At 43.8% G+C, this 141,884-nt stretch overlaps 3 protein-coding genes across 6 annotated transcripts; 2 read left to right on the forward strand and 1 right to left on the reverse strand.

The window, feature by feature from the left end:
- The first annotated feature begins 4,768 nt into the window (after positions 1-4,768).
- Positions 4,769-29,486, forward strand: PKIG (cAMP-dependent protein kinase inhibitor gamma). 4 transcript variants are annotated; one of them, XM_079980103.1, is made up of 5 exons: positions 4,769-5,081; positions 9,906-9,976; positions 18,978-19,157; positions 28,008-28,186; positions 28,519-29,486. In XM_079980103.1, exons 3-5 carry the CDS (start codon positions 19,018-19,020, stop codon positions 28,596-28,598), a joined length of 399 nt encoding a protein of 132 aa, XP_079836229.1. In that variant the 5' UTR covers positions 4,769-5,081; positions 9,906-9,976; positions 18,978-19,017; the 3' UTR covers positions 28,599-29,486. The 4 variants fall into 4 exon arrangements, with proteins under 4 accessions (XP_079836229.1, XP_079836228.1, XP_079836230.1 ...); XM_079980102.1 differs by lacking the exons at positions 4,769-5,081; positions 9,906-9,976 and adding an exon at positions 18,163-18,200; XM_079980104.1 differs by lacking the exons at positions 4,769-5,081; positions 9,906-9,976 and adding an exon at positions 18,330-18,444.
- Positions 29,487-33,956: 4,470 nt separating this feature from the next.
- Positions 33,957-73,899, reverse strand: ADA (adenosine deaminase). Its single transcript, XM_079979792.1, has 11 exons — positions 72,931-73,899; positions 63,013-63,074; positions 61,578-61,700; positions 59,374-59,517; positions 56,949-57,064; positions 44,540-44,664; positions 43,114-43,185; positions 41,707-41,808; positions 41,411-41,478; positions 39,976-40,105; positions 33,957-37,465 (listed from the first exon to the last, which is right to left on the reverse strand). The coding sequence occupies exons 1-11, from the start codon at positions 72,964-72,966 to the stop codon at positions 37,361-37,363; spliced, it is 1,083 nt and encodes a 360-aa protein (XP_079835918.1). The 5' UTR covers positions 72,967-73,899; the 3' UTR covers positions 33,957-37,360.
- Positions 73,900-117,173: 43,274 nt separating this feature from the next.
- On the forward strand, positions 117,174-141,651 carry CCN5 (cellular communication network factor 5). Its single transcript, XM_079979970.1, has 5 exons — positions 117,174-117,303; positions 131,486-131,702; positions 134,642-134,893; positions 137,485-137,687; positions 141,268-141,651. The coding sequence occupies exons 1-5, from the start codon at positions 117,256-117,258 to the stop codon at positions 141,289-141,291; spliced, it is 744 nt and encodes a 247-aa protein (XP_079836096.1). The 5' UTR covers positions 117,174-117,255; the 3' UTR covers positions 141,292-141,651.
- The last annotated feature ends 233 nt before the right edge of the window (positions 141,652-141,884 follow it).

Here is a 141,884-nt window from a genome sequence, read left to right on the forward strand (position 1 = left end):
CTGCCAGAAGAAGACAGATCTGTGACACTCCAGTTGGTGACAGGAGGTTTTGGAGGAAGGGCGACAGGGGACGTCAGAGCAGTGATGTAGAATGGAGCATTGCACTTTTAATGAGTTCATATTTACTAATACAGTGGTACCTTGGGTTACATACGTTTCAGGTTACATGCGCTTCAGGTTACAGACTCCGCTAACCCAGAAATAGTACCTCAGGTTAAGAACTTTGCTTCAGGATGAGAACAGAAATCGTGCAGTGGCAGCATGACAGCAGCAGGAGGCCCCTTTAGCTAAAGTGGTGCTTCAGGTTAAGAACAGTTTCAGGTTAAGAATGGAACTCCGGAACGAATTAAGTATGTAACCAGAGGTACCACTGTATTTATCTCCGTCAAAATAAATATCCCTATAGTAACCCATAAACAGCGCCCCCTGAATCAATTTATCATGGTCAACTATGACTCCCCAGGGACGCGGGTGGTGCTGTGGGTTAAAACACAGAGCCTAGGCCTTGCCGATCAGAAGGTCAGCGGTTTGAATCCCCACGACGGGGTGAGCTCCCGTTGCTTGGTCCCTGCTCCTGCCAACCTAGCAGTTTGAAAGCACGTCCAAGTACAAGTAGATAAATAGGTACCGCTCCGGCGGGAAGGTAAATGGCATTTCCATGTGCTGCTCTGGTTCGCCAGAAGCAGCTTAGTTATGCTGTACGCCGGCTCCCTCGGCCAATAAAGCAAGATGAGCGCTGCAACCCCAGAGTCGGTTACGCTTGGACCTATTGGTCAGGGGTCCCCTTTAGCTTTATGACTCCCCAGGTGAAAAAGTCACTAAAAGGGCAGAATGGGAGCAGGGTGGGGGCAGAAGGGGGTGTTTGCATAATTTTTCAGTGAGTTTCAATTATATGTGATTTCACCAAAGTGCGCGGTGCTTTGGAACATAATCCCCATGTTAACGGTTTCCTGTATTTATAAATAAATACACCTATTACCAAATTACCAAATGCAATAGCTTCCTGTTCCCTCATTCCAAAGGAAATGGATTTCAATTAAGCACTGCTCACCACTCAGGGAATTAGGATGTGTGTAACAATATAATAATGTAACTGTTATGTACTGAAGTTCTCACCCTGGGCCAGCAGGGGGATACTGTAGATAGTTATGCAAATGAAGGATCGAAAAGTGACATTCAGTGATTGGATAGTTTTGTATGCAAATGAAGGATCGAAAAGTGATGTTCAGTGATTGGATAGTTTTAGAAAGTTGCTACAGTAACTGTTGTACTGGAGCTCTATATAAGCAGGCTGACTGAGCCCCTCAGCTTAGTTCTGTTCTGGCATCTGAATAAAGAAGAGCTGTTTGAAGAATTGCTGTGTCGTCTGATAGGTTTGCCCACAACTTAACAGTAACGATCTTCACAGAACAGCTCCGCAAAGCAGCCAGTATTACTATCATCCCCCACAGCTGAGATACAGTGGTACCTCAGGTTACATACGCTTCAGGTTACAGACTCCACTAACCTAGAATTAGTACCTCGAGTTAAGAACTTTGCAGGATCAGAACAGAAATCATGCAGTGGTGGCACAGCGGCAGCAGGAAGCCCCATTAGCTAAAGTGGTGCTTCAGGTTAAGAACAGTGTCAGGTTAAGTACGGACCTCCGGAATGAATTAAGTACTTAACCCGAGGTACCACTGTAATAGATAACCTACCTCAAGCCACCTATTGCTCAGGGGAAAGTTTAAACAGCAACCGCCCAGCTCACATTGAGTTGAGCTGGCATCTGTTTCGGGAGACAATGCAGAAGCGCACCTTTCGGGGGTGAAACCGTTGGAGAGTTACAGCACCTGCTGTGGCTGTAGAGACCAATAAGGGAGAGACATGTTTTGTTGCAGCTGGGGCAGATGAAAGCGTCTGGTTTTGCCGATACAGGTGCATCATGGCCTTTCTTCTCTCTGCACTCCTCCCAATGGTCATTTTGTTATGTACTGAAGTTCTCACCCTGGGCCTGCAGCGGGATACTGTAGATAGTTCTCACTCAGGTCCACATATGCAAATAAGGAATTGAAAATGATGTTCAGTGATTGGATAGTTACAGAAAGTCGTTACTGTTGCCTTGTAGTTGAGCTCTATATAATCAGGTTGGCTGAACCCTTCAGCTCAGTTCTGTTCTGGCCTGTGAATAAACAAGAGCTGTTTGAAGAATCACTGTGTCGTGTGATATGTTCACCCACAACTTAACACATTTCTTCTCTGGTCACCTCTGTGGATGCATGACCTGACAGTCTGTTGCCAGGCACCGCAGTCGTCTGCAAGGGATTCCCAAACGGCACGGTTGATGTTGCCAGCCGACATCTTTGTAACGCATAATCACTACAATATACCAGCTAACTCCACAAAAGCTGAGAGCAATTAAGTGTAAAAGGATATCTCACTACCTTTGGATCCTAGCTGTGTATGAAGCCAATTATACAGTTGGAGTGCAGCCAGCACTTAACACAGCCTCTTTGCTAGGCTTGGAAAGCAATCCAGGGTTTAGTTTCCATTTCATGACAGGTTTCAAGCAGCCACTTCTCTGGAAAAGCAGCCACTTCTCCGGAAAGAAAAGCAGATGACTCTGGAGAGCAGGGAGCTTTCTGTCTATGGGGCAATAGGCTAGTCTGAGAACTAGGGATGTACAAATCAGACCATTTCAGTTTCTCATTTTAATATTCAGTTCAGTTCATCACCTTTCTGCATCAGTCTGCATTTTTGTAAAATATTGCATTGAAAAAGTCCTCGCAAAAATGGATAATTACCTCCCCTAATATGTACACTTTTTGCAAGATATTTTCCCTAACGTGCATGATATTTTTATGCTTTTTCAATGCATAGTAAAGGTAAAGGTACCCCTGCCCGTACGGGCCAGTCTTGCCAGACTCTGGGGTTGTGCGCCCATCTCACTCAAGAGGCCAGGGGCCAGCGCTGTCCGGAGACACTTCCGGGTCACGTGGCCAGCGTGACATCGCTGCTCTGGCGAGCCAGAGCCGCACACGGAAACGCCGTTTACCTTCCCGCTGGTAAGCGGTCCCTATTTATCTACTTGCACCCGGAGGTGCTTTCGAACTGCTAGGTTGGCAGGCGCTGGGACCGAGCAGCGGGAGCGCACCCCGCCGCAGGGATTCGAACCGCCGACCTTTCGATCGGCAAGTCCTAGGCGCTGAGGCTTTAACCCACAGCGCCACCTGCTTCCCCCTAAAATAGGCATTCTTGCACACCTGTTTTGCTTGGAGAATAGCACTGCAATATTCGGAGAAGTGAAAATTTTGAAGGAGGGCTGTGCTTCAGTTCACATATTGTTTCAGGAAGTGTAAATTAGGCAGATACTGGACAGAATTTCCACTAAATCAGGTGACATCAGATGTCATCAGGTGACATCACCACATTTGCTGCATTGATTTTTTTAAAAAAATATTTTTGAGTTGCAAATTTAACAAAGGAACAGATGGGAGGAAATAATAACAAAAAAGGAAATGATGTGAATAATATTAATACATTGGTACCTCAGGTTAAGCACTTAATTCGTTCTGGAGGTCGGTTCTTAACCTGAAACTGTTCTTAACCTGAAGCACCACTTTAGCTAATGGGGACTCCTGCTGCCGCCGCGCCGCCGGAACACCATTTCTGTTCTCATCCTGAAGCAAAGTTCTTAACCCGAGGTACTGTTTCTGGGTTAGCGGAGTCTGTAACCTGAAGCATATGTAACCTGAGGTACCTCTGTAGTAAAAAAAACAAAAACGAAAACACCCACCATCAGTTCACACTATGGATACAGTAACCGTCAGTACATGCATCTTCAAGTAAACAAATAAGTTAATGTAAGCTCTCCAGATGTCCAATCAGGTATTTGCATGAAATTGATGTTTATATGAAGTATGTTCAAATATAGCCAAGGCACTGAGGCCCTCAGACCATTGCATGGTGCGTATTTATCCTTCAAAGTACAGTGGTACCTCAGGTTAAGTACTTAATTCGTTCCAGAGGTCCGTACTTAACCTGAAACTGTTCTTAACCTGAAGCACCACTTTAGCTAATGGGGCCTCCTGCTGCTGCCGTGCCGCTGGAGCACAATTTCTGTTCTCATCCTGAAGCAAAGTTCTTTACCTGAAGGATTATTTCTGGGTTAGCGGAGTCTGTAACCTGAAGCATATGTAACCTGAAGCATATGTAACCCGAGGTACCACTGTATAAATGAGTTGAAGGGTCTTAATGTAAAATGGGTAGGTAATAGTGGAACTGGGACCCCATTTCCCATTGCTAGGACTCTGAGCAATTACTTAATTGGCAAATTACAGATACCGGTAGGTAGCCGTGTTGGTCTGCCATAGTCAAAACAAAATAAAAAAATTCCTTCCAGTAGCACCTTAAAGACCAACTAAGTTAGTTACCTATCTGAAGAAGTGTGCATGCACACGAAAGCTCATACCAAGAACTAACTTAGTTGGTCTTTAAGGTGCTACTGGAAGGAATTTTTTTATTTTGTTTTAATTGGCAAATGTTTGAGATGCATTCCACCCACAATATGCCTTGATTTCGTCCATAGCTTCCTTGAGAATAAACATTTGCCTACACCTAAACAACAGCCAGTGGGTGTATTAAAGTAGGAAGCCTCTTTTGACAAACAGAAAACAGAAGGAAGTATGTTTCAGCCCACAGCTGCTGGGAGATGAGGTTACAATGCGAAGTTGAACAAAAGCAAAGGAAACAGATCCCCTCCTGTGTGCAGGGAGATGGGAGCCAAGCAAGTAGCTGCTTGGTTGACATCACGGAGGCTGAGCATTGGATTACAACAAACAGGGACTTACTTGGCAAGGGAAGGGAGTGAGGAAACGCCTCCTGAGCCCTAGAAGTGCGACTGCATTTAGCAGCTATTAACGCAAGGAAACTGGAAGTCTGAAACTGTGACTAAGCTGTCTGCTCTGGCCCTTTGACATTCCCAGCACACTCATGCTTGGGCGAATGTGTGGGTGACCGAGCCGCACTTGAGCCTTGAGTTTTAACAGTTGGGGTTCCTAACTCGCCACACTGAGAGCTGTTGGAGCTTGGAGCCATCTTCTGTAAGTATAACTTCGCATTCTGAACAATGGTAGGCAGCAGCCGCGTTGAAACCGTCGCTTTTATTCCACAAAATGTACGGTGTTATATAGTGAAGGATTAAGTTGAGTGGTTGGCTCGTGTCCTCCCTAGAACACATTTGTTTAAAAGATCTTTTCTTCCACATGAACTTTTCGGTGTGTGGCAGAACTGTGTTCACCATGAAATGTATAACAGCTGTGGGGGGAAAGCAATGTTCTAGTGATTTATCAAAGATTAAATGAAGGGAGCAACAGTGAAATGAAGGGTGAGAAATATTTTGCAGTCGAGGGAAAATAAAGCGAAGTTTTTACAAAACTGAAATTCAACTATTATTAAAATTACTAGTTTCATGCATGCATTGTATTTGTGTGTGCGCGCATGAGTTTTTTTGACTCTGGAAATAATTGTATTTTACATGGTACAGAATGACCATCATATTCTGCCAATGAAGGAGTTGGACAATGAGGAATTTTTCAATTTTATGGTTAAGAATATTGTCAAGCTCCTTCACCTGTTGTGAATGTTAACAACTGTCACCACCAGTTAACAAGTGATTGAGAAGAGAAAGAACATTGTGATGTTCACAGTGGATTGGAGGCAAAAAGTTGGGCCTAAAAGGCAGGAATGGTTGGTGTGGAGGTCCAAACTGAAAAACTCAATTCATCCTGGTAGCTAGCAAGCTAGCAAAGATGAATTATATATCATAATTTATTATTTATAGCATTCAATTCCTGCCCCTTTGCCAAAAAGACTCTCAGAGTAGTAGCTTACAAAAGTCCGTACTGAGGCAGTCCCTGCCTTCAAAGTTCACAATGTAAAAAGACATGGCACGTAAGGAAATAGGAATGGGAGGGAGGAGGAAAAAGCAAGCTCAAGCATTAATTCAACAAGTTACAGGTCTTATAAGTTCTTATATACAGTTCTTATGTATGAATATAAATTGCTGCTTACTTAGATATTTGTTTTGTCAAGCCCAGTAGTGGCTGACTTGCAGTAGCTCTCCAAAATATTGAACTTGGAACCCTCCTCATACAGACCACCAGATCATGGCCTCAGTCACTGAAACAGGCTCTTCGCTACAGAGATCTGTTGGCTGTGCGAATTAGACCCAGGTCTGACCAGTCCAGTGTTTCACCTATTTGAGTCTCTTCAACAGTTTTATCTCTTCTTTATATCCATCTTAATGTCTGTAGGAAAAAGTAATGGGTTCTTTGGCCTTGAAGTTTAGGCCGCCTCAATAATCCCTGTGATTAGAAAAGCACCTTAGTACCCTTTATACTGGGGGATGTAGGTGGCGCTGTGGGTTAAACCACAGAGCCTAGGACTTGCTGATCAGAAGGTCGGCAGTTCGAATCCCCGCGACGGGGTGAGCTCCCGTTGCTCAGTCCCTGCTCCTGCCAACCTAGCAGTTCAAAAGCACGAAGTGCAAGTAGATAAACAGGTACCGCTCCGGTGGGAAGGTAAACGGCATTTCCGTGCACTGCTCTGGTTCGCCAGAAGCAGCTTAGTCATACTGGCCACATGACCTGGAAGCTGTACGCCGGCTCACTAGGCCAATAAAGCGAGATGAGCGTCGCACCCCCAGAGTTGGCCACGACTGGACCTAATGGTGAGAGGTCCCTTTACCTTTACCCTTTATGCTAGATCCCTGTTGATGGTATTGCAAACACATGACAGTCAAAAAGTAAAGGTAGCCTTGTTGGCCTATGAGAAAAACTCCAAAACCCACATTGGGCCAACCAGAATGTCACAAAATAGTGTGCAAGCTCGAGTTCTCCAGTACTCTTAAATCAGGCTCAAAATTCTCAAAATGTCTACCCTCGGGACCAACTCATGAGGGCTGAGATTTACTGTGTTGGACTGGGATTTGGGAGACCAGGGTTTGAATCCCCACTTGTCCATGGAGCTACCCACACGACACATACTGGATGACTTCAATCTTGGGTGCGAATTTTCATAAAGAAGTCTATTGGCTGCTGCTACTGGTTAACGGAAGGTTGGAATAAACTTCACCATGAAACCCAGTGTTAGAGTAGGGGCTAACCCACGCTTCTCTTTGCCCCATGATATTTTCTATTTGTCCCATGGTTTCCAGCAGTGCCGGATTTACGTATAAGCTAAACAAGCTATGTCTTAGGGCCCTACTCTCTTGGGGCCCCCCCCCAAAAAAAATAAAGAAAAAAACAACCTAGATGTACATTTCCAAAATATAAGACAAAAAACAAATAAAATAAAACCTACATACAGCAGCAGTGTTTTGTGTTGTGTAGGCTCCTATGATGCAAGCAATGGGTCCTGCCTGCTAGCCTGCTCCCTAAAATATCACTGGTTTGCTCATTTCTATATACAGGGGTGCCTACATGGACTGGTTGCATGGCAACATGTGCAAATGGCTTTAGAATCCTATTAGGCCCCAAATTACCATATAGCATATATTCAACACAAAAAACAAAGGACAGCTGGACATATAAAGGGACCCATTACCTTCAGTAGTTTAGGGCCTCCTCAAACCTAAATCCGGCCCTGGTTTCCAGGCATGGGTCTGAAAGGTTTTTATTTTGTCCTGCCTTTTCCCTGGGGGATCCCACTATTTACTGCTGAATCAATCTGCAGAAAACCCAATTGATGTTTGTTCCTATTCAGTAGTAAACAGTGGGGTTTCCCGGGCAAATGGTGGGACCTCTAGGACCCCGTGCCCAGAGATCATGTGACGGACAGAAATAGGGAGGAGCTCTAGAAGTGGGGAGATCTAGATTCAAATATCCACTCAGCCTTGGAGCTCACAAGATAATTTTGGGCCAGTCTCCATTTTTCAGCCTAACCCGCCTCACGGGGCTGTTGTGACGATAGGAGGAGAATGATATATGCCACCTTGAGCTGGAGGCCAGGTGGGATATAAATATATAAAATCAATCAATATTCTTTCATGAGCCTCTGAAGGATTTTTATACTCTCTTTAGGAATACCCAAACTTATATTGCTTCTGTCCCACTTTTTTTTTTTACAAAGTAATAATAATAAAAAAATAAGAATAAAAATGTGCACTCCACCCCCCGAGACCATTCCATTGTAACTATCCAACCTCCCAAAATTTCAACACCTCTTGCGATGGTTTGATCCCTTTCTGTTTTAACAGTACAAATTCTACAGACACCTTCCATATCTCCTCCCACTTTTAACTGTTGCGGTTTCCCTCAAAGAATGCTGGGAATTGTAGTTCCATGAAGCACCTGAGGATTCTTTGTTAGAGCTCCCAATTCCCCATCGTAGGACTGCAGTTTCCAGTGCTTTCCTAGGGAATATGCCTGGCTATTAAAGTATGTGGTATAGCTATACCTTTTCTCTGAAGCATCAGGTATTGATGCCCACTAGAGAAATAGCAAAACAGATTAATGACCTGGCCTGCACCTCCTCCAGTGTTTATTCCGCGAAACAAGAGATGCCCTGATGACCTTCAGATCTTGCCATCACCATGACTTATATCTTTAAAGGATTTCCTCTTTGGAACAAAAACTAGTCTACGTAGCATTTGTTGGACAGCTGTACTTCTGCAGCATCTATACTGAGGTCATTTGTTCCATCGTAGAAATTCAGATAACAACAGTTACATCCTCCATCTATACCTATGGAACTGGCACTGTTTTGTAACCAGATATAGTTGTACTTCTGATACCTGCTGACCTAAAACCAGTTTGTCCTTTTTAGGACAGCTTTGTTAGATTTTGAAATGTGAAGGATTATATCCAGCTTTTTAGTACCTACATCATTTGCTTTCTTTTGATTCCGGAGATCAAACTTTGATTAAGAACAAAACAAAGTGGCGATGATCACATCCTTGCTCTGGAAGGCAGGCCAGCTCATGTTTTCTTGTTGGTGACGTTTTTCAGCTCGGAAGACTGCACTACACTAGTACTTGTCAGAAACCAAAGAAAATATATTGACTGAACATTGGGAACAAGCAGCTGAAAACAAGGAAACCCAGAGAAGTTTTAAAGTGCTGAATACAAGCCAAAATCGTTAAAACCGTGGAGGGGGCGGGGATTTTTCTATGAACTTCACTGTGTTGATTTTCAGCTAACTTACCAAAGACATTTCCGGATCTCGGTCCATCTGCTAGGGAAATTCCAGAATGAAAACTCAGCTGGATACAGGCTTATTTGCATACTTCGCAAGGAACCCAGGGGGCAATAAAATAAAATGAATCAGTGAATATATAGCCCATTTTTTCCAAGCCAGAATTAAAAATAAGGAGAAGACATTAGTGGGAAAGTTTTCCTACACAATCTTGCCACATGATTAGATAAACAGAATCTCTACATTACAGACTTACATGATACAGTATAACCGCGATTCTTTGGAATTGGAAGATGGGTACATATTGTCATGAGTGTTCTCAGTATCTCACCAAAATATTATTCCTGGGATTTCTTAGGGGATGCTAAGATGATATAAAATCAGTATAACTTTCTAAAGCAGATATGGCCCTAGTAGCAGCAATTGCACAGTATCTTATCCACCCTGACCCAGCAAGAATGCTAAAATATCCTAACCAGAGCAGATTTTAGGAAGCGGAAGCGGGAGGAGAGGAAGGGGAGATTCTGTTGTGCAGATGGAAGTCAACTTATGCAGTGCTGGATACAACCACGATGTATCTTTTAAATTTTCCATTTCCCTTCCAGTTCCCCTTCAAGTCTTCCCTTCCCTTCACACTTGTGGTCACAGAGTCCTCAGAAGGGTCCAGAATAAGTGTTTGCTAATGATTAAGGACCACATTCATCCTCCTTTCCTTTCTACTTCCTCTCCAGAACTACTTGGTGCCTTCTGGTGCATGGAGCGAGATGTCTATCCTCAGCAGAAGGAAAATGAATTAAGTAAGGTATGTTCCCAACACACACACACGCACACACACACGAGTTGGTGGTGTTATAAACAAAATCTGCCCTTTTCCCCTTATGGGGTATCCAAGAGCCGGCATAGAGTCCTTACGTGGGTTCCCTTTTGGTAGGAGAAAATAACAGAGGCCAACCAGAGAATATTGAGAAGCAAAGCAGCTAGTAAGCCTGATCTTTATTGATCTGTTGCAACAGGGTGCTCCCCTCACATGCAGAAAAGGCGGAGGATCCAGAACGAAGGTTTGCCTGCCCTTATATAGATATTTTAAATTCCTTTCCCTGGAGCTCAAGACCATCCCTCCATACATCATACATACATCACAGAAAAGGTGGTCTACAACAGAAATTTGAATGTTGTTGTTTTTCCTGTCTGTCAGGTTATCCAATAATGCCTTATCTGATTGCCTTTCCTGGTAGTCTGCCCATTCGTTTGAAATGGTGAATACTTAATTCCTGTAACAAAGAAGGTTTTTTTCACCTCCTTCCTCCTTGCAGAGAAACATTTGGTCAGCTTGGGAGTCAAAATGGTTTCAGGACTGTCTTCCTGTGCTGATCTATGTACGTGCTTGGTTGGTACATTTATGAACATTTATTATATATATAAGACCTTAAATGTTATTATTACAGTGGCTGTATGCGTGTGCAAGCGCTGCACTATTGCAGATATTCATATTTGGCAGTTTGAAGCAACTGGATGCATAAAAACTGACTCCTTTTTGGAAATGAAACACTGTCAAGGCCCATAAGAACTGTCCTTAAAACAAAACGAAAGCATCATATGATGGTGGCCTCATAGCAAGCTAGCTAACAAACAAGTAAGGGGAGCTCAGCCAGCCAGTCCACCAGCCCTTGCTATTGCAAATAGACAAACAAGTGGGAGGCCAGGCGGGCCAGCAGGCAGCCAGGTGTTGTGTTGGCCTTACTTGTGCTTGCTGTGTGACAGCCAGACATAACAGCTGTTGAGCATTTTTTTTGTGCAAAAACAGAAAAAATATGAAGCCCGGACACTGTTTCCGGCCAGCCAAATCCCTTTGGCCATTCTCCGTTGGGTCACAAAGGCTGGGGGCATCCTCTGTGCCCCAGAGAGGGGGCAGTGTGGGGAGAGGCACCCCTCTTTAGGGCAGGGGAGCAGCTCAGAGATCAGGGGCAACGACAGCTGCTGCCTGGCGGACTCCCAAGGAGAGGGGAGAGGAGACTGAGGGCACACTTCACAAGGGAAGGTGTTCGAAAAAGGGTGAGAGGCTGCCAGCTCTGCGGGCAAGGGGTGACGTAACTGGGCTCCTGAGCCCCACAGGGGTGCCGCAGAAAGAATGTAGCTGGTCAAGGGAGCCGAGGACTCAAAAAGGTTGAAAACCTCTGGTTTAAGGACTCCACTTGGTGTTAAGTTGGTTTGAGAAACTGCATTGAACAGTACAGTGGTTACAGACGCTTCAGACTCTGCTGACCCAGAAATAGTACCTCTGGTTAAGAACTTTGCTTCAGGATGAGAACAGAAATTGCGCAGTGGTGGCACGGCGGCGGCAGCAGGAGGCCCCATTAACTAAAGTAGTGCTTCAGGTTAAGAACAGTTTCAGGTTAAGAACAGACCTCCAGAATGAATTAAGTTCTTAACCTGAGGTACCACTGTAGTATTTTGTGGGTTAAACCACAGAGCCTAGGACTTGCCGATCAGAAGGTCAGCGATTCGAATCCTCGTGACAGGGTGAGCTCCCGTTGCTCAGTCCCTGCTCCTGCCAACCTAGCAGTTTGAAAGCACGTCAAAGTGCAAGTAAATAAATAGGTACCCCTCCAGCGGGAAGGTAAACGGTGTTTCCGTGCGCTGCTCTGGTTTGCCAGAAGTGGCCAATAAAGCGAGATGAGCGCTGCAACCCCAGAGTCGGCCATGACTGGACCTAATGGTCAGGGGTCCCTTTACCTTTTTACAAGAGACATATGCATTTTGGATAACGTCGTGCGAACATGGGAGTAAAAACCCAGCACTAGCGATGTGGTGAGTGCTACAAAGCATGCATATCTTATTCGTTCTATATGCTGCATCGGACAGTTCTTGCCAAGTCAAATCATCTGTCCCACTCATTTGCAGCACTGCACTAGGACTGAAGCAAGGGATCTAAATATAGTCCTGAATTCTCTGCCTAATGAATAGTCCACTGTGTGTAGTACGGCAAGAGTGCTGGAATTTACCCTAACCCATCCTTGCTTTGTTGAGGCACACTACAGTCTTTTTTGGACATGCAGTATTTACTGTACATCCCTGAGAAAATCAGGAATTTTCCAGTGCCTTCAAAGGAGCTCAGACAAAATGAAAGCATTGTTTTATAACAAAAAACCAAGAAGATGGAGGAAGACAAACAACAGCATCTTGGGAGAGGAGAATGCTCCCTGCTGCAATTTAGCAAACTTCATTCCATAGCGACACCCTCTTGGGTCCTACTTTATTTCTGTTTACTGAGAGCTGCAGAGAGAACAAAGTTTTCTGCTTTCTACAGATGATTCAGATTTCTTTTGTGGGGGAAAACCAGAAGCTTTTCTTCTAGGAATAATTGGTGGAGAGGTATCTACCAAAGAGGGGGGGAAAGTTTATGTATGCTACCACAGCTGCTTGAATGATTTATGCCCAAAGATGGAAGCAAGAAACAGTTCTGACAAAGGAAGATTGGCAATTAATGGAAGAATAAGAAATCAAGAGGAGAGACTTTTAAAAATAGAATGGAGGAAATTGATTGACTATTTGAAGACACATTGGAAACAAATTAAAAGCATTAGCGGGACTGATAAAAACATGTGCAGTAAGAGACAATTCAGGGGAACATAAAGGGAAAATTATAAATATATTTGAATTGGATATACAGTAAAAAAAAGATATGAAATAAATATCCACAGAAGGGAGGGGAGGGAAGTTGAGCGGGAAGGTAAATTAGATTTGTAAAGATTTTGTTTTTCTTGTTAAAATATTTATAAAAGCTGATTTTTTTAAAAAAAATATTTCCCTACCAATGGTTTAAAATTCATCTCCTACGCAAAATAAATGTGCTGTTGGAAAGTTGCAAATTCTGCAGAATTCAAGAAGATCACACAGGGGAAAGGAGGCTATCCCAAGCTTCTCCACAATCCCTAGAATATTTATAAACTTTAAAAAGTTTCCTTTTGAAGAAAACCGAATAAGGCTACAAACCAACAGCAACACAAGAATATTCATGTGGAATTAATATTTAAAAAATATTTTTAATTTTTTTAAAATTAAAAAGATGGCCGGGCTGCCTGATGCATTATGTGGAAGGGGCAACGCTGATGACTCGGCCAGCATTCAATTCTCCAGGATGCTTGTCCACCTTTGGTCCCCACCTTCCACTAGGGTCTCATCTAAAGCTCCTAGAAGCTGTCAGCATGCAACAGCAGCCACACCCTGGGTCAACTGGCTGGCTAAACCAGCTGAGGATAGCTAATAGATCTCAAACCCTTGGTGATTTAGGGATTTCCCCTGCAACGGATTGAGTGGACAAGACCAATAGTGGGTCCAATGGTCAAAAAGGAAGTTTCTGCATGTGCATGTACTGTAGGAGGAAGTGAGAGGTAGCCCATCTAGGAGAAGGAAAACTCTGATCCTCAACCTCCGTGACCATGCGGGATATCTTTGGGAGAAGAAAAGGCTAAGGAGTAACACCTAGATGGATTTGGAGTGGAGTCCCTAGGATAGTTGGATGGTGCCTTGGGCATCTCCTTCCAGCAACTCCTGAAGCCAAGCTGTTGCCAGGCATATTGCTCTGTTGTGGGTGAACATATCAGACGACACAGTGATTCTTCAAACAGCTCTTGTTTATTCATAGGCCAGAACAGAACTGAACTGAAGGGTTCAGCCAGCCTGCTTATATAGAGCTCCACTACAATGCAACTTTAACAAATTTCTGTAGCTATCCAATCACTGAATGTCACTTTCAATCCCTTATTTGCATATGTGGACCTGAGTGAAAACTATCTACAGTATCCCCCTGCTGGCCCAGGGTGAGAACTTCAGTATATAACACTCTGCTTTCCTTTGGACCACATCACTGAGAGTGAGCTCCCTACACATTGCCCAGGCTTGCGCCCTGGGGAGGTCGCTTGGGTGCTGCTAACATTGTGGTTTGACTTCACCCCTGGAGACGCACTCCATTGTCTCTCGAGACAGATGGATGCCAACGGGAACAAGGGATATGAATGTATTAGCATATTAAGGTTAAACTCACCCATAATTTGTACTGCATTTATCAGATTGTAGTGACTGAAACTTTATTTTTCCTACCCCGCTGTAATAAAATGCCCCTTTTGACAATTTCTCTGCTTGTGGATATGAATTTTTTGGGCTGAAGCACATTTTCAGGACCGCACACATTTTGACTCACGTGAAAAGATTCATCTCTCTCATGTTCACATTTTTGGGTTCATGTGCGAATTGTGCTTATTATGCATTTTCCTAGAGACACATTTAACGCTGATAACTTGTTGGTATTTACCTGCGCAAGCCAAGTTGCAAAGCCAGGTCCGTACTGCAGGGCGCACATTTGATGCCTGCATTCACCTTCCGTGTCAGAGCTCTGCCCATATTTGTAATATGCGGATAATGATAATATGGGGATAATGCTGGTTGATGTGAAAAGCACAGGCTGCAGGCTGCACCACGAGAGGGAGGGGAAATATGTGTCATTTCTCCTGTGGTCCTTACTACCGCCACCCAGTGGATATCTTTAGCTCCTGCCGGACTAATTTCTTTCCTAGGTCAACCAGCTCTCTAAACTGGATAGTATGGTAAGGCAATTAGGGGCCTAATTGTTCCTTTTTGGGGGTGGGGGAGAGACACTATTCGTAGTACTGCATGCTTCCAATATGTTCAACACCACCACTCCCAAAAAATATCTGCAAACAAACCAAATTTAGCTTTTACTAAAGGTTTCTATAAGGCAACAGGGTTCTATAAGGTGAAGTTGTTAGTAAAATAAAAATAAAAATGAACATTTAACCACTAGAACAAATGCAAACTACACAGGGAAACGCATCCTGATACCCAGTTGAGACTAAGTGTTAAAGCAACTCCCAGGCTTTTCAGTGTTAACTTTGATCCTGGAAAATCTGCTGCAGTCCTCTGGCTTTTTCCTTCTGGTTTCTGTACTTTTTTCTTCAATAGCACTCTAACAAGACAATCTAACGATGTCTACTCAGCTGCAAGTCCTATTGAATTCAATGGGGCTTCCTCACAGGTAAACAGAGCTAGCTCTCTTCTTTGTCCGTTCTACTTATATACCTCGTTTCCAGCGCTTGCCAAACCTGTCAGCTAATCAGAAGCGCAGTTTTATTTGCATTTATCGTCCTCATAATTTATTTGGTTTCTTCCCACTGCCCCAGTCCCCTTTAAGGCTTTAGGTTTCCTTTTCCCCTTTAGTGCCAAACATCTCTGCTGAACCTTTGCCCCTTCTGATCGAAGCAACTCGAAAAACATAAACCAACCGTTTTTATGATAAAGAACAGAATATAAAATGGTGAAACAATCCTCTTGTAGTGCATTTGAAGTGCTTTCGGCATCTTGAAAGCACTATATAAAAGTTAATATTTAACCTCATAGCATAGCATCAGTTCATTCTCTAATCAGTTTATGCATCAGGTCCATATATGTGAAAGTGTCTATTCCACCTCTCTGTTCATAGAGTCCAATATAGAGTCGACGGCGAAACAAGGCTTAGACTCTGTGAAAGGATTCTGTGGAACCGCAACAACCTTTTGTGTGGATTGTTGGACTCTATGAACAGAGAGGTGGAATAGACACTTTCACATATATGGACCTTATGCAGAAACTGATTAGAGAATGAACTGATCCACTGGGTCTTCTACTTTTTTCATTGAACTTTATGAGCTTCTTCTGTTGAAATCTACAATTCAATACAATACAATGAATAGTATACATTATTTTTTTCAAACATACAGCCAGTTACGTCTTGTGTGGTTATTGGGTATGCAAGGCTTTGGCAAAGGCGGACCTCACCTTCCTATTCTGCCTCAGGTGGTGAAAAAGGATGGGCTGCCCCTAATCCCCACTAACAATGAGTAGCCCATGGGTGCCGAGGTAGGCAGAAGGTAGTTCCAGAGCGATCTACCAGTAGATCTCGGAATGATTTGCAGTACTGGGTTTTTGTGTGGCAGGGCTGAGAGTTCAGTTTTGGAACTGTATGCAAATTCCTGGGCTGAGCATGTGCTCAGAGGCTAGTTTGTGCTTGTCTCAAGTTGGCAGATCTTGGGTTCTAGTAAAAAACCCAACACACACACACACACACACGCACACGCACACACACGATCCCTCCCAATTCTGAGGTCTGCCTGCCTCTGGCATACGATATAAAGCATTCAGTCTATATGCGCCATAAGCTTAGTCATATTATTCAATAGATCATGTTAACGTGAATAATATTCATCGGTTTGCATTACAGATATTCAGGTACTTACATATATGTAAACCAGGTGCTACCCACTTGATTGACATGCAGTAATTCCTTCCATACCTGGATAATCATCTACTAATAAAATCTCCAGGGAACACGATAACCATATAGCTTTAATTGCTATTGCTAGTGAAATGTTAACAGGAAAATTTGTAGTGATTCTACTTGAAATTTGGTATCTTGGGGAAAGGCCCACAACCCTAATATTTCCCCCTCTCTTTCGAATAATACTGTCACAGTAGCCACAGTGAAAAAGCCCAGAGGTCTTCTTGATATCCAATACTTGCATCAAATAAGATCTTAGAAGTAAATAATCTGTACACTTTAAATCATTCAAGAGCTCCAGGGGAAAGTTTGAACGCTGGCTGGAAAGGGCAGGAGGGCAGCTATTTTTAAATGCTGTTCGCAACTTTTCAAATGGTTGTGCAAATTTATAAACTAACTGTATCTTCACCGGAGATTCAGTATGCCTGTGACTCTTGAGGGCAGTTCACAAACGTTTGTTGTTTCACCTGAAAAAGCTGAGATAAGGATATAATATAGGCACAGTCAAATCATGAATGGATTACACAGTTCATATATTTTGTAGACCCACTTGAGAGGGTTTTAGCCTGAAAGGCAGCCTAAAAAATACAACAACAACAATAAATATTTAAAAAATCTGGATGCCGCCTGTCCCATTTTTTCTGGGCATCTTGTGAAGTGAACAGCATCTATTGGAAATCCACATCCCAAAAAAACCTAGGCATGGAAAAATTTAAATAAATGGCCTCCCCAGGCCACTCAAGGCCAAATTGGGCATTACATGCAGATAAGTAGTATACTTCATCAGTTCAGCATCCCCCCCCCTTTTTACTATTGTATTTTGCATATCTCTTTTCTCCCCCCCTTTTTTCTTTTTCTATTTTTTTACAAAGTAATAATCACAAATAAATAAGAATAAAAATGTGCACCCCACCCCCAGGACCATTCCATTGTTAACTATCCAACCTCCCAAAATTTCAACACCTCTTGCAATGGTTTGGCCCCTTTCCGTTTTAACAGTACAAATTCTGCAAACACTGTCCATATCGCCTCGAAATTATTTCTCCTCTGTATTCCCTGTCTTACCTTAATGGCACATGTTAATTTATCATTAATAGCTATATCCCACACCTCTTTACACCCTTCTTCCATTTTACATTCTGCTTGCCCCTTGCAATTCCTAGCTACCATCATTCGTGCAGCTGTCAATAAATCTGTGAGCAAGTCCTTCACAGCCTGCAAACCCTCCACAACTTCAGCATCCTTTTAAAACCCGAAAAGTCAGGTAGGACTGGAGATATTGGAAGAGAAGGGGGCGCTTAAGCCTTTCTCTTGTGAGCCTTCCAACCCTTCAATGCTTTAAACCAGTGGCTCCCAATTGGTGGTCACCCACCAACGGGGTCTGTGGCAGATACCCATCAACTGTCTGGGACATCTCATTTTGGGGGGCTGTGCTCTCACACAGGTCACATGACTCGTGCGGGAGGGAGTGTGGGCTGGAAGATGTGCATCCCGGTTTTGTGCCAGGGGCGTGTTGGAGGGTATGGTGGGACCATTCACAAGACTACCAGAGGGATAACATTTTCAAAAGCAGAGGGTCCATGGCTTGGCTTTTGAAAAACAAGGGGTACGCAGTATTTAGCTAATTGGGAACCACTGCTTTAAATGGTTGGTGTGCACGCAGGCCGGTCCACATGTGCCTCCCTTGGGGAAACAGGTAAAAAAAAGAGAGAGTTGAAAAGAACTTTTAATAGCTTGTACTACCACAGCCCTTCTCTTGCTTCGGGGGTGTGGCAATATAATCCCATTCTTCTCACTCCATCCCGCCATGTCCTCTGCTCTGACAAGGCTGAGTGGGGCGAAGGATTCCATTCAGAACTTGCAGGGCGGAAAGAATTGCACATGTCTGTTTCACAGTTGAGGCTGTTGGATCTTTAACTGCCAGGTCATTTAAAAAGCGGGTATGTGGCAGGAGTAATGGGGGAAGGAAGTTGCTGGAATTAGATAACGGGTGAGGGGTACGCATGGAAACAAAGGGGAGCAGCTTCACACATTCATTCCCCATTAGGCCAGTTATAGGCCGAGTTTAAAGCCTAGTTTAAGCTGCCACCCTTCTCTGGAACTAAAAATGGCCACTGGCAAATGGCTGTTGTGGCACAAGATGTAGGGCCTCTGGCTCACATCCACTGAGCCAGTCAGAACCTGAAGTGAAGGGAGAAAGCAAGCAAGGAGTAGATAGTACAGGTGGTCGGAGTCAGTGAGGAGCTGAAGAGAGCAGGAGCGCTTATCAAGAAAACAGAAGTTCCCTAAGGATATCTCCATACACTCCAGTTGCCCCTATCAACGGGATTTCAGTGGGCATAAACACACTGGGCTGGGCTAGATAGGAGCTCCTGATTCTAAAAAGGAGAATAGGTGGTTAGGCTGAATTACAGGGTTGCTGCAAACCTACTGTTACGTTGTTAATGCTTTTCCCAATTCCCCTTCGCTGCAGTAAGTCCAGGACTGCTGAGCCTGCCAGTTTAACATTTGGAATGGCCGAGAAAAAAAAGGTAACCTTACTCAAACAATGCCAGAAATGCCTCATCGACATGAATGGAGACATGTTAGATGCACAGGGTATATGTCTTCACTGCAAAGCTGAGGAGCAGCAAAAGAATCAGAAAGGCAAGAGGTAAGGCAGGGTAGAACAGCAAGGTTTGCGTTAATTTACGGAACTCACCAACTAGATGGCTTTTTTAAAAAAGTAATTAGGCACACCATTGGAGAATGGATCTATCAATAGCTATTAGCTGTGTTAACTAGAGGGACACAGGTGGCGCTTTGGGTTAAACCACAGAGCCTAGGACTTGCTGATCAGAAGGTTGGCGGTTCGAATCCCCGCGACGGGGGTGAGCTCCGTTGTTCGGTCCCTGCTCCTGCCAACCTAGCAGTTCGAAAGCATATCAAAGTGCAAGTAGATAAATAGGCACCGCTCCAGCGGGAAGGTAAACGGCGTTTCCATTTGCTGCTCCGGTTCGGCCACATGACCCGGAAGCTGTACACCGGCTCCCTCGGCCAATAAAGTGAGACGAGCGCCGCAACCCCAGAGTCGGCCTTTACCTTTACCTTTACCCCATTAAAATGAAATGGATTTAATGTTTTGACATCGCATCGTTGGTGTCTGTTTATAATGGAACGTAACTTGGGTGTATTGGAGTCGCAGAAGCGGCTTAGTCATGCTGGCCACATGACCCGGAAGCTGTCTGCGGACAAACGCCAGCTCCCTCGGCCTATAGAGCGAGATGAGCGTGCAACCCCAGAGTCGGGCATGACTGGACCTAATGGTCAGGGGTCCCTTTACCTTTACCTTATGTTAACTAGACAGAGCTTCCTTGCTCAGGGCCATAGGGTGGGGAAAATGGGGCAGGAAAAAGCAGGCTCTGCTTATATATTTACTGTAACAATTTGGTTGGCCAAAATGGGGAAGAGAATGCTGGAATGGATGGATCTTTGGTCTGATTTGGTTCTTGTTAAGTCTGGCTGGGGACGCAGGTGGCGCTGTGGGTTAAAGCCTCAGCGCCTAGGACTTGCCGATTGAAAGGTCGGCGGTTCGAATCCCTGCGGCGGGGTGCGCTCCCGCTGCTCGGTCCCAGCGCCTGCCAACCTAGCAGTTCGAAAGCACCTCCGGGTGCAAGTAGATAAATAGGGACCGCTTACCAGCGGGAAGGTAAACGGCGTTTCCGTGTGCGGCTCTGGCTCGCCAGAGCAGCGATGTCACGCTGGCCACGTGACCCGGAAGTGTCTCCGGACAGCGCTGGCCCCTGGCCTCTTAAGTGAGATGGGCGCACAACCCCAGAGTCTGTCAAGACTGGCCCGTACGGGCAGGGGTACCTTTACCTTTAAGTCTGGCTGGGGTTCGGGTTAAGAGAGAAAAGAGGAAGCTAGAGCATTCATTCAAAGACCCTGTGACTTAGCTGGCTAGCAAGAGCATCAGAAGAGCACTTCTGCATCAGAGCAAAGGCCCATTTCATCTAGCTCCCTCTTCTCCCAATGGCCAGCCAGATGTCGATGGGAAGCCCACAAGCAGGGCATGAGCACAACAGCCCTCTCCCCACTTGTGCTTCACAGCAACTGGAGTATTACTCAACTCCTGAGAGTAATACTCAGCCATCATGGCTTGTATTCATCAATACCCTCAACTCCCAAGGCGTTCTTAAAGCCATCCAAGTTGGTTTGCTACATCTTGTGGTTACGAATTCCATACTTTGTGTGCTATGTGAGGAAGTACTTCATTCTGTCTGTCCAGAATCTTTGAATATTCAGATTCACTGGATGACTTTGGGTATTATGGGAGAAGGAGAAAAACTCCCATCTAACTCCATACCACACAGAATTCTACACACCTCTATCATGGCCTCCCTTAATTGTCTTTTGTCTGAACTAGCAAACTTGCAAATGCTTCCCTTTCCTGAACCCTTTCCAGCTCTGCAGTATCCTTTTTGAGGTGTGGCAACCTATTCCAAACGATCCCGAACACGGAATTTTCCTTCTTCACAGCTGCCATATACTAGGCCACATTACCACCAAGCTATCTACTATTATTCCAAGGTAGTCTTACTCATCATTGCCACTTCAAACCTCACTAGCACACCTACGAAGTTTCGGGATGCACATCACTTTTTACCTGGCTTATCTCTTTGCACATTGAATCACAATTGCCATTTTAATGATCATTCAGCCCAACTGAATGAGAAACTGAAACCGACATATATGCTCACTCTTCCTTCTGAAGCTGTGATCCTTCATATTCTAAGCTGTAGTCTCTTAGCTTCTTTACCTAAATCCCAAGATTCTGCTGGCAAAATTCTGCTGGCAAAATCCACTTTTAAACAGAAAAATCAAGCTTGGTTGGAATTTTATTTCTTACTTTCATTTTAAAAAATGCAGCAGTAGCATTGTTTTACATCATTTTCTATTTATAATATACATCACATCTCTATATAAGGTAAAAGGCAAAGGACCCCTGGGCGGTTAAGTCCAGTCAAAGGCGACTATGGTGTGCAGCGCTCATCTCGCTTTTCAGGCTGTTTCAGGAGCTGGCGTTTGTCCGCAGACAGCTTTCCGGGTCATGTGGCTAGCATGACTAAACCACTTCTGGTGCAACGGGACACTGTGATGAGTGCCAGAGCGCATGGAAACGCTGTTTACCTTCCCGCCGCAGCGGTACCTATTTATCTACTTGCACTGGTGTGCTTTCAAACTACTAGGTTGGCAGAAGCTAGGATAGAGCAACAAGAGCTCACTCCATCGCACGGATTCAAACTTCAGACCTTTCTATCAGCAAGCCCAAGAGGCTCAGTGGTTTAGACTACAGTGCCACACGTTTCCCTACATCTCTAGATACAGATACCAACACCAGCCCTCAAAATTTAAATACTCAGTGCCACCTCAGTTTCAAATGACCGGGGCTGTGACTTTGCACTCAGTGAAATATGCATGCAGGAACTGATCACACCTTTATATCCTGCAGATAAAGTTCTGGGCTTGTGTTACCAAGATAGTGCCAAGTAGGTGAAATGAGATTGCAAAACTGATCAGATCAGATCTAGTACACCTCTGTGGCCAATCTTCTTCTTATATGCACCTGCTTCTATTGACAAATTTTGAAATTTCAGAAGTGAAGCCAATGAAAGAACTCCTTGTGCTTGCTTCACACCTCTTATTCTCTAGGACCAACTTAGCATTATGGGTGCTTCCAGATGACCTGTTTATTGTGCATTGATCCTGATTTGCTCACAGGGAGGCTAGACGAAGTTGCATCAAAGTAAGTGATATCCTGCCCTTTCCATTGCATTTGCCCCTAACTTTCCATATCACAAAAAGTTAGATCTCTTGAGGAAGTAGGTTTGTTGCCCAAGAGCTCCAAATCAGTTTAATTTGCCAGCATGTGAATCCTCCCTGAAAAAAACCCTCACACCTTGATCTCCATTCTATCACCACCTCTGGCCTCAGGGAAAAACAAAGCAAAACTCAGTTATAGCTATCGCTCCAGAGCTTTTGGAGATCATCAACTGAAACATCAGATGAATTAGAGTGGGATACATTGCCACTTTCCCTCCTCACATTACAAAAAATAACTTTTCTTTCTAGTTGGTGTCCTACATTTCTTCCATCAGATTCTGATGGCCTCACTCTCAGGCTTAGCTACAGCAAGATGAATGCATCATGTATCTCTGGACCATGCCTTTGGACTTCAGTCTTGCTGCTTGAAAACAAAAACAAATAAGCACCATTTCATGTGAGAACCTGCTTGATTAATGCCGCTTCCCATACAGCTTAGCCAATTACCATGCTGCTTATTGAGAGCATCCACAACCTGCTGCAGAACATGTGAACCTTGTCAAGATCCCATGTTTTACTGTAATGGGAGTTAAACATAACCCAAAGACTCCATCTGCTGGCCATACAATGTACTCAGTCCAGCACACCAGACTTGTCTCTTCTCTGTCTTAACAGGAGCCCCAGTATTTCCTAACTAGAACTCTAATATTTCAACCCCAAAGATATTCCATGAGCAATGAGTCCTGTCAAAATCTATCTAGCAAAATAGGATGCAGCCCACAAAAGTGTATCTTACAAGAAATTTATCATTCTATAAGGTGCTATTGGACTCTGTTCCTCTGGAACTACTTAAATAGCACTGGTCAACAACAAATTTGTTGTCTGCGTTTTTTCAGTTCATTTAGGACGAATCTGATGCGCTGAATCCAAAAATCACATTGGTTTTGCTCAATCAGGTCAAGTTTTTGAGCTATGGCCACATGTCTTTTTTCACATTTTTGTTCACATGTACGCTTGTGTGGAGCATTTTAGAAGAAGTTGGTGGGGGTAAAATGCCATGTTGAATAATTGTTTTGATTGGAAATGATTATTTTAATGACAAGAAGTATTCAGGTTCGATAGTTCTGGGTGATTATGTCGAAAAGGGATCAGTTTGAAGTCATAAAACCTCGAAATCTTCCATAAATTGGTGCGCCTGGGATCAACAGAAAGAACCGGAGCAGCCTCAAGTATCCTGATCTTCAATCAGCACGTCGTCCTGTAGCTCATTGTGATGAAATTCTAGTGCCTATCTTCGGAGAACTTCCTGACATTAGTGACGAAGATGCCTCCCGTGTTGAAGGACATGAAGAAGAAGTGGTTCTTGAAGATGATGCTCCACATCCATTTTCCCAAAAGGAGTTGAATGATCTAGTTCGCGACCTCAGCTTGTCAAAGCACTCTGCCGAACTGTTGGCATCCAGATTGAAGGAAAGAAACCTTCTCTCTGACAGTGCTTGCATCAGCTTCTTCCACAACAGGCATCAAGAGTACTTCCGTTTTTTCTCGGAAGAGAAGGACTTGGTGTACTGTGCAGATATTGCGCAGCTTCTGCTCAAGCTTGGAGTGCCACAGTACGAACCCAAAGATTGGAGACTGTTCATTGACAGCAGCAAGCGATCACTGAAATGTGTTCTGCTACACAACGGCAACCAGTTTGCTTCTATACCCCTGGCTCACTCGAGTACACTGAAGGAGAACTATGAAGCGGTGAAGTATGTGCTGGAGAAAATTGGTTATGATCAGCATAAGTGGTTTATTTGTGTTGACCTGAAGATGGTGAACTTTTTGTTGGGACAACAGTCTGGCTTCACCAAGTACCCATGTTTTCTGTGCATGTGGGATAGTAGGGACCGTGCTCAGCATTACACGAAGAAGGACTGGCCTGTGCGGGAGGAATTGGTGCCTTGCAAAGAAAGGAACGTCATCAACGGCCCTCTGGTGGACAGAGACAGAATACTCTTCCCACCGCTGCACATCAAGCTCAGCTTAATCAAGCAGTTCACCAAGGCTCTGGACAAGGATGGTGACTGCTTCACTTACTTGTGCCAGGTTTTTCCAGGATTGACCATGGAGAAGTTGAAAGCTGGCATCTTTGACGGTCCTCAGATCCATCAGCTCATCAGAGATCCAGAGTTCGGAAACTCAATGAACGAAGTGGAACTGGAAGCGTGGAAGGCATTTGTTCTGGTAGTGAAGAACTTTCTTGGTAACAATAAGGCCAGAAACTACACAGAACTTGTCAACAACATGCTGACTGCTTTCAGAAACCTGGGCTGCAACATGAGCGTCAATATGCACTACCTATTTTCACCTATGGACCGGTTTCCTGAGAACCTGGGTTCAATGAGTGACGAGCAGGGGGAGAGAGTCCATCAGGACATGAAAGAGATGGAGATCAGGGTTGCTGGGATGCAGTCATGATGGCTGACTACTGTTGGACTCTGAAGAGAGACCTCCCTGCTGCTGAGCATTCCAGGAATTCCAAGAAATGGAAGTTCAAGCCCTGAAGTTTGAAAAATGGTGAAGCAACATGCAATTTACGTGTACTTACCTTTATCAATGCCCACCATTCAGTTTACAGTAAACCTGACGTGATGGAGAGAAAAGGATGCCATTTCCTGATTCAGCAGTGCAAAAATACCCTAAATCAGTTGTAGAAATCTAGACAACATTCAAAAGTAAAAAATTGTTGCCCAGTGTAGTAATCTCCTGAGAGGACTTTTACATTTTCCAGCAAATATATTTATAAGTTATTTACCATGCCTTTTTTCTTATTAAAATCAAGGTTATTTAACACGTATCAAATGCTAAACAAAAACCAATGATAGGAAATGGTGCATGAATTCTGGGAGGGGGACTAGCTTCATTAGCTACTTCTTTGCAAAAGCCACAGTGGGTAGAGGACAATCTAGTTAAAAATGGAAGGAGTCAGAGAAGCTTATCACACTTTATTGTGGACCCAGTGCTGCAAGTCTTTCACACTGTACACACAATGTTGTCCTCATCAAAATGCCACACACACCCATACCCCCCGCAACCCAGACTTACCACTTCCACATGTATTTTCCATGGATATGATGAATCCAGATTCAACAGGAAAATAATACGGGGCATGACTTTGATGAGGACATTGCCATGTGGAAAACACGGTGCAAAACATGCTTGCATGAGCATGACCACAATGAGCTGCTGTGTATGGAGGCACCCAGAGTGTCATATGAAGAGTGTGTGTGGTTGGTGTGCAAAACAAAAAAGTTTAGTACCGTATTTTCTGCCCTATAGGACGTACTTTTCCCCCTCCAAAAATGAAGGGGAAATGTGTGTGCGTCCTATGGGGCGAATGCAGGCTTTCGCTGAAGCCTGGAGAGCGAGAGGGGTTGGTGCGCACCGACCCCTCTTGCTCTCCAGGCTTCAGGAAGCTCTGCGCAACCCTTGGGAGACCGGCACGACTGCGGCTGCGCAGAGCTGCCTGCAGTCCCAGGCTTTTTTTCTTTATCCCCCCCCCAAAAAAACTAGGTGCGTCCTATGGGGCGGTGCATCCTATGGGGCGAAAAATACGGTAAGTGGTTTGTTGAGACCTCCAGCATTTTTCAAGTGCTCTGATAAAAGAAGAGTTTTAGAACTGAGGCAATAGGGTGTCTAGATGCAAAGAAAGGACATCTTTAAATGTCCTTTAAATGTCTATAAGAAGAGAAAAAGTGCAGCTTGTCATATAGGGATGGGGGAAAGCTGCTTCATGGTGCATTTCTAAGTTATTGGCACCAACCCGACATTCTCAATATATGTTGCCAGAAATACGACCAGCAAATGACTAGTATCTATAGTAGCTGCTGTGAAAGCTTGCAATAAGAGAAACCACATGCTGTCTTTAGTCCTCTCCTCAGAACTTCCCTCATTTTTGCAATTCATTGTAGGCTTTATGGTGGGATTGTTGCAGCTTTGACAGTTATTTGTTTTTAATTTGGGTCCTGAGGGTGTCTTTTAATGCTAGGAACATGTGCCCGGGGCCTTTTCTGAAAGCTCCCATCTCACTGGTCCCTGATTGCTATTCTTGAATACAGCTGTTAGGTCAACTCTGTGTCACCTTCTCATACCAATGTAGCAACCTGATCAGTTGGTTTGCCACAATTTATAGCATGCTTGTTCCAGGAAATAGCTCCAAAAGGACAACACCACAACTCAGAATGTAGGCGTGTATTCTCAGATCCTGAAAAAAGAAATCCAGATCTGGACAAGAGGAAAGACAGTGTTAATTCTATAGACTTCAGGAGTTCAGTTCAGGTCTTTCCATTTTGGACTTCAGACAGATAATATTTCTTGAGGTGGCAGAATGCCCCGGTTGGAGAAAGGGCATCTTTGTAATGCTGAAGGTGAATACATTTCTCAAGGGTAATCAGTTTTTAGCTCTGTGTTCTTTTAGCTCCTCATCAATCATGGACTTTACAGCTGAGCTTGGGGGGAAGGAGGGCAGGGGAGAAAGAATGTTATGCCTGGCAGTATTTTTGTACCAAACCTGCTAAGCTTAGTAGGGTGGTGGGGCCCCTCCTGATAACCTGTGTATTGAACAGTCATCCCAATGGTGGCCAGCTTTTTTAGTTTCTGTGTTGCATGTTCTCATAGGTGTGAGGTACGATGCTGATGCTACCGTGCCAGCCCAGCCCTGTGCCCTAATCTTTGGGGCTGCTGGAAGCAGGGCACCAAAGAACATTGAAAGAGCCAGGCACTTTCACGATTCTCCCTCTCTCTGCTTTTAAAAATTCAGCCAGGGGAGACTGAAATCAGGAGTGGCAGCCCGGCTGGAGTGCAGAGACGGGCTGTTTAAATTGTTACCTTCCTTTCCCAAAAGCAGGTGATGCGCAGGACTAGGAGAGAAATTTGGTTCAGTTCACCTTTAAAGGTGAATCTCCCTAATTTATGCCTTCTGAAACAATACATGAAGCAAAGCATTGCTATCTTTTGAAAGCTGCACTTCTCTGAATTTTGCAGTACAGTTCTCCAGCCAAGAATATGCACGTGTTGGTGAAAACAGTATACAAAAATGCACTGTATTAGCGAACATTGCTTTGCAAATGTGTGTATATTAGGCAAAGTTGCATATTTCTTAAGAAATGTGCATATTAGGAGAGATTTGTACTAAATTGAAAAAGTTTCATGAGGACTTTTAAAAATTGCCACCTGTTGTGGATACGTGGAGAATTCAGCTTAAGAACAGAAAAATGAGAAACCAACATTGAGAGAGTCACCCGTTCCTGCTTCCCATTTTTGTGAAAATGGAAGTGAAAGTAACCTCTTCCCCTGCCAGCCCTCCACCCCTGCTTTTAGCCTTCTGTGGGTACTTTTCATACCAAATATATATATACAGGCCTGGGTTTACTCTACTGGCATCCTAAGAGGCTTTCTGTTTTCCAAATTGTATCTGGCACTTCCTACCGAGCTAGATGGACACGTGGTCTGCCAATAGGAATTTCCTCTTGAGGCAGTGGGTCTGGCTTGCAACTCCTGAGCTATATGGAGAAAGTGAAAAGGCGTAATTTCAAAATGGCTCCTTGATTACATTGGCTAGTGACAGTGGTTTCATATGATGCTTATGAATTGTTCAGTGAAAATGGACCTCGTGCCCCTTGACGTTTTCTCAGCCGTACACATCTCCGTTACACAGGGATCCTGCCTCATACAATGTGAATGAGACGATGGAGACCGAGCCTGCCTATTCTGACTTCATCAGCTGTGACCGGAGCGGCCGGAGAAACGCAATACCCGACCTTCAAGGAGATGCAGCTGCTCTTAAACTGGAGAAACTGGCAAGCACCATGGAGGATATCGCTATTGCAGGGGATGGTGAGTCCCTCTTTGCCCAAGTCCAACCCGAGCCGCTTTTCAGGCAGCTGATCTAATCAGGAAGCTCAGATGAACATGTTCTCTGCAAAACACACAGGGCTTATCTAAATCACTGCACAATGTATACTAGCTACATCATGTAATGCAGATGGGACATAGGTATATGTTACTAACATCCAACTTCTCACACTTCTTAACACGTTGCTGAAGAGCTAGTATTCTGCTGGTACCACTGAACCATTGGCAATAGCCACACCAGCTTTGTTTGCTTAATAAATCAATTTCATCGGATCCAATTCACACAACTCTGTTTGATCATTTATTTTTTACAGAAAACCAAGATTCGGCCGATGCTACCGAGAAGGAATCTGGACTGACTCCTAAGAGCGAAGACAGCAGCCCGACCTTGTGAGAGCTCTGATTTAGGCTGCGGAAGGGTGGACGACAACAACTACGGCTCTTCCATCTGTTAAGAAACCAAATTGCAATAAGGAGTCCCCACTTAAAGGTTTCTGCCATGGCCATCTGGCTCTTACAGTCACTTTCTGTGGCAGCTGGTACCTTCAGAGAACTGTCTCTCACTCTGCAACACTACACACCAAGAGATGTTTAGTGACTTGAGCCACTCAGAGAGCCTTTTGACAATTATTTTCCTGTATAGGAAAACACAATTTCAGTAATAATATATAGACCTCAGATTTTATCGTACAAGGTACATTTTGCTCACACGATAAACTATTATTTATTCCTATCTCTCTGTAGATTGTTAGGAGACTTGTGGTATATATCTCACTTGTGCACATGCTGCATCTCAGAAGTGCTGATATTTCTTGGGCTGTGAACATTGGTGAAGAGAAGTATGGGACATAATCCGCCAGCCACTTCTCCAACATGAACACCATTGAAACCAGTGAAGTTTGGTTCTTTTGTGGCATAAGGGCAGGTGCAGCCTTGCACAACACTAATTCAGTTCAGTGGCAATTCCACAGGAAGTGTTCTCCATGAAAGAGGCACCAGTGACATACAACTTCTGCTTATGTCGCTGCTTCTTTCTGGTATGCAGAAAAAGGATTTCAGAGGCACAAACCAGTGGATTGAAAAATTGGTTTAATTGTGCGTGCTAAAAAGTCAAGGCAGCACTACTTCAAGCTAACTCATTAGCAAGTTCTAGAGTTCCAATGCCTCTGGTAAATTGTTGCAGCCTCTGTTAAGAGTTGTATCTTGTGGTGAAACTTGTATGCAGATCCATAAACCTCTTGTCCCCCCACCCCAGCAATTAAAACTAAATGAGTTCTTCGTTCATGTGTTTTGCTCTTTTCTAGCACTTTATGCCCCAGACTTGCAGGGTTTTCATTTGGTCTTATAACCAGTGCTTTTAAATAAATAAATAAAAATGTTTAGGGGTACTCTCATTTTCCTACTCATATTGAAATACTGCCCCTCAGTGAGGCCAAACTTAGAATCCCAAAATGTTTAGGGGTATGCGTACCCCCAGGAAAAAGCACTGCTTATAACCCAATCTTAACTATGAGTGTGCCAAAAAACGTTTGCATTAATTGGAGCACCCCAATTCCTGTGCCAATGTAAGTTACTGCTGCAGTGCTGCAGGGACAGATATTTATGATCGGAGTTGTTGTTGTTTAGTCGTGTCCGACTCTTTGTGACCCCATGGACCAGAGCATGCCAGGCACTCCTGTCTTCCACTGCCTCCTGCAGTTTGGTCAAACTCATGCTGGTAGCTTTGAGAACACTATTCAGCCATCTAGTCCTCTGTCGTCCCCTTCTCCTTGTGCTTAGGGATTTTTTCAAAAAAATGTTGTTCCGCAAGTGTGATCTTTCCCAACATCAGGGTCTTTTCCAGGGAGTCTTCTCTTCTCATGAGATGGCCAAAGTACTGGAGCCTCAGCTTCAGGATCTGTCCTTCCAGTGAGCACTCAGGGCTGATTTCCTTCAGAATGGAGAGGTTTGATCTTCTTGCAGTCCATGGGACTCTCAAGAGTCTCCTCCAGCACCATAATTCAAAAGCATCAATTCTTCGGATCGGAGTACAGACAGCCATGTCTATCCATGGAATATGGCAGGATTCTCAAAATGGCCTCTGGGGGGCATTAAAGCACTGGTCTATGTGTGCACACCTCAAGCAAGGTGGGGTGGAAATGGCAGCTGGCTGCCCGCTCACAGCAACATGATTTTAGCTGTGTGAGTGTGGCAATCTAAGAACAAAAGAACTTTGTTGGATCAAACCCAAGGCTATAGCCCAGCATTGTTTTGCCCAGCAGACAACGAGCATGACATGATAGCCATAGCCCTCTCCTGCTGCTAGTATTCAGAGACATACTGCCTTGGTTATATACTAGTACTAGCCATTGAATATCTTGTTCTCCATCAAGATATCTTGTTCTCCATCAATTTGTCTAATCTCATTTTAAAGCCATCTTAAATTGTTGGCCATCTCCACCACTGTCTGTAGAAGTGAATACCACAGATTAACTGTGAGCTGTAGGAATTTCTTCCTTTTGTGTGTCCTAAATCTATCCCCATTCAGCTTCACTGGATAATCCTGGATTCTGGTTATTATCAGGGAGAGCACAAAAATTATTTCTATATTTTCTCTGTACCATGCATTAATTTTATACAACTGTCTGTCATGTCTGCCCATACACTTCTAAACTAAGCAGTTCTGGACGTTGTAATATTTCCTCATAAGAGAGTTGCTGATCATTTTGGCTGCTCTGTTCCAGTTCTACATTCTTTTTTTCTAAAAATATACATTAAGTTTTCAAATTTACAGTTCTCAAAGAAAACACCATTGCCAAATGTAACACAGGAACAGGGTTGGGGTGGAGATAAAAGGAGGAAAGGGAGCAGAAGGGAAAAAAATGGAAAAGGGGGGGGGTCAACAGGACAACATTCATTCAAACAAAAAAGAAAACACAGAAAATCTGACAAATATGGCTGTTGTTAAGGGATGGGATGGGATAAAACGAGATGTTTACAATTATGAATTTAAGAAATTATTTCTACATTATTTTGAGATAAGACCCAAACTGTACAGTGTCAAATACACACAGTCTACTGCCTCACTCCTATCCATATGAACTCACTCAAAATAATTCTAAAGGTTTACTGAGACTGGCTGGACTTACCATTGCGGAAGCCTTGCTGATTCTTCTTCAGCAAGGCACGTTCTCCTAAATGCTTGATAATTTTTGTCTTTCATATCTTCCAGTAATTTAGACATTAGGCTACCGGGTATGTAATGTTTTACAAACACACACACACACACACACACACACCCCCCACCACCCTCCAGATCCACTGTAAAATTAGTGTTACATTGGCAGCTGTCCAGTCCTCTAGTACATTAGGCCAAATGACACATTTCTGTTAGAAGATTAGCAATCCAACACACATGGGTGGATACCAGCGATGTGTTAATTTTTAATTGACCAGTAATTCATTTAACTTCATCTATTGCCAACACTATTTGTGTCAGCTCTTCAGACCTACTTCCTGAAGAAGTCAGATCAGGCTGTCTATCTCAGGCATAGGCAAACTCGGCCCTCCAGATGTTTTTTTGGGACTACAATTCCCATCATCCCTGACCACTGGTCCTGTTAGCTAGGGATCATGGGAGTTGTAGTCCCAAAACACCTGGAGGGCCGAGTTTGCTTATGCCTGATCTACCTCAATTCTTCCATGGTTAAACCAGACTCAAGGGTTGGAGTGGGACTATTAGATCATCTAACACAACTGCCTACTCAATCCAATCTCTCTCAGTAACATGCCAGTCACTCCTTCCCCTTCCAGAAAGCCAAGAGGCTTTGCGTTACCTCTTTCAATAAGAAACCAGTCTCTGCCCTTTCTCCTTGCCTTTTAATTGGGGTGACGAGTTAGAGGGTAGTGTCAATAAGAAAGAGCTTTCTGGGACAGCGCTGGCCCCCGGCCTCTTAAGTGAGATGGGCGCACAACCCTAGAGTTGGACACGACTGGCCCTGATGGGCAGGGGTACCTTTACCTTTTACCTTTTAGGTTATTCACTAGTAACTGTGATATCACAGGAGACATGCTAAACATAGTGCTTCTAGCCTGTTAAGTATGCCTGGGTTAAGTATTATATTTAGCCAAATCCCCTGTGAGCTGGTTCCAAGCTACTTCAGCATGAAGTTTCAGTGGGGAGTTAACATATGAAGAGCATTTGCCAATGGTACTGAAATATCATGCTCTTTTAAATCATGTAACATCCTGTTTTCCAAAGGCATTTCCCACTGAATGACATGCAGCCATTTATTATATCCGGGTTATATAGTACGGTATTTCCTAGTTCCTTACTATATAAGTTGGCAACCAAAAGTTGATGGATCTTGCATATGTAGCTGTATAGAAAGATGCGAATATTCAGTTTCAGACTTCATAGAATCATAGAACTGTAGAGCGGGAAGGGACCTCGAGGGTTATCTAGTCCAATTCCCTGCAATGCAGGAATTTCAACTATAGAATACATGAAGGATGACCATCCAACCTTTCCTTAAAAGCCTCCAATGGAGAATCCACCACATTCCAAGGCAGTCTGTTGTCAGTAACTTGTCTGTAGGCCTGAATTACATTGGCCTTCCAAAGTACTGTGTTACCTGCTGGAATATTTGGTGATGCAGTGACCATTCAAACTCTTATAAGTTTTATCTGCTCTATCTAATGGCAACCACTTAGTCCCCCTTGTAAGATGTTTCCCTTTGACTGATGTCCTTTTTGGACAAAAGGTTCAAAGCAAATTCCAAAAGTGATTGAATTATTTCAGGCCAATCTAGAGAGGAACAAAGGAAGCTGCCTTATACGAAGGCTGGACCAAATATCCCACTCATCTTTCATAGGACCCTTCGTTTCCAGGTGAAAGTTAGATGGTATCAGTGATTGGGGAGTGGGGCAGGCAAAAAACTAAACAAAACTTAAGGCAGGACTGAGCTTACCTTAAAGATGAGGTGGCCCATTTATTTATTTTTAAGAAACAAAAAGCAAAGCTTCACCTTTGCTTCAAGCAGTGGCTTAGCAGCCTGGCATTTCTGTTGGGAGTTTATGCCCCAGGGAAATGATACCACATCATGATATAGCATCTTCCCAGGATCATTCTTTTGGGGTATGGGGAGAGAAATGGCGGCTCTCATTAGGACCTCAGGCAATGAAGGATCTTCCTCATTACCCCCTTTTTCACTGGAAATGCCAGGGCTATCCACCTATGGCTTCTTTCTAAGTAAAAAGAATCCCCAAGAGCCTGTAGTTGTGGAAGAATGACATGAAAACAGTGTGTGCAGCACTGTTTAACCCTTTCCTTTCTTCCCTCCCCCAGTTGCTTTCCTAAACTCAAACTCAAAGCTTTTAATTTCTATTTTTTAAAACGTAGCAGCTGCAACAGCTGCTGGGGAAGAGGCATGCAATTGGGTGTCACATCTAATTTGGCCTTGAGATGCATGAAGAACAGTAGCACAAGTTCTTGTTTCTTCTGTGTTATGTAGCCACACATTGGCACTCTTAAGCGGATGTCTAGCCCACAGTTCCTTCATTACCGTTAATTTTGCCCATCCAGCTGCCATAACAGGTTCCATATCTACTGCAGTCCAGGTGGAATCCAACTGGACATCCCTCCATCCCCTTGTTCCACCAAGTGACAGTACCTGCCTCTGAGATAAAATCACAACATTTCTAGTTTTGTTTTTTAATTGAATCACATCTTGCAGACTTGGGCTTGAAATCAGCAACAACAATGACATATGCATATAGTTAAAATGGAATTTATTTCATTAAACCAAAATAAAAATTCTCCTTTGTTCTTCAGGATGTGAACAACATAAGAAAAATTTATAAGGATAACTTTTCATTGGCATTATAAAAATAACAAAATAATTCCTATATATATATTCCTGGTTATACATAAGACATTATAGTTTACATTCAGAACTTATTTTTGGAGACAAGTGCTATGCAAGGCTCAGTCTCTTTTTCACATGCGACCCAGTGATGTCAAAGCCATTCATCAGAGGCATATTTTTGGTGTCTGAAGCTTTGTAATACCAGCCTATATAACCACCGAAATATGGCATTGTATGATTTCCTCAGCTGTGTTTATTAACTTTTAAAAACATTGTAAACCTAAGCCTATATCACTATTATATAGAAGAATTAGTAGTACAGCATCAGAAATACAGTGATAGACAGGCTCTGGGTCATGCAGACTCAGGTTCGCCTGTACCACTTGTTATCTCTAGTGCTAGATACACCTGATAGGAATAAGCCCTGCTTGCACTGTGATGAAAGCAAAGGTGTGTCATTCCTATGTCCTACAAAACTAACACTTCATGGCCACACTTACGACAAAAAAGGACCACTAGTCCCAGCAATGTCAAGAGCTACTTGGTGATAAGCTCGAACAGACAAAGGGCTCTGTGAAGAGCTTTCCTTTCACAAAGAAACAGTGTTTAAAGCAAGTCCAGCTCCTTGATATAGATTCTTTTCATTTTTTAAAAAAGCATAAAGATATGTTCGTTTTATAAAGGGCCTCAGTCTCATTTTCAGTTCAGGGTAGAAGTCTACAATAAGCTTCCATTTGTTGTGAACAGTTTAATACACATTCAGATTGTGCACCAGCCATATTCACAAGTACGTCAGTTCAGAAATGTTAAACTAAGATAAGAAATCCTGCTCTGTCTATAGAAAAAACACGATTGTGTGAATTCACTTTTGTGTGGCTGAAGACATGTGTCTATGGACCAAGCCAGATTTATATTAAGTGCACAGCTGTTACTGAAAATGGTAACTGAGGTTTTAGGCACCACCCTCCTGTCCATGACATCTAGAAGAACTCATCTGCATTCTGATGTCACAACGCCACTTCATGTTGTTGGCTGCCACTTGGAAGGAGGCAGAAACACGGTGTGTCGTGATGTAATCAGTAAGTTCTATTAAACATTATGGAAGGGGAGCTAAACATGTGGTTGCAGCAGATGCACTTTTGCTAAAGTATCTGTTTGTGCCCTCAACAACTATTCCTTATGAATGAAGCACAAAGGTAAAATAAATAAAACCTGGGTATTTTAACATATGCTGAGCCACTGCACAAACTAATCATGCTCTACTACTGAAAGCACCTTGAGGCATCTTTAGAGGTTCACAAATGCTGTTCACTTTTCTAGAAATCTGATAAAATTGCATAATTTAAAAGATCTACTTTAAATGCTGCTCTGTTCGTGTAAGAGGGGAGCAAATCTTGCCAACTCCTTCCTCCATCTGTAGCCCCACAACGTATCTCACAACACATCCAAGGCTCCCCAGTCCCTAGGAGCAGATATGCAAAGGGAAGGGAGAATCAGGAAATCCCTGTTCTGTGAACTCTGTTCTATTCATGGAAAGATTAGAAGTTCAAATCAAAGCACATGTATTTGGGAGTTTCAAGTTCCAGAGTGGAAGATTTCTGTGAGTCTAGGAGACAAATTCTGTAGTACATCAGTCTTATCCTTGCAAGTACAAGACTTCCAGGTTCCTTATAATGAAATATAAGGACAAAAGGATCTGCTCAGATACATGGAGACTTTGTGGTTATTTTTAAAAGATTCTCCAACAAATGAGTATTTCTAAAAGATGCAAAATAGAATATTATAATCACTAGAAGAAATCCCACAAATGAATGCGAGATGAGGCCTCCTGGCATGGTGCTGATGCAGTATTACTATATTTTCTATTTCTGCAAAAGACCATTGACATGAGGTTTTTAAGGTATTTACTTACCGACTGACCATAACTTGGTTAAACCAAAGTATTTGCATAAGTCAAATCAGTCCCATGGATGGGGGGGGGGCATGCATCAAAAGACCATGAAGTTCAATTCCAGAAATTCAGCCTAACTGGTTTGTGTACCAGGCAGTTGAAAACCTACCAGATAATTTAGCACCATTAGCTAAATTTACCATACTGTTGGTAACAGACAAGAAAAAACAAACATTATGCTATATAAACATTATGCTTAATCAAAAATGCTAGTTAAAAGGGGCAGCAGTTCCAATAGTGCAGGCAGCAGACAAAGCAAGTGTACTGGAATAAAGGAGTTTGCTTCTTTTGCAAATCAATCATTTTTAAAGTGCTGTGTTGTTCTTTGAACATACACAGCTTAAGACATATTGGACAAGTTTGATTTGGGGAAAGGCAAGATGCTGAATCTGGACTATAGTAATTTGCCCCAATTCGGCAGCGATCCCTTGCTATATTGGGATCTATATGTACAGATCAGATGCATGTGACTCAGAAGAGTCATTCAAGGTGATCACCATTGACACTGTCTTCTGGATAGTGATGCATGCTCCTAGCATTCTTGAAATATAGGTAGGAACTGTTATCTTCCAGGTGCACTCAACAATCCTTGGATCAGAACCACTATTCTTTAAGTATTAGCTCCAAAGAATTTGATGACATTTAAATAAGTATTAAGTTGGTATTAAGGCCAAGCAGAATCAAGAAAGGAATAAACCCAGCCTATGACTGTGTCAAACAATCAGACAACCAGGGATAAAGTGAAATACTCATTTCTATCAGATTCCCCACTACAAGATGTTAAACATCTGAAAAAACTCAGTTGTGATTCTCTCTGTTTCAAGTGTATGGGCATACAGAAGACAAATTACAGAGAAATCTCAGTAAGGCCAGAGATACGTTATAGCTTTCAAGAGAGAGAGGGAAATGGTTTGAGAGATGCTTTGCTTCCCCATTGTATATACACATTATTTTGTCTCTCTGTCGCTTCTGGTCAACTAGGTTCTTGAAATAATCCAGTCTCTAAAACCTGCTTCTACTTTGGTAAACAGAGGTAAATTCAGCCATTACAAGAAGCAACCCCTCCTCCAAACTTTCCAGTCTCTGAAAAGATTATTTTTAGCCTAAAAAAACAAAGATGTAAACTCATAGCACCCATCTTATTTATGGGATCTGGGTGCTCTAGGCAAATATAACACAAACATTGTAGGAATACTGTTCTTTATATATACTGTATGCCCCCACTGTGGATGATAATAGTAAACAAGATAGTAACACAGTACTAAGTTTGTGCGTTGTCTTCAAAGAAACAAAATGGAGGTCTCTGACTACCATGAAGTTGTCAGGAAAAGAGGTCACGAGTAGACGGCATCATATGGATCAGAACTCTGTGCTTTGTACCATCCCATAGGCTTCATACAGCTTGTAGAGAAGCTCCTTTTTTTCTTTCTCTGGCAAGAAGCTAGACTTGGCAGCATTTATGTTCTGCAAAAATTGGAACAAACACAGAAGTGAAGCTCAGCAAGAATAATATTCTGCTAGTGTTTTAGTATGCATTACTAGCCAAGTCTAAGTGAAAGTAACGGATGCAGTTTCCAACCCTACATTTTCAGCTTCTCGTTAAGTGGGAAAATGGCAGCCTTTTAAAAACAGTCTTTAGGCTTTGATCACTTAGCTGGGATTAAGTCCTGCTACTCCTGATTAGACATGCAAAGGGGAGCACTTTAAGAACACACAGTCATATTCCAGAGATCTGGTAATCAGTTGATGCAACACTGTGTTATGCCAAGTGAGAGCAATGATCCATCTATCTATCAGGACTAGTGAGGGCTCTATGGAATCAAAGGTAGCATTTCCCCAGTGCTGCTCCTACCAAAGAACTTTTAAGTAGAGATTCCAGGGATTAAAGCTGGAACCTCCAACATGCAAATTATTATTACCAGATTTTTCTACCGCTACTACAAAGCTTCCATAATCATGATCACATTCAAGGCATGGAGTATTAGAAATCAGAAAGGTTCCTGGTGGGAAAATCAAAGTTTCAATCACTTGGCCCACTTCTCATCCAGCGGCCTACCATCACTGCCACCAAAAGAGGGCTCCAGCTCCAAGGGAAACCTAAGTGTGCAGAAATTCCCATGGTTCTCTTCTTTCAGCTGTCCATGCCTAATATACGGATGTCAGGGCTGCGGCAGGGGAAAGCTGTGCGACAAAGCAGTACAGCCCTGCTCCCTGATGGGATGGGGAAAATGCATTGGCTCATAAATTAAGGATCCATTAAAAATCAAAGAAATGTTTTCCTTGCCTGACCAATTTTATGCCTTTGCTGGTCATTCCTATGCTATGGGACATGTCTCAGTTGTCAGTGTTAAGGTTCAGAGTTTTTAATACCTTCCTCATTACAGCTACAAAGGTTTATACTTCTCTTTTGTTCTCATATTACTGTCTGTGTCAAAACGACTTCTGGTCTGGGGCATTATGCAGGGATCCCAGACAGGAACAAGTCGACTCCCAACCTGTCCTCATGGGGGTATCCTTAGCAGTAAGGGCTCATGTTTCAACCTCTTTAAAGGGCTGGGTGGTACCTGCCACATCTCCTGGTTAGTCTTTGTAGGTGAGAGAAGCAGACTACACTATGAGGTGCCCTATGTTAGTGGCCTTCTTCCCCCAAAACTCCTTACCTGTCAGGCTGGTGTGAACCACTGGCAGCAAACCATGGTGATGCACAAAAGTTGGAGCCTTGTGGGCTTATTGTTCAAAACTAAAATACTGCTCTGAGAGCGCAGCAATGCAAGCAATAGATGGTTCTGTGTTTTGACTTCCAGAAGCAGTTTAACTGCTGATCTCTGGAAGCAAGAAACTATCACCTCATTTTTTGTAAAGTGCCATATATGTTGGTAGTGCTGCTACATAAATAACATGTCATATGCTGGCTTGTTGGCTAAACGATGTGGTGACTCAGCACTCTCTTTCCTCCTGACATGTAATGTGTCTGCCAAGATGAGTCAACATTTCTCCAGAGAGATTGTAAACGGAGATTGTTTTTCCTGGCTTGTAGTGAAACTGAGCACTTGTCTCCATTTGTATGCCTTGTGTCTTTGTTTTCATAAGTCAAATCCTAATATATTTTCTGCATATCCACATGCTTTCTTCCTACATGGTTCTTCCTTTTTATGGGCACAGTGTTTAAAATAAACAATTATATCCATGCTCCCACATACCAAGTCAACAAGGCTCTTGGGGTGAATGGGCAGATATGTGCCCATTTTTAAAAAAATGACTAAGCAAAGAACTGACAGTTCTGGAGAAGAAGGAAGGGCTGAATGGGTGGGCAAGTAGAAATTCAGCTAAAAATGGTTTCAAGAATGGGTGAGGAAACACTCCAGCTATGAAGTGGGGAGGAGGACAATGGCCGCAATAAAGGACACTGTGTCCTGTAATAAGCACTTGAATGAGTTTATATATAATTACTCTTCTCAACAACTCCTTAATGAGTTAAGAAGCACTCCACTTCCTGGTTATTTTTTTATCTGAAGTAAGGAGCTAAATCTATCAATCAGAGCATGGGTTGAAGAGCATCAGTGCCTTACACAATGACAAAGTTTATGAACATATGCAGATACAGATTGTGAATTAAGATGTCCATTTACAAAGCAGTAACCTTTCTGCATTGGTCTTATAATTATGTGGGGAGCTGACTATCTACTGCGCCTGTCTATATGGCAGTTAAGAATCTCACCATACCTCTACAATCTAGAGTTGTGATTTGGTGCAGGTGTGGGGTACAATTCACGGAAATGGACAGGCTGCAGATGTGGTTCTATGCCCACTATGGTGAGCTCCTATAAGGCCATTTCTGTTTTGGAGAAGTAACTTTGAGAAGATTTACTTTGGCTGCAGATCGAAGCACAGCTTACTTGGAAGTAAGCTATTTTTTCAAAGCAAAGATGTTTAGGATCAAGCACAACCAATGCAAAAAACCAAAACCAATTTACCAGCCTCTTGAATTCTTCCTCAGTGAAGCCCATGCAATCACGAGCTATTTTGTAATCCGTGTTAACTGTGGAGTTGAAAATGAGTGGATCATCCGTGTTCAAGGAATAATTTGCTTCATCTTTCATAAACCTGAAAAAAGCAGAATTGAAAGAACATCAGGTTTTTTTTAAGAGTATAATTTGCATTTTCCTCATGGGGAAAAATATAGTGAAGCCTGTTTTCTATCCCACTTGTATTGAACCTCCTAGACAATTTCCATTAAACTACAGTCCTAACACCAAATATACTTTTTATTTATTTTTCACTGTACAGTCATACCTTGGGTTACAGACACATTGGGTCGCGCGATTTCAGGTTGCGCATCGCACCGAACCCAGAAGTACCGGAACGGGTTACTTCTGGGTTTCGGCGCTTGCGCAGAAGTGCTAAATCGCGACCTGCGCATGCACAGATGCGGTGCTGCGGGTTGTGAACGTGCTTCCCGCACAGATCACATTCGCAACCCGAGCGTCCACTGTACAATAATGTGACATGATACAACACATTTCAAGTAATCCGCAGAAAATATCACAGGGGGAGAAATCACTAAAAAATGTTTTATCATACATCAAATCATATTAAGTTTTCTCAGATCTTAAGAATAATATAAGATCCAATGTATATTGTTGAATATTTTCTTGTCATACTGTGTTACTTTTCTTTGTTATAGAAAAGACAAATTAGATAAAGTGCTATGTAAGAATGGATTGATATTAGATGAAAGCTCGAAGTTAATGAATTTGCTGAACCAATTTTTAAGTAGAATACAAAAAAGGGAGGCGTGAGGAAGTCAGGAAAATAAGTTAACTAAAGAGGAGAAGATAAAAAAGAGGAATTTCTGTTTTTCTGTTTTTTTTCTTTTTTTATGTAAATTGTCTGTATTTTTTGTATTTTTGTGTTTTTGTATTCTTTTTTGTGTTTTTTCTATTGATTGTCTTATAACTTTTTTATTTTTAAAATTTAATAAAATATCATTAAAAAAAGAAGAAGATAAAGTGCTAACTGAATGCTCTAGAAGGCAGACGGCTTTCTCAGAAGTGGCATCCTCCCTGTGGAACAGCCTTCCTTCAGATGCCAAGGAGATAAGAACTACACAACTTTTAGAAGACTTCTGAAAGTAGCCCTGTATCAGGAAGTTTTAAATGCTTGATGTTTTATTATGTTGCTATATATGCTATAAGCCACCCAGAGCAGCTGGGAAAACCCAGCCAGATGGGCAGTGTATAAATAATAACATTATTATTATTATTAGATGGCAAACTGGGAGGCTTAAACCTCATGGCTCGCCTCAGTATTAGGATTTGAGCTGATAACTGGGTAGTGATTTTGATCCAATAAGTGAGAAGTAATGTCAGAATAATTAAATAAATAAATAATCCCAACCCAAATCCTTACCTTACTAATGGATGCTTACTGAAGCTGGTTTGGCATGCACTAGTGAGGTGACTAGACCAAGGGCAGATCTGTATATTTATATAAAAAACAAAACAGAATCAGTACACATCCCCTTTAAAATACCTATGTTCATAACTCAGAAATGCTGGGCAGTGGCTGTCAGTGAAGGGAGAATATACTGAGCTCGATGGACTAATGGTCTGCCTTGATACAAGGCAGCTTCCTCTGTTAATATCAACTGCAGCTATTATCTGGTTGACGTAACAGAGTTGGAGACTTGAAATACATTCCATTACCTCGAAATGCATATTTTCTTTCAACAGCCATTTATATAGACTTTCATCTTCCAAGACATGGTAGCCATGGCCAATTCGCTCTGCCTTTAGGATGTTGACTGCCTATAATGAAAGACAGGGGGTGGTGGGAATGTAGAATCAACTTTTTGCTAATTAGGTTACTCTCGATTGCACAGTTCACGATAACTACAGCCCACAGCATTAAAGTGAGAGCAGCTCTATAAATTGTTTTGAGCTATTACTCCTATTATATAAGGTATACTTATCACCATCTGCTAAAAGCTTATTTAGAAACACAGCCATACTATGTATGGCACAGGCCTTCTGGAGACCCCCCAAAACCCTTGGATTGTAATATTTAAAAAAGTGGGAGAGTATGGTTTAGTTTGTCATTACATGAACAAGCATTGGGCTCACACATTCCTTCCTCTCTTTATGATCTCCAATGCACTGTCTTTTGCAAATAGCAATAGTTTTCTTACCTGAAAGATTAAGCTATGTAGCTTGCACTCAAATCACAATCAAATTCGAGAGATGGGTGGAAGACAGAAATTAAACACCTGGTATAACTTTTTTTGTCTTTTTACAGAAGTGGGTGCAGCTCTGTTTGCCTCTCCTGAGTGGATTACTCCTGTGAAATTACACCACACAATGGTGGCTTTTTTTTTTTTTAAAAAAAAGGAACAGTTTATAACTGTTTTGATTTTTTGTAAGAATTAGATGAAACATACATGCATGTTTGCCCCTTGTGAGGAGACCAATCCCACCAAATCTCAGAAGGGTAGCTGCAGAAGTCTTCTTGCAAGGGCAGCTCTTACAGTTTGGGGTGTGTGTAACAAAAAAAAAGAGGAATCATTTAGTCTCCCTTAGCATCCTGTGGTCTGAAAATTGCAGATATGAGAGGTGGCTCTAGGTAAAAGTATCAAAATTGCACACAAATCGGTCTAGCAATTTTTGAACTAGGCACCTTTAAAGTTGAATGGAAGGGAGAAAGACTAAATAGGATTCACTTTCCACCCTCAAGACACTGGAAATGGAGTCTAGGTAAAATTGTTCCCTCTGATTACAAACTTGACCTATCAGTCACAACAGAGCTCTCCTTTCTCCCTCTCCCCAGTGGCGTAGCGTGGGTTGTCAGCACCCGGGGCAAGGCAAGTAATTTGCGCCCCCTAACCCGTGGATTTGCGCCCCCTAACCTGTGGATTTGTGCCCCCTAACCCTAACCCCCAGATGTTGCGCCCGGTGCGGCCGGCCCCCCCTGCACCCCCCACGTTACGCCACTGCCTCTCCCCCATTGTTCAGATTGTACATTCTACAGTTTGCTGTATATTCAGTGTCAATTGTCAGCTTTTCCAATGACACAACACCCCCCCCCCTTTTTTTTTGTTCTGCAGTACAACTTCTTACCTCCTTGACAACCTTGGGTGGCCCAACCTCACCAGCATGAACAGTTCGATGAATGCCATATCTTTCAGCTTCCTGAATAAAAGGAAAAACAAGGAAGAGAATAAAAACTGACTGGCAAATGCTAGAGATCCATAGAATTTCTCAAGGTAGCATTTGCTACCTTATCTTTCTTTGGCTGTAGTCTAAGCAGAGCTGCTAAAAACTGGAATATGTACAATAGAAAAATCAGCTTAAAATTGGTATTTCTCCCGAAGAAGAAAATTTGTTATTTTATTAAAATACATGTAAAACTAAAGATTGTCACTTTTTGCTTCACAACAATCATGATAAAACTTGTAGCAAAATACCACTTAATGCCAAAATAGGCTTCAAAGTGGTTTACAAAATATGAAAAACACAATAAAAAACACAATTACAGCATTGTTAAAATACACAATAAAACCATTCCATTAAAACATAAACATGTGGAATTAAACTATGCAAAAAAGCTCCTTGGAGATTAAAACAGGAGACTGCTTGAAAGTTCTTGGGCATGTCTTCAAATGCTGGTGGAATAACTTTATTGTAACCAAAGGTAACAATGATACCAAGATTTTTCAACAAGCCTAGCAGCAGTACATTTCCTTCCCTATCTCCTCCCCACTTTTACATGTTATGGTACCATTCCTCCACTCTTTCCAGGCATGGTCTGTGCTTTAAATCTTCGTGTCTGAGCACAAGCACACGCACACCCTCCGAGTTTCCCCTGCAGAAACCCACTCTTTAAATCTTAATGGGAGGAAACGGCACAACATGGAAAACAGAGGAAGCTGTGCAGGTTGCAGGGCAGTGGGAAATGCTCAGACAAAGAGGTTTTAAGCGTGGATCTGTGCCTAGAAAGACTAGGGCAAAAGGTAAGCGTGGACAAGCTTTTAGTCGGGAGGAAAATGTATTTCTCGCACCCCCAAGAGTCTTAAGTCTTTCACAGAAGAGCCTAGCATCAGTCGGTGGCACCCAAGAGTCCTTGGCTAAAACAGGTGGAGCACCTGTATACCCTCTAATCCTATGTATAACTGTTCACATGGTTGATAAAAAAAAATCCAGCAAAAGCATATTAATTTATACCTGAGTGAATTTACAGAGAGGAGTAACTACACCAATCTTCTATTTGGAAAGCTTTAGCCAGACATTTCTTATCTCTAGTCTCAGTCTGTCACTGAAGGTTTGCTAGCAGTTGGGATTAGGTTCTCGTACCTGTAGACCAGTCCCGTTTTAATAAAAAGATGTAGCAAGTTTTACATGAGTGCATGATAATAAAACCCTGGAATGGGTGTCTTATATGTTGTTCTTCTCAGATTGCATGTAAGGCAGGCACTGAGGGTTTTGAACTACCCAGCTCCCCCCAATCCTGTTCTTTTGGCTCCTCACTCATATCATCTGAACAAACCTCATAAGCCTTCCGATGATCTGGGTAGGTCTCAGCATTTATCAACTCATCGCCAGCTAAGTCTATAGCAACCACTGTATCATTCTTATACTTCTTACAGAGTTCCACCACTTCCAGTGACCAGCCTGGAAAGAAAAGCACAACAATCTTGTAAGGATGAAGCTGAGTTTCTGCAGCTGCCAATGACATATATATATATACACACACACACACACCCCATGTATAGGAAAATATTTGTCATACAAAAACATCACTTTGTTTTCTAGAGTTTCCCTCCTTTGACAAGGCCTTCTGAGAAGATCAGGCAATTGTTGGTAAGGTAAAAAGGTAAAGAACCCCTGGACGGTTAAGTCCAGTCAAAGGTGACTATGGGGTTGCAGCACTCATCTTGCTTTCAGGCCAAGGGAGCCGGCATTTGTCCACAGACAGCTTTCCAGGTCATGTGACCAGCATGACTAAACCGCTTTTGGCACAATGGAACACCGTGATGGAAGCCAGAGCGCATGGAAATGCCCACTTTGCTTTGATAGAGAACAATTTAAAAAAACACACACCATGGTTCTATAGAAAGCACATTATGCAGGCCACTAAGCTATCCAGAATCAGAGAAAAATACAAATCCTAAAATGGCCTCCTGTATAGGAGTAGCTCTATACAGAGAAGCTCTATACAGTCAGCAAAAACAAGACCTGGAGCTGACTGTGGCTCAGATCATCAGCTTCTTATAGCAAAATTCAAGCTTAAACTGAAGAAAGTAGGAAAAACCACTGGGCCGGTAAGATACAATCTAAGTCAAATCCCTTATGAATACACAGTGGAAGTGAGGAACAGGTTTAAGGATTTAGATTTGGTGGACAGAGTGCCTGAAGAACTATGGATGGAGGCTCGTAACATTATACAGGAGGCAGCAACGAAAACCATCCCAATGAAAAGGAAATGCAAGAAAGCAAAGTGGCTGTCCAATGAGGCCTTACAAATAGCGGGGGAGAGAAGGCAAGCAAAATGCAAGGGAGATCGTGAAACATACAGGAAATTGAATGCAGATTTCCAAAGAATAGCAAGGAGAGACAAGAAGACCTTCTTAAACAAGCAATGCAAAGAAATAGAGGAAAGCAATAGAATGGGAAGAACCAGAGATCTGTTCAAGAAAATTGGAGATATGAAAGGAACATTTCGTACAAAGATTTCCATAATAAAGGACAAAAGTGGAAAGGACCTAACAGAAGCAGAAGACATCAAGAAGAGGTGGCAAGAATACACAGAGGAATTATACCAGAAAGAAATGGATGTCTCATATACCCCAGGTAGTGTGGTTGCTGACCTTGAGCCAGACATCCTGGAGAGTGAAGTCAAATGGGCCTTAGAAAGCACTGCAAATAACAAGGCCAGTGGAAGTGATGGTATTCCAGCTGAACTATTTAAAATTTTAAAAGATGATGCTGTTAAGGTGCTACACTCAATATGCCAGCAAGTTTGGAAAACTCAGCAGTGGCCAGAAGATTGGAGAAGATCAGTCTACATCCCAATCCCAAAGAAGGGCAGTGCCAAAGAATGCTCCAACTATCGCACAACTGCACTAATTTCTCACGCTAGCAAGATTATGCTTAAAATTCTACAAGGAAGGTTCAAGCAGTATGTGGACCGAGAACTCCCAGAAGTGCAAGCTGGATTTAGAAGAGGCAGAGGAACCAGAGACCAAATTGCAAACATGCGCTGGATTATGGAGAAAGCTAGAGAGTTCCAGAAAGACATCTACTTCTGCTTCATTGACTATGCAAAAGCCTTTGACTGTGTCGACCATGGCAAACTATGGCAAGTTCTTAAAGAAATGGGAGTGCCTGATCACCTCATCTGTCTCCTGAGAAATCTCTATGTGGGACAAGAAGCTACAGTTAGAACTGGATATGGAATAACTGACTGGTTCAAAATTGGGAAAGGAGTACGACAAGGCTGCATTTTGTCTCCCTGCTTATTTAACTTATATGCAGAATTCATCATGGAAAGGCTGGGCTGGATGAATCCCTAGCCGGAATTAAGATTGCCGGAAGAAATATCAACAACCTCAGATATGCAGATGACACAACCTTGATGGCAGAAAGTGAGGAGGAATTAAAGAACCTTTTATTGAGGGTGAAAGAGGAGAGTGCAAAATATGGTCTGAAGCTCAACATCAAAAAAACGAAGATCATGGCTACTGGTCCCATCACCTCCTGGCAAATAGAAGGGGAAGAAATGGAGGCAGTGAGAGATTTTACTTTCTTGGGCTCCATGATCACTGCAGATGGTGACAGCAGCCACGAAATTAAAAGACGCCTGCTTCTTGGGAGAAGGGCAATGACAGGCCTAGACAGCATCTTGAGAAGTAGAGACATCACCTTGCCAACAAAGGTCCGTATAGTTAAAGCTATGGTTTTCCCAGTAGTGATGTATGGAAGTGAGAGCTGGACCATAAAGAAGGCTGATCGCCGAAGAATTGATGCTTTTGAATTATGGTGCTGGAGGAGACTCTTGAGAGTCCCATGGACTGCAAGAAGATCAAACCTCTCCATTCTGAAGGAAATAAGCCCTGAGTGCTCACTGGAAGGACAGATTGTGAAGCTGAGGCTCCAGTACTTTGGCCACCTCATGAGAAGAGAAGACTCCCTGGAGAAGACCCTGATGTTGGGAAAGATGGAGGGCACAAGGAGAAGGGGGCGACAGAGGACGAGATGGTTGGATAGTGTTTTCGAGGTTACCAGCATGAGTCTGACCAAGCTGCGGGGGGCAGTGGAAGACAGGAGTGCCTGGCGTTCTCTGGTCCATGGGGTCACGAAGAGTCGGACACGACTAAACGACTAAACAACAACAACAAAATGGCCTCCTGTGAAAAAAGTAAACTTGCAACAATAGCTATTTTTACAAAAGCTGTGAAGTCCAGAGGTCAGGAGTTCAGAGAATGCCAAGCATCTTGTTAAGTGTGATTTAATTGGGTCAGCTGCCAGACAAAATAGAAAGCAGATGGGAAGATAAATATAAGCCTCTTCTAAAATACTGAGGACATCTTAATAGTGTGTGTATGAGAGGATGGGGAGGAAGATTTGCGGTATAATTGCAAACATTGCTGGAAAGCAGTTTCTGCAAGAACCCTTTCCATTTCTTGGTTTTCAGCAACTCTAGTTATCATTTCATAGAAAACTGTAAGTTTGGCATGCAACCAAACTCAGCAAACACTCTGCATGCACCATGATTTTTTAAAAAATCTAGAATCCCATCAATTATTGCATTACTCTACTCACTCCTTCGTGCATGGACCACTATAATTTATGCATGATTACAAGTCGGAGAAAAATGACACACTGTATTTCATTGATCCAAGCCAAGGGTTCCCAAACTGTGGTCTGTGGACCACCAGTAGTCCAAACTTCATTCAGACAGTCCATGACATGTCTGGATTTGTGGTTGAAGACAGCTGAAGATGGGAGATGGCACACCCATCACATTAAAATTTCACACTGATTTTTAACTCTATATTTATGGTGTCTTATATTTCTTATATATTGTATTTTCTTGTATTATTCTATGGAATTCAAACTGAAATACAATAAACAGGGTGCACCCAGGGTGTTAGCTGAGTTTGTTTGAATGCAACGCAGACAATTTTTAAGAAATAAAAATATAACTGGTTTCCCTAAAAGCCAATTAATGGGAAGTGTTCTGACAGAAGCTGTTTTCAAGCACTGTTTACAGGCATACAGTACTGCATTCTCTCTCTCATGCACACACCCAACTTCAAAAAGCAACACCAACTTAGATTTAATAGACATTTGGAGACACAAACATGCAATAGAGAAGCAATTCACCTTCTTCTCAGAACCGCATAAGAGTTGGAGTAGAATTGATTAAATCTGGGTCTCTAGAGAGCTTGCATTAAGAACTACAAATTGCGAAATTCAACCGAGAACTCTCTCGGACCATAACTCGGTTATATTGGAAATAAAAGGTAAATCACAGGGCGGTTTCAGATGGAGAATAAATGAATACCTATTAGAAAACGAGGTTGTGGAAAAAGCCAAAACCACCTTAAAAGAATACTTTACCCTGAATCTTAATACTGGGACAAGTCTGGACATAGTCTGGGACGCTAGTAAAGCGGTTTTAAGAGGGTTTTTTATACAGCAAAACAGCTACAGGAGGAAAGTAAGAGAACAAAAGAAGGAGGAAATTCTCAATCAGATAAGAGAGTGTGAGAAAAAATTAATAACAAACTCCAACGATGATCAAAACAGGCAAACAACAAAAATGTTACAATCTCAATATTCAATGTTAACAAGTCAAGAAATAGAATGGAAAATCAAAGTAATGAAACAAAAATATTTCGAATCAGCAAACAAAACGGGCAAATTATTAGCATGGCAATTGAGAAGAAGGCAAGAACAAAGTGTAATAAATAAGATAAAAGTAGAAGAGCACTTGATTGAAGATCCAAAAGAAATAAAAGAGAATTTCCTCAAATTCTATGAGAAGCTGTATAAAAAAGAGGAGAAAGGAATAGCCCAAATAGAAAAATATTTAGAAGACTATAGTGGGAAGACCATAACAGATGAAGAAAGATACCAATTAAATAATCCCATAAAAATAGAAGAGATCCAGGAGGCAATAAAGAAGATGAAACCAGGAAAAGCCCCAGGACCGGACGGATTATCAGCCAAATACTATAAAGTATTAGAACACCAATTAACACCAGTGCTATGTGACACCATGAATAAGATATTGAAAGGAGGAAAGATTCCAGAGTCCTGGAAAGAGGCTTATATAACGATGATCCCTAAACCAGATATGGACAAACTGAATATTAAGAACTATAGACCGATATCACTATTAAATAATGATTATAAAATCTTCGCAGAGGTGTTGGCAAGCAGACTTAAGAAATGTCTAGTAAATTTAATACATAAAGATCAGGCAGGATTTCTTCCAAATAGGCAACTTAGAGATAACGTAAGGCACGCTATAAACATTATTGAGTACTTGGAATGTAAGAATGAGATACCCGCGGCGCTGATTTTTATCGATGCTGAAAAGGCATTTGATAACGTCTCTTGGCAGTTCCTATTGAAGAGCATGGAAAAAGCGGGGCTAGAGGGCGAGTTCATGAACGGAATAAAAGCAATATACTCGAAACAATCTGCAAAACTGATTATAAATAATAACTTAACAAACTCATTTAAAATTGAAAAAGGAACAAGACAGGGTTGCCCTCTATCCCCGCTTCTATTTATTATGGCACTAGAGGTAATCACAAATAAAATAAGAGTAACATCAGAGATCTGTGGGATCAAAATAGGAACAAAGGAGTATAAGTTAAAAGTGTATGCCGACGACTTGATGCTATCCCTGGAAAACCCACAAGAAAGTGTTGGTAAGGCCTTGGAGATGTTAGAAGAATTTGGTAAGGTATCTGGTTTCAAATTGAATAAATTAAAGACCAAAATTTTAACGAAGAATTTGCAAAAGGATGAAAATGAAAAGCTAGAATTACAGTATGGAATTAAAGTGGCAAAAAAAATAAAGTATCTGGGAATTTGGTTAACTACTAAAAATATAAACTTGATTCAAGACAACTACCTTACGACATGGAAGCAGATTAAGAAAGACCTGGACACCTGGAGCAGAGTGAAACTCTCGTGGATGGGAAGGATGGCGGCAACAAAAATGAACTTACTTCCAAGAATGCTGTTTTTGTTTCAAAACATCCCCGTGATCAGAGGCTCTAAAATGTTTACAGATTGGCAAAAAACTCTTTCGAAATTCATATGGCAAGGAAAAAGGCCAAGAATTAGATTCAAACTTCTTACAGACCGGAAAGAAAGAGGGGGATTCTCGGTACCCAACCTAAAATTATATTTTGAGGCAGCCTGCCTTTGCTGGATCAAAGATTGGATCAATTTGGAAAATACTGACTTATTAGACCTCGAGGGGTTCGACAATAGGTTCGGCTGGCATGCCTACCTATGGCAAAACAAAGAAAAAGTACATAAAGGGTTTTCTAGTCATATTATTAGGGGGCCTCTATATGAAGTGTGGGAGAAGAATAAAAAACTCCTTGAATGGAAAACACCCTGGTGGCTATCACCAATCGATATTTCAGTGATCAAAAAAACCAGTATGGAAGGAAAAAGGTTTACTTATGAGGACCTACTAATAAGATCAGAAAGTGGATGGAGGATGAGAACATATGAGGAGCTGAAAGAGAAATTAACAAGCTGGTTACAATTCCACCAAATAAACGCAATATGGACGGAACATAAAAAAGTAGGGATGAATGAGAAGAAATCCAAATTTCAGATAGAAATAATAGAGGGTAAATCCAAATTATTATCTAAAATGTATGATATACTATTAGAATGGGACACCAAAGATGAGGAAATAAAGGAGGTCATGACAAGATGGGCAATGGATCTGGGATATAATATAGAGTATGATAAGTGGCTGAATTTATGGACTAGCGGAATGAAATTCACGGCATGTGTAACACTGAGGGAAAATTTAGAAAAGATGATGTACAGGTGGTACATTACCCCAGCAAAGCTAGGGAAAATGTACAAGACAGGGAATAAGTTTTGCTGGAAGTGTAAAACTAAAGAAGGTAATTTTTTCCACATGTGGTGGACATGCGATGAAATGAAGAAATACTGGGAATATATTTACAATGAGTTAAAAAAAATATTTAAATATACATTTCCCAAAAGACCAGAGGCTTTTCTTCTGGGAATAATTGGGGACGAAATTAAAAAAGAAGATAAGACATTATTCCAGTATGCTACAGCTGCCGCTAGATTATTAATTGCCCAAAATTGGAAAAGCCAAAGTATCCCACCAATTAGTGATTGGCAAACAAAGTTATTCGAATTTGTAGAACTTGCAAAAATGACACAAAAAATTAGAAACCAAAAGAATACAAAGTTTATTAATGACTGGAATAAATTTATGATTTATATTGAAGGGAATTACAAGAACCTAAAAACTATAGCAGGACTGATATAGATCTTACGATGTGCAAATCATTATAACTATCAACTGCAGGAGAAACAAACTATTCATACTAAGAAGCCTGAAACCGGGAGGGATGGAAGTCAATAGATGTGTAGAAGAATGATTAAAATACTTAAAGATATAAAGATATAAATGAGAAGACAAAGAAGCGTAATGGAAATCAACATTGTTTATACGTTATGTATTGATATTTATTTAGTTTTCTTTTTTGTGTGTGTTGGGGTTTTTTACAACTGTTGTAACCGTTGATTTGTTTTTCTTTTTGGTGATCTAATGTGAAAATTAATAAAAAGAATTTAAAAAAACAAAAACAAAAAGCAACACCAACAAACTTTCTTTCTTTCTTTTTTACAACTGAAGACGTCCAAGTAATTGCTATATTAGTGAATCAAATGTAGTTTTGTTTAAATATTTTGCTTTTTATTGTACCACTTCCTAAGTGCTCTGGGTAGGCAACTGTTCAAGGAAAGCAAACCATCAAAACTAATCAGCTAATTAAAAAACAGTCTACAGTCACTCTAGATCTTTTCCGCCTTTATTATTTGGTTATTGAATACCAGCTGAAACAGGTAGGTATTGCATCGTTCACGCTTAGACAGACTTTAAGGCAATGGGAGGTTTACAGCCTTTTAACCCAACAAGAACAACAAGGCATAGAGGACAGTTGGTCTTCTATCTTAAACATCAACTTCAAAGGTCCATATAGCGAAATATGTCTGCTGTTGTCTAATCTAAACAGCTTCCATGCTTTCTTACGCTGAAGCGCTATCCCTGCATTAAGGTCATGTATATCAGAGTGTTTGAAAGAACAAGGGGAAGGATATCTCATTATCTAATCTGTAATTGCAAAGGTTCTTTTCATTATTGCCCTGGGCCAACCGCAAGGAAAATAAAGGAGCAGTGAGTTCAAATATTTTCTTCAGGCAATAGTTAACTTATAATTGAGACTTGACTATTTAGGTTAGACTTTATTGTAGAAGACCTCCTCAAGAAGATATTTTCAGGAGATACTCACAACTGCTTCCTATTATTTATTTATTTTACATTTGTTAGTCAATTTCCTCTAGACATGCTTGTTACTACATAATTCCATAGCTGGTTTGAAAGCTGTATTATTGCTCATTGCTCAACTACAGCTCTGAGTAAACACAGGGTTAGCACAGAAGTCACAATGGAGTTACTTATGCAAGTGACTATATCTGTACTGCAGATTATCTTGGCCCTGAACTTGAGTCATTCCAACCACAATGCCAATCATAATATCAGAGCTGTCAGATTTCCACACACTAACAGGAAAGTGTGACCCTTTCCTTATAAAGCAGTGGATTAACTCTGTCCTGACAAGTCTCAGTATAAATGCCAATACATTTTCAGAAGCTTAATATGGAAATCACTTAAACAATAACCATAGCAGTCAATTCTGTGACTTCCAGCTGTGAGCTAAGAGGAAGGCACGTTTGGCAAATCCTCACTGTGATCAACTCCCACCTGGAAACCTATGTCCTGACTATGGAAGGATGTGCGGATCCAGAATTGGCCTCAACAGTCACTTATGGACACACTGTTAAGACCATATTCATGGAAGACAATCCTACTCGGCTGCAAGTGATCACCAAAGAAGAAGCAGCATCTGGTGAAGCAGCCAAAGCATTTCAGGGTTCAATCCTGCCCATACCTGAGGTTCAGATGTGGAAGAGCAGAGGGATGATCACCCTCCAGCAGATCCAGCCCTGCCAGTGATCCTGAGAAGGTTGCCTGGGTTTCTGGCTGGCTCTGCCATGTAAAACAATCCTGCTATCAGGAACAGTCAATTCCACAAATATCTCCACGGAACCTTCCATCATCATATTTGCCTTGTCTAAACTGAGCTTCAAATTTATTCATCCACAGCCATCCATCACCCATTACAGAGGTTGCACCTGGTTCAAATGAAAGGGAGAAATAGGGCAGCCCTACCCATTCTTGTGCCCTCCTGATGTTGTTAGACTACAACTCCCATCAGCCCCAGCCAACAAGGCCACTGTTTCAAGGATAATGGGAGCTGCAATGTAACAACATTAGGAGGGGACCAGGTTGTGGAAAACTGAAACAGAGTGGGTCCTATGGTACATTCCACTTACTGTATTTTTCTGTGTATAAGACTATATTTCCCCCCAATTTTTTAAAGTTTAAAATTGGGGTTCGTCTTATACACGGAATGTTGCAACTAAATATATAAATAAATTTATTTCTTAATTTTGGGCTCAAAAAATAGGTGTTGTCTTATACATGGGGGCACCTTATAACGAAAAAATACATTTTTTATTAATTTATTAAAGTTGCAGTCACTTTATCTTGCCCTAAGCAACTTACAACCAAACAGACAATAACTCCATATAGATACACTGAAACCAAGAGGAAAGAGAAAGACATTAAAAACATCCCACTCACTTCTAAAAAGCCACAGGTAGTTAAAGCCCAAAGGCTTGGTTACAGAGGAACGTTTTTGCCTGGTACCTAAATAGATATAATGATGGCTCTTTATTAAGAACAGCTGTTTGTACTGCACATAGCAAAGCACCTGTTTTTAGGTGTTCCAATTACAATATTATTTTAAAAAACAGATGTTTGCTAAAGATGATAGTACAGACAACAGCAGCTTAAACCAAGAGGCTTGACTGATCTGAACTTCTGCCTGTTGCAGCTTCCTTTCAACTTGCAGTCTAATTCTATGCAAAGTTAGGTATGCCATAGTCCACTCAAATGAATGGACTTAGGTGCACCTAAATATATAGGCTGTAAAGAGGCTGTTCTAAGTTCCAGGCAATATTTTGAAATCAGCTCAGCAAGATCTTTAATACCTGCCAAAGTTTCAAGGCATAGGCAAAGCTTCACTGACACCAACTTTAATTGACTGCTGCTTTCACAAAACTCAAGACAGAAAATTCTCGTTAGCTCAGCAATCTGTGATTAAGATGGTATGCGGACTCTTAATTTATTACATAACCATACTTCAGCAAAGAGCAGAGATGAGTTAGCATGTTGTTAACAATTAACTACCTTCTGTGTAGTGCTCCAACACATTAAGGCAATTTGTTTCATCATTTAATAAAGATCAAACCTCACTGTAATCATTTCAGACACTTCAGCTACATTCAGCAGACATTAATATCCAACCTGCCATTTTCTCCAAAAATTCTGGCAACAAACATCTTCTAAGATCAAAATATTTTTAGTCCAGAAAGCAGAACATGAGCCCAGTCCACCCAGGGACAGTTGTGGGCAAGATTCCTGCATTGCAGGTGGTTGGACCAGATGACACTGAGGTCTCTTCCAACTCTACAACTCTATGATCCAGCACTGCCTCACCTGGCCCTTCCTGGTGAACACAGCTCTGCCATCACTGGGAGGGCACAGTTGCCACTCTACATGCCACATGTTCCACTGCTGCTAGCTTGTGAACTATAAACTCTATTTGAAATTAACGCGGGTGGTGCTGTGGGTTAAACCACAGAGCCTAGGACTTGCCGATCAGAAGGTCGGTGGTTCGAATCCCCGCGATGGGGTGAGCTCCCATTGCTCAGTCCTGCTCCTGCCAAGCTAGCAGTTCGAAAGCATATCAAAGTGCAAGTAGATAAATAGGTACTGCTCTGGCGGGAAGGTAAACGGTGTTTCCGTGCACTGCTCTGGTTCGCCAGAAGCGGCTTAGTCATGCTGGCCACATGACCCGGAAGCTGTACGCCGGCTCCCTCTGCCAATAAAGTGAGATGAGTGCCACAACCCCAGAGTCGTTCACCACTGGACCTAATGGTCAGGGGTCCCTTTACCTTTACAGTGGTGCCTCGCAAGACGAAAATAATCCGTTCCGCGAGTCTCTTCGTCTAGCAGTTTTTTCGTCTTGCAAAGCATCCCTATTAGCGGCTTAGCGGCTATTAGCGGCTTAGCGGCTTAGAAAAAGGGGGGAAAGGGAAAAAACTCGCAAGACTCGCAAGACGTTTTCGTCTTGCAAAGCAAGCCCATAGGGAAATTCGTCTTGCGAAGCGCCTCGAAAAACGGAAAACCCTTTCGTCTAGCGGGTTTTTCGTCTTGCAAGGCATTCGTCTTGCGGGGCACCACTGTATTACGAACTCGAAGAACCATATCTGCCTAAAATAGCGCAGAAGCATTTCTGTATTATACGTCCATATGCCCACAATTTAATAGCCCCAGGAGATGAAGTTCTAGATGTTTATTCAGAAAATTTATTTATTTACAGACTGCACTTACATAAATACATAAAAGTATTTACATTCTGTTTTGCAAAACATCAGGGTGGTGACAACTTTTAAAACCAATACAAAGCAATCATTAAAATGACTGTCTACTCAAATGAACACACAAGCATTAAAGTATGACTGAGACTTCTTGCATGGATAAAATAAATATTAAAAAGGGGGGGGGGCTTGCATCTTATTTGCCTTAAGGATATTGTTAAGAATTAGATCAGCATATTGTTCTCAGTGGCTGAGAAGATGCCAGCAGGCAGGACCTGAGGGCAATAGCACTCTCCCTTCCTACTGTTCCAGGCAACTAGTATTCAGAAACAGACTGCTTCTGACCATGGAGGCAGAGCATAGCCATTGTGGCTAGTAGCCACTGATAGCCTTACCCTTCATGAATTCTTTTTAAAGCCATCTAAGTTGGAGGTCATTACTGCTTCCCATGGGAGTGCCTTCCATAGCTGAATTATGCATACATTTGTATCTTTCTTTTCTACCCAGGAACTCAAGATTGTGTAGGTTTTCCTCCCCCTCCCCTTTTATTTTTGCAACAGCGCTGTGAGGTAGGCTAGGTTAAGTTAACATACGTTCATAAGCAGTAGGTCTGAGTCAATAGATTGCAGAGAGGTAGCTGTATAAACGGCATATATGTGAAATTAATATCTGAGAAAAAAATAGAATGCCAACGTAGAAAATACTAGAATGTAATAATTTGTTAATTGTGTCATTAGAACCATGCGTAGAAAGTGAATGAATGATGGCAAATAGAGAGAAAAGAACAACTGTGGAAGAAGTCTAAGATTACCAATACCAACCACAACAATTGCACTGTTAATTCATACTTGTCAAAAGTTCCCAACTAATTACTACAAAATTAGCCCACTCTCTATTGTTATATGACGTTATCTTCCTTCTGTCTCTATTTGTTCCTCGGTTTCTATCCCTGAACCTACACTTAAGTGAGAATAGTTAACGAGGTTATGTTGTGATTGAGCATCTAAACATAATGAATTACTTACTGATATATTGCAAAAGGATTTGACCTCAGTATGTGGGGAAAGGGTGGGGAAGCAGAGAGGTGAGCAAGACAGATTTGATAAAGTAAGAATCAGAGCCACAGATGACCTGTAATACATTACTTGGCATGTGGCGCATGCAGCATAGAATAGACCTGGCTTTGATGTTAAAAGCCTTCTCTCCAGCTTTTAACCCCCGATTAACAAGGCTAACCACTTCATCTGGAGTTAGGTCTCCCCTGTACAAAGAAAAATACAAAGAGATCAGTTAGGCATCGTTGTTTCCTATTATCAGTGCTCAAGGAAGTGCTCATAATCCTATCACTGAGCTGCCTGCATCTCAGGCTGAATTATAAAGGACTCAGTACAACCAACATCTGGGTACAAATAGCAAACAAGTCTGCCAGATAAAACCTAGTTCAGTGGTAGAACAGATGACAGGAATGCAGAAGATCCAGGTTCAGTCCCCAGCATCTCCATTTGAAAGGATCTCAGGGCTCATCCACACTTGCAAAGTACGAGAAGTTTTCTGTTTGGGTCTGAGCAGTTTTCCATTTGCCCTGCCACTTTCTCCGAGAAAACCCGCTCTTTAGCGCTGAACTGGAACAAACATCAATTCACAGAAAACCTGACTGATGTCAGCTCCAATTCAGTGGTAAAGAATGGGTTTTCCCAGGGAGAAAGTGACAGGGCAAGCGGAAGTGTGGATGAGCCCTCAGATAGCAGAGTTGGCAACAGCAGACAATATTGGTCCTCAAGGGATCAGTGGTCCAAATCAGGCTAAGGATGTCTCCTCTGTTCAGATTCAGCAGTTCCCAAAACATTTTCTAAGCACTATAAACATACCAGAAAATGTCTAGGTGCTATTCTTGGTATTAAGTCAAACAAATTTTACATCTATATTGGTAATGTCCATGGTAGATTATTGAGTATTTCTATAAGGAAATGGGTTTTTCCAGCTGGAATAGCATCCTCCCTGCTATCTATTAACATGCACAGCTTCAGTCTTCCCTGGCAGGAATTGCAGGCAATAGCAGCAAACTTTCCTCCCTTCTCTATTCTCACTCCTGAAACTCCCTTATACAAATTAGCAATGTATTGTCAAACAAAGCTCTGGTTTCTTCTAAACAAATTAAGAACTAGAAAGATCACCTGCAGGGTTTCAAACCAGTAGCTGTAACAGTCAAAACTGCAAGGATTTTTTTATTTTTAAATAAGAGCTGGGGAAGAAAAATGCTTGTGTTTGAGCTCTGGTTCTTTTCTTCAGCTAAGAGTAACTTCTGCCAAGAACTCTTACAGCTGCTTCACACAGGCAAGATGGATGAAGTACTCAGGGCAGGAGGTCTCACTAACTGTGGCAGCATTCTCAGAGAAAAGGAGGGATGGAGGGAAAAATACGACAGGCTTGATAAATCACCAGCTCTGCTTTCTAAAATGGAAAGCTAAAGGCAGATGGACTTCGTGTGCTCTGTAAATACAAAAGCTGTGGATTCCATATTCTAAAACTAAGGTTATTTTCTTGTCAAAAAAGTAGAAACACAAAGCAAGCCTCAACAATTCTGTTAATTGTGGGCACATCACAAATACTTATTTTATTTATCCTACACATGTGGTGCCTTTTATTTGCAACCTGTTGTAACATAGTCCTATTGTAACCTATTTTAAATTTGGGTGTGTGGGGGCACGCAAGTCGTGGCAACTACATAAGGGTGGCTAGAGATCTTTGTCTCCTGACTAATTACAGTAACCTAATATTCAACTCTGTTATGTCATATTTGAGGTGCAGGATTTTATTATCTGTTCACTGTCTACCTCAAGCAACGGCTAATTTTCTAAATATCCCTTTTCTGTTTTATAGTTGAAAGTTTAGTTATTTTTCTATTGTGCACAGTAAAGAGTTTTATGTGATCTGAAGAATCTAAATATGCTGCTCCATTAAGAGAGTGAGTGCTTGTGTGGATGATCCAAAAACATGGAAGTATTTTAACTAGGGAATGAAATTTCGGAGTATGACTGATTTCTAAGGGAAAGTTAAACAGTTCCTAGTCCCTGTCTATGACACCAATTGGACTTTAATGCTGCAAGCTTATGCATGCTTACGTGGAACTAATCCACACTGAGTTCAACAGGTTTTACTCCCAGGAAAGTGAACATAGCCTAAAATATTAACTTTAGAAACAGTGCACTTTCATACTTTTCTCTCATTCTCTGGGGAAAATATAACAATATTATATGCAAAGAAAGTCAATTAGATATCCATTGTTGAACCATATGTATCAGAAATGCATGGGAAGCATCCTTTAAACAAAGAGACCGGTACGTTTTATTATTTAGACTCTAGAATACTGGTTGGGCATACTGCACTGATCCCTGGTGCAGGGTGGAGTACAATGAGGCATGTGAAGGAATTTCACATTGTCCTTGAAGATGTACTTATTTTCAACATATTTTCTTTAACTGAATGCTGCCAGTTAGTAGTATGCCACCATCCACTCTTAGGAAGGTTACTTTATATTGTGTTATCTTACACCTTTAAGAAGGTACTCACTCTTCTTGGTTCCAGGGGATAGGATGCACTTTGCAGTTGGCTAGGAGGTGAGGGCTGTACCGGGCTTCAACATAGATTACACCTTCCTTTGCTTTCATTTCTACAAATTCATAAGCAATTCTTTCCACAGCCTCACGGTCCCCCCTGTGGATGTAGAAAATGTTGATTTCTATAATTGCTGTAGTCAATTAACAATCTAAACTCTACAAAACATGGATATGTGGTGCTGTGGGAGTTAATGCTTCTCAGCAGACCAAAATTCTACACTTCAGCAGCACACTGTTCAAACCCTTGTGAATTTGCAAGCCTGATCTGACCACAGATTAATAAAAATTTATTTGGTACATTTATATGCTGTTTCCCCAAACGAATTTAAAATGGCTCACGATAATCAAAATCATATAAAAGGAGCCAATATGGTCTCATCCAATTCTAAAACCCAAAATATTATGAAGCAGCTAAGCTATGTTTGTCACATTAATGCAGGAAAAACATTTTTCCTATTTCAGCATGAGCTACATAGGCTAATGGGACAATTCAGGATACTTAAGTAGCCAATTAGCCTCAGAAAAGAATCTTTTCGATCCTTTTTGCATTCCAAGTGGTAAGGCACTCAGTTTAACTCTCACACAGAGTTGCAGATAAGGAGCTGAAGAAAGTGGTTGTAGTTCTAAGTGTGCAAGACAGATAAAAAGCAAAGTGTACTTTGGATTCACTGGATAAGGGCTGTGTACTTATTCTGTTTTGGAACCAGCAATTTCTCTACTTGCCAATGTCCTCCTACCAGTCATCAAAATGTGACATTTCTGTTATTCATGAGTGCCTAAATTTTAAGGTAGTGTCCATAAGTTATGAGTCAGTTCTAACTCACGATCTGAAAAAACAACAATATGAGCCAACACTGTCATTTCCTAAGCAGCCAAATTTCAAGGGTGCCAAAGAAGCCTGTAGGTTCCAAAAGAAACAACCCAGTTCTTTCCAGTTTTTAGACACTGTGGCTTCCCTAGTCAGTTACTAGCATTCACACACCATGCTAGTTCAGATGTAATACAAACTACTGTTTGAGGTTGCATGAGATTCAAACTTACACACTACCTCTCTGTCTCCTCTTGATTTCTTAATTGCCATTATTGGCAAACCACAGTTTGCCTTTTCATCCAAAATGTGTATCTTATGGCACATATCAGTGGCAAACTGTGCAACACCAAAATTCAGCGCCTTCCCATTTCTGGCCTTACACTGTTTGTCATTGCTCAGCACTCAGTGTGGGCAAATGGGTTGCGCTTCTCTAAATCTGCCAATGCCATACTAATCAATGATTATTTAAGGATTTAAGAGTGTTGCTACTTTCACAACTGAATGGATGTTAATTTGGATTTCAGGAAGTAGTACGCTCTCTATTTTGAATCATCCCTAAGTGACCCACTAAAAGTTTAAAGGGTTCAAGGAAAAGGAATGTCATGTTTGTTGTCACCTGTGACCTTGGTCCTGTATTTCCCTCTCCCCGACCCTGCAAATTAGGATCCTAGTTGGAAGAGAAGTAAAAGCTCCCCCTTTTGCTATTAGAGTACAGAGCAAATCAAAATCCCCCAAAAGCCATATTTCTCAAGTTAGGAGTAGTTGTGCTTTTCCTAAATATGGCCTGTCAGCAATACAATTAAGCCTGTGTTTGGTTAAGATCTAGATGGTCAATGTGGACCAGAATTTATTCCAAGAATCAGAATGCAAAAAATCTATGTACTGGAAGAGATCTCTCCAATGTGTCATAATCAGTAAGCTCTGCAACCAGTTCAGGAGTCTGGTGATCATTTTGCTATGCTGAAAGCATATTGTGCTGGTCCCAATGAATCCAATCCTGCTGGCAGCAGTTCTAGAACTGCCCACACAGGGCTTCAAGGACGAAGATAGATTATGAACCTGTTCTACTCATTAACTACTGATAGGGTACAGGGTCACCATGCACCAGCAAGTCACATACACCAGGCTGTTTCTTTCTCAGTGGGAATAACGGCACTGATCTCTAAGCAATCTCACAAATTAAAGGTTTATACTATTTTGGTCTAATGCTTTAATGGCAAGAAAACATAATCAGGGCAAAACCAAAGCTTGGTGGTCATATACTATGCAACACGCATCAACAGCGACTCAAAGGGATAGAAGAGAGGTTTGACAACAGTAAAGATGGAGCAAGTTACTTTACTCACGCAATTGCTGGCATGTAGACAGAAAATTTTTCTAGGAACTCTGTGAGACTGATAGGTTCGCTGTAGCTAACATATTGCAGAAGGCCTTCTACTGTATCTGCAGGAAGCTGTTTTCCCCTTTTCCTAGATGTTAAACAAAATACATGTATCAACTGCGGTAGGCTTACTTGGGCAAGTTCTGAACTAAATTCTTTTAGTAAGTCAGTGAAGAAAACTGATGGTCAGAAAGCCCTAGATATTTTTCATGTAGTCACTGATTAATCTGATGGCACTTTCTGTGTCTATAACTCCTCTCTTATGCTCTGGAAGACTACAAAAATATACATTGTAACATATGTAACAACATACAAAGTGACTCTATGTGATTAATGGAATTATGTCTTTATTTTTAGATTATAAAATTTCTTGTTCTTATGTTGAAGGAGGCAAAGTTGACAGCCTGAGGACAATTCTCTTAAACCAATCGAACAAAGAATGTACATGAAGCACACATTTGTAGAATCTTGCCTTTCTGGTTAAATAAATGTTTGTGTAGAATCTCCATCCTCAGCTAAAAGCCAAACTAAACTGAGTGCTGGCTAATGAAATAGCAAATTCCCCTTTTAGAGTACAATTGCTGGTAAGATATTCTTGTACTCCAGATGTTTCATGGCCCTTACTTCTGGTTCTTCTGTCAAATTTCCTTTTTTCATAGAAACTGGTATCTCTGTAAACAAAAGCATCTGACTTGGGCCTTAAGCAGTCCCCTTTGCAAATCTGAATTCCTAACTCAGTAACCTTATATGACCTTCCCATTTTGCTGTAATAGTTAGGTCTGAAGTATATTTATAATAGGTTATTATTTACAAAAATCTTTGAACTTTTAAAAAGATTTTCACATCTGGAAAAAGCTTTAAAACAACAATACCAATCAGTGATAGTCTTGATTCTGAATAGACTCTTTTAGTTCTTTGCACAGAATCAGGCTCTTTCATAATTCTTAGCTTGCTTGATTCTTTTCTGTCTCTGACTCCCAGATTCTCCCACCTTCCTGACTGGGGATGGATTTCGAAATATTTGCAGAGGGATAGTTGATGAGAAACATGCCACTACTGCAGCTTGCAAACTTTGAAGGGGAAATCCTATGCACCCTTACCTGGGGATAAGCTCTATTGAACACAGTGGGACATACACATGCACAAAACTGTGCTTTTGATGTATTTCCCTTACCAAAGCACACTAGTTGTTCTATAACAATTAGGTGGAATCTTACTCTCTAAAATTGCATTAAACTAACAAAATGCAAGTAATGAAGCCTGATCAAAGGTTTTGATGTTTCATTTGCTTTTATCCTGGAGACATTAATGACCAAGGAACATTTTGCAAACAATTCAGACTAAGCATGAGCTTCTGAAAAAATAAAAAGGAAAAACACCACCCAAAACCACTCACTCACTTGCCAAAGTATAAAATGGTTTCTGGTTTAATGGCTCCATCTAGGTGGACATGAAGTTCTACCTGCAAAACAGTTGAAAGAATGTGAATAGTAATATACATTAAAGCCCTTGTGACCTAAGAGTGGAAAATGACATTTCTGACAGATATATGCATGCAGTCGTAGTTTTTAGTTTAGCACAGCAGCTCTCTCTCCCCATCCTCCAAAATGTAAGCAACTTGAAAGTTGGTAGCATTTAAAACCAGCATAGGGAAATGATAAGCTTTCGTAAAAGAAACTTACTAGCCAAAGCATCTGGTTTATTTTGCAATTACAACAACTTCTCAGTGTCAAAATTTCAGATGTAAAAAGAGAACCAAATATTCTTACTCTCTGATCTCTGCATAATGCCTGCTTACATAACACAATCTAAACAAATAAAATGAGGATAGTAATTTGGCTGATGGTTGCGTAGCAGCTTCTTATGAAGGAAGAAGCCACAAACATATCAGATTCCAAGATTTGCTTCATTTGCCTGCTCCCAATGAAAACGCCTATTATGGACGCTCTTTTGAACCTGTTTGTTAAAAGCAGCATAGCTCATCATGAGTGCACTAGTAATTTCCTTTTGTGGTAAAGAGATGTCTGTGAGTTTTGGGTTTTGCAAGCTAACAGCATTTTGGAGTGCTGGCATTCTCCCTCTGGAGATCTGATGTGAGAGCAGTTGATCTTGGAATGTTTAAGCCCTGCCTTCCCCTACACCCAACCTACATATTTGTAAATACATTCAAAATATTACAGAACACCATACACTTCCAGTGACCCCTTTCCAAAGAAAACTAAACCTAGTATATGCTGAACTTCTCACCACTCAGAGAAGTGGAGAGAACAGAACACTATTCACTCTAATATGCCCAATCCAGGCAGCTCAGGGTTGTGAGTTGAAAATAGAATGTATTCAGCTAGTTTAAGAATAGTGGTACACTTCAGCAACAAGTAGCAGACTTTGTTTCCAACGTATTATTTCTGAAATTTCTATCCCACCCTTCCTCCCAAAAGAACCCAGAGTGGCTCCTTATGTACATGACAATAACCCTGTCTGTTAAGTCAGTGAGTCTGCAGAAGGCTCATATTAAGATATACTGTATTCAAAATTCCAGTGCCTTCCTCTGACATAGCAAAAGCTGCTGGAGATGGAAGGTATAATCTATCAGACTGCCTGATCTGGTCTAGATCTGATAAGTCCACAATGCAATGCTTCAACTGCTGTACACGAAAAAGAAAACTGCTCAAACCTCATACAAACCAAGCTGCACATTGTGAGAGTTCTGACAAATCATTAGGATTGCGCAGTACATAAGATTTCTATGTTACATTAAGAATTTATTTTCTTATAGTTCCTTGTAAAAATTTGTACAAATTTTAGATGCGTTTTAATTTCATGTTATTAAATTGTTTTATTACTAGTAACTTTATTACTAAAACCTAATTATATAAAGCAGGTTAAACCAATTCTTGATATGTTTCTGCCCAATGGGGGACTACTCTGATTCCCTGACATCTATTGTACTGAATTGCCCCTCACTAATAAGCCTCTAATTTATGATACGTAAACATAGTCATTACTCTCATTTCCCTTCCTAACAAAAGAAACTGGTACAAGCTGAGGTATGGTATTTATAGGGCATAGATAAAATTGTACTACACTCTCTGGGAAAGTATCAAAGTGATCTCAAGACACTCATGCAACCAAGTGAAATCATAGCAATGCTAGTGTTGAACAAGCTGTTGCAACGCCTCAAGGGTTTTAGTAGATGAATAAGTTCACAGCAAGTCCACAACACTATCATTACTCTAGAATACTTCTTCCCACTCAACCAGTTTCATTAATTACAGCTTGACAAATACATACAGACTTCTTTTCAAACCTTTTTATACTGGGAAGAGCAGTGCATTGTAAATGACCTGGTAGAATCTTAAAATTGTAGAGTTGGAAGGGATCCTGAGGGTCATCTATTCCAACACCCTGCGATGCAGGAATCCTGCTCACAGCTGTCCCTGTGCGGGCTCAAACCAACTATCTTCTGGTTAACAGCCAGGCTCACTGACTCATTGTACCACATACTTTGTTGTTGTTTAGTCGTTTAGTCGTGTCCGACTCTTCGTGACCCCATGGACCAGAGAACGCCAGGCACTCCTGTCCTCCACTGCCCCCCGCAGCTTGGTCAGACTCATGCTGGTAACCTCAAAAACACTATCCAACCATCTCGTCCTCTGTCGCCCCCTTCTCCTTGTGCCCTCCATCTTTCCCAACATCAGGGTCTTCTCCAGGGAGTCTTCTCTTCTCATGAGGTGGCCAAAGTACTGGAGCCTCAGCTTCACAATCTGTCCTTCCAGTGAGCACTCAGGGCTGATTTCCTTCAGAATGGAGAGGTTTGATCTTCTTGCAGTCCATGGGACTCTCAAGAGTCTCCTCCAGCACCATAATTCAAAAGCATCAATTCTTCGGCGATCAGCCTTCTTTATGGTCCAGCTCTCACTTCCATACATCACTACTGGGAAAACCATAGCTTTAACTATACGGACCTTTGTTGGCAAGGTGATGTCTCTACTTCTCAAGATGCTGTCTAGGCCTGTCATTGCCCTTCTCCCAAGAAGCAGGCGTCTTCTAATTTCGTGGCTGCTGTCACCATCTGCAGTGATCATGGAGCCCAAGAAAGTAAAATCTCTCACTGCCTCCATTTCTTCCCCTTCTATTTGCCAGGAGGTGATGGGACCAGTAGCCATGATCTTCGTTTTTTTGATGTTGAGCTTCAGACCATATTTTGCACTCTCCTCTTTCACCCTCAATAAAAGGTTCTTTAATTCCTCCTCACTTTCTGCCATCAAGGTTGTGTCATCTGCATATCTAAGGTTGTTGATATTTCTTCCGGCAATCTTAATTCCGGCTAGGGATTCATCCAGCCCAGCCTTTCGCATGATGAATTCTGCATATAAGTTAAATAAGCAGGGAGACAAAATGCAGCCTTGTCGTACTCCTTTCCCAATTTTGAACCAGTCAGTTGTTCCATATCCAGTTCTAACTGTAGCTTCTTGTCCCACATAGAGATTTCTCAGGAGACAGATGAGGTGATCAGGCACTCCCATTTCTTTAAGAACTTGCCATAGTTTGCCATGGTCGACACAGTCAAAGGCTTTTGCATAGTCAATGAAGCAGAAGTAAATGTCTTTCTGGAACTCTCTAGCTTTCTCCATAATCCAGCGCATGTTTGCAATTTGGTCTCTGGTTCCTCTGCCTCTTCTAAATCCAGCTTGCACTTCTGGGAGTTCTCGGTCCACATACTGCTTGAGCCTTCCTTGTAGAATTTTAAGCATAACCTTGCTAGCGTGAGAAATTAGTGCAATTGTGCGATAGTTGGAGCATTCTTTGGCACTGCCCTTCTTTGGGATTGGGATGTAGACTGATCTTCTCCAATCTTCTGGCCACTGCTGAGTTTTCCAAACTTGCTGGCATATTGAGTGTAGCACCTTAACAGCATCATCTTTTAAAATTTTAAATAGTTCAGCTGGAATACCATCACTTCCACTGGCCTTGTTATTTGCAGTGCTTTCTAAGGCCCATTTGACTTCACTCTCCAGGATGTCTGGCTCAAGGTCAGCAACCACACTACCTGGGGTATATGAGACATCCATTTCTTTCTGGTATAATTCCTCTGTGTATTCTTGCCACCTCTTCTTGATGTCTTCTGCTTCTGTTAGGTCCTTTCCACTTTTGTCCTTTATTATGGAAATCTTTGTACGAAATGTTCCTTTCATATCTCCAATTTTCTTGAACAGATCTCTGGTTCTTCCCATTCTATTGCTTTCCTCTATTTCTTTGCATTGCTTGTTTAAGAAGGTCTTCTTGTCTCTCCTTGCTATTCTTTGGAAATCTGCATTCAATTTCCTGTATGTTTCACGATCTCCCTTGCATTTTGCTTGCCTTCTCTCCCCCGCTATTTGTAAGGCCTCATTGGACAGCCACTTTGCTTTCTTGCATTTCCTTTTCATTGGGATGGTTTTCGTTGCTGCCTCCTGTATAATGTTACGAGCCTCCATCCATAGTTCTTCAGGCACTCTGTCCACCAAATCTAAATCCTTAAACCTGTTCCTCACTTCCACTGTGTATTCATAAGGGATTTGACTTAGATTGTATCTTACCGGCCCAGTGGTTTTTCCTACTTTCTTCAGTTTAAGCTTGAATTTTGCTATAAGAAGCTGATGATCTGAGCCACAGTCAGCTCCAGGTCTTGTTTTTGCTGACTGTATAGAGCTTCTCCATCTTTGGCTGCAGAGAATATAATCAATCTGATTTCGATGCTGCCCATCTGGTGATGTCCATGTGTAGAGTCGTCTCTTGTGTTGTTGGAAAAGCGTGTTTGTGATGACCAGCTTGTTCTCTTGACAGAACTCAATTAGCCTTTGCCCTGCTTCGTTTTGATCTCCAAGGCCAAACTTGCCAGTTGTTCCTTTTATCTCTTGACTCCCTACTTTAGCATTCCAATCCCCTATAATGAGAAGAACATCCTTCTTTGGTGTCACTTCTATAAGGTGTTGTAAGTCTTCATAGAATTGGTCAATTTCAGTTTCTTCAGCACCAGTAGTTGGTGCATAAACTTGGATTACTGTGATGTTAAAAGGTCTGCCTTGGATTCGTATCGAGATCATTCTATCATTTTTGAGATTGCATCCCAGTACAGCTTTTGCCACTCTTTTGTTGACTATGAGGCCACTCCATTTCTTTTACGGGTTTCTTGCCCACAGTAGTAGATATGATGGTCATCCGAACTGAATTCACCCATTCCCGTCCATTTTAGTTCACTGATGCCCAGGATGTCAATATTTATTCTTGCCATCTCATTTTTGACCACCTCCAACTTACCCATGTTCATGGTTCTTACATTCCAGGTTCCTATGCAATATTTTTCTTTACAGCATTGGACTTTCCTTTCGCTTCCAGGCATATCCGCAACTGAGCGTCCTTTCGGCTTTGGCCCAGCCGCTTCATCAGCTCTGGATCTACTTGTACTTGCCCTCCGCTCTTCCCCAGTAGCATGTTGGACGCCTTCCGACCTGAGGGGCTCATCTTCCAGCGTCATAACTTTTATATGCCTGTTGTCTTTGTCCATACTTACATTGATACAATGACTGGGTGTCTCAATGGTATAAAGGAGCACCACAAAGCTTGAAAAAAATGCCCTCCACCCAATGAAATGAAGCCTGTTCAGACATTACTTTCTGGAACCACTATCAACACATCTCAGCAGGGAGAAAATGGCAAATGAACTGCCCTGTCCCAGCTACCACATATCTCTCTGGAATAAATGGATGGTTCAAAATTGGGAGAGAAATGCGTTACAGCTCAGTTTATTATTTTATCTAATTTATTAATTACATGTTTATTATTTACAATCTAATTTGCTACATTGAATTTTAATAAATTATTCTTATCAGATACTTGGAAACATGCATATGATTTTAGGTTTGATCCCAAAATGTTGTTTCATAACTTTTTCAGACTAAACATATTTAGTGGAATTATTCTAATTACATTGCTTTGCTTTTAAAATTATTTCATTAATAAAATTTGGCTCATTGCACTGCAAATCTATGACACGCTGTATTTTCTAACAATAAAAATGTAAGCATGATAGATGGCGGTCATCCAATTAAAGAAATCTTGCAGTGTAATCCTAACCATGGCAACTCAGAATAAGTCATACAGAATTCCGCTGGTCTTAGGTAAAAAGGTAAAGGGACCCCTGACCATTAGGTCCAATCGTGACCGACTCTGGGGTTGCGGCACTCATCTCGCTCTATAGGCCGAGGGAGCCGGCGTACAGCTTCCGGGTCATGTGGCCAGCATGACTAAGCCGCTTCTGGCGAACCAGAGCAGCGCACGGAAACGCCGTTTACCTTCCCGCCGGAGCGGTACCTATTTATCTACTTGCACTGGCATGCTTTCGAACTGCTAAGTTGGCAGGAGCAGGGACCAAGCAACGGGGGCTCACCCCGTCAAGGGGATTCGAACCGCCAACCTTCTGATCAGCAAGTCCTAGGCTCTGTGGTTTAACCCACAGCGCCACCCGTGTCCCTCTGCTGATCTTATTTCCAGGTAAATGGGGTTAGAAATGCAGCTGGGTAGTTAATTAATCCACCAATTAAATTTATTTACGGGTAAAAACAATACTCCTGAAGCAAGAATAAACTTTTGCTTGTTTCTAGATGATGCATTCCCGAAATAAAATTTCACAAACTGTGTTCCATTGAACGTATCCAATTCTGAATAGGATCAAGAGCAATATTGTTAAGGATCAAGAGGATCAAAAGCAGTATTGTTGAAATTCTCCTAGCTGTAACCAAACAATTGTCTATCTTCAGTACAAGTCTGAAAGCCTCACCATATGATTATTATGCCTCTGTTGTTTATCTTTTCATAAACAAATTCAGAGCCAAAGACCAAGAACTCACTTAGATGTTATATATAAATAAAACAAGGAGCACTGATGCCTGATACTGCAAATTCTTCAGTATGCATACTGAACTTAACTACCAAAACTCTTCCAGCTGATGCCACTTATCAGAAGAAAGCAGATGACTCCTCCTCAGTCTGTGACGTCAATGAGACTACTTAGGGAGGGCAAAGTGCTCTTAAGAAACTAGGGTCAACATTTTTATTATAATAAACTGCTTAGAGAATACTGTAGTCCCTGCTTCTGGATTTCCCAAAGGCATCTGGCTGGTCACTAACATAAACCAAGATGCTGAACTACATGGACCTTTGATCTCATACAATAAGGTTTATCTTATGATTTAGAACCAGGGCTGACAAACTTATGGCACTGTCCTCTTCCAATATCCTATTGAAATTTGTAATCAATCATGAGTGTCATCATTATAATATTATTTGGAGTCTGAAGCATCAGAGAAAGGCAGTCCAGACAATTGCACCATTGCAGTAAAAGTCAGTTTCCTAAGGGTTGTCAATGTTTCAGCTTATTTCAAAAGTGTTACAAAAGATTACCAGATGTTCATGTGCCTCCTTCATAGGAGGTATGGAGAGTGGCAACACAAAAATGGGCCTTTTCTGTAGTGGCTCCGTTTGTGGGATGTTCTCCCTAGGGAGGTTCACTTGGCGCCTTCATTAGATATCTTCAGGCACCAGGCAAAAACCTTTCTCCTCAACCAGGCCTTTGGCTGATTAATATTCTAGTATTTAAAATGTGTTTGTGGGAGGGGGTTATTGTTTTGTAGTTTTTATTTTAACCCTGTATTTCTGTTTTTAACCTGTGTTTTTATCTTGTGAACTGCCCTGAGAACTTGTAATGAAGGGTGGTATATAAATCTAATAAATTAAATTAATGTTGTTTTAGGGATGCAGTAATATCACTGCTACCAATATTTTTTTTAAAAGAGGTTGTGTTTCACTGAATTTGTGTGAACTTTATTATTTAATGAATTAAGTTAAGTTTGAGCAGTGAAGAACCCCGCAAAGGGATGAAATGAGTTGGCACAACACAAAACTACCCCAACTCATTTTAACCATAATATCTGGATCTAAGTTTAACTACTCCCACTGAGTAATGACTAATGGCACAACTTATTTCGTAAATATGTAAAATCTTGTTTTATCAGATTTCTGCAAAAATGTGAAGATATTGTGTCTCAAAACGGCAATGAATCACAAAAGAAAAGCTATTTTTAAACTTACTTCATGTCTTATTATTGCAATTCAGCATTGCATATTTAACTTCCTCATCTTTTGGAACTTCCCTGCTGTTTGGAACTTTACTCACTAGCAAGAATGTGCTGTCACTGAATGTTAAACAAGGCGAGTGTCAGAGATACAACCCATATGATTACTGCATAGATTGAAGTAGTTTCCAGGGTTTTTTGTTTGTTAAACACTCCTACTTCTTTCTGCTGAGCCTTGTTGAAGATAAATAAGCTGGTTCCAGCAAAAAGTTGTAGTGCCTTCAGCAATTGAAGCAAGTTCATCAGTGCTGAATGGATTAGATCTATATATTATTAGTCGATAAGACTGTTGGACTACGAGCTCAGAGGCCAGGGTTCAAATCCCTGCTCTGCCATGATGCTCACTGGGTGATCTTGGGCCAGTCGGTGCCTCTCAGTCTAACCTACCTCAGAGGGTTCTTGTGGTGATCAAATGAGGAGAGGGAGAACCATGTCTTCTACCACCTTGAGCTTCTTGAAGAAAAAAGGTGGGATATAAATAAAGAATAAAGTGCTGTTTTACTAAACGATTTGTGCAAAGTTATATGCTTGTTGGTGTGTGCAGTTCAGGTTGCAGGAGCTGCTAAAATACACCAAAAAAAAAAAGCATACTGCAATTTAGCAAAATTTTCACCCATTGACTTCCCCTTATAAAATGTGGATGTATGCATCCATGTGGAGACAGTACTCATGAATGTCTTAACATACATTCAGATCATGTTACTACCCAAAGGGTAGTAAGAGGGTAGTAAAAGAGAGAGAGAGAGAGAGAGAGAGAGAGAGAGAGAGAGAGCACACTTGTCTAGCTTGCAATCACATTCAGACTACATTCGTTGAATTACTGACAAAAGCAGAAGTCGCACCATAAAAACACTTTGATGAACCAGATACTGTTTGCTCACTCTCTGTATCAGTACTTAAATCTGACTGCCTATCCTGACGTGGCCAAAACAGCACTTATCTATGAGCAAGACAGAAGTACAGTATCAGGAAGCTCTGCATGATGAGTAACTCAGCCACAAGTTTCACTGGGTGTTATTGGGCCAGTCCCTATCTCTCATTCTAGACTACCCCACAGGGTTGTTGGAATGTTAAAATGAGGAGGGAAGACAACCCTATGCATCCTTGAGCTCCTTGGCGGAAAATAAGTGCCGTAACCGATAAGCAAAATCTTGTTTTCTGTGTAACGCTCGGTGATAGAAACTGGGCAGACCTACAAACAGGATGCCCAAAGTGGGGCTAAAGGTCATAGGAGTAGCAATGCTAATGTTATCATTTGATGGATAAGACAAGAGGACACTTAGGCCAGGAACAGGCAAGGTGAGGCAGGAACATGTGCAACAGTAGATAAAATGCAAGAGATAGGAAGCAAGTGGGGGAGAATTGGCAGTTATTTGCTATACTGTATGTATATACATATATATATATATATGTATTAAATTTCTATTCCGTCGTTTTCTCAGGGGAGCCTAGGTATATCAGGCAGGAGCAGTAAGGCAAGTAACATTAAAGGTAATAGGGTGATGGGAGGGAGGGGCAGGAATTGAAAGGGAACTGGGGTTTTGGGAGTGGGGTGCAAATAAAGTGGGGAAAGACGAAATAAAAAGAGGTGGTTATACAGAGGTAAGCGAAGGGGGCAGGTAATAATAATAATAATAATGATGATAATGATACCCCACCCATCTGGCTGGGGTTTCCCCATACAGTATAAGGCAGAGCGGGGAAGCCCATCTATCTTTATAAAGCAGCAAATAGTAACGAAACAACAAAATACCACCGGGTTTTTTTGGGGGGGGGGAGTTGGGTCATCTGTTTCAGAGACCCCGTTTCTGGGAACGGGTGTCTGAGGGAGAGGTGAAGCGGGCACCTCCCCGAGGCGTTAAAGAGGCAAGAAAACCAGAAATAACGTGGAGGGGGGAATGAAGGTGGGGAGGAGTTGCTCGGGCAGAGCGAGAAGGGCAGGAGAGGGAAGCACGGGCAGGGATCCTCCCGCCAGGCGCGCTTCCCTGGGAGTAAGTCCCGCTGAGGCACCGCTGGGCTCCCCGCCGAGCAAGCGCCCCTGGCGAAGCCGGCAGGTCCGCGGAGGTGCCTGGGCAGGGCGAGCCCGGCGGCGGGCGGTCGCCCCCTCAGCGGCCCGGCGAGCTCTGGGACGCCCAGCTCTCTCACCTTGGGCTTGTCGAAAACCCGCGGGCTGTTCTCCATGCTGCTTCCGCCTCCTGCTCCTCCGCCAGTCCGGGCTTCAGTGGCTGCCGGCCCGGCCTGTTGCTCTCCTGCAGGGCTGGCTCCGCCCAGCGGTCTCTTCTGGGACCGGCCCGCCCGGTGTGTGAGGCAGCGAGAAGGGCGGCTGAGGCGACGGGGAAAAAACAACAACCCTTCCCTGCCAGTAACAGACGCTGCCGGTCGTGGCCAGGGCTGTCAGGGCTTCGAGGGTTACGAAGCCGGCTCATCTCTGACACACATACAGAGTTTTTTCCCCCGCCCCCTACCCTCACCACCAACACCTCTAGGGTTCAGTGCAGGTTACGAATGCCAGACAGCAGGGCCGGCCCAAGGCATTTTGGCGCCACAAAATGGCGCCCCCATCCTACCAGTCAAAGGGTGAATGATGAACAGCTGCACCAGCGACCAGAAGGCACTAAAGATCTACATCAGGATCTCCTGCCCCTGCGGGTCCTGACGCCTGAGGCGGTCTCCTCTCCTTGCCTTTGCAAGGGTGGGCAGGCCCAGCCAGAGAGGCACACAAAATCAGGTTAATACTTCCGCCCATCCTTGAGCATGTGCAGAGTTCGGTTAGGAACATGCAAGCCTGCCTTGAGGCCTTAGCTCAGGATTGTCTGCACTGACTGGCAGCAGCAGCTCTCCAGGGTTGGGGGCGGGGGTCTCTCCTAGCCTCATCTGGAACAGACTTGACTGACTGATTGATTGTTATACATATACAGTGGACGCTCAGGTTGCGAACATGATCCTTGCGGGATGCACGTTCTCAACCTGCAGCAGCATGTCTGCACACACGCGGGTTGCAATTCGGTGCTTCTGCTCATGCGCGACCACCGAAACCCGGAAGTAACAGGAATAGGTTACTTCCGGGTTTCGGTGCGTCCGTAACCTGAAAAAACACAAACTGAAGTGTCTGTAACCCGAGGTATGACGGTATTGCTTGATTGCAGGGAAACCCCCCCCCCAAAGAAGTTTACAAAAAAGCTAAAACTATCCCTAAGAAATTTACAACTGTAATTTGCAAAATTGGGATAGCTCAGCTGGTAGAGCAAGAGACTCATAATAATAATAATAATAATATTGTTTATCTCTTTGACATCTGATGGGAAGTACTGCTAACGAGAAGGCCCTCTGCCTGGTTCTCTGTAACTTCTCGTTTTGCAGTGAGGGAATCGCCAGAAGAATGGCCTCAGTGTCTAGGCTGAACAATGGCGTGGAAACGCTCCTCCACAATGTATACAGGGTGAAGCCATTTAGGGCTTTAAAGATAAGTACCAGCACTTTGAATTGTGCTCGGAAATTTACTAGGAGTCAATGTACCGGTAGGTCTTTCAGGACCGGTGTTAATGCTGTCCCGGCTGCCACTCCCAGTCACCAGTCTAGCAGCTGCTTTCTGGATTAATTGTAGTTTCCAGGTCACCTTCAAAGGTAGCCCCACATAGAGCGCATTGCAGTAGTCCAAGCGGGCGATAACTAGAGCATGCACCACTATGGTGAGACAGTCTGTGGGCAGGTAGGGTCTCAGCCTGCATACCAGATGGAGCTGGTAAGCTGCCATCCTGGACACAGCCTTGACCTGCACCTCCATGGATAGCTGTGAGTCCAAAATGACCTCCAGGCTGTGCACCTGGCCCTTTAGGGGCACAGTTACCCCATTCAAGACCAGGGAGCCCCCCCCACCTGCCCGCCCTCTTTCCCCAAAACAGTACTTCTGTCTTGTCAGGATTCAGCCTCAATCCATTAACTGCCATCCACCCTCCAGTCACCTCTAAACAATTACATAGGGCATTCATCACCATCAATGGTTCCAATTTAAATGAGCCACATGACCCCTGTCTGAAAAACAGGTGGCATTCCTTTCTGCAATAGGTAAGGAAGCTTAAAACGGAACTCCTATAACTGTTAATACTGTCTGAAATCCAAAACAAGTTTTACATGAGTTCATATAGAAGAAAAGACTGTAAGATACTGATGGCACTGACAACATTCTGCAAATATCACCTGCCATGATACTAGATGAGCAGGTTTGAACTAATCTCTGTACACAAATGTACAATGAGGTATTTGACTTAGGTTTGATGCTGCACATTCAACAACACAAAAAGTAGTAGTTACAATTTAAGTGAGTGCTAAAAATGTCAAACTTGATTAATTCTTTCTTTCTTTCTTTATTTTTTGATGGAACCCCTTATATGGGATTTTGTATATACATTTTCCCTCGGCTCTTCTGCTGGCCCATGTAGGACCAGCATGGATAGTTGGCCCCGGTGAATATTTGACGTTTTCTCCCTTACGGCTTTGATCTATGGGCTACCACTAAAACGAGACTGCATTTTAAGCTGCATTGTAAACTATATTCTAATTTATATTTTAATCAACTGTTTTGTTTTGTTTTTAATGTTTTTACTGTATTTATATCTGGTGTTAGCCGCCCTGAGCCCGCTCTTGGCTGGGAAGGGCGGGGTATAAATAAATTTATTATTATTATTATTATTATTATTATTATTACCCACATAGTAGTTTGTTTCTGATGTTTAACATAAGGGATTTGAATAAAACTAAACTTCAGATTAGTTCAAATTATTAAAAGCTTTTTCTGAGTTTTTCTCTGCTAAATGTAAATATCAGTTTTCTAGATTTGTTCCTCGTTTTCAAGAATTAAGATGAGATCCCCACCTTCCGCAAATGTCAGGAATACAAATTAAACAAATAATACAAAGACCCTGTTCATACATCGCATCCTTGGTCCAGCAAATTATGATCAGGAATGCATCAAATGATTCCTTTCCTTTCTTCCCTTGTAAACTCAAATAAACTTCAGACTTTCAGGTTTGTTAAACTACAGTTTAATTACAGTTTCTGAACGATGGAACTGTGGTTTGAGCATACTTTACAAACCAGAATTGCAAAGAGCACTTAGATCTGAGGATGAGTTTCATGTAATTGGATGGGGTTGCACTCCCCGTGAAGGAGCGGGCTTGCAGTTTGGGGGTGCTTCTGAATCCAGCTCTGTCACTGGAGGCTCAGGTAGCCTCAGTGGCTAGAAGGGTCTTCTACCAACTATGACTTGCTCAGCAGCTACAGCCATTCCTGGAGCCTGCATGCACATTCAACTGCCTAACGGCATCTGTGTCACCCAGGGAATCGTAGCTGCAGAGATGAGAAAAGGAAAGTTGTTCCATTGTCTGGAGAGGTCATTTCCTGGTTCACATGGAGAAATGGTTTTCAACAGAATGCAGTGGTAAAAGTGCACAGCTGTATTGAGGCAGCACTGGGTGTTGAAACTTTGCGCCCCTAACAATTTTGCACCCAGGGCATCTGCCCTTGTGTCCCCCCCCCCTCCGCTACGCCACTGACTGTACAGTACCTACATCTGCCTTATTTCGAGGCCCCTTTTCAAAGTGACCCCACTGAGTAAAGGTGTGTACTTTGGAAATAAAATTGTTTGGGGAAGCCATAGACAAGAAGGGGAAAAGCAGGGAGATAGAAAAGAGGGGGAAAGGGTCAAAAGCATATCTGCCCATTAAATCTCTAACATTAAGAATTTATAACAGGATTGGGGGCCACTAGGGGCGCATTGGAAGATGGCCGACAATACCATCTCTCCGACGCACACGGGGTAATTAAGAGGCTGTTATGGGAGTAGGCAGCCTCCCTTGTTGCCCCAAGGGAATGGGGAACACTGCCCTTGCCTGCTATGCCCACAAATCACCCACAAATTCGAAAGAAGGGGGTGAGGGCACTAGGCAGAATGCCCCTGTGTGGACCTCGGCTCTCCTGGACGCTGTCTCTGATAGCGCACTAGCTGCAGCAATTTGGAATAATTAATTACAAAAGAAGCAAATGCACATATTTCAAGTGAAGAAGGGGAGTGAAGACTGCTAATTGAAGGGACCTCTGCGAAAGAAGACGACGGGTTAGAGCAACAGGAATATTTTACGATGAAGATACATCAAAGGCTGGGTATGTCGGCAACGGGACTGAATGGGGGGGGGAAACCTTTTTTACTTTTCTTCTATGTGATTTACCAAGAACCCCTCCTCATTAGACCCGTTGGTTTAACTGACCCAAGCAGGATGATTAAGGTCTGTGTGGAAATAAACTTTAACCCAAAGTATGCTTTATGGAGATCGAGAAGGAATAAGAGCTTTTGGAATGGCGCAGCAATTAATTCAGAGTCGCCATCTTGCCAAAGGATTTATAGCCGGGAGGAGGAACGGACTTGTTTTCAGACTGCATTCCTGGTGAATTTCCTCAGAGGTTTGAGAAAGGAGGCAGATTGGTGAAGATTAATGACGCTAAGACTGTTTTGCTGTATGGAAGTGATGTTATATGGAAACCGTCTGGATATAGCTACTGGATAAAAAAAAATATCCACGCAGGATTACAAACTGTTTTAACCAGCTTGTGGAGACTATCAGAGGTCACAGAGAGAAAGGAAAAATATATGAAAATAACAACAAGAGATGTGGAAAAACAATAAGGACTAGATAGTACTGTGAACATCATATGGTTAGATTTGTGGACATTAAAACAGAGCAAGAAGCAAGAAGTTGATTGGATCCCCTTCGGAACTTGAAATATGGGTACCCCCAACAAAAATTTAAAATTCGGCTGTGTAATTTGGAATTTATGTAATTTGGTTTGATTTGATGTGATTGGTCGGTTAATAAAAAATTATTCTTAAAAAAAAAAAAGAATTTATAACAGGATTAGCACTGTGAAGATCTGAGATAGGAGGCTGGCTTCAATTGAAGATGGTGGTTTGGTCCTAGGCTTTTAAAAAATCATTACCATTTGAATTGGGCCCAAAAGCAAATAGGGAGCCAGCCAATGAAACTGATGCAACGTTAGTGTTATATGATTGCTCTACCAGATTCTAGCCGGCACTTTTGCTGCTGCATTTTGTACCAGCATAAATTTTCCAGTTCTTTCAAAGGCAGCCTTGCACAGAGCTCAGTGTAGACTTGGGCAGGATTTTAACTTGATCTTGAGTAGCAGGAAGTAATAGAGTTATAGTTTTAAGATGTTATTTTTGTTTTGCATTTATCTGCTATTGTTTTATATTATAATGCTGACTGGTGTTATTTTAAAATTAAGTTAGCCTTGCTTTGAGGGACAGACTAAGCATTTTTTTAAAAAATTAAATGAATAAAAATTAGCAGCTGCCATTTTAACAAAAAGTTCAAAAATTAAAGAAATTTGGTTACACATTTCTCATCTAGCCTAGTCTGTATTTTGAATTATTCCCTTTGTTAATGGTTTTGGATGGTGTTTCAGGCTCACAAGGATGTCAGTGCTTTAAATACACACATTTATCCAATCTTGTATTGAAAACATTGGTATTTTTATTTTTGTTGATGTCACAATTGCTGGCGGGGGGGGGGGGGGATCTAGAAGGGAAGCCTTATTAGTCTGTTGCAGGGCGTACAAGTTCTGTATTAGGGTTGTCGTCACCCCTGTTTTACAGATGATATGCCTCTGTTTGAGGAACTGTCAGATAACAGCCCTTTATCTGAAGGCATTCTCTGTTTGAAGGGATGCCTAGTAGTCCATGTCCAATTTAAAGATTAAAGAAACATCAGAAGAGAGAACAGAAGGGACCTTGAAGTTATCTGTCAGCAATTTGTACCTGGACAGCAGACTAAGCAGGCACGAAGATCTTCCACACTATGGCGAGATGCGTTTCCTTTTAAATTCTAAAATAGTGTGCAATTTTTATGCAAGTTTGTGCTTGCTTTTCCCTTTCCCCTTTCCTCTCCCCACCCCCTTTTTTGAGGGTGGGGGTGCATAAGTGACAGCTCTACCTGCAGCACCATGAAGATCTACACATCCACTGTGGCATAAGCCTTTGTGGGGCCCAATTTGTCAAGTGAGAGGTGCAGCCATTCTGGAGAGTGTGCTCTAGGACTAAATGTGTGCATGGCTGTCATCTGACTAAGTTTTTAACCTTGCTGTATGGGGCGCTTGTATCTAATTCTTGCGAATGCTTAAAACAAACTCATGTGAAACCTGTTTACAGTTCACAGATGACTGATGACTGATGGTGCATAGGACAGGCAGGAACAGGCAGGTTCCGGCAAAGCTGGGTAAATAGATGTGGTTTCAGTTCGCCTTTTTGGGGAAACCACAAGTGGGCACTGAAAGGTTGACAAGGAAGTCCCTAGATTTTGTGACATGATTAACTTAAAAGAGTTGCTATGGTGGTTTTTTTCCATGCTGCTTCAGCTGCACTGCTTCAGCATGCTGTGCATAGTATTCCAAACTGCCAAACCACACTATTTTGTATCTCCTTTATGATTCTACCCCCACAGTAAGAAACACTACATCTGTGTTGTTCATTTTGCCTATTTGGTTCTTGTCATCAAATAGTGAGTAGTGATTCTAGTTGCTAGATGCTTCTCAGCCTTGCTGTCTTTTTCAGTGTGGTATAAATGCCTATTGGCCTGCAATTCTATACACACTTTCTAGGGAACAAAGCCCCATTGAACACATGGAACATACTTCTGAATAGGCACATGTGGTATTGTAGTAATAGGGCAGGGATCCCCAGTCATTTTGGACCTGGGAGCACATTTGGAAATCTAAGAAATTGTAATGTGTACCACAAAATAGCCATCTAACTGAAGAAAAGGTGGCAATGCTCACTACCTGCCTTCAAACAACAACAACAATAGGGAACACACCTATGCAGACCCTAAAACAAATAATATACAGATAAGAAAAAAAACAGGCCACCATACCCAAACAACCAAGTGAACAATAAACCCTCATAGATGGGCACCTAGGAGGGTGTCTGGGAGTGCCATGGCATATCTGCCAAGTGCCCGGAAAAAACAGGACATCCCGTTTTTTCGGGTGAGATCATGGCAGCCATTTGGGTGTTGCGATCTTGCACTGTGCTCTCATCCCGAAAAAGTTCTTTTGGGGGGCACGGGAGAGTGAGGGGCAGATCACATGACTCACTTGGGAACGCATCCTGAAAGACGTGCATCCCAGTTTTGGGTCTCCAAAAGTTGGATGGTTTCCCATGGTCCCACCATTGCCACCTTGGGGACCCCAGAACTAGTGAATTAGCTACCTGAGAGTAGAATCAGATTCACTCTTTTGTAGACTAGAAGTCATGTTCTTGAAATAAAAAGATTGCCTTTCCATTATGCTGTGCGTTTGGTTCCAATTGCTCTCTCCCTTCTTCACTGAGTGAGTAATCATTGTCCTGCTGCATTTATTTATTTATGCAGGCCTATGCACATGATTGGAGCATAAGCAAATAATGAACAGGTTCCTACTGACTCTGAGTAATTTACAACCTGCATTTTAACTGTGGTCAGGAAAGAGACAGCAAAAGGAAGGGAAGAAAAAAAGGGCAATAAAGGGTAAATGTAATCAAATGTACATGCATATACTTAGGTACACATACTTAGATCTGCTAAGTGCTATCACACTTCCTACTTTACTTCCAGGCTTTGTTCTGTCCATCTCTTTTTCAAACACAAGCCCAGAAACATGCATTGAGTCTCTTACACACTTCTAGTCAGGTACATTTATTTGCTTTTCACCTACCTGAGCACAGAATCCTGCCACCCACTGAAAAACCATACCACTTTATCCCATGGCAGCCACAAATGCTTTCAAGTAGCACCTATAGGGAAACTATAAACCTATAGGGACCTATAAATATGCTTTCAAATGTGCCTTGTTAATTGCTCACTGTGATTATTTTGTTTGTAAGTAATCGTCACTGCCTTGTTCTTATTGCATTGTATTTCTCTGACCTCACTCTAATGCTTCTCCCCACTACAACCTAGTTACATTGCTACACCTCCGAAATTCATACAGAAATGGTGTTGGGAGGTAGAGGGGAGGCTCCTCTGAGGATTGTTACACTTTTACTCCAAGGAAGCAAACTGTTGGAGGTGAAAGTGTGAAGTGTGCCTCTAATTTTAATTTAAAATAGAAACTCGTTTGGTAAGTGCTGGTGTAATGATCTGTGATGCTAACATTACAAAATATATACCACAGTATGACACACCTTGACGCAAGACACTCCAGAACAGGGTTGGTCAATGTGGTGCCCTCCAGATGTTGATGGACTATACAACTGTCACCATCTTTGACCATAGGCTATGAGGCTGATGGTAGTTGGAGTCCAACAGAACCTGGATGCCACCATATTCACTATTCTTGCTCTAGAACCGGTTCACAACCTGTGGGTCCCCAGATGTTGTTGGACTACAACTCCCATCATCCCTGAGCTCTGGCCTTGCTAGTTGTAGTTCAGCAACATCTGGGGACCCACAGGTTGAAAAAGGCTGCTCTAGAAACATTCTTCAGGGAGTGGTACGGGCTTCTCCTTGGTTGGTAGATGGCTAACTCTGCAAGGGTTATTGCATATGTCTATGACAGTGCAAAAACAAAAAACTGGTATGCCTTTCCCAGTAGCCTAGCAGAGAAGGAAGTTGTATGGACCAATAGGGCTAGTATGGTTTAGTGATTAAGAGTTGTTGGTATAGGACAGGCATAGGCAAACCCGGCCCTCCAGATGTTTTGGGACTACAACTCCCATCATCCCTAGCTAACAGGACCAGTGGTCAGGGATGATGGGAATTGTAGTCCCAAAACATCTGGCGGGCCGAGTTTGCCTATGCCTAGCCTAGGAGCTCAGAGGCCAGGGTTCAAATCCTCACTCAGCCATGAAACTTACTGAGTGGCCTTGGGTCAGTCACTGTTTCTCAGCCTCACATATCTCACAGGGTTGTGAGGATAAAGTTGTGAGGGAGAGAACCATGTATGCATGGTCAGGACTTATTGGAGAAAAGGTGTATTTATAGGTAATACGAATTATTAAAACCAATAGATGGCAGATCTAGAAAGAAGCTGTTATGATCACCAGTTAATGGTTGCTGTGAATGATCAGGTCACTGTTTTCATCCTGTATACATTCGAGCTTTGCATAGAAACATCACATGCAGAACTCTTGTTGTTTTTGCTGCAGCAGTAACCAAGACAACAAAGGGGAATAATCCCTGACCCAACAAAACTATGAAACAATGTAAGAGTCAGGAACAACAATATAATGCAAAAACATTTTGCTGCTTTACTCTCAGTGATATAAAATCAATAATTTTAAAATAAAACTGAGATGATTAAAATGTTAACATGTTATTTACGTTACTGTTGTACAACAAAGAATAATAAACTAATCACCAATATACCTGGCGATCAGAGATTCCAGTTCGAAATTATGAATACATAGTATACCCCCCCCCCCAGTCATGATACATAAAATTATTAAGAATGATTCATCTGTATGATGCAAGTGTCAGAAACAAAGCGGAGACTTCTTTCACATGTGGTGGGATTCTATTTTGACCAACGCTTGAGGAAACTCAAAAGCCAAATAAATACTAATGACGGTATGAAATTCCTCTCCATCTGGTATTTTTCTTGCTAAATTATGTGGAAAGATCTGTGAATCTTACATATATTAGCAGCTGCTAGAATATGATTTGCAAGGAAGTTGAAATTGTTTATGATACCGTCCATCAAATAATGGCAGGGCAAAATATAGGAATTTGCCATTGTGGCTAAAATAACACATTTTCTTGGATTTAGAGAATAAAAAAAACACCCCTGTGATCTTTTTAATACGAAGGAATAATTTTATTGAATACTGTAAAAGAAATCATCTGATGCCATATTTAATCTATGGTTTTACAATGTTCTAAGATTGCTCAGAGTCTACAGTAAATTAGGATACTGCAATCCATTTTTTGAGAACAAAAAAGGGCATTCAATTTCGCAGCCTCATTGGTGTTTCCTTTTGTGCATTGTTGAAGCTTTCAAATGCTACTTTTGCAAGACCTTCCTGTTATTGTTAATTACAAGATAATAACAATTAAAAACAATCTCTTTAAAAGTAGCACATTATTTACATTGTTGCCTCAAGAGAGAATAATAAACAAATTACCAACATAACTGGTGAGTAGAGATTCCAAAGGCCAGAGGTGTTGCAACACTGTAGTCTTCTCCCAGTTCTGTCACCTTCCTGGGCTGTGATGCACCTCACATTCCAATCTGTCACCTAACATAGGAGTCACCAACATTGTACCCATAGGTGTCAGTGTGCCCGCCAGTAGCTCCAACTGGTGCCTCTGAAAGTTCTCAGTAAATATCCCCTCAAAAATAAAAAATGCACAGTGGTCTGCTTTCTCTTCCTGACCAGCTCCTGTTTGCACTGGCTTTGCCTCTCCTGCGTTCAACATACCCCTTCAGATATGCCCACATTTCATTGGATTCAAGGACTGTGTACCCATCCACACTTCCATCTGAACAGGGGAGAGGTGTAAAGAGCTTCTCTCTGTGAGTGTGGCTGATGTAGGAGCCTTGCCCACATTGATGGTGGACCTTTTTGTGGTTCCGCCTCTTTTTCTGCTCTTTTAGATGCAGCAGAATGGGTGTAGCCAAGGGAGGGGCAGCTCCCCCCCCATCAATAAAAATACATAGCAAATTGAGGTTTGGTCCCCCCTCCTAACAAAAGGCCCATCCACCCCCACAAAAATCCTGGCTACTCCCATGTGCAGCGACCATTTGGTCTGATACCATACTCCATACCCATCAACTGTCCTGGCCCGGGACATCCTATTTTTCCCTATGAGAGGACAGCAGTCATTTTAAGCACCACCATCTGACCCTGAAAATGTGCTTTTTTCAGGGCTGTGATCTTGCCACTAGCAGGAGTGTGGCCTGGAAGATGCCGTCCCAGTTTTTCATCACAGCGTGTTGGAAGGTATAATACCCCACAGCAACAATTTGGTCTTAACGCCATGCCACCCATGACAGCCATTTTATGATTGGCACCCACAACACTTTTTCAAAATTTCAAATGTACATAGTGCCCGCCACAACATTGGTGACCCGTGCTCTAACTAGTTTCTGTAAAGAATGCAAAATCCCCATTAGGGTAATTCCTCTATTAGGTCAACCAAGACGTCACAAAAGTGTGTGCAAGCTTTTAAGTTTTCCAGAACAGTTCAAGATAGTAAGCAAGGCAAGGTTCAGAGAGAGCACAAAAATCGGCTGACATTGTAATCTGTATTAGTCACAGTCTTCAGATGGAATTTGGAAGGAGGCAGCAGACATTCATATGTGGATTTGATTAGGTGCTATACAGCTTTCTGATTGCACGGATCTGCTGGAAAGAAGAAAAGTTAAAATGGTAAATCTCTCATTAAAAAAAAAAATGCAATCCAGCTTCTATTTCCCTAGTTAGTTATTAAGGAACAATAGCCAATCATATCTCTTCTATGCATACTGAGACTCATTCATTGTGATCAGATAACAGAGTTCTGGGAACTGTTCATCAATGGTTTTCTGGTAAGGTGGACACACACTTCTGCTTTGAATCAAACAGCAAGATGAGGAAACCTTGCTTAGAAAACAACCTGGCCTTCAAAGCCATAGCAACATCTGATTAAGGATAAAAATAGATACCTTGGATCAAGGTCAGGCCAATTAAAACCACCCTGACCCTAACTACAAAGCTTTGCACAAGAGGATTGTGTGTGCTATAAACAATGGCATCCTTTGGGAATGTAGCACACACTATGCTGGCTCAGCAGAACAAATGCATTGAATGGGCAGCTGCAGTGCTTCTTTCCAAGAAAGTAATCATATATGCTAATAGCAAAATCAGTTCTCTGAGTCCTGCTCCTTATTGGGAGGGGCTAAATCTAAATGAACCAATGGCCTGACTTGGTAGAAGGCAGCCTCCTATTTTCCTGTGTAGCATTAAATGGCATAATTCACACACGAAAGTATCAGTGCCATTAATGGGACTGCAGGAACTCCAAGTTTTGTAGTTGTACCAACCCCACCCAAAAAACAATTCTAAAATAAAACACTTAAACACAGTTTCTTGTTGTTTGTACTAATATATATATATATATATATATATATATATACACATATACACATACACACAAAGTATTAAATATATTTTTAAAGTAAATACTGTCATTCCATGCTGGCTGCAGTTTCCCAAAAAGAAGTTGGGAACAGAACAAAACAACTGTTTTGTTCCTGTTCCCACCCTGTTCCTGTTCAGGTAAATTGGAAATGTTATAACAACGTTGGCAGAAACAGTCAGACTCTGTTTGGCAGCCTACCTTCTGCATTAGGTTGCCTCCATTTTAATTTATTTTAAGATAAAAAATGAGTACAAAATAGCCTGGCTTAAACCCACACAATTTGTTTCCTGCAACATGCTTGTTAAATGTATGCTTTTCCAGAGGTCAGAAAGCTAACCTGCACCAGGCATATGGAGGCTGAAAACTGATAAAGGGTTCATCCATTGGTAAAGTCTCTTCTTCATGAAACATACACCTCTCAGAGTCAGACAGGCTTTCTTAATCTGTGTGTACTTTCACATGCAAGTTTTAAAAACAAGAATAGAAGGCGGCCCCTGGTGGATTAGCACAAAGGCCTATTTAATCCAATATCCTGTTTCCCACAGGCCCACATGTGAAGATCACAAGCAGTACAATAAGGGCCATATTTTTCTCTAGCTTTCGATCACCCAGGAACTGGTAGTATTCAGATGCATGTTGTCTCTGATTCTGGTGGTAGCATATGGCCATCTTGGATGCTTCTAGCCTGGTAGATCCCAGCACTGCTAATCATTTGTGTGGTTTTTTGCTATAAGCTAAAGGTGCATTTGCAGTCAGAAAATATTGTGCTTTTCCGGTGTGTGTATCTCACTATTTGCCACCCACATCTATGGTCATGACATGGCCCTTACTTTTTTTGCACAGCAGGGAAAACTGAAGCCATCCTCTAGAGCGCTCTTGGGCAATCCTCTGCCTACCAGATAAACAAGCTTATCAATTCAGCAATCAGAAAATGCTCTCAGTTAGTGAGGAAAGAGCTTAAAGCCAAGCCTGGGTACAGATGACACACTAAGCAACCGCCTCTGCACACTTGACCTCTTTCTGCGCAGTGCACTGTAGAGAGTATCTCATTCACTTCCTCTCTCACCTGACTCTGCCTCAGGTTAGTTGGGTGGATTGGGCCCAATGAATTTTGCAAGTTAAGAAATTTAAAGTTCACTTCTGTTGTTTGGTCATAATGAGGGTGGGCAGGTATAAGGACTCATGATAGGAATATGCACTTCTATATTTACCACTACACCTCTGGGACATCTGCCAGTTAGACCAGGGACCACATTTCCTTGTCGACAGCCTTTTGCAAAGGGCTCATGTGGTGGACATGGCCAAAACAAAAGTGGGTGTGTCCAAAATGGGCATGGTTGTATCTCGTACTGAATGGGACCAGCACATACCACACACAGACACAGACAGACAGACAGACAGACAGACAGACAGACAGACACACACACACACACACACACTGCAGCATATCCCTCACATACACATTCACATAAGAAGAGCCTGCTGAGCCAGGCCAATGGTCCATCTAATCCAGCATTCTGCTTTCACAGTGGCTGGCTAGATGCCTTCAAGCAGGACCTGAGCACAACAAATAAGAATAAGAATAATTTATAACCTGCCCATCTGGCTGGGTTTCCCCAGCCCTTCTGGGCAGCTCTCAACAGAATATTATAAACACAATAAAACTTCAAACATTAAAAACTTCCCTAAACAGGGCTGCCTTCAGATGTCTTCTAAAAGTCAGATAGTTGTTGATTTCCTTGACATCTGATGGGAGGGTGTTCCACAGGGCAGGCGCCACTACAGAGAAGGCCCTTTGCCTGGTTCCCTGTAACCTCACTTCTCACAGAGAGACCGGGGGCGTAGGAAGAGGGAGCGGCTGGGGCGGGTCACCCTGGGTGCCATTCGGGGAGGGGTGACAAGATGGCCCCTATCTCCCCCCAGCTGTAGAGTGGCCGAGGGCATGTGCCGTCCATACGGGCTGTGTGGCAGCCTGTACAGTCATCGTGCAAGCGGCAGCCCATACGGCTGCCATGCATGAGAGGCAGCCCGTACGGACTGCGCATGTGCAGCAGCCCATATGGGCTGCACATGTGCTGCATTCTGTACGGAGTGCGCACGCAAGGGATGCTGCACATGCGCAGTCCATATGGGCTGCGCCGCCCCGGGTGCCGGAGAGGGTTCCTCCGCCACTGCAGGGAGGGAACCACCAGAAGGCCCTCGGAGCTGGACCTCAGTGTCCAGGCTGAACAATGGGGGTGGAGATGCTCCTTCATGTATCCCTCATGTGGTGGTTTTCAGCAGCTGGTATTCAGAAGTACTACTGCCCGTACCATGGAGGCAGAGTAGTTCCATTGCAGCTAGTAACCTTATCCTCCTTGAATTTGTACCATCTGCTTTTAAAGGCCACCGCCACCTCCTGCGGCAGCAACTTCCGGAGTTTTAACTATGTTCTGCATTTTAAAAAATGCTTTCTTTTATCTGCCTTGAATTCTCCGACATTCGGCTTCGCCGGATGTCCGCGTGTTTTGGTGTAATGAGAGAGGGAGAAAAGCAATTTCCCTGCCCACTCTCTCTAGGCCATGCTTAATTCTGTCAACTTCTATCGTGTCACCTCGCCTTTTGTCTAAACTAAATTGTCCTGCGTATGCATGCTGCCACACATAGCCCTCAGTCTCCTTCCCCCCTGCTCTCTCTCTCTCTCTCTCACACACACACACACAGTACATTTTTCACTTTACCAGGCTTGAAAAAGACTCCTATTGGAAGTAACTGGAGTCTTTCCCCAAGCCTAAATATACCATTGTGGGGCATTTTCAGCAGGGTTAACCCTCCCTTATTGGCCACAATAGGAGGCCTTTTTCTAGCCTATTCACAGTGGTGGGTGGAGGAGAAGCTTTGGGCTGGATGGGGAAGCTCCACCTGGCCCACTGCCCAGTGGTTCTTCTAGGGACCAAAGGTTTGTCTCCTTATAGTGTAACTTCCTGCATTTCTAATGAATCTGTCGGTATCTGTGCCAAGCAGCCATTAGAGGGCACTATGCGCTTGCTTTTAATTTTAATTTCGTGGCTGCTGTCACCATCTGCAGTGATCATGGAGCCCAAGAAAGTAAAATCTCTCACTGCCTCCATTTCTTATCCTTCTATTTGCCAGGAGGTGATGGGACCAGTAGCCATGATCTTCGTTTTTTTGATGTTGAGCTTCAGACCATATTTTGCACTCTCCTCTTTCGCCCTCAATAAAAGCTTCTTTAATTCCTCCTCACTTTCTGCCATCAAGGTTGTGTCATCTTCATATCTGAGGTTGTTGATATTTCTTCCGGCAATCTTAATTCCGGCTAGGGATTCATCCAGCCCAGCCTTTCGCATGATGAATTCTGCATATAAGTTAAATAAGCAGGGAGACAAAATGCAGCCTTGTCGTACTCCTTTCCCAATTTTGAACCAATCAGTTGTTCCATATCCAGTTCTAACTGTAGCTTCTTGTCCCACATAGAGATTTCTCAGGAGACAGATGAGGTGATCAGGCACTCCCATTTCTTTAAGAACTTGCCATAGTTTGCCATGGTCGACACAGTCAAAGGCTTTTGCATAGTCAATGAAGCAGAAGTAAATGTCTTTCTGGAACTCTCTAGCTTTCTCCATAATCCAGCACATGTTTGCAATTTGGTCTCTGGTTCCTCTGCCTCTTCTAAATCCAGCTTGCACTTCTGGGAGTTCTCGGTCCACATACTGCTTGAGCCTTCCTTGTAGAATTTTAAGCATAACCTTGCTAGCGTGAGAAATTAGTGCAATTGTGCGATAGTTGGAGCATTCTTTGGCACTGCCCTTCTTTGGGATTGGGATGTAGACTGATCTTCTCCAATCCTCTGGCCACTGCTGAGTTTTCCAGACTTGCTGGCATATTGAGTGTAGCACCTTAACAGCATCATCTTTTAAAATTTTAAATAGTTCAGCTGGAATACCATCACTTCCACTGGCCTTGTTATTTGCAGTGCTTTCTAAGGCCCATTTGACTTCACTCTCCAGGATGTCTGGCTCAAGGTCAGCAACCACACTACCTGGGGTATATGAGACATCCATTTCTTTCTGGTATAATTCCTCTGTGTATTCTTGCCACCTCTTCTTGATGTCTTCTGCTTCTGTTAGGTCCTTTCCACTTTTGTCCTTTATTATGGAAATCTTTGTACGAAATGTTCCTTTCATATCTCCAATTTTCTTGAACAGATCTCTGGTTCTTCCCATTCTATTGCTTTCCTCTATTTCTTTGCATTGCTTGTTTAAGAAGGTCTTCTTGTCTCTCCTTGCTATTCTTTGGAAATCTGCATTCAATTTCCTGTATGTTTCACGATCTCCCTTGCATTTTGCTTGCCTTCTCTCCCCCGCTAATTGTAAGGCCTCATTGGACAGCCTGCATCTTGGGAGAAGGGCAATGACAGGCCTAGACAGCATCTTGAGAAGTAGAGACATCACCTTGCCAACAAAGGTCCGTATAGTTAAAGCTATGGTTTTCCCAGTAGTGATGTATGGAAGTGAGAGCTGGACCATAAAGAAGGCTGATCGCCAAAGAATTGATGCTTTTGAATTATGGTGCTGGAGGAGGCTCTTGAGAGTCCCATGGACTGCAAGAAGATCAAACCTCTCCATTCTGAAGGAAATCAGCCCTAAGTGCTCACTGGAAGGACAGATTGTGAAGCTGAGGCTCCAGACTCCCTGGAGAAGACCCTGATGTTGGGAAAGATGGAGGGCACAAGGAGAAGGGGGCGACAGAGGACGAGATGGTTGGATAGTGTTTTCGAGGTTACCAGCATGAGTCTGACCAAGCTGCGGGGGGCAGTGGAAGACAGGAGTGTCTGGTGTGCTCTGGTCCATGGGGTCACGAAGAGTCGGACACGACTAAACGACTAAACAACAACAACATGCGCTTGCTGAACTGGCTGCAAATCAGGCATGTTCCACACAGGCCAGTCCTTTTTGCCATCATATAGTCATATTTTATTCTCCACGGGAGGCTCTCTGGCTTTCTTGTTAACAAATAAATGTTCCAACCTCTTTTGGGAATTGCATGGGTCCTGGAATACAGCACAAGAAATTTGGCCCATTGCTGACTGTTCTAGGGGCTTGTGGAGGCGCAGCATGGCATAATGCCATGCTGTGGCTGGTCCCATAAGAACTGTGGAGCTGCAGACAACCTTGGAGGTCATCCAGTCCAACCCCCAGCTATCTTTCCCCACAGATTTCAGCTCAAACAGACTTAAAAGGAATGATAGATGAGAACAGGAGTTTTATTGACTTGTACTCTAAGTACACTAAGGGACGCAGGTGGAGCTGTGGTCTAAACCACCTAGCCTCTTGGCTTGCCGATCAGAATGTCGGCAGTTCGAATCCCCGCGACGGGGTGAGCTCCCATTGCTTTGTCCCAGCTCCTGTTAACCTAGCAGTTTGAAAGGACGCCAAAAGTGCAAGTAGATAAATAGGTACTGCTCCAGCGGGAAGGTAAATGGCGTTTCCGTGTGCTGTTCTGGTTTCGGTGTTCCGTTGCACCAGAAGTGGCTTAGTCATGCTTGCCACATGATCCAGAAAAACTGTCTGCTGACAAACACCAGCCTCCTCGGCCTGTAAAGTGAGATGAGTGCTGCAACCCCAGAGTCATCTGCGACTGGACTTAACTGTCAGGAGTCCTTTACCTTTACCTTTTTTTACACTAAATTTATTGCATACTGCCTTGGTATTTTTCATGAGCTTATGAACGTTCTTTTAAATAAATATTCTTATAAATATAACTGTTTTATCTTTGCATGGGCTTACTTCAGTTTTACCTTCTTGCATATTTTGCTACTTTATATTGGCTGCATTATAGGGTTGCCATATTTCAAAAAGTAAAAACCAGGGCACCCTGAATGTTGTGCTTTTTTCAGGAAGTCCTCAGAATTGTTGAGCTTTTCTTTAGGAAACCACCAAAATTGTTGAGCTTTTAGGAAAACCTAAAAACTTTTTTTAAAAAACCCAAAACACAATTTTTTGATTGACTTGCCTAAGATCTAGGACAAAGTGCCACATTTCAGAAATTCCTCTCGAACATCAATTCCACCTTTGAAATCCCAGTAATGTCCATGATTGTGTTGCAAGTGTGGTCTGTGAGATGACATGCATATGTTTGCTTATGTGAGAATGCTTGATTGGCGAGTGTGAAAATGTGTTCTCTTCTTGCTCTCATAGACAGAATATTTCACTTGTAAAATAACCCTCCTTGCTTTGCTAGCACAAATATATATAGTGCTATGATTCTAGAAAATAAAGTTGGTGCACAGAGTGTGATTGCGGCTATCCCCCAGTGTTAGTGTGGATGTTGTGTGCTCACCTTTCCACCAATGGAGAGGGGTGTTCCAGAGGGGGGGAGGGTTGTCACAAAACCTGTGTGTGAGATTTCATCAACCTTGTTAGCAGCTGCAGGGGCTACTTCAGGAGAGGTGGTTAACTTGTAAAAATCGCAGGTGCTTGACTTCTCCTGCTGACTTGAGGTTCCAGAGGAGACAGATTGCTGCCATTATGTTTTCTGCTTTAAAAAGTACAGTGCCATTGTCTTTTCGTTGGACGTGATGCATGGACTCACTTTGACCGTGGGCAGTGCAATCCAAACGCAACAGGGCATGGCAGAGTGTCATAGACACTGCTGCATCTTCAATCCTGTTGCTCACACTGGCCAGGGTAGAAGGTGGGGGGAGAGGCAAATTGTTGCATGAGTCTGGATTTGAGACTGCTATTTCAGGATCCAGTCCATCACAAGCAGGCTTCAACGCTCCCCATTGCCAGAACGCCCCACTTGGGTGGTGCTCTCACCTGTCAGTGAGTTTGTTGGGCAGAATGGGGATCTCTACACTTGCAGGGTGATGCTGGTACCACTCACTGGGCTGAAGTCAGCAGGGCAAGGCGCAGGGACATCTCCAGCCAGTCCAACTCCCTTGCAGCCCATTGCAAAGGGGGTTGGGATTGTAGTCTTAAAGTGGTCAATACAGATAGCTGCCATAGCAATTGCTATGCTTGGCAGACTGCTACCGAATGCTGCCCGGTATCCACAGCCGCCTGTAACAAGCCATTTCAGCATCAGAGGAGTGCAGTGGGAAAAGGCATCAATCTCAGAGGACTGCATGTTCAAATCTTTTTTTCAGCTCTTACATGACATATGAAATGTCACAAGACAACCAGACAAAGCACTCATAGAACCTATTTCAATGTGCTTTGCATAGTACAAGAATTCTGTAAATTAAGCCAGGATTATTATCCCCACAATTGCAGAAAATAAGTCAAGTTTTTTTCTGTGTATTTTGTTTTGCTTTGAAAGGCAATGATACCTATTTCTTGCAGCTGAGATTTTCTCACTCCTTGAATTGTTGGCTGTTGCTGTGTCAAAACTCTAAAAATGTTTGTCTTGTGTGTGGATGTTGGCAAAAGAGTCAATTGTCGAGAATCTGGAAACAGATCATTAGGGAGTCAGCTACCTCGGTTTGTGGACGACTGGCTGTCTCTCATGAAGTTGGCACTCCTCTTGATCATTCCTCAACCATGATGCAAGTCTAGGCTAAAATAAGTTTCCCCCCAGGGTCCACAAGAAAACTTGGGTTCAGAGAAAAGGTAAGTGACTGGGAATAGTGCTGCTTCAACGCCAATATTCCTTCATTTTTGGAAATGAATGAATCCACTGGGGTCAAGTTTGCGGCACATCCTGAATGACACATAGTTTATTGCGCAAAAACATTAAGAGTTAAGGAAACATCAACTTGTGGACACAGAATTTTTAATTTGCATTGAAGACCAACCTCTCTGGGGCTGAAAGTGGGATTTGGCAGCCATTGGCAACATTTTATTAGGATTAGAGTAACTTCCCCTTCCAAACCCATGTGAAGCAGCCGGAGGAACTCAGAGTGTGCATTTGTCACAGAGTGTACATTCCTAAGGATCTAAGGTTACTGTGATCCCCATGACATTTATATCTGGCTGTACAGATTGCTTTGCATGCAGAAGGTCCCATGTTCAACCCCAGCTTCTCCAGGTATGGCTGGGAATGTCAACTTGCCAGAAATCCTGCAGATCCACTGACAGTCAGTGTGGACAATACTGAGCTAGCTGGACCAAGACTCAGTATAAGACAGCTTTCTATGTTCTTATGCAAGAAGCATTTGCCACATTTACATATGCACACACAACACGATGCTCTGGGTAACTACTTCTGGCTGCAGCTTCCTTTTATTAGGAAGATTGCTGGCTAATTGCTCAGGATGCCTGGTTGATGTTTATGCAAAGGGAAAGGCTATGTGAAAGTAACACACTGCCTCTGGAACTGATCCGAGGTCTCTCTGTGTGAAAAATCAGCTTTTTAGACAGCAAGCATGCTCATTGCAAGTTGCAGGGCCAGCCCTACAATTAGGTTGTTGTTGTTGTTGTTGTTTAGCTGTTTAGTCGTGTCCGACTCTTTGTGACTCCATGGACCAAAGCATGCCAGGCACTCCTGTCTTCCACTGCCTCCCGCAGTTTGGTCAAACTCATGCTGGTAGCTTCGAGAACACTGTCCAACCATCTCGTCCTCTGCCGTCCCCTTCTCCTTGTGCCCTCCATCTTTCCCAACATCAGGGTCTTTTCCAGGGAGTCTTCTCTTCTCATGAGGTGGCCAAAGTATTGGAGCCTCAGCTTCACGATCTGTCCTTCCAGTGAGCACTCAGAGCTGATTTCCTTAAGAATGGAGAGGTTTGATCTTCTTGCAGTCCATGGGACTCTCAAGAGTCTCCTCCAGCACCATAATTCAAAAGCATCAATTCTTCGGCGATCAGCCTTCTTTACAGTCCAGCTCTCACTTCCATACATCACTACTGGGAAAACCATAGATTTAACTATATGGACCTTTGTTGGCAAGGTCTATTAGGTAGAGTGGGACAATTGACTCTGATGATAGGTGCTAGGGGATAGCAGCAGCAGCAGCCTGCTAGCTGTTCCTCCTGAGCCCCCAGGCATTCTCCCCTGTGGGAGCATAGAACTGTGTGTGCCAGGCAGTCTTTCCTGCACCCCTGTCACTAGATTGCTTTCCTCAGGTGTGCTGTAGGATAAGGCTACAAGTAAGAGTCAACTGACAGTCTAGTCTGCCTCTCTGCATGGAATGGGAATAGAGTGAGGTGCCATCTTGTCCTTTGCCTCAGGCTGCAAAATATATTGGGCCGGCCATGGGAACCTGTGAGGTCTGGAAGAATCTTGGGGTGTCAGATCCCTCTCTGGAGATCTGAAGTGTGGCACTGGATCTGCTCTCTTCTTGAATTCCTATATTCTGGCTTCCACCTGTGCTCTGCTTCCATATTTGTAAATAAATCAAATATAGTTAAAAAGCAATATGTCTCTAATGATCTCTCCTCCAAGAAGGAGCCATGCCCTGATCGCTGTGCCCTGGAATGTCATACTGCTTGGGGGAAGTGGGGAGCATATAACAATGTTATAAAAAGGTAAAGGTAAAGGTACCCCTGCCCGTACGGGCCAGTCTTGACAGACTCTGGGGTTGTGCGCCCATCTCACTTAAGAGGCCAGGGGCCAGCGCTGTCCGGAGACACTTCCGGGTCACGTGGCCAGCGTGACATCACTGCTCTGGCCAGAGCCAGAGCCAGAGCCAGAGCCGCACACGGAAACGCCGTTTACCTTCCCGCTGGTAAGCGGTCCCTATTTATCTACTTGCACCCGGAGGTGCTTTCGAACTGCTAGGTTGGCAGGCGCTGGGACCGAGCAGCGGGAGCGCACCCCGCCGCAGGGATTCGAACCGCCGACCTTTCGACCTTTCGATCGGCAAGCCCTAGGCGCTGAGGCTTTAACCCACAGCGCCACCTGCGTCCCATGGCTGCCAATGTTATAGGTATACCTAAAATATGGCTTTAAAATAGGCATGGGGAACCTGTGGCTCACAAGATGTTTTTGGACTCTAGGTCCTATCAACTCCCAGTGTCCCTACCATTAGCCATGCTCGCTGGGACTGATAGGATCTAGAGTCCAAAAGCATATCACGAGCCAATGGTCCACATGCCTATTTCTCCTGTTTCACTGCAAACGATTAGACTAGATTACCCCCAACTCTATAATTCTATGATTTTCTATAATCACAATCTGTAAGACTAAGCTTTCCCAGTCTGATATTACAGTCTCATAGCTTTGCTGCTCATAGTCATCATTCACAGGGCATTTGAAGCACTGTCAACAACAATCTCTGAAGAGTGGAAAGTCAGCTGGAGTCCCAGGTCTCTCTGATGAGCTGCTAACTGCACTTCAGAGCCACCAAGGCTGCAGGATCTCTTCAACTATTTTAGGGGCATAGCATTCAGGCCACGCAGAGAGGCCAAAGTGGCAAACCACATAAAGACCTAAACATTTCAGAGTGTTGCCACCCAGTGTTTTTACAGGGGTTGGTTTATGAGTTATCGGTCAGCACTTATTATAACCGCTTTATGACCTCTTTGGTACTTGGTCATACAAACACACCAGGATGGAATTAATAACATCGCATCACACAAGACTGTTATTTTAGGCTCTAGGGTAGGTTGTGGGCAGGCATAACTATTGCACTGCTAGAGTCTGGTTATGTACTTGAGGTCAAATAAACCATTCACAGGGGTGAAAATGTGCTCCTAAATAACTTGAGTGGTGGTGGTGGGAAGAGCTTGAAGCCGAAAGAAGAACATCTCTCTCCCTTATTTCAGCATGCAACCTGGCTTGGTATGGGCAGCCCAACTATTTCACTGGATCAGGGAGAAGCGTTTGCTGTGTAACCATTAGTATTAGGCAGGGCCAGCCCAAGACACCTGAGGCAAACCACAAAATGGTGTCCCCTTCCACCCAGGGAAGAAGGGGTGAGTGAAGGTCTACACAGAACAAGTGGGGAAATAAAGATCTACACTAGGAACAAGAGTGGCAGGAGACTAGCAGTGCATCCTATACTATAGAGGTGGCTTTGGGGGAGGCTGTTAAGGAAGCAAAAGATCTGGCCTCCAAGGAACATGCCTCAACTCTTGCTGCCAATCATTCATCTGCTGCCCCTGTGAATCTTGCTGCCTGAGATGGTCGCCTCACCTTACATCATGAGTGGGCCGGCCTGGTATTATTGTAGTCATTATTGGAAAAATGGGTCTTTATAGGAACGCGGGTGGCACTGTGGGTTAAACCACAGAGCCTAGGACTTGCCGATCAGAAGGTCAGCGGTTCAAATCCCCGCGACGGGGTGAGCTCCTGTTGCTCGGTCCCTGCTCCTGCCAACCTAGCAGTTCGAAAGCACGTCAAAGTGCAAGTAGATAAATAGGTACCACTCCAGCGGGAAGGTAAACGGCGTTTCCGTGTGCTGCTCTGGTTTGCCAGAAGCAACTTAGTCATGCTGGCCACATGACCCGGAAGCTGTATGCCAGCTCCCTTGGCCAATAAAGTGAGATGAGTGCCACAACCCCAGTCGGCCACGACTGGACCCTAATGGTCAGGGGTCCCTTTACCTTTACCTTTATAGTGGTCTTTATGAACCACTATGCCTAGAGGGCTTTATAACCTATTGCTAGTCTGCATGGTGCTACCCTAAACGTGGATGTTATAGAACTTGAAATTGCACCCCTCAGCTTTTTGGTGGGAAGATGAAAACACAGCAGGGGTGAAAGGACTAAATTCACCTCTGGATCCCTCTCTGGAACACCTGGTTGGCATTCTGCTGATTTCCTAAAAGGGATCCTGGCAGTTAGTTCAGGGCAGGAACCATGCGCATGGTGCTTGGGCCAGAATTTGAGTTACTTTGGCTCCAAAAGTTCCTCAGGCATGCAGCATACCCAGCCCTGAGCACAGCGAGCCATTGGAGCAGCCCCACCCCTTTCAGGTGGCTCAGAAGACGATCCAGATCTGGTAGTATTTGCTTTATGTGCCGAAGTTTATTTCTTGTAGCTGCAAGGAGTGCAAAGAGGGGGGAAAAAGGTGGAAGATAGAAGCAAACAGGAACTAGGCAGGTTCCCTTCGTGGCTATTTTTAAATGCTTCAAACAGCTCCAGCTGGCCCAAATTTAGAAAGGAAAACAGAGGGCTTCCTCCCTTTCCTTTCAGCTATTTCCCAGCATGTGTTTTTATGGTCCAATGGGAAGAGGGGAGAGAGAGAGGACAGAGGAATGCACTTCATTGGCAAATGAATACCCAGCCGCATCCTTGCCATCCATCCATCAAAGTTAGCAGAGCAGGCTATGAAAGAGCCTTGTCATAAACACCTGGATATCACATTCTAGTGCCTGTTACTAGGGTCCATCTTCGGCCTCAAACCAATAGCTGCCCCTTCTTCTTCCAGGTGTGCTGTACTTTGCTTTGCTAAATAATGTCCAGTCTGGAAGCACACTTTCAGGTTGGACAACACACTTTTTGCAGAAGTTCCCTGGCTCCACCCCTAACATGGCCAATAAGGCTCAAGTGCTCCACAGTTGCCAGGCCCAGGGAGACCAGGCTGATGCCTCTCCAGGTGTTGCCGTTGCCTGTGGGCCTCCTGTGATGTCACAAAAGGACATGGTGGTTGAGGGGAAAGAGGGTCTCCCCCGTGACATCACTGGGCCACCCCTAGATCTCAGGAGCTTCCCAGAATCTCAGGTTCTGGGAGGCTCCTGATCTGGCAACCTTATTTGTCACCCATATGCTGAAATGATCATATTCTGAGCCACCTGAAAGTGACGTGTCTGTTCCAAGAGCTCCCTGTGCTCAGGGTTTGAACCTGAAGTAACTCAAATTCTGGCCCAAGCACCATGCACATGAACCACATAATTATAGAGTTGGAAGGGACTCTAAGGGTCATCTAGTGCAATCCTGTCCAATACAGCATGGTTCCTCCCCTGATCTAGCTCTCAGCATCCCTTTTAGGAAATCAGCATAATGCTAACCAGGTGTTCCAGAGCAGGATCTAGAGGTGGATTTAGGCTCTCCCCAATTTACTATAGTTCGTGTGATTTCTATCCCAGCCTTCCTCTTGAAAGAGCTCAGGGTGGCAGTTTTTTCCTTCCAGCCCCTATGTGTGGACCTGGTCCAGAATGGGATATTCTCTGGGTGTTGTATGTGAAAGCATGAAAGAGACAGAGATGCATGAAAGAGACAGCATCTCTGCTGCAATGTGTCATTTGGCCCCAGCAAATTCCAAGCAACCTTCACCCATCCTCCTCCCCATCATCTCCTGCCGTTGCAGCCACTTCACAACTTTGGTGTGTGTTTAAAAAATAACAAATCACACACACACACACACACACACACACACACACACACAGAGAGAGAGAGAGAGAGAGAGAGAGAGAGAGAAGTTGTTGGGTGAGTTCAGCCCCCCCCCAAGCTTCAGACTCCCCACTTGAATTCTATAGGTACCCTCCTCTCTGCAGGTCCAGGGAGCAGGAGACAGCCTTCTGCTTTCCACATTAGCCATGTCTGCTTGGTGCTGAGTTCTTTCTCCTCATATTTGGAGACGCAGGCAATGGAAACTTCAGCTGCTGCCGCATTCCACTAAGAAATTCTTCAAATTCCCCAGCCTCCCCGGGGTCCTGCCTTAGTTATTTCACGTTGTATTATTCCCATCTGGAAACTGATCAGAAAACAGAGGACTAGATTTGAAACAGAACTGAAAATCAGTGACAGGACAAGGAGCTTTTGGGCAGAGGCACGTTAACCAGGAGACCTAGATGTCTATGTGAGCTCTTCTGTTCTAAGTGGAAGAAATTGTGCCAATCAGACACATCTGCTTCCGTTGTTTTGAGTGATGTGTTTTGTCCCACCTGCTTCCTGTAGGATCAAGGACAGAACTGTTTGTGTGACCTCTCCTTGCACAGTGGTAGAGACCCTATGGGTTTTCTTGACTGGACAATGTCAATGCCAAGGGCAGCATCTTATAAATAGACATTTGTTGGGCTATGCTGAATATTTCTTTACCCTAGGGCTTAATTTGTGTAGGGACACTGGGAATAGACAAAAGTGCCCCCATCAGGTGCAGTGTGGCCACATTCACCCTATACTATTAAAGCACAAGTTAAGCTACATTGCTTCCCCCAAATAATCCTGGGAAATGCAGTTTACCCCCACAGAGCTACAATTCCCAGCAACCTTAATAAATTACAGTTCCCAGGATTGTTTGTGTTTTAAGTGATGTGGATATGAGTTTCCGTCCCCCACTGAATGACAACAGAGAGTTTTCACAATCAAGGATTACAGGAAACGGCTTCCAGACCAGAGAATGCTGTGTCCAGGCAAGCTTGAGTCCCATCATCTTTTCCTATTCTTGAAACACTGCTTTATGGTTCAGAAGCTGCCACCTACTAGAAGCCGGGCCCATCCAGCCCTACACAGCAAACGCAACAACAACGTGTCTTTGCGTTCAAGCCAAAGACCTTTTACAAATTACTTCGCATGCTTTGCATTCTCAGCCTCTTTACAGGCACTTCAGTTACTCAGACTGATCGTGGCTGGAGCCGCAGTAATTATATTTCCCACTGATTTTGAATTCAATCTGAGCCGCCGTCCTCCCCTTCCCGTCCGCCTCCCGATACAGGATGTTCTCTTGGCCTTGCATAGTTTCCAGGCGACATCGTTGCTTTCATAACCAGACTAGACCAAAAGTTTATTTTTCTCGGCTGAATCATACAAACACATAACACAAGACACACTCTCGCACACAGGTTGCAGCTGCATCTTTACTGAGTTGGCTCAGGATGCTGAGGAAGGAAGACCCTTCTTGGACTGGTTTATATAAATTGTATATGAGTGAGAGGCCACCAGATATGTTCAGGATGGAGGGCAAAGGAAGAACATCTCCAAAGGAACCACCACAGCAGGGATGGAGAACCAGTGGCCTCCCAGATGTTTAGTAACACCCACAGCTACTACCTGGGGGCACGGGTGGCGCTGTGGGTTAAACCACAGAGCCTAGGACTTGCCAATCAGAAGGTCAGCGGTTCGAATCCCCACAATGGGGTGAGCTCCCATTGCTCGGTCTCTGCTCCTGCCAACCTAGCAGTTTGAAAAAATGTCAAAGTGCAAGTAGATAGATAGGTACCGCTCTGGCGGGAAGGTAAACGGCATTTCCGTGCACTGCTCTGGTTCGCCAGAAGCGGCTTAGTCATGCTGGCCACATAACCCAGAATCTGTACGCCGGCTCCCTCAGCCAATAAAACAAGATGAGCGCTGGAACCCCAGAGTCGGTCACAACTGGACCTAAGGGTCAGGGGTCCCTTTACCTTTACCTTTACAACTACTATCATCCCTAACCGCTGGCCATGCTAGCTCTGGACTGATGGGAGTTAAGGAGTCTCGCAACCTTTCCTCACCTCTGTTGTATACAAAGGTCATAAAGAACTTTTTTTTTGTTCTAAGCTAAAGTGGGAAGATTGATGCACTATTGGGCAGGGCTCCTCGGCCAACCAGAGGCCGTATCCTCCTTTGGTGGACTCTAGTAGGCTTCAAACAGTCCTCCAAGCAATGCTCTAAACAGCACTGGGCAGCTGAACCCAGCTGCCATTTTAATTTCCCACAATGCCTATGACGTAGTGTCACTCTGGAACACTTGGGGAAATTTAAATGGGAACTGGACCTGCTGTTTGGGGTGCCAGGTTGGCAACATTTATTTTGTAAGGGGGCTTGGCAGGCAATGGTTCCCTGTGGCATGTGACAATGTTTATCTTGTATCTATTGTTGCCTATTCTTATGAAATACTGCATTTTAATACTTCTTTTCTCAAACCAGCTTTGATCCAAATTGAGAAAAAGAATGACCTAGCTGCAGTTTGAGCCGCTAATGTGCACAATAGCGTGATATGTGGCACCATGACTGCAAAAACAACTGTTAGGAAAGATTTTCGCTACCCTTTTGTATCAGTTTTGTGCACATTTATGCACATTTGTGATTTTCTTCAACAAATCCTGGTGGAGATACTGGTAATTCTTCATCCCCTCCCCTTCAAACTGTCCTCAAAGACCTTCTGGTTCAGATCTTGGCTCTTAACTGTTAGCTATAACATTAGGCACGATTCTTTCTTTAAAAATGCCAAGTTAAAAGCTTCTGAAAGAGCAAGAGAAGGAGAAAGGTTGCAAAGTGCCACACAGACAGGGACATGGACACGAACATTCATGACCTGCCAGCCAATAGGTGTTCATGATAATCGCACAGCCACTACCACATGGCAATTTCAATATGAATGTGTTGTGTTGTGTTGTGTTGTGTTGTGTTGTGTGTCTTTTTGACATGCAAAACCATGCATTCATTATTGGGAATCTGATATTCCTGAGGCAAAAGCTCAAAGATGGGAGGAATCTGTTTAAAATGTCAGCCAAAAATGGGTAAGAAAGAGAGACATGTGTTGGCCACATTCCTCCCCAGTGTGCCTGTAGCCACACACACATGTACTGAGGGATTTGTTAAGGGGCTAGCAGGGTCCTCCTTGTGTGCATTGCTGTGGATTGGCTATTGCCCAGAATGAAATGCAAGCCAGCACACTCCCTGATTCCACATCTAGCCCTCCAACCCAGGAGTTGCCTCGAACTCATGTTGCACTTTCTCTTCCTCTCTGCAGAGCCACAACCAAATTCAGCTAATTTCTGATTAGGGGAGAAGAATTTCTACATGAAAGGCCATGCTATGTAGGTTGGTTCAAGAACTGCAGCTTTATGCCTGCCATAGGCAGGGAAAGAAACTAAATTGAGTTTAGGTGCAGAATAGCATCCCTTTGAACTAGGAAAACTCATTTCCTCCAGACCATGCGCTACTATGATTTTAGTGTAGCTGGAAAAGATGTTTGTGAAAATAAATTAAATTCTTCATCCAGGAAATAATGAAACACATTTATTACCTGTTTTGCATCCACCCTTTCTCCTCCCTCCCTTGTATACGTTTCAAAGTATGAGCAGAGGAAATGCAATCATGCTTTGCACGTCAACAAAATCTTCTTTTGCAATGCTTCCACTAGATGGCATACAATGCCAGGAACCAGACTAGTCCATTGCTAGCCGCTAGAAAGAAGGGATACCTTTGCACCTGAAATGCCTCTGATGGAATTCATTGTGTTGGCTGCAGCTGTTAAGAGCTAAAGCACTGTCTGAGTCTCAAGACCATGGAATGAGCTACTCTAATGGCTAAAGAGCTATGGGGATGAATCATAGCTCAGGGGCAGAGCAAATGCTTTGCATGCATAAGATCCCAGATTCAATCCCCAAGTTCTCCACTTAAAAGGATCAGTTAGTTGGTGGTGGGATAGAACTCTGCCTGAGACGCAGGAGAGATACTGGTACTCAAAGTAGAGAATCCTGGGCTATATAGACAAATAGTCTCACTTGGTATTAGGGATTGATTTAGCATTTAAAGGCAAATCTACCTCATTCACACCTCAATGAATTTTGCAAAGCGGTTTTCCAACCAGGCAATGTCTACCAAAAAATCATTTGTTGTTGTTGTTGTTTAGTCGTTTAGTCATGTCCAACTCTTTGTGACCCCATGGACCAGAGCACGCAAGGCAATTCTGTCTTCCACTGCCTCCCGCAATTTGGTCAGACTCATGCTGGTAGCTTCGAGAACACTGTCCAACCATCTCGTCCTCTGTCGTTCCCTTCTCCTTGTGCCCTCCATCTTTCCCAACATCAGAGTCTTTTCCAGGAAGTCTTCTCTTCTCACGAGGTGGCCAAAGTATTGGAGCCTCAGCTTCAGGATCTGTCCTTCCAGTGAGCACTCTGGGCTGGTTTCCTTCAGAATGGATCGGTTGGATCTTCTTGCCGTCCATGGGACTCTCAAGAGTCTCCTCCAGCACCATAATTCAAAAGCATCAAATTTTGGTGATCAGCCTTCTTTATGGTCCAGCTCTCACTTCCATACATCACTACTAGGAAAACCATAGCTTTAACTATACGGACCTTTGTTGGCAAGGTGATGTCTCTACTTTTTAAGATGCTATCTAGGTTTGTCATTGCTTTTCTCCCAAGAAGCAGGCGTCTTTAAATTTTGTGGCTGCTGTCACCATCTGCAGTGATCATGGAGCCCAAGAAAGTAAAATCTCTCACTGCCTCCGTTTCTTCCCCTTCTATTTGCCAGGAGGTGATGGGACCAGTGGCCATGATCTTCATTTTTTTGATGTTGAGCTTCAGACCATATTTACACCAAGGCAAACTGTGCTTGGAATTCTTATATTAGTGAAAATTGCATACAAGAATGCATTCTGCTAGAAAATGTAAACATGTTAAGGGAAATACGCTTTGTAAAAATGTGTATATTGGGCAAAAATGCAAATGTTTATGTTAGGATAAATTCATTCATGAGGACTTTAAAAAAGAAAATCAAAAACCAATGAGAAAATGTGAATAACTGAATTTAAGATCAGAAAAATGAGGAACTGAAAGAAACTGAAATGGATGGATTTGCCCATCCCTATTGTGAACAAGGCACTTCCCTACATCTCCAACTATGAACTGCAATGCTCCTGGTTCAGATATTGCTTCTACAATGTCAATTGGCAAGCCTCAGCCTCCATTTCACTATGAGCATAGTCACCGTTCTACCTTGCAACTCAATTAATGCAGAGAGCTTCCTTTGCAACCTAACAGATGATTAAAGCGGTAGTTTATGAGAATCTAGTAAAGAATGCATTGATTACTACTAACCAACATGGGGTTTATCAAGAATAAAGTTTGGTCAGGCGTGATTTATTCTTTGAAGGTGTCTGGAGGCAGTGATGGATTGGATGAGGGCCAATAAACCGAGGCTGAACCCTGAAGGACTGAAGTGTTGTGGGCAGGTGGTTCCCGTGTCTGGGAATTAGGTGTGTGCCTGTTCTGGGAGGACCAACAGTCTCCCTGAAGCATCAGGGTCAAAGTGTAGGAGCACTCCTAGATTCCACCTTGACACTGGAGTCTCAAGTAGCTTCCATGGCTAATAATGCTTCTGCCTAGCTTTAGGCTGGTTTGCCAGCTCTAGTTGCTCCTGGACTGGGATATCCTAACCTCAGTTGTCCATGCTCTAGTGACCTCCAGCTTGGACTACTGCAATGCACTCAATGTGGGGTGGCCCTTGAAGATGGTCTGCAGGCTGCCGCTGGTGCAGAAGGCAACTGATTGGTAAGCGGGGCAGCCCAGTGAGGCCCTGTGACACTAGTCCTGAGAGCACCGAACTGACTGCCAGTGAGCTACTGGGTCCAATTCAAGGTGTTAGTACTAGCATATAAAGCCCGAAATTGCATGGGACCCAAGTACCTAAAAGAGGCAGTATCAGTCATCACAGACCCTATGATCAGCAGGTGAGGCCTTTGGGTGGGCTCCCTGGTTGGTGCTGCTGACCCATGGCAGGGCCTTTCCAGTGGTGGCTTCCTGGCTGTGGAATGCCCTTTCTAGTGAGGTGTGCCTGTCTCCATCCATCATTTTTAATCTTTTAGGAGGAATTTGAAAACATTCCTGTTTATCTAGGCACTTGGCACCTGAAGAATGCTGTTCCGGGCAACCCTGAGGGACTGCATGAAATAATGTTTTGAACTATCTGCTTTTAGATGTTTTTACAGTGGTACCTCGGGTTAAGTACTTAATTCGTTCTGGAGGTTCGTTCTTAACCTGAAACTGTTCTTAACCTGAAGCACCACTTTAGCTAATGGGGCCTCCTGCTGCCGCTGCACGGCCGGAACACGATTTCAGTTCTCATCCTGAAGCAAAGTTCTTAACCCGAGGTACTATTTCTAGGTTAGCAGAGTTTGTAACCTGAAGCATATGTAACCTGAAGCGTCTGTAACCCAAGGTACCACTGTACTTGTAATTGTTTTTAGAATGTTTTATTTAGCTGTTAGGTTTCTGCTTGCCAACCTGGGCTCCTTTGGGAGGAGAATTTGTTATTTAATGTTAGTTCCCTAGAATAGCCTGAATAGTCTTTTTCAGGGGCAGGAAGGCTTCAGGGTTGTGAGATCTACTTTTATCTTTTTAAATAGAACGTTGAAATGCACCAGTCAGACCAAGGTGAAAAATTGTGGCCTGGGGAGGACGACGCTCTCAGCATTAAGAAACAGGGTGCCTGTGAGCACGTAACGCAGCCAAGAAATTTGGATGCAGTACCAGAACTTGTTGCACACAAAGGTCTGCCCCTCTCAGCTTTCTTCATCTCAGCATCATAATTTCAAATGCGAGGGGAGGTCTTTCTGCTGTTGCCAAGCTGTTGCTAAACAGAATTCTTGCTGGTCTACTGCAAATGACTCCGAGATCTACCAGTAAATCCCATTTTACTGTTTGCCCACATATGGTCTTTCTAATGGGACATGTACACAGGGCTTTCTCAAAACACTGTGCTTCATTTATTAGCCAAGGTTGTCTATAGAGGGCATTTTACACCAACGTGACCTAGCCTGTCTCACTAAAATCACCTAACCCTATTGCTCCAAAGGCACTTTGCCGCAGCACTTTCATTGAGTGCTACCCATTTCCTTGGATTGTTGTTGTTTAGTCGTGTCCGACTTTTCGTGACCCCATGGACCAGAGCAAGCCAGGCACTCCTGTCTTCCACTGCCTCCCGCAGTTTAGTCAAACTCATGCTGGTAGCTTCGAGAACACTATCCAACCATCTCGTCCTCTGTCATCCCCTTCTCCTTGTGCCCTCCATCTTTCCCAACATCAGGGTCTTTTCCAGGGAGTCTTTTCTTCTCATGAGGTGGCCAAAGTATTGGAGCCTCAGCTTCAGGATCTGTCCTTCCAGTGAGCACTCAGGGCTGATTTCCTTAAGAATGGAGAGGTTTGATCTTCTTGCAGTCCATGGGACTCTCAAGAGTCTCCTCCAGCACCATAATTCAAAAGCATTTTTTAAAATTCCTTGGATTAACCTAGTGCAATTGATACACAAAGGAAATATTTTTTTGTAGGGGCAAGCTGTGGAGAAGGCAGATAAGCAAACAGATTAGCTCTGTGAATAGCTCAGATCGGTGCCACCTGAGCTGGGAAGTAAGGATAACTTCCAGTGCAGACATGAATTACAATTATAGACTCACTGCTATGTTCAAAAGCTCTATATAAACAGGGTGCCTGGAAAAAATATCCATCACTGTGTGGGGAGGAGGTGCACAGGAGGTCTGCCTGTACCAACTCACAACATTCACTACACAACTATAAATAATTTAGGAGAGGAGCTGAGCTCTTTCTCAAAGCAAAGTTTGCCAAGGGGAACAAAGGCAGACAGAACTGCACTCTGATCAGAGCGTGTTTAACAATTCAGCTCCTTCGCACAAGCCCCGTGGGATCACAGCGATCAGACTCTTGGTTTTTACAATCATGCAAAAAGACTAAACAGTCACAGAATGAGAATAGCGTGCTTTAACATTTTGCAGGAATAATAATAATAAACCCAACTGTGCTGCTTGATGCCTTATGATATCAGACAGAGCTTATCAAATGATGAGGTTTAATTGATGGCAAGGTTCAGGAATTTGCTCTTGTCCAGACTTCCAGTGACGGCATGTTATAGCAAAGAAGGACAGACAATTACTGCACAGGATTTGAGATAGCCTTTAGAAAGCACGTCTCACAATGAATGAGGAGGTGGATACGCTGATATTAAAATAATTATCCCTGCGGGCTTGGATTATGAATTCTTTCTTGTCTTTGGCTGACTTATTATTTACTGTTGGCTTTCCTGCTGGCAATATTGAATTTAACCTCCTCGCTTTAATTCCTTGCTTCTTCCTGGCTGTCTGGGAACAGAGAGTTACAGGGAATCCAGTTTTACATCCATCCGTCTTCAGTATGTATCTTGCCTGCCCTCACTGCAGGCAGCAAGGAATATTCACGATGCACACAGACCTTATGGCAGGAGCTGTGCAATAAGCCCCATGAAAGGCAGGCTGCATTTTGACCCATCTGTTGCCCAAATATTTGCTCTCCAGTTATTCCTAAAGATCTCTTTGAATGCTGAGTCTGAATAAGAGCCCAAAACCAGTTTCCATTTTTTTTTGGGGGGGGGGGGGCCTTTGAGCAAAGTGGAGATCAGGATGCTCCACAGAGCCAGCTGACACTTAGCATTATCCAAATAGATTTCTTTTCATTGGCTAGAAAAAATAAATGGGGTCCTTTGCCTCAATAATCAAATAGTCTTGGGACAACCTGTCAGTCCACACCACCCCCAAATTCAGGGATGATAATAATACGGAATGGTGATAGCAGCCACGAAATTAAAAGAAACCTGCTTCTTGGAAGAAAAGCAATGACAAACCTAGACATCATCCTAAAAAGTAGAGACATCACCTTGCCAACAAAGGTCCGTATAGTTAAAGCTATGGTTTTCCCAGTAGTGATGTATGGAAGTGAGAGCTGGACCATAAAGAAGGCTGATCACCAAAAAATTGATGCTTTTGAATTATGGTGCTGGAGGAGACTCTTGAGAGTCCCATGGACTGCAAGAAGATCAAACCTCTCCATTCTTAAGGAAATCAGCCCTGAGTGCTCACTGGAAGGACAGATTGTGAAGCTAAGGCTCCAATACTTTGGCCACCTCATGAGAAAAGAAGACTCCCTGGAAAAGACCCTGATGTTGGGAAAGATGGAGGGCACAAGGAGAAGGGGACGACAGAGGACGAGATGGTTGGACAGTGTTCTCGAAGCTACCAGGATGAGTTTGACCAAACTGCGGGAGGCAGTGGAAGACAGGAATGCCTGGCGTGCTCTGGTCCATGGGGTCACGAAGAGTCAGACATGACTAAATGACTAAACAACAATAAAAACAACAACAATACAGATTTACATATGCATTAGAATGTTACAGTAAAGTTTTGAGGTGAAACAGAATGCAATATACTAAAGTGAGTCTACAGGAGGGGATCACATTTCTGAATGCTCCTATGGATAAACATGGGGACGCAGGTGGCGCTGTGGGTTAAAGCCTCAGCGCCTAGGGCTTGCCGATCGAAAGGTCGGCGGTTCGAATCCCTGCGGCGGGGTGCGCTCCCGCTGCTCGGTCCCAGCGCCTGCCAACCTAGCAGTTCGAAAGCACCTCCGGGTGCAAGTAGATAAATAGGGACTGCTTACCAGCGGGAAGGTAAACGGCGTTTCCGTGTGCGGCTCTGGCTCTGGCTCTGGCTCTGGCCAGAGCGGCGATGTCACGCTGGCCACGTGACCCGGAAGTGTCTCCGGACAGCGCTGGCCCCTGGCCTCTTAAGTGAGATGGGCGCACAACCCCAGAGTCTGTCAAGACTGGCCCGTACGGGCAGGGGTACCTTTACCTTTACCTTTATGGATAAACATATCCCCATGTAGAAAACTTGCATAGCAAGAAGCACTCTGAGATGAAATCTTTTTCCTTTTAAAAAAGATTTTATTTGTATATTTTTCATAAATAAAATGGTTAATCAAACATTATCCTATATACAGCCACTTAAACAGTTGACTTCCCTCCCACCTTTCCATGGTTTTCTCATGATTATCTTTTGCTACTGCATATTATAATTTATCTATACCTTCTTTTCTTAACTTTATTCTCAAAGTAACTTTTAATGGCTGAACTTACTCCAAGCCTGCTAGTGTACTAACATGTTCACAATAACTTTTTTAATAGTCAACAAATATTTTCCAATCCTCCTTGAAGGCTGTTTTAACTACAGTCATACCTCGGGTTACAGACGCTTTGGGTTGTGTGTTTTTGGGTTGTGCACTGCGCCGAACCCAGAAGTACCGGAACAGGTTACTTTTGGGTTTCGGCACTCGCGCATGCACAGAAGTGCTAAATCGTGTTTTGCACATGCACAGAAGTGCCGAATCGCAACCTGTGCGTGCGCAGTTGCAGCGCTGCGGGTTGCGAATGCTGCAGGTTGCGAACGTGCCTCCTGCACGGATCATGTTCACAACCCGAGTGTCCACTGTATAACACCCATCCTAAAGGATCTTCATTGGCTCCCAGTGTGTTTCCAAGCACAATTCAAAGTGTTGGTGCTGACCTTTAAAGCCCTAAACGGCCTCAACCCAGTATACCTGGAAGAGCGTCTCCACCCCCATTATTCTGCCCAGACACTGAGGTCCAGCTCTGAGGGCCTTCTGGCGGTTCCCTCCCAGCGAGAAGTGAGGTTGCAGGGAACCAGGCAGAGGGCCTTCTTGGTAGTGGCATCCTCTCTGTGGAACACCCTTCCTTCAGATGTCAAGGAGATAAAGCACTAAACAACTTTTAGAAGACATCTGAAGGCAGCCCTGTATTGAGAAGTTTTAAATGTTTAATGCTTTAATATGTTTTATATATTCTGCAAGCTGCCCAGAGTGGCTGGGGAAACCCAGACGGGTTAATAATAATAATAATAATAATAATAATAATAATAATAATAATTACTGCTGCTACTACTATTACTATGCACTATGGCAGGCTTCCTCAGACTCGGCCCTCCAGATGTTTTGAGACTACAATTCCCATCATCCCTGACCACTGGTCCTGCTAGCTAGGGATCATGGGAGTTGTAGGCCAAAAACAACTGGAGGGCTGTACTATGGGAAGAAGTGTGCCTTGTGTCCCCTAAGCTAGCTTGCTGCATTGGGGTTTGATGGATGATGCTGTCCCATCACTTGTCAGAGACTGGACTGGACTGAAGGGGACGAGATTGAGGAGGAATGGTGGAGATTGCACACCCCTTTCTCCTGACTCTTCCAGAGTCAGCAGGGGTTTGAGGAAGATCACAGCTCAGTGGCAGAAGAACAAAGGAGTTGGGAAGTGTTAGGGACAGGGGAGGGGAGGCTGAGCAGCCAGCTGATACATTGTCACTGGAGGGTATTTCTGACCCCCCCCTTCTCCTAGAACTCGGTGTTCACTAAGGGTGCAGGAACAAAGGACGCAGAGGCACTTGGCCACAAGCGGCCACTGTAAATGGAAATTCTGTTGCTAGGAAGAAGGAGGAGATGCTCAGTTGGAGCAACGCCATTGTCAGGGCTTGTTGCATCCTTTTGTCTCTCGCTAGCATGAATGAATAAGCTCATTAAAAGGGACTCTACCTTGTTTTCTCTGCATATTGCTGCCACAAGGGAGGAAGAGAATTCCGAATAGGACTGCCCCAATCAGTGTCTGTACATGGATGGGGTTGGGGGTGAGGAAACACTTTGTTGTCCTTCATACCAGGCAGCAAAGGGTCTTGAGATGGCTCTACAAGAGACAGAATAAGGGTATCAAGCTGGAAGTCAGCTGGCAGTGACTTCTTCCCAAGCTAATAGACCATAGGTTGTGGGACTCCCTGCATCTCACAAGCCACGATGGCTGCAGAAACAGATGGAAAGAAAGGAGACTGCTTGGCAGCCAGCCCATCTCACAAGGTTGATGCTTGCATTGCCTCTGTCACATACGTTAAGTATAATTACAATATCATCTTCCTTTATTTGTTTACGATGCCAGAACTAATAATCTTACTAGTTCATAAAGCTTACTTGAAACTCTAGATGTTGTTTAGTTTCCTTGGGAACAATATTTGCATTTTCTAAGTGGGAGGGAAATGTAAATTCTGAAGTCAAGGTTTCCCAAATGGTTTGGAGGGACGTGGCAATCACAAAGCTGTTTTTCATACTGCTTGCTTACATTCAATAAATACTCTCCTCCTTTAACGTAAAGCAAGTGTATCCGTTTCCATCTGGCAAATATCGGAGGGTATGCTGAAAATCTTATTTGAGATGCAACTGGCATCGTCATCCAAGGGCACAGGCTTGCCAGCCAACTGCACAGAATCTGAATTGCTTGCACTGGTTTCCTCATTTCTATAGTAACACAGGAGGACAACTGCCAGTTCCAGATGCAAAGGAATGTGATTCTCGTCCTTATGTCAACTCTTGTCTTACACAACTGGCTACAGAAAGAGAGTCCAACTGTTTCACACCATGGAAAATGTAGAGACTGACATCGTGATTTCATTAGGCATCTAATGAAATTGTATGTCAGATATGACACAACCAAGTGTGCAAGTTGCATCACTGAGAAAAGTGTGGAGTCTTCTTTGCCTCCATGCACCAAAAACAGAATCACCAGGGTGCTAGATGTAATCTGCAGCGACGTGTGTGTTCCACTTTATGTTCCCTCTCTAGGGAAAAAATAAGGACATACTATTTTTTCTGGGTGACTTCTCGAGGGACTGTGTTGTGTACTTTCTAAAGGAGAAAAGCGAAACTGCGAAGACATTCAGAAAGTACATCACCAGGGTGAGCAATAAGATTCAAAGGAAACCCACAACCTTGGTCAGCAACAACTCTTCAGACATTCGAAGATGGCTGTTGTACCACCTCCCATCTTCTCTTCTCCACTGCTTTTTCCAATGGATGATCGAGCCCCCCTAGAAGCTCATTGATTTGCAACTGCACATGGAATCAGCCTGGCCCATACTGGTCTTTGGCACCTCATTAAATGACACCTAGCGTAGGGCACAAAGGAACTGATATCAGCAACCATGGCAGTTTTGTGGTGGAGATGCTGCCTGGTTCCCAGGCTGCCTTCCCCGGAGCAGCTATGAAATCTAATGAGGCGGGAGCAAATCCCTCTGGGGGACACTTAGTCAGTGAACAGCCTTGATAAAATCTTAAGTATGGGCCATTGGCTGTTTTCACATTTGTGGTTTTGGCCTCCTTTCTTCCTTGGTATTTCCAGAAAATTACAGCCGCTTCCTTCTGCTTCCTGAGCTCAGCAGGGTGCCTATTGGCATAAGGTTTATAATATGGGATTCTTCACTGGTTTCAGACTTGCTTTCCCTCAACTCTGCGAGTTATACAATATGGGGCAAGGCTTCTCTGTATTGTTACACGGTCCTTCCCCACGTGGTGAGGTGTTCTCAGGGCAGTGTGACGGAATATCGTTTCCTTTGGAAGCGAGAACACTGGAGAGAGAGAGAGAGAGAAAGACTCATGTGGTCTTTGCAATGTTTGTTTTATGTGTAAGTATTTAAGCAGAGGATAAGCAGAGCCAAAATAGACACTCCTGCAAAGTGGATCCTGAGAGAGCAACTTGGCCACTCTTAAGGATGCACCCCAGTTTGAGCTAACTCCAGACAGAAACTCTTGGGTTTCTCTCTATGTTTCTGGCCCAGCCCTACCATTAGGTAGAGTGAGCTGGCTGCCTCAGGCATCAGATGCTGGAAGACAGCAGCAGCTTGTCGGAGGACAGACCTGTGTTTCCCATGCAGCCTGCCCTGTGGGCGCCCCTCACCCACTGTTAACCTTGGGCCAGCTGCCATTATTTCAGCCTAACCTAGCTCACAGTGTTATTTTGAAGATCAAATGGGGGTAGGAAAGGAGCATGTACACCACTCCTTCCTTGGCAGAACAATGGGATTAAGATGCAACAAGTAGATCATCCACACTCCTTATTGAACTGAGAGTGTGGTACAGGAGTAACTGCATGAGGAGACGTGGAGAGTCAGGAGGAGACAAATACCCTCCAACATTTCTTGGATGAAAATAGGGATCTTCTATTCAACAACAACAACAACATTTATACCCCATGCATCTGACTGGACTGCCCCAGTCACTCTGGGTGGCTTCCAACATATATCAAAACATAATAAAACATTAAGCATTAAAAAAAACTTCCCTATACAGAGCTGTCTTCAGATGTCTTCTAAAAGTTGTATAGTTACTTATCTCCCTAGCTCAGGGGTCACATAACTCCACACCCTCCAACATTTGTCCAATGACAATAGGAACAGCCTAAGGAAAAGCAGGAATTCCGAGATCAAATCAGAAACCAAGGCAGTTTCTGTAAATCCGGGACTGTCTCTGGAAAATAGGGACACTTGGAAGGTCTGGCGACATGGCCCATAGCAGGTTTTGCAAAATGCAAATAGTATCAGCTGGGAGGGGATGTTATTGCCTGGAAATATAGCAGGTGTCCTCCTGCCTCAAAGCAAGTATCAGCTTCAGATGAAGGAGTTTCCTTAGGACTACTGCAGGGGAAGAAGGGGTTAATTTCCTACTCCATTCACACACAAACTCACATGCTCCAAGCTCCCCCCCCCCCCAGCTGATTCTATTTCTTTTTTTTTAAATCTCCACATTAAATGCAAAAATACAGTTTATATCAGGTTTGGCCTTAAGACCAATCATGATGCAAAAGCCATTATTGCTGTTATTATAATATATCCTCAGTGGAATGCATGGTACTTTACAGAGCACAAGAGAAGAGGTCCCTTTCCCAAGGTGCTTCCAAGTCAAGAAATCCATACAGGAACAACAGAGGAAGGAGAGGAAAGTGAAAGCAGGGCGAACTGCGGAGCAATGTGTACACCATGATTTTCTCTTTTTAAAGTCTGCCGCCTCAATGATTGTGGGGGAAGCTTGGAATAGGGATGGAATTTTCAGAAATTCTTGATGCTGAGTTTATCCACATGGATTTCTTTTTTCCTAATTCCCATCTTAACCCATAATATTGTCAGGAAGAGAGTCCCCATGCTCCCCACCACACTCTGGGCCCAGTTCTACTAAAAGACATCTTTTTCACCCAGGCTTTCCCTGACCAGAAGACTGGGCCCTGCTTAATAATAATAATTATAATAATAATAATAATAATATATTTATACCCTGCCCATCTGGCTGGGTTTCCCCAGCCACTCTGAGCGGTTCCCAATGGAATATTAAAAACACGATAAAACATCTGACTTCGAAAAGTCAGATAGTTGTTGATTTCCTTGACATCTGAAGGGACGGCAGGAGCCACTACTGAGAAGGCCCTCTGCCTGGTTCCCTGTAGCTTTGCTTCTCGCAGTGAGGGAAACCGCCAGAAGGCCCTCAGAGCTGGACCTCAGTGTCCAAACTGAACAATGGGGGTGGGGACACTTCTTCAGGAATACTGGGCTGAGGCCGTTTATGTGATTCAATCCTCTGTTTTGGTTTTATAAGATTTTATGCTGCTGTTTTATTGGTTTTGCATTGCATTTTTGTTTTAATGATATTGTTTAGTTTTTATATTGTACAAACACTTAAGAGATTAAAAAATTAAGCTGCTGGTAAATGATTTTAAATAAATAAATAAATAACATTTTTGCATACTAAGTGCATTATTATACCCATTGTTATACATCTCAAATTATATTGTGATTTTAAAATTCAACAGAATACACACATTTTCTGTATGCAGCCTTGACTAATGTACTATAAAGCACTTTAGCATGTTATTTTTTTTACTAATCAAGTGATTTTTATGCACTCTCCTGAAATATATGATTTTCTAAATGTTGGTTGGTTGGAGAACTGCATCACACAATTCAGCTAAGTTCAAATTTCAAAGGATAGCTGTGGTTTGGTTCTCATATTGTTCCAGAAAGTGCAAATTTGACAGATTTTGTCTACTCTCCTTTTTAAGCTGTCTAAACTGGTGGCCACTACTAAGTGAATTCTACACTTTAGCTATGCACTGTGTGAAGAAGTACATTTGTCTGTTCTGAATTTCCTATCATTCAATTAGATAATTCCCAAGTTCTTATATGACCGCACGTGCACACAAAACATCTCCCTATCCTCTTTTGTCACACCATGTACAATTTTATATCCCTGTATCATTTCCCTGTCTAAGTTACTTTTCTTCCCCTAAAGTATAAAGCCCCATTTTTTAGCCGTTTCTCATAGGGGAGATTCTCCATCCTTTGACAATTTTCATTGCTCTTTTCTGCACCTCTACCTTTCCTACAGCAACATTTGCAGGAACTAGAACTTTGCACCGCACAGCAAACATGGCCACACTATAGATTTTCTTTAAAAGGCAGTTTCAGCATGGGCAGTTTTGTTTTTCACCCCCTTTCCTCCAGTTTAAGCTTTCACACCCACCAAAGCCTGGATTTTGTCAATATCTAAGTAGCAAATGAAAAATGGCCCTAGGAAGCCCCCACAATTGTTTTATGAGGTGACCTGAAACTTCCAGAGAGCAAACATGCTAGTTTGAATCCATTATACAGGGATCATTGGTTTTAGCAGGATCACTCCTACTAAAACCAATGGGATTTCTTTCAAAGCATAATATTGGATTGAAATGGAAGACAAATGAGGCAGGTAAGAGATCATTCACTCTGCATATTTATAAGAAAATGACTATAGAAGGAAGTGGTAGCTTGTGCAGAGCCATTGCAGCGCCCAAGTTGCAATGCTATTCAATGAAATTAAGAGACACATTATTCTGTGCTCCATCATAGCCTTTTCCACAAGTCACTTCCACCTAAATGGGGTGGGGAGCAAAGCTATTGACTTTATGCCCCCAACTTACTCTGCATGACATCTGCAAAGAGGATGTCCTGTTACATGCTCATAGGATTTCATGTGACTCAGAACCCCATGCAATCTGGATTCCCCTTTTTATGTAGCGCACACTGAATTCACCAATGCTGGGGGAGGGGGGTGATGGGGTGCAATATAATGTCGGGGTCAGCAGATGCAGCCCCTCCCCTCTCCACTGAGCTGACACATAGAGGCAACCTTGTGAAGAGGCAACAAGTGTTCAAATAAGCAACAAAGGTGCAAGCAATGGCAGCTTGTAAACTGGAGAGGAGGGTAACCTGCAGCCATTGAGCAATTATTGGGGGAAAGGAGAATGGGGCTAGGACATAGCGTGGGTTGCTGGCACCCAGGGCGAGGCAAGTGTTGTGCTCCTGGTGGACTGGGCAGCGGTCAGTCCCTTCGCAGACCAGCGTCCAATCAAGGGAGTCTCTCCTTGCAAATTAGCCCTGCTATGTACTAAGCTTGGATCCTAGAAAAATAGGCAGGTAGGATCTTAGAATGCAACAACTGATTGGCCTGCAGGAGAAGACCAATCAGGCTCCAGGAGGAACTTAATCAGCCTATTAGGCTGGTAGGATCGTAGAATGCAACAACTGATTGGCCTGCGAGAGAAGACCAATCAGGCTCCAGGAGGGAAGCAGAATCAGCCAATCAGACGGGACTCATTGTGTAAATAATGTATATAAAAGCCTGAGGTTTTTTAGGGGGGTGGAATTCAGCCAGTGTTTTACAAGCTGCAATAAAGAGCATGAAATCACTGCAGGACTCTGAGTATATTTCAAGCCCCAACCTGGGAGCAGAGACAAAGCAGAGAAACACAAAGGCAATCAGGTCAACGCACGTGGCTCTGACAGTGCTTTACTGCTTTCCTCTTCCATCCTTCCTCCTTGGTGGGCAGTGGTGGCAGCTGCCTCCCCTCCCTCTCAGCTGGCCCAGGGGAAGAGGGCATGTGGGTGTCCTTTCGCCAGCTGGGAGCAGAAAGAGGCACTTATCTCCCCACAGATCTTGCCTTGATGAGGGACCCCATCATGGGAGTGCCTGGTTGCACCACTTCAGAAATTTGCACCTGGAGCCATTGCTCCCTTGCCCCCATGCTACACCACTGGAATGGGGCTCTGTGCACCAGTGGGTGCAGGTACGGCTGCATACCCTTGAGCTCCCAATCTGGCATGATATATCTGACCTGGGTGCTGCTGGCCATTCAGCAGCATTACCTGCATCGGCACTGCCTCAGTTGTCCCTGGCGGCTCTAATGTTCCCTTCCCTGGTCTGGGTCTACAGTCATTGGCAGTGGTCAGTTGCCATTATCCAGGGGTCAGTGAACTTTTTCAGCAGGGGGCCGGTCCACTGTCCCTCAGACCTTGTGGGGGGCTGGACTATATTTTTTTGGGGGGGGATGAATGAATTCCTATGCCCCACAAATAACCCAGAGATGCATTTTAAAGAAAAGGACACATTCTACTCATGTAAAAACACACTGGTTCCCAGACCATCCGCGGGCCAGATTTAGAAGGTGATTGGGCCAGCTCCGGCTCCTGGGCCTTAGTTTGCCTATTAGTTTGCCTATTATTCAACCTCCCTTGCAAGCTTGCCTATTAAGTTTGCCTATTAGTTTGCCTATTATTATTAGTTTGCCTATTATTATTAGTTTGCCTATTATTCAACCTTCCTTGCAAGCTTTCACTTGGGTGCAAAGGTGCTCAAAGTGTGCAGGCTTCCACAATACACAGAACCTCTGCTCCTCAAAGATCTCTGTGGAGCAGAGAGAAGCTCTCCCATTAAAAGATACACTTACTGTTGATACCTTTGCTGCTTCCCCCTCTGTTCTGCTTCTCTGCAAGCAGCACAGCGAAACTTCCCTTCTGTGCTTTGTGAATGGGTTGCATGTTCTCACCTTGAGGTGAATGGAAATGTTAACTGGAATGTGGGGGTAGAAAAAGAAAAAGAAACAACTTGACGCTTGTCCAAACCTACTCGTGTTTATACTGGAGCCTAGGAGTGACATCAGAGCAGGGAAGAGTATAAACACTTGCAGGGCTTTACTTGCAGACTTTAAAAACTTCAGACACGCTGCTGTCTCCAAACTGCCTGGGGAGGGATGTGCTGAAGTGTCAGAATGAAGCTCCAGCTTCTCTTGATCTCCTTCCTTTGTCTCCTTTCCAAGGTAAGGAAGCTGGGAATGTTTGTTTAGATAGCAAGGATCTTTCCCCCCCACTTACAAAACAATTTATAATCAAGCAACTTCAGTTTGGCAACTGGAATAATTAAAGGATGTCTTCAAACACTAATGTGTCTTTTTAATGTGCATGCTTAAGTGTCACATCTGTGCAAATGTGCTGTTGTGAATAAATGCTGAAAGGCCAACTTTTATCCTTCAGCACCACGGTTCCCATATTTTAAATCACTGTATTTGGATCTACTTCATTAATTGTGCGCCGGTACCAAAGTCATGTACTTATGCTAGCTGAGGAGCCTGCATAGTAATCAATTAAATAGTTTTCTTCTGCACACTCAGTTCTCTGTTTTACAACCTCAAGAGGCACAAAGCCAAGCAGCTGGCATTATTTTTCAATATTGCTCAATTGTTGTCCAACTTTTGCTCCGGGAAATACAGAGAAGCACATGTACAGCTGATGCCTCCTGCAGGATTGCACAAGATGAACAACATTGTTCATTTAACACGCACGCGCGCGCACACACACACACACACACAAGAACAATTTAATCACTTGGGAGTTTTCCAGTGGTTTTAGAATACTGCTTCAGTTTCAGATTTTGGAAGCACACTATAAATGCTGAGATCGTTGCAGTTGCCAGTCTTTAAAAATATGTAACACATGGACTGGATATCTGTGTGAAAATACAATCGGGTGTTAATTAAGGACAGAGCAAACCAGAATATAAAGCCTAGAGGAGGTAAAATTAATCAGATCATAGCAGATATTCAGCATATCTACATCCAAGAATAGCCTGTAGTGGAGAGAAGCAAGCCTATGAAAACAAATACTATACCTCAACAGCTATAAGAAGCTGTGCATTATATCCCAATGACATCAATCCCCGTTTGGTCATATTATCCTAGGAAATAGAAAGGTGTGGTTTGCTTTTCCTTACTGCACACTCTTGGTATGACTCAATGTCAGGGGCAGCACAATTGATCAATTTTTAGATTATTCAAATAGCACTCCTGTGAGTGACTCTAGGTAGGTTTTGTTTCCAAATTCTGTGAGGGAGATGAAAGGGCATCATTTGATGAGTTACACTGCTAGAGATGCTGAACATATTAGCATCACAATGACATTATTTTCTTTCGAATGCAAGTATATCACCATAAAGAAGAAACACTGACAAAGAAGCTCACCTTGAGCAGATTCTTAAGAAGGCAGGTTCTCTTATAATCTTTGACCCCTGTCTACTGAGTAGCGCAAGTGTGAGTTACCATTGACACTAGTCCCTTTCTCACTTCATTGGAAAGGAAGGAGTGTGGCAGGCTGTATCCATACTTAACACATTGCTTTTTTGGGGGGGTCTTGATTCACCACTTCCCTTCCCTGTTTGCTTTAACGCAGTGGTAGGCAACCTAAGGCCTGGGGGCCAGATGCGGCCCAATCGCCTTCTCAATCCGGCTCACGACTGGTCCAGGAATCGGCGTGTTTTTACATGAGTAGAATGTGTCCTTTTCTTTAAAATGCATCTCTGGGTTATTTGTGGGGCTTGCCTGGTGTTTTTACTTGAGCAGAATGTGTGCTTTTATTTAAAATGCATCTCTAGGTTATTTGTGGGGCATAGGAATTTGTTCATTTCCCCCCAAAAAATATAGTCCGGCCCACCACATGCTCTGAGGGACGGTGGACCAGCCCACGGCTGAAGAAGGTTGCTGACCCCTGCTTTAACATGTCCACTGCCTCTCTTTTTACCTCAAGGCCTTACTCACGTGTCAATTACGTAGTTCATTTGCTCATTCATTACGTTTTTATCCCTTCCTTCCTTTGCTGAGCTCAGGGAAGTTGTTTGCCTCCTGTGAAGTAGACTAAGCTGAGTGTAATAGACTAAGTGATCGGCCCAAGGTTAACCAGTGAGCTTCTTTGTTGAATGGGGATTTGAGCCCACATGTTCCTGAATCTAGCCTGAGTTGGCTTTTATCATCTTTCCTTTCCCCTTCTGTGCCATGTCTTTTAGTTGGTAATCCATTAAATGATTGTATATAAGCCACTCCGGAGTCTTTTTGTATGAAGAGCGGGGTGAAGTTGCTATGAATAAATAAAAATGCTTGCATCTGTGTATGAGGTACATGTACTGGGAAGATATGGCTTAGTGTGTGTGCAATTGTAAATCACAAGAAATCATCTGCACTTGAGATCTGTGCTCTGCACAGAGATGTTATTTTTTTGTAGAAAATATGATATTATAGAACACTGTTAGTCTGAAAACACCATGCTTGATTTAACTACAGTGCTTTTTCAATCTTGACAAATCATTTAGTGTTACATCTAAAACAAGGATCATGGTTTGTTTTGTACTAAGAAACCAAGATTGGTAAGCCAAGAACGAACTGTAGCCAATCATCATGGTTTGGAGCAATACAGATCAGCCTGAGGAGTACAACTCTGATGAGGAATGGCCAGGATCCTGAAACTCCACAGGAGCAGTGGAGTAGTGTTGATTTGGAACAATGGTTTGCTGAGGGGCACAGTTTGGAGGACAACAGTTGGGCAGAACTGGGAGGTGATCAGTAAGAAGAAGAACGGGAAAAGAGTGAGCTAGCAAACTCTTTCTCACTGGAAGATGTGCAGCCTCTCAGTGCCAAGGCTAGGAGATTAGATAAGATGGCTTCGCAAAAGGCTAAAGGTTGAGAGCTCAGATAACTAGGAGACAAGAGGATGGTAGTGACTAGAGGGAAGTCGGTGGAACCTTAACTGGGAGCACCTGCACTCTGAGAAGGGTCGCTTGTTCTTTTGCTGCATTCATTAAACATTTCCGTTACTGGTAAGAGACTGCTTTCTCTTTGTACTGTTTATCTATGGCTAAGGGGGTGGGGGGGGGAGAAAGCAGTGCCTCTGAAGCCTGACACAAAATGATATGTGGGCTACCATGAAGTCCAAACGTGGCCTATATGTAATTAGAGTAGTAACCATAAAAAGACCCTGTGTTGTGTTCAGGCATATTAATGGTGCCCTGTCTCCTTATGTACAGCCCAGTCTCCAGATTTTCACCTTCCTCCTTGACATGGACTAGGAGAATCCTTATCAAAGGCTGTGAGCCTTCACCTAATGAAGCTGAATGAAATACAGATACAGTGGTACCTTGGGTTACAAACACTTCAGGTTACAGACTCTGCTAACCAGGGAGTAGTACCTCGGGTTAAGAACTTTGCCCCAGGATGAGAACAGAAATCGCGCGGTGGTGGTGCAGCAGCAGCAGCAGCAGGAGGCCCCATTAGCTAAAGTGATACCTCAGGTTAAGAACAGTTTCAGGTTAAGAACAGACCTCTGGAACGAATTAAGTTCACAACTAGAGGTACTACTGTACTAAACTCTGTGCTAGTTTAGATCAGGGGTAGTCAACATGCTTCCCTTTACGTGTTTTGGACTACAACTCCCATAATCTTTGCCCATTGGCAATGATGGCTGGGGCTGATGGGATTTGTAGTAAAAAAAAATCAAATCTGGATTCACCACTGGTTTAGAGACTAGCCCAAAAACATAAGCTAGCGACACATCACCAAAATGTTGTGTTGCAGTCTGTCAATTTGGAACACAACCTTTCAATGTATTTTAGAAGCTAGGAAGATGCAGAAAACTATTTATTTATCTTGCTTCTCTCATTATTGATGTAACAACTTTACAAAGGAACATAATTTTCCAGCCTTTGTTATGAGTTATGCCAGAGGACACTCAATTGGATACTTGTTCGATTGATACTAAATTAAGGTGCTACACTCAATATGCCAGCAAGTTTGGAAAACTCAGCAGTGGCCAGAGGATTGGAGAAGATCAGTTTACATCCCAATCCCAAAGAAGGGCAGTGCCAAAGAATGCTCCAACTACCGCACAATTGCACTCATTTCACACGCTAGCAAAGTCATGCTTAAAATTCTACAAGGAAGGCTCAAGCAGTATATGGACCGAGAACTCCCAGAAGTGCAAGCTGGATTTAGAAGAGGCAGAGGAACCAGAGACCAAATTGCAAAAACATGTGCTGGATTATGGAGAAAGCTAGAGAGTTTCAGAAAGACATCTACTTTTGCTTCATTGACTATGCAAAAGCCTTTGACTGTGTCGACCACAGCAAACTATGGCAAGTTCTTAAAGAAATGGGAGTGCCTGATCACCTCATCTGTCTCCTGAGAAATCTCTATGTGGGACAAGAAGCTACAGTTAGAACTGGATATGGAACAACTGATTGGTTCAAAATTGGGAAAGGAGTATGGCAAGGCTGTATATTGTCTCCCTGCTTATTTAATTTATATGCAGAATTTATCATGTGAAAGGCTGGGCTGAATGAATCCCTAGCCGGAATTAAGATTGCCAGAAGAAATATCAACAACCTCAGATATGCAGATGACACAACTTTGATGGCAGAAAGTGAGGAGGAATTAAAGAACCTTTTAATGAGGGTGAAAGAGGAGAGCGCAAAATATGGTCTGAAGCTCAACATCAAAAAAACGAAGATCATGGCCACTGGTCCCATCACCTCCTGGCAAATAGAAGGGGAAGAAATGGAGGCAGTGAGAGATTTTACTTTCTTGGGCTCCATGATCACTGCAGATGGTGACAGCAGTCATGAAATTAAAAGACGCCTGCTCCTTGGGAGAAAGGCGATGGCAAACCTAGACAGCATGATAAAAAGAAGAGAGATCACCTTGCCAACAAAGGTCCGTATAGGTTTTCCCAGTAGTGATGTATGGAAGTGAGAGCTGGACCATAAAGAAGGCTGACTGCCGAAGAATTGATGCTTTTGAATTATGGTGCTGGAGGAGACTCTTGAGAGTCCCATGGACTGCAAGAAGATCAAACGCATCCATTCTTAAGGAAATCAGCCCTGAGTGCTCACTGGAAGGACAGATCGTGAAGCTGAGGCTCCAATACTTTGGCCACCTCATGAGAAGAGAAGACTCCCTGGAAAATACCCTGATGTTGGGAAAGATTGAGGGCACAAGAAGAAGGGGACGACAGAGGACGAGATGGTTGGACAGTGTTCTCGAAGCTACAAACATGAGTCTGACCAAACTGCAGGAGACAGTGGAAGACAGAAGTGCCTGGCGTGCTCTGGTCCATGGGGTCACGAAGAGTCAGACACGACTAAACGACTAAACAACAACAACAACATTACTTTGACGTTAGCCGCCCTGAGCCCGGTCCTGACTGGGGAGCGCAGGGTATAAATAAATTATTTTATTATTATTATTATTATTATTATTATTATTATTATTATTATTAAACAGAAACTTACTGTCAGAGCTGCCCGAGGTCCCAGCTCACAAAGGACCAACGCCAGTTCGTTGTTATATACAAAAGTCTTTATTGAAGTTCAGTTTCGATTTCAAAGCCGCGGCGCGCAGCTCTACGTCTCAAACTCTAGACCGCTGAAGCTCCGTCTGAATCTCCTCCCCCCAGACACCAGTTTAAGACTCTAGCCTTGCTCCACCTCTTCCTTTGCTCTTTCCTCCTCTGGGTCCGCCTGTCCGCTGGGGTCTTGCCCTTTCTAGACTCTTCTGACGCTGAGTCCCCTGAGTCTTCCCCCTGCCTCCGGCGGGCTTTAGGACCTGGTTCCCAATCCGGGTTTTCTGCTGTCCCGCGCACCTGTACATTCGAACTTGGCGCGCGCGCCCAGCCGGGCAACCTTTCTCCTGACAGTTACACTGCTCCTGTCACTGCTTCCCCCTTCGGGGAGGCTAGCTGGACCTGACTTCCCCTCCGTTCCCTCACTCTCCGATAGAGGCGTGGCCAGCCCTGACTCATCTTCTCTCCCTGCTGGAGGAGACGCTGGCCCTGATACATGGGACTCTTTCTCCCCACTACGCTCTGGTGGGGGAGCCGGTCCTGATCTCCCGCTGCTGCTTTGGGAGTCCCCGCTGGCCCCTTGCTTCTGGTGCATCCCCCCTGGGACCCCCCTTGCCCTGGCCCTCGGCGCCCCCCTCTGGGAATCTTCTGATTCACTGGAGAAGCTCATGGAATCTCTCGTGCCACTGTCATACTCCCCTACGCTGCCCTCAGATTCTTCCCCTTCGCTCTCCATTTCCTCTCTCCCCTGTGCCTCTGCTCCCGAGCCCCTGACATCCATCCCCCCTCGGATCCCCCCCTTCCCCCCTCCCCCTCTTCAGGTGCAGGTTCCGGGTGCTCCAGTGCTGTGGGGGTGAGTGCGGGATACAGTTCTTCCCCCCTGGTGTGCAGCCGGCCAGCTGGATCCTGCCAGTCCGTAATGGGCTCGTCGACGTCGATCTCCTCTGCTTCCATCTCTCTGCAGCTGTGCTCGAACCCAGGATCCTCCCCCAACATGTCCATGTCCCTCTCTCCCCCTGTTGCATCGGGTGATGCTGCGTGTAAGGGCCCCCTCAGCAGTTCCTTGCTCCACCCCACCTCCGGTTGATTGTCCCACCAATAAGAGTGGTCTGTGACAAACCCCGAGAGTGATCCCTCTGGGGAGCTTGTTTCTCGCGCCGTTTCCTCAGCTGATGAGAACACCTGGAACGTGCTGGCTGAAAGTGTGGGTGTGAAAAGATAGTCGTCGAAATAATCTGCCTGCATAGGTCTGTGTGCTAAGAGTGCATGGAACTCGTCTTTGAGGTAGTGCTCCTCCACGGCATAGTACGGTACCCACTTGATGGCGCTGGCCGTGGTACCTTCCCTGGTGAGGAGATATTCAACCCCTTCTTCCCCCCATCTCGAGTCTAAAATCTCCGTGACCTCGTTGAGTGGCGCCGCCCTCGGTGACCCCCCCCTTGTTGGCGATTTGCTGAGTGGGTCTGGTGCGTTCCCTGGCGCCTGAAACCTGTGGGGTTCCTTGTAGGGTGTGAGCACTGATCTATGAAAGACCGGGTGCATTCTGGAGTCCTCCGGGAGTGTCAACCGGAAGGCCACTGGATTGATTTGTGCCTCGACTTGGTAAGGCCCTAGCTGCTTGTGTCTGAGCTTCTTCTTAGCTAACGTCCTGGCCGGCACTGCCTGGGCTGCTAACCAGACCCAGTCCCCCACCTGGATGTCTTCCCCGACTCTCCTGTGCCTGTCTGCCTGCATTTTGTAGGCGTGTTTTGCTAGCTCCAAGTGCCTTCGGAGTTGCTCGTGGACCTCCTGTAACTCTGCTGCCAAGGCCTCTGCTCCCCGTGACTCCCCCTCCCCCTTCGTCTCTAACCCCGGGCAGGTTCTGGATGCCGTCCATTGTTGGCGAAGAACGGTGTCACCCCCGTAAACACGTGCTTCGTGTTGTTGTAGGCAAACTCGGCCAGCGGTAGGTAGTCCACCCAGGTCGAGGGCTGTTGATTCGCGTAGCATCGCAGGTACTGCTGCATGATGGCGTTGACCCTCTCCGCTTGTCCGTTGGTCTGCGGGTGTCTTGCCGATGCTAAGTTGATCTTGACGTTCAGGATGCCCAGCAGCTTCTGCCAGAAGCTCGAGATGAATTGGCGACCCCGGTCGGACAGGATGGACTGCGGTAAGCCGTGCACCTTGAACACGTGGTCTATGAACAGCTTGGCGGTCTGTTCCGCTGTGGCCACCTTCACGCAAGGAATGAAGTGCGCCATCTTGGTGAACAGGTCTATGACCACGAGTACCGCTGTTTTGCCTCGTGAGCTGGGCAAATCTGTGACAAAGTCCAGGGCCACTTTCTCCCACGGTTCGAGCGGCGTCTGTAGCAGTTCCAGCAGTCCCGCTGGCGGCCTGTGTACTGGTTTGGCCCTTTGGCATGTGTCACACCTAGTGACATAATCCGCGACTTCTCCCCTCATCTTGGGCCACCAAAAGTCTCTGGCTACTAATTCCGCCGTCTTGTCCTTGCCGAAGTGCCCGGCGCTGGGCGCGTCGTGTAACTGCTGCAGTACTTTTGCGTGGAGGTCGTCTCCCGGCACTTAGAGGGCCCCTTTGCGGATGAGCAGTCCGTCGCGTATCTGGAACTCGTCCTTCGCTGTGCCTCTTCGCACCTCCTCCATCTTGGATTGTGCGAACGAATCCGTCTGCAGTGCGCGACGTACCGCGTCCAGGTCCACGGTGGCTGCAGTGCACGTCCACGCTTTCGGTGCGAAAATGTGTTTGGCCGCCACCGGTGCCGCTTCCTTGAGATACTGCGGCTTCCTGGACAGTGCATCCACCATGACGTTGTTGTCTCCCGGGATGTATTCTATCCGGAAGTCGAAATCCGCAAAGAACTCCGCCCAGCGGATGTGTCTCTGGTTCAGGAACCGCGCCGTGCGCCAGTACTCCAGGCACTGTGTGTTTGGCTCCGATGAGGAAGTGCCGCCACGCCTTGAAGGCTGCATGAATGGCCAGCAACTCCCTGTCCCAGATGGTGTAGTTCTGTTCCGACTTGTTGAGTTTCCTGGAGTAGAATGCGCATGGCCTCCAGTCCCCTTGCGGATCTTGCTGCAACAGGACCGCCCCCACCGCTCTGTCCGAGGCGTCTGTTTCAACCCTCATTGTTTTGCTGGGGTTTACGTGTAGCAGCTGTTCTTCGGAAGCGAAGAGACGCTTGAGTCTCTGAAAGGACTGCTCCGCCTGGTCCGTCCAGGTGAACTTCTTCTTCTTGGAGCTGAGGGTGTCCGTGATGGCCGCCGTCTCCATCGCGAACCCCTTGATGAACTTGCGATAAAAGTTGGTGAAACCGACGAACTTCTGGACCTCCTTCCGATTGCGCGGGCTCTTCCAGTCCAACACCGAGCGGACCTTGGCGCTGTCCATGGCGAGTCCCTTGTCGGACAGCTTGTAGCCCAGGAAATCCACCTCCGTCATGTCGAACTGGCACTTCTCCAGTTTGGCGTAAAGTTTGTGCTCCCGTAGTCTCTGCAGGACCTCCTTGACGTCTCTCTCGTGAGCCTCCTGCGATTCCGAGAAGATCAGGATGTCGTCTAGGAAGCAGACGCACTTCTTGTAGAGAAGTCCCGCTAACACGTGGTGCATGAAGGCTTGGAAACAATGGGAGCCATTTTGCAGACCAAACGGCATAACTCAATATTCATAGGTGCCTAAAGGCGTAAACATGGCCGTCTTCCACTCGTCGCCCTCCCGCATGCGTATAAGGTTGTACACCCCTCGTAGATCCAACTTGGTGAAGATGCGTCCCTTCCTCACCGTCGCGAGCAGGTCGTCGATCATGGGCATGGGGAATGCTGTGGGCTTTGTCCTGGAATTGATGATTCTGTAATCAACTCCCAACCTCCGTTGGGGCGTGCCTTTCTTCTTCACGAAAAACACGGGACTGCCCCCCACTGCTTTGGATTCTTGGATGAATCCTCGCTTCAAGTTGTGATCTATGAACTCCCTGAGTTCTTGCAGTTCGTCTTCAGACATGGAATATAGTTTCCCAGTCGGCAGCGTCGCCCCCGGCAGGAGGTCAATCTTGCAGTCGTAGGGCCTGTGGGGAGGCAGCTTGTCTGCTTCCTTCTCGCAGAAGACCTCCAAAAACGCCTTGTACTTGTTGGGTACCGCTTGCAGCATGCCCAAGTGTAGCTGTAGTTCTTCCTCTTGCCCCTCATCTTCCTGGCTGGTCAGGATGCAGTGTTCTGCGCAGTAGGAGGAGCAGAAGGTCAATTGACGCTGGTACCATGATAATGCCGGGCTGTGCCTATCCAGCCAACTCATGCCCAACACTATGGGCGTGTCCGACAGGTGGGTGACGTTGAAGCTGATGACTTCGCGGTGATTTCCAATTTGCATTACCATTGGCTGTGTTTGCTGTACCACCTGTCCTCCCAGTAGCTCTCTGCCATCGACCGTGACGACGTTTAGGGGCATCTTGGCTGGTAGGAGCGCTATGCGATGTTGCTTGATGAAATCCACTCCTACAAAGTCTGCATTACTACCACAGTCAATGGTAATAGGGACTTCCAGGGTGAGTCCATTGGGCAGCTGGAGCGATGCGGTGAGTTGCACCACTGGTTTGGGCGGGAGGGGGTCTGTGGGCTGTAAAATCTCTGGGGGCTGCTTCACTGACTCGCCTGGCTGGGCCCCAGTGCCTCTGCTTCCAACCAGGCTTCATCGTTTCCCTGCAGCTGTTCCCCCTGCTGAACTGCTCCCCTTAGTGTTGCTGAGGCTGCAGTTTGCCTCTGGAGCCTTTGGGGACACTCTTTGGCCATGTGCTGTGCACTGTCGCAGATATAACACTTCCTGCTCCCTCTAGGAGCCTTCGCCTTGACTGCTCCTGGTGTTTGGGCTCTGGTTGCTGTCTGAGCCCTGGCACCACCTATCTCCATCGGCTCTTCTCCTCCCCCCAGTGGAGGCGTGGACTGCGCGCGCGCTGTCTCTCTGGATAGGAAAAGAGTTGTTCTGGCTGGTGTGCGTGCCATACGTCCCTCATCCCTGCTCCAAGGGCGTTCTTTCAGGCGCACCCCTATCGCCAGCGCTCTTTGGATGACTTCTGTGGTGCTGTTGGGTCTCTCCCCCCTCGCCAGCTCATCTTTCACGGCCCCATTCAGCCCCTCCCAGAACAGATCCCTGACGGCAGCGGAGTCCTTCTCCCAGCCCAGCACATTTACTAACGCAAAAAAGCGGGAGTGATATTGTCTCACAGTGGCTTTGCCCTGCTTCAGCCCATGCATTTCCCTCCTGGCCACATCCACATCTACCGTTGATTTAAAACAATCGTCCATAGCCTTGATAAAGGCTTTTGAATCTTGGAGGGCGGGGTCATTTTCGCGCCACAAATTGCGCAACCACGATTTCGCTTCCCCATGCAGATGAGTTATTATGAAGCCTACTTTCTCCTCCTCATCTCTAAAGTCTTTCCGAAGCAAATTGAGCGCGAAAACTATGTCTGCTCTGAAGTTAGGATACTGCTGCAGGTTCCCGTCGAAGTGGGCTACGATGCTGGCCCCCCTCTTCCCGAGGCCAACTCCCTCCAGCTTGGGTCCTGGCAGTCCCTCTTTGCCCAAACGTTCCCACCTGGTTTGCAGATCCCGGCAGAGCGCTACTGCTTCTTCCTCTCTCTTACTGGATGCTGCTATTGCTGCGTAAAGCCTCGTGACTGCTTCTTTCAGGTCTTTCACCTTGTCCTCTGTAGTCATCTTTGCCGATCTTCGTGAGCTCGCAAAACACCAAGTTTTGCCCCTCGCTGCGCCAACTCACGCTGCGAGGGTTCAATTTTTTGTGAGACGGAGCTTACTGTCAGAGCTGCCCGAGGTCCCAGCTCACAAAGGACCAACGCCAGTTCGTTGTTATATACAAAAGTCTTTATTGAAGTTCAGTTTCGATTTCAAGGCCGCGGCGCGCAGCTCTACGTCTCAAACTCTAGACCGCTGAAGCTCCATCTGAATCTCCTCCCCCCAGACACCAGTTTAAGACTCTAGCCTTGCTCCACCTCTTCCTTTGCTCTTTCCTCCTCTGGGTCCGCCTGTCCGCTGGGGTCTTGCCCTTTCTAGACTCTTCTGACGCTGAGTCCCCTGAGTCTTCCCCCTGCCTCTGGCGGGCTTTAGGACCTGGTTCCCAATCCGGGTTTTCTGCTGTCCCGCGCGCCTGTACATTCGAACTTGGCGCACGCGCCCAGCCGGCAACCTTTCTCCTGACAGTTACACTGCTCCTGTCACTGCTTCCCCCTTCGGGGAGGCTAGCTGGACCTGACTTCCCCTCTGTTCCCTCACTCTCCGATAGAGGCGTGGCCAGCCCTGACTCATCTTCTCTCCCTACTGGAGGAGACGCTGGCCCTGATACATGGGACTCTTCCCCCCCACTACGCTCTGGTGGGGGAGCTGGTCCTGATCTCCCGCTGCTGCTTTGGGAGTCCCCGCTGGCCCCTTGCTTCTGGTGCATCCCCCCTGGGACCCCCCTTGCCCTGGCCCTCGGCGCCCCCCTCTGGGAATCTTCTGATTCGCTGGAGAAGCTCATGGAATCTCTCGTGCCACTGTCATACTCCCCTACGCTGCCCTCAGATTCTTCCCCTTCGCTCTCCATTTCCTCTCTCCCCTGTGCCTCTGCTCCTGAGCCCCTGACACTTACGCATACATCTAAGGATATTCATCCCATGTTAAGGTGCTTACTTATTCAGTCAGTGGTCAGTAATGAAAACACAATAAAGCCAATGTCAAAATCAAAGTTGACCATAAATCAAAGTTGACCATCAATACAGAAGTGAGCTTCAGTCACATGATTCTCCTGGTATTACTGTTTGTGAGACTCCCTATCCTATTAACTGCTACGTATCCTTAGCTTTGATTGATCTTTGGAGGGGTTCAACTACTTGGAGGAGTCAGTCACGCAAAGAACACTTTGTGCCAAATCAGTAGTTAGGCCTCTGCTTGGAGGGAGGCCTATTGTGCTCCTCAGCTGACCCCATCCATTTTAGGTGGAGAGGGATTATAAAGCAGAGTGTCTTGGTGAATTGTGCCCCAAACATGTAGGGACATCAGAAGAGACCTGCTGGAGTAGACCAAAGGGCCATTTAGCCAGCATGTTGCTCTCACTGTGGTGAGATGCCTATGGGAAGTCCACAAAGGAGATTCCAACTAAACATCAGGAAAAACTTCCTGACAGTAAGAGCTTCTTCGACAGTGGAACGGACTCCCACAGGAGGTTGTGGACTCTCCTTCCTTGGAGGTTTTTTTGTGGGAATGTTCAGGGTGGCAGGAGAGGATATATTGTTTATTGATATCCTTCCTAACTTGCGCTAGCAAGTTCCTTCACTTAGCAGAGTGCATTCTCCTTTACACAGCAGAAAACTTGTTGCAAACTCGTGTGAGTTTCTTAAGACAATACGCAATTCAATCTGGCTTGTCCAGATCGAAATGTGTTCTAATGTTTTTTCTGGTAAGACCCCTTGAATCCCTCCTAAAAGAATATAGACACCACTGTCTTATTCATAAGTAACAAAAAGAAAGTTTACACATAATCAGGCAGAGCACAGTGTGATCCCTGAAGGCAGGCTTTAGGCTTCAAATATGAAACATATACAAACAGGTTTACCCCATAAGGGAGATTTACCTAGTGACTGCAGGCTAGCAGCCCAGCAGTTTGCAGTATGAAATGAAGATGGAAAAGGAGAGTGGCAGCATGCCTTGTCCTTTTACCAGGTCTGGAAAGGTCATGCCCACCCACTGGTCACATGCAAGGAAGGATGCTCTAGGCCAGGAGGAACAGGAAGTTTCGACTGGCTGGATCAAACATTCTCTTGCATGTCCACTCTAGCGAAACAAGGAATGTTGTATTTGACTGCTCCCAGTGGATTACATCTCACATGTTTATTTAAGCAGAGGTTGGATGGCCATCTGCCATGGATGCTTTAGCTGAGATTTCTGCATTGCAGGGGGTTGGACCAGATGACCCATGGGATCCCTTCTAACTCTTCAATTCTATGATTCTATGACATGCAAGACTTGAGCACAACAGCCCTCTCTCCACCTGCGATTCCCAGTAACTGGTATTCAGGGGAATGCTGCTAGTAGCCATGGTTTGTGTACCAAAAAACGAAAGGCATTCAGTGTCACTATATCCTATATTCAGTGTCACTATATCCTATATCCTGGGGTGTCAACACAAGGGGGCTTGTGAAGAAGGCACAGCAGAGACTGTACTTTTTGAGAATCTTAAGGAAAAACCATCTTCCGCAGAAACTGCTGCTTGCCTTCTATCACTGTGCCATTGAGAGCGTGCTCACTTATGGCTTATGTGTGTGGTACGGAAGCTGTACTACCCAGGACAGGATGGGGTTGTGCAGAGTTGTTAAGGCAGCAGAGAGCATTGTTGGCTGCCCACTTTCCACCTTAGAGCAGATTTATGCCACAAGGTGCCATAGGAAGGCACTGGACATAGTAAAAGATCCATCGCATCCTGGTCACTGTCTCTTTGAGCTCCTGCCGTCGGGATGGAGATACAGGACGATGAAGACGAGAACGAGCCGTCTCAAGAACAGCTTCTTCTCCAGAGCGATCTCGGCCCTGAATGGGAAACCTGGACTTTGAAAGTCATCTAATCTTCCTTGCTGTATTATATTGTATTGTTTTAATTAGTGTTTTTATAGTTGTTCTGATTTTGTGTGGAGTGCCCTACCTGGGTGGATGGAGCAGCCAAGTAAATTTCGTTGTCCCTGAGAGGGGGCAATGACAATAAAGATATTATTATTATATTATTATTATTTAAAAACTTATTATTATTCAGCTGCTCATTTTGCCATGTCCCTATATTCTTGCACACACTTTCTCTCTGCAGGTATATGCACAGCTTTGCCAGACTCCATGCTACTGCCCATGGATCCCTCCACGTTGTCCACCAGGCTCCTCCTTAGTTCTGGACGGCTGCGGCTGCTGCAACATATGCGCCCGCAGACTGGGAGAGCCCTGCAGCTATCTACACGTCTGTGATCGGAGCCAAGGACTTGTCTGCGATTACAGCGCTGCCCTGATGGGGAGAGGAGGAACCTGCAATTGTGAGCTATTTCTTCTTGCCTCTCTTTGCAGGAGCCCCTTTGTCATTTAGCGGGATGGAACTGGCTCCCTCGAACGGGGCAAAGCCAGAAATGTCTAATACATACGGAAAGAATGCCTGAAAAGATTAGGAAACCTGCGGGGTGCCCTTGAAACACAAGAGTCCAAAAGCATGTTGCACTCCAAAATCTTTATTAGATCTGTGAGTCAGGGCCAAAATACGCATGGCTAGCCATCATTCATGAATCTCTTGTGTTTTAAAAGTGTTAATAGTAACTGTGGGAATTACAGGGTAGCAGGGAGAGGAATTTGAACTGGGAATGCAGCGCTGGGGTGTGTGTGGATTTTTCAATCTCACATTATTCTTTTCAGTTAACACCCCTCTTTCAAGAAGTTTCTATTGGTCCTTTAGGGCAAGACATGCAGGTGTTGTGTAGCTTTTTCAGGAGCGGGGGTTAATCAGGAAAATTTGTGTGGAAAGGGTTAAAACTTTGTTCCTCTATACCATGGTCCTGATCTAAATTCCAGATAAGTAAAGGTAAAGGGACCCCTGACCATTAGGTCCAGTCGTGGTCGACTCTGGGGTTACGGCGCTCATCTCGCTTTATTGGCCGAGGGAGCCGGCGTACAGCTTCCGGGTCGTGTGGCCAGCATGACTAAGCTGCTTTTGTCGAACCAGAGCAGCGCACGGAAACGCCGTTTACCTTCCCACCAGAGCGGTACCTATTTATCTACTTGCACTTTGACGTGCTTTCGAACTGCTAGGTTGGCAGGAACAGGGACTGAGCAATGGGAGCTCACCCCATCGCGGGGATTCGAACCACCGACCTTCTGGTCGGCAAGTCCTAGGCTCTGTGGTTTAACCCACAGCACCACCCGTGTCCCTAAATTCCAGATACCGTGCTGCTATTATACTCATACCTAATAATTATGAACAGCCATAGCAAGACAGAAAGTGCCATACATAACTAGGAAATGCTCCATATCCTGAGAAGTACTAGTAAAGAAGAATATTAAGGGTTAAGGGCCATTGTGACAGCAGAACTCTGTGAACCAATCTTTTCCCTTTGCCCTCGCCTCTGTTGGCATGCATGAAAATCCTGAGTGTCGAATGGCGCATTGGTCCATGCTGGCGATTCCAAACATTCACACCCTTTGGTGGGCACTTCGCTAGAAAGGGGTGATGATGCTCTCACAGGGCCATAAATCAGAGGCTGTGATGACAGTCCTGTAAGTTGGTACACAGTGCAGGCTTGGCTATATGTCACGACTGTGTCTTCTCTATCCGTCCCCTGGAGCTCCCATGGCAGCAGGCAGGAATGCAAACAAAACTCAGCAAATATGCCCCGATTTCCTGTCCTACTTGGAGAGTTCAGGTCAGCTGACAGGGATGTGAGTTAAACAAATATCGGCCTTTGACAAAATAACAAGACCTAACTTGGAGCAAAGTGACTTTCCTGTTTTTAAAAGCTTTCTAGAAAGAGAGGGAGAACTGTGACCAACTCTTGGAAAGGTAGGGATCCCACACTCTGAGGATGGAGTCAGGCTTAGCTTGGGTATTAGTCCATTAGGCAATTAAACAAAACAGGGATATCAGAAACTGCCAGGTCAGAAACTATTTATCTAGCTAGCCTTGTATTTTCAGCCCTAGCAGGTGGCACTCCCAATATCTCAGGCAGAAGTCTTCCACACCATCTCTTGCTTTTAACTAGAGATGCCAGAGATTGCATCTGGAACTCTCTGCATGGAAAGCAAAGTTTTATCTCTGAACTATAGACCTTCATCCTAGCAGGAAACAAGGCTGTGCTTGTCACTGCCAGTTAGTAGAAATCAGGGGTTCCAAAAAATGTGGTCAGTGGACCTTCTTTCGAGCGTAATTTGGGTGGTTTGTTCCATATCAGCAATAAATATTCATATTGTTTTATTGTCCACCAAGACGATCTGCAATTTTCAAATGCTCCTGGGCAGGGGAAATTTGGGAACCACTGGTGTAGATAATCCTGTGCTTCCACCCTTCCAAATGACCTGTTTATTGGGCATTCATCCTGATTTGTTTGCCGTGAGATTAGATGATGTCACATCAAAGCAAGAATTGTCCCAGACTTTCCCTGCCACTTTCCCTATTGCAAACAATCAGATCTTCTGAGGAAGCAGATTTGTTGTGTGACAGCTCCAAATCAGTTTTAATTGTGCAACATAAATTTGCAGGTGTATGGCTGAATCCCACCTGAAAATTGCGACAGTCTGGACGTCTTTGATAGACCAGTGGTCTGACACCGTATAATACAGATTTCTATGTAAATTGTTTTGGGCTTGCCCTGTTCATATGAGTGCAGAGGATTCTTCAAATAACCTGGTCTGAAACTGTTCAGATTTCACTTCCCATTCCCACTTTGGAATGTTGTCAATGGATTTCTTGTTTTCTGAGCTTCTCTATGGAAGACTGTGCCACAGCAGAAAATCCAGATGGAAGGCCAACACAAGGCCTGATTGTGTAACTGCTCCGCCTTATATTGTTTAGCCAACCTTGTGGTTTGTGTAGTTGCATCTGTAGGAGAATCTCTGACACAAAAATATTTCTTATAATCATTAGGAACAATGTACCTCTCACCTGTTCTTGCAATGGAAGAAGATACATGGATTCATCAGTCTTATAACTAGTCTTTTGGCCCAAAATGTTAAGTTTTAAATAAATTTTTTAGTTTTTGGCTTTTAGACACAAATGTACTGGGTTTCTGACCCTAATTCCTGATACCTATGTGGGGAATTCAGTGGAGAAATTCCCTTTCCTAAAAACAACAATGCAGAGCCAATTTCAATTTCAGAATGTGGAGGTAACATATTCCATTGCTGATCATATTACGTGGTAGCTCTGTTATAGACTGAATGCCTACATTTGATTTCTCCCGTTGTTTCTGGCTACTCTGAATGTGGACTACAGATGAGGACAACGACGACAGCTGCGAAGTGAATGGGAAGATCTATCAGGATGGTGAAGTTTTCCAGCCAAGCTGTAAGCTCCAGTGCCGCTGCTCAGGAGGAGGTTTCACATGTGTCCCCCTCTGCAGTGAAGATGTTCGCCTCCCCACTCCAGATTGCCCCCATCCAAGGCGTGTGGAGATCCCAGGAAAGTGCTGCCAGGAATGGATTTGTGAAAGACAAGACAGGCAGATCTTGACGGACACCATGGCAGGTAAAACTCAACAGGTCCTGGCCCACCTTTTCGGTCATCACTTTGTTGTTGAAGTTACGGCCCAAACCAGCCTTGCATTTAAGCACTAGCCTGGTAGCCAGAGCTGAAAAGGTGTTGCATGCAGGTGAAAGAAGGGGCTTGCAAGGGTGGCTACTTAGATATTGTCAAAAAAAGAGGAAAGGCATTGCCTAAAAGGAGGCTCTAGAGCAGGGGTCATCAACCTTCTTCAGCCGTGGTGGGCCAGTCCACCATCCCTCAGACCATGTGGGAGGCTGGACTATATTTTTTGGGGGAAAGAACGAATTCCTATGCCCCACAAATAACCCAGAGATACATTTTAAATAAAAGCACTCATTCTACTAATGTAAAAACATGCTGATTCCCAGACCGTCTGCAGGCCAGATTTAGAAGGTGATTGGGCTGGATCCGGCCCCCGGGCCCTAGTTTGCCTACCCCTGCCCTAGAGTTTCCTGGAATATGCATGTGCTGATTTATATCGCAGATTTAGAAGTAATCGCTGTAATTTAAACAAGCACAACGCATATCTCCATTGTGGGGAAGACTGTGGCCAGGTGACTTGTATGAACCTGCACAGTCTGCTGTTCAGGTGCTGCTGGTCTAGGCCTTAAAGCATTTGCTTCAGAGGTTGTGCATCTTAGATCCTCAACTGGAGTTAGATGATTTGGTGCACATTGGCCCTTGCTGGGACTGAAAGTTCACTGGACAAATCATGTGCAGATTCCTCCTTCGGAAGACCTTGCTAAGAATGGAACCAAGGAGCTATTTCAGGAATCCCTGGGTGGAATTCAACCTTGCACTTGGCGAACATTTTGTCAGTGCAAGCATTGTGGTTTACCAGATGGAATAATCCCCCCTGTCCTCACCCCACACACTGTTCTGAGGCTTCTCCTGGCACAGAAATCCCAAGCCAATTTCTGGGGGCACAAGAGGAGGAAAGGTGGGAAAGCTCCATTGAGCAAGCAGAAGCCTTTGCACTGGCAGGACTCATTAGGGGCAAGCCATTCCCTCTTCTTCAGATTCACTTTCCTATAACTCTCTCCTCCTCCTCTTCTGTGAAAAGGAAGCCTGAAAGAACTTGTTTTTTCTCTGGGGGTGGGTGATTTCTATTGACAATTATATATAAAAAAGACCTCACAAGCTTCCTCCTTATGCTTGTTTCTTCCCCAAATGTAAACATTGTTGTGTTGCTGCTCTCAATATGTTGAGCTATTGGCACAACACAGTTGAGCATTAAAACTCCAAAACCAAAAACCAAAACAAAAACATTGGGGAAACACTGTAGAACTACTAATAAATCAGAATGCTATGTGGACAGTCCAATATAAATCCACCACAAATCTTTCTTCTTTGGCGATCACTCATAGCCGAGTAAGATTGTCTTCCATAAACACGGTTTTAACAGTGGGTTCGTAAGTGACTGTGGAGGCCAATTCTGGATTCACATGTCGTTCCACAGTGGGGACATAGATTTCTGGGCAGGAGTTGATCATGGTGAGGGTTTGCCAAGCGTGCCTTCCTCTTAGCACATTTCTCCCTTCCATCCTGAGTTCGAGCGTCTTCAAAGCGCATGGCACCTTTGGTAAAGGCTATTGGAGTGCTCACAGGCCAGTGTTTCCCAATTGTTGGTGTTTATACTACATTTATTTAGATTTGCCTTGAGAGAGTCTAAACCTCTTTTGTTGACCACTGGCATTATGCTTTCCATTTTTAAGTTTGGAACAGAGTAGTTGCTTTGGAAGACGATAATCTGGCATCCACACAACATGACCAATCCAACGAAATTGATGTTGAAGAATGATCGCTTCAACACTGGTGATCTTTGCTTCTTCCAGTACACTGTCATTGGTGTACCACAAATATGTTGTTATTGCATCCATGACATGTTACAGAATACACCTAAAAACAACAACAACAACCCACCCTCAGTCTGGAGGAGGTCCTAATTCACAAAAGCCTAATTCACAGCAATCATCATCATCATCATCATCATCATCATCATCATTATTATTATTTTATTATTTATATCCTGCCCATTTGGCTGGCTGCCTCAGCCAAACCTGCGAATTTTTCAAATCCCAAAAAATCCTTCCCATTTTTTTAAAAAAATATTTATTAAATTTTTAGTTTAACAATAAAATACATAGATAATAACACAGTCTTTTCCAATATCCACATTTCATATTCATCTTTGGACTTCCTCACGACCCTTGTTCCTGCTTTCTAAACTCATAAATTTTACCAGCAAATTATTAACTTAATTTAATTCATATAATATAATTTCAATATTTAATATCTCAGATTTTGGGATTTAACTTACTCTTATTGAAGCTTAATCATAAAGTATTACTTATCCACAATTTATCTTTTCATCTTCCAATTACTTTAAATTTAAATTCTTTATAACTCCTTTGTTGGAGCCATATTTTTACTAATCTTACATCTTTCTTAACATTCATACAATTCCCATTTTTTTGCTACAAAACTAAGAAAGCTATCCCTCTGGAGGTTGTTACCATGAAATTTACGAGCATCCATTTTAATGAAGCTTCTTTCTTTCATTCCCTGCTCAGCACAAAGGCTCCCTGGGACAGCATCGATATTGATCCCCTATGCATGTGAACAGTGGAGCACTGAATGGTCCGCCTGTTCTGCCACCTGTGGCGTAGGGATTGCCACACGAGTATCTAACCAGAATCAGTACTGCAGGCTCGAGACCCAAAGACGCTTATGCCTCCTCAGATCCTGCCAGGGTCTGACGGGAATAGCCAGCATGGTAAGTGATGGGTCTGTGGAAAAAAATACCAGAAATCTCCACCAGGGCTGAAGTTGCTTTTTTAAAGGAGGGAACCCCCACCACATGGCAGGCATATGTCAGGTAGCTAATGTGGTTACTGTCACAGAGAATTCCTTGCTTTGGAGACAGAGCAAACGAGGATACAGAACTAAAGGGCAGGAAGAAGGGGCTGGTCAACAAGCAAGTGAGGGCAAGGACGAAGGAGGAGGTCCTTTGATGGGGTGAAGGACATTTGTGAGTGTGAAGCCTGGCTGGAAGACCATGGCTTGCTGAGGGACATAATGGAGAAAAGTCTGTATGTGAATGAGCAGCCCAGCAAGCCAGCTTTTTGGTATAGTTGTGGGAAATACATATTTGAGAAGCAAGCCCAGATGGGTAGCTTAATCTGAAGAGCACGAGACTCTTGATTTCTGGGTTGTGGGCTCAAACCCCAAGTTGGGCAAAAGGATTCCTGCATTGCAGTGGGTTTGGGACAGTTGACTCTCATGGTCCCTTCCAATTCAACCATTCTAGGATTCTAGGATCCACTCACAGGCTAAGCGCCTAGGGCTGCCCTGTGTTGATTTCCCATCCTTTCCTTCTGTAACAGCCCCATTCAGTTTTCCCTATTACAATGGCAGAACCGGGGGGGGGGGGGTTGCTGGGGAGGGAAGGCACAGAGGGGGAAAAGTTCATCGTGTGTGTGTGACCTATTCTCACATGTTAGATTCCCAAAACAGGAAGAATGCTCAAATTAATACTTCTGCCCTAAACAGATTCCCTCTACAGAAAGTCCAACTGGCTTTGATGGAGTTAAGTTTCAAGTCAGCATGCACAGCATTGCAGCCTTAATTCTTAATGCCCAAATCATGATTCAGTTATAATTTGCATATGAAAAGTGCCTTTCCTTCAAGTTAGCCACAGGTGTCCAGTGAAGGGGGTGGGGCGCAACTTGTCTGAGGGGGTTGCTTGCACCTCTGTTACCACCTATGTACAATGTGCATTCCCTTAATTCCCTTAACTTTAGATGTTCCTGGGGGAGGGTGAGCAAATGCACATTTCGTTGACATCAGGACATAGAGCAGCTTTTCCCAGCCTGGTGTCCGCTGGGCATTTTGGACTACAAATCCCATCAGCCGTAGACAGGGCTGATGGGGTTTGTAGTCCAAAACATCTGGAAATCTGGGGGAATCTGGCATAGAGTACATTTAGCCAGACATTATGGAGGGGGCAGTTCTTTATAATATTGTTTTCCAGTGCAGGGCGGGAGGCATTTTAATCTTCCCCCACCTGCCGCAGGGCCCCCCAAATTCCTATGACTTGCGTTGTCACCTACCTCTACCTAAACTCTCCCTAAATTCTCCATGGACCACTTAGCTGTGTGCTAAAGGACTGAGCATCTTAAGAAAGACATTCTCTTTAAGTCCGATATAAATTGTTCCAGCAAAATCAATACTTGCAATTCGACTGCCAAGCTCTGTAAGTGGCTGAATCCCCAAATAGCAACGGACCCTCTGTGACCCAAAATGCAGCAGTGTGATTTATTGACACAGCTGGAGCTAAATGAGCTACCTGGCTAGATTTAAACTGGCCTGTTTTTTGGGGAGGGGGGCTGTGCTGTTTTCCTCCTTCATTGAGGAGGGGCTCTGGCTCCACCAGGAACAATTCGTACTTTATAGCTCCGAAGTGTGAAGTTTCAAGGACTGCAGCAAAGGTTACTTTGCAACTATCTGTTGATAGTTGATAGCACACTTTCTGGGAAATAAAACACTCATACTGCTTTCCACACATCAAAGATATGTGTAGCAGCCAGTGTGGTGGGACAGAGCTGCAAGAGCGCCTTCTGAACGCCAGTGTCACTACAATTTACCTGGACGGGGCTGGTGTAGGTCAGGGTGCTGGCAGGAGCATCAGACTGGTGTGAGGAGCTGGGATCAGGGGTAGGGCGGCAATAAATCACACAGCTTCAGTGAAATTAACTCTTTATTCAAGGAAACAAGGTTGACTTATGAGGCAAGCCCTAGAGAGCACAGCAACGTGTCCCAGTAGGTCTTGCCCTTATGAGGCAGCTGTGGGGATGGAAGGTCCCCACCTTCCCACAGTGGCCTAAGTCTCTTCCTGCCCCCTGGGTCCTTCCCAAGCAATCTGAGACTTCAATTTTGTGCCTGTCTTCTTGTAAGTTGGTTTTGGCATTTTCTGTTCCTGTAAAGTTGATTCAGTTTGGATCAGCCCAGGCTAAAATGTGTTCATAGTGTCAGCCGAGAAAAACAAACCCAGATGGAGTTTGGGAAGAAAAAAAATGTTTGATTTAAAGCCAAGGTCAAACTACATGTTACATTAAGCACATTTCAGTGAAAAGTGTGCTCAGCAACGCCACTTAAGTCATTGATCAGTCCAGACAACAGATTTTCACCTATACATACTGATTAAAGGGGTCCTTTGTGCAGGTACTGATATCTATCTATCTATCTATCATCTATCTATCTATCTATCTATCTATCTATCTATCTATCTATCTATCTATCTATCTATCTATTTATCATCTATCTATCTATCTCTATCTATCTATCTATCTATCTATCTATCTATCTATCTATCTATCTATCTATCTATCTATCTATCTCTATCTATCTATCTATCTATCTATCATCTATCTATCTATCTATCTATCTATCTATCTATCTATCTATCTATCATCTATCTATCTATCTATCTATCTATATCTATCATCTATCTATCTATCTATCTATCTATCTATCTATCTATCTATCTATCTATCTATCTATCTATCATCTATCTATCATCTGTTTATCTAATCTATCATATTTCTATCTATCTATCTATTTATCTATCATCTATATCTATCTATCTATCTATCTATCTATCTATCATCTATCTATCTATCTATCTATCTATCATCTATCTATCATCTATCTATCTATCTATCTATCTATCTATCTATCTATCATCTATCCATCTATCTATCTATCTATCTATCTATCTATCTATCATCTATCATCTATCTATCATCAGTGGAAGCAGTGAAATTGTGCAACCCCCCCAACATATAGGATACTGAGATAGGGAGATAAACAAGGGGAAATTGGGCAGGAACGTTGCAAGCATACCCTAAGAACATCAGCACCAGATACATGAAAATAAACTCCAAAGAAAACCATACCCAAACTAGACATTATGCAGAAGACATCATCATCATTATTATCTGAGAGTCTGCCAATTTGAACAAAATGAGCATCTCAACCCATTCATATCCCACCATCTGTCTGGTCAAAAGGGCCCACCTTTCTTCTGTGAGGGAATAGATACAGATGCAGAGCCCCGGAAAAGCAATTCTGGGAGGGATAATGTGATCAGGCGAACAACGAGAGGAGAAAATATTAAGCACCCCCTTCTCCCCCACTAAAACCGACAGCCTCTGAGGGCTGCTTCTCAATTAAAAAGAAACCCGGAGATTGGTGAGTTTTCTCCCATCCTCTCTTGACGTATAGTTTGGCCCTCTCATTCAGCTGTGCTTTTTCAGAGTATGTTGGAAATTCCACTGAGTGCGTTGCCTCCACAGAGAGGAAGAGGAAGCCGCTTGTAAACCAGCCCGCTCCATTCAGAAGTTGATATACTGGCCTTATCCTAGCAGCTGGATCGTCACAAGTCCAAGATGCTCTCATTTCTTTGATAATGAGATAACTGCCTAGAAACAGAGAGAAGAAATGACCGTCTTTAGCTGGGAGAGAGGAAGAAAGCTAAAGTGCAGCTCCTCATCGCAGCCGACATCTGTCTTCTCCCTTGATTCCCCTGCAATTATGCTAGACAATGTTATCGTTCAGTGAGGGAAACCAGACCATATGTTTTAATACTGTACAATACTGATGTGTTTAATGCCAGCTTGTGGCTACTATTATAAATCCATCCATTGGAAAAATGATGCTTTGCAGCTACAGTAATCTAAGGAACCGTGTCTTGGTATTCTTTCTCTATGTTATCATTTCACTGGAGAATAGTTATGGGGGAGCTGGGGGAGGGAAGGGTGAAGCAGCCACCATTGTTCAAACCAGGCTGTTGTTGTTAGAAATAAAAGAATAAATGCAATGATGAACTGGCTGAGAATGAATTGACCAGGGGTCATTCAAGGAACTCGCAGTGAAATCTAATGTCTCGTGGCAAGCCCCAGGCAACATACAG

Source organism: Podarcis cretensis (assembly GCF_951804945.1).
Source record: "Podarcis cretensis genome assembly, chromosome: 6".
NCBI lineage: Eukaryota > Metazoa > Chordata > Lepidosauria > Squamata > Lacertidae > Podarcis > Podarcis cretensis.

Coding starts and splice junctions, on each gene's coding strand:
- CCN5 (XM_079979970.1), top strand. CDS start 117,256: ATGAAGCTCCAGCTTCTCTTGATCTCCTTCCTTTGTCTCCTTTCCAAG. Junction 117,304..131,485: donor TCCTTTGTCTCCTTTCCAAG/GTAAGGAAGCTG, acceptor TTCTCTCTGCAG/GTATATGCACAGCTTTGCCA. Junction 134,894..137,484: donor CTTGACGGACACCATGGCAG/GTAAAACTCAAC, acceptor TTCCCTGCTCAG/CACAAAGGCTCCCTGGGACA.
- ADA (XM_079979792.1), bottom strand. CDS start 72,966: ATGGAGAACAGCCCGCGGGTTTTCGACAAGCCCAAG. Junction 63,075..72,930: donor GGGTTTTCGACAAGCCCAAG/GTGAGAGAGCTG, acceptor ACTGTTTTGCAG/GTAGAACTTCATGTCCACCT. Junction 37,466..39,975: donor AGGAAGAATTCAAGAGGCTG/GTAAATTGGTTT, acceptor CAATTTTTGCAG/AACATAAATGCTGCCAAGTC.
- PKIG (XM_079980102.1), top strand. CDS start 18,178: ATGTGCCTCCCTTGGGGAAACAG. Junction 19,158..28,007: donor AAGAATCAGAAAGGCAAGAG/GTAAGGCAGGGT, acceptor TCCGTTACACAG/GGATCCTGCCTCATACAATG. Junction 28,187..28,518: donor TATCGCTATTGCAGGGGATG/GTGAGTCCCTCT, acceptor TATTTTTTACAG/AAAACCAAGATTCGGCCGAT.